Genomic DNA, 141,356 nt, shown 5'->3' on the forward strand with positions numbered 1-141,356 from the left:
TTTTCATCTACCTTATATATTTCTCCAATCGAGCATTGCATGTTTTACTAGCTAATATTCGTATCCATAGCAAATAGCCGATCATTAATTGCTTTGAAATAGAACCTTCATACGTTTTATTTCCTTATAATATTGAGATCCAAACACATATCCTATACTCGCGTACAAATTCAATTGGTTTCCCAAATTCGGGGTAAACAGTTTGGCGCCCACCGTGGGGCTAGGATAATAGTGGTCTTTGGTCTTGATTTCTGTCGTATTCGTCAAAATCAAAAACACCTCCTGTCCGTCCCTACAAAAACGGACTAAATGGCCGGCGTCGAACAATCTGGTCATGTCAACAACACCGAGATTGTGGCGGAAAATGAAGGCAGCGAACCACGGGGATTGCCGAATCCCGCTGATCCGAACCCTATTGATTCGAGGGAGGGCCTCAATCGGCAAAACACCATGGATCAGGAGAATGCCGCCCTACCGGCCACTGATCCTCTAAATACTCACAATTCTGTTACTTTGTCCCGGACACAGGGCCGGAAAGAACCCGATGCACCAAATGACAATGTTAACTTACGTTTAATTTTTGAAATGCTGCAGGAACAAAGAGCGGCAATAGCCGAGCAAGGACTCGCGATTGCCCGGTTGCAAAGCGAAAAAGATGGAACAGAGCCGGAGAGGACAAAGGGTGCTGCCGGAAGGGATGAGGAACGAGTGGTTGAGAGCAACGGCTCCGGAGCTGGTTCTTCCACCGAGGTTCTGAGGATGCTCGAAACTTTGGCAAAGAGGGTAGACTCAACCGAAAAAAGGGTCGAAACATACAATTCTCGAGTGGACCAGATCCCGGGGGCTCCGCCTTTGCTGAAGGGGCCGAACTCGAAAAGGTACATCCAAAGGCCTTTCCCTCCGAGTGCGGCTCCGAAACTGATCCCAAAGAGGTTCAAAATGCCGGATATACAGAAATATGACGGCACAACGGACCCGCACGAGCACGTGACCTCATACACTTGTGCCATAAAAGGCAATGATATGGAGGAAGATGAAATCGAGTCAGTGTTATTGAAAAAATTTGGGGAGACTCTGTCAAAGGAAGCATTGACGTGGTACGATCATCTGCCCGAGCATTCGATCACTTCTTTCGAAATGCTCGCGGATGCCTTCGTAAAAGCTCATGCCGGTGCCAAGAAGGTGCAGGCCCGAAAAGCGGACATTTTCCGTATAGCCCAAAGGGACGACGAGTTGCTCCGAGAATTTGTCAACCGGTTCCAAAGAGAACGAATGGAGCTCCCTCCGGTCCCCGAAGAATGGGCCGCACAGGCTTTCACGAAGGGGCTCAATGTTCGAAGCTCGACGGCTTCGTTCAAGTTAAAAGAGAGCCTGCTGGAGTACGAGGCCCTGACATGGGATGATGTCCACAACAGATACGAGTCGAAGATTCGGGTGGAAGATGATCAATTCGAGCTTCCCCCGGGGCCGGTTAATACGAGCAGGAATTTGAGAAACCAAAGAAAGGCTACGAGATGAAGACCGAATCGTCAAAAGAAAGATATCGGCCATATTCCCATTCGGAGAAACCAAGTTTTAGGATGGAGAAATCGAAGGATAGCCCGAGCCATTTCTCCGGTCGGGGAAACAAACGGGTCGAGCGCCCATCGAACAGTCGGGGTCTCTCATTCAGGAGCGACGCCGGAAGCTCTGCCGGCACCAAGGACTTACCAAAGATATCGGAATACAACTTCAACGTCAGTACGTCGGGCCTAGTCTCGGCCATTGGTCGTGTACCGGATGTAAGATGGCCAAGACCTCTAAGGTCAGACCCGGGCCAACGGGACTCGAGCATGGTGTGTGAATACCACGGAACCTATGGTCACAGAACCGAGTACTGTCGCCAGCTGAGAGAAGAGGTAGCCCGGTTACTAAAGAACGGTCATCTCCGAGATCTGCTGAGTGAACGATCTGAGCCGGTGGAACACCAACATACAATCAACATGATAGTTAGGGGTGTCGATGCCCCTCGAGGGCCGGTAATGAAGCGGACCAAGATTTCTATTGTTCGTGAAAAGCGCACCCGAGATCACCTATCCGGGGGCTCTATCTCTTTCGATGACGAGGATGCAGAGGGCATCATTCAACCGCGCAATGATGCGTTGGTAATTTCTGTACTTATCTTTAAAACTAAGGTTAAGCGTATTTTGATTGACCCAGGTAGCTCGGCCAACATCATCCGATGGAGAGTGGTCGAACAGCTAGGGCTGCTTGATCAGATCATACCGGTAACCCGGGTACTCAGCGGGTTCAATATGGCAAGCGAAACGACAAAAGGGGAGATCTCATTGCCTGTAAATGTCGATGGCACCATTCAACAAACGGTGTTCTACGTGATCGAAGGGGACATGAAGTATAATGCATTACTGGGCAGACCCTGGATACATAGTATGAGGGCCGTGCCCTCAACGCTGCATCAGTTGCTGAAATTCCCCACCCCGGAAGGGGTGAAAACCATCCGAGGTGAACAGCCCGCTGCAAGGGAAATGTTCGCAGTAGAGGAAACGGCGCCTCGGCCCATAGAATCGGTTCAGAAGGAAAAAGGGTGTAACTGGAGGAGAGCGCGCCCAATAGTAATCAAAGCACACCGGGTCGGATCCAGTGCATGAAGAGGATGATTTCGAGGTACCCAGATCGTTCGTCATGGCGGATGACTCGGATGCAAGCAAGTCGACTGTAGAAGAGCTGGAGCAGATCATCCTGTTCGAGTACCTACCGGACAGAAAGGTATACCTGGGCACGGGGCTTACCCCGGAGCTCAGGAGCAAGTTAATTGAATTTCTTCGAGCTAACGCCGATTGCTTCGCATGGTCGCATATAGATATGACAGGTATATCACCAGAAGTGGCGGCTCACAAGCTCAGCTTGGACGGGAAGTTCTCCCCGGTGAAACAAAAAAGAAGGCCCATGGTAGAGGCAAAACACGCCTTCGTAAAAGACGAGGTAACAAAGCTTTTAAAAATAGGTTCTATCCGGGAGTTGAAATACCCGGATTGGCTTGCCAATGTGGTAGTGGTGACCAAAAAAGGTAATAAATTTCGAATGTGTGTCGATTACAAGGATTTAAACAAAGCATGCCCGAAGGACTCGTTTCTGTTGCCTCACATCGATAGAATGATCGATGCGACGGCCGGACATGAGATGTTAAGTTTTCTCGATGCTTACTCCGGGTATAACCAGATCCGGATGCACCCGGGGGATCAAGAGAAAACGTCCTTCATCACCCGATACGGGACTTACTGCTATAATGTGATGCCTTTTGGCCTAAAAAATGCCGGTGCAACTTACCAACGCCTAGTTAATGAGATGTTCGAAGAACAAATAGGAAAAACAATAGAAGTTTACATTGACGATATGGTTGTTAAGTCCCTGGAAACAGAGGACCATTTTAAGCATTTGCAGGAAACCTTCGACGTGCTCCGCAAGTATAACATGAAGCTTAACCCAGAAAAGTGCACCTTCGGTGTCCGGTCCGGTAAATTTTTGGGTTTCATGGTGTCAAACCGGGGTATTGAAATCAATCCGGACAAAATCAAGGCCATCGAGGATATCGAGGTAGTAAATAACGTCAAAGGAGTCCAGAGGCTCACCGGAAGGATAGCGGCGTTGAGTCGCTTCATATCAAGGTCCTCGGATAAGAGCCATCGTTTCTTATTCTTACTGAGGAAGAAAAACGACTTCGTTTGGACACCGGAGTGCCAAGAAGCTCTACAGGAATTGAAGAGATACTTGTCTAGCCCCCCGCTGCTGCACACTCCAAAAACGGATGAACAACTCTTCTCTATCTTGCTGTCTCCGAGATAGCGGTAAGTGGCGTCTTAGTCTGAGAAGAATCAGGTACGCAATTCCCTATTTATTACGTAAGTAGGACTTTGGGGGATGCGGAGACTCGTTATCCCCATTTGGAAAAGTTGGCGTTGGCACTGGTAAGCGCTTCCAGAAAGCTCAAGCCTTATTTTCAGTGCCACCTAATATGTGTAGTAACTACTTACCCTCTTAAAAACATCATGCATAAACCAGAATTATCGGGCAGATTAACGAAATGGGCTGTAGAAATTAACGGCTATGATATCGAGTACAAACCTTGAACGGCCATCAAGTCCCAGATCCTGGCCTACTTCGTGGCAGATTTTGCCCTGGCTATGGTTCCCGAGGTCGAGAAGGAGCTTCTGCTGACCTCGGGAAAGGTCCCGGGCATTTGGTCTCTACACACGGATGGAGCCTCGAACCTTAAAGGTTCCGGGCTAGGGATCGTCCTTAGGACCCCGGCGGGGGATGTCATTCGACAGTCCATTGGAACTGCTAAATTGACTAACAATGAAGCCGAGTATGAGGCTATGATTGCAGGTTTGGAGTTGGCTCGAAGTATGGGGGCCGAAGTCATCGAAGCACAGTGCGATTCACTTTTGGTCGCAAACCAGGTGAACGGCGTCTTCGAGGTCAAGGACGAACGGATGCAGAGGTACCTCGAGAAAACCCAAGTGGTATTTCATCAATTTAAAGAATGGACCGTGCGGCACAAACCGAGGGAGCAGAATAGCGAGGCTGATGCATTAGCAAACTTGGGATCCTCGGTCGACGGGGAGGAAATCAACCTCGGGGCAACAGTACACCTATCAAACACGGCCATAGAAAACGGACATGCCGAGATAAACACAATGGGTTTAACTTAGGATTGGCGCAATAGGTACATCGACTACTTGCGTGATGGTAAGCTCCCAAACAACCCTAAGGAATCACGGTCACTAAGGACCAAGGCTGCCCGTTTTTGCTTGGTAGACGGCCAATTGTATTGACGATCCTTCCTTGGCCCCCTGGCCAAATGTTTGGGCCCCGGTGAAACGGAATATGTAATGAGAGAGATACACGAAGGAACTTGTGGCAACCATTCCGGTGCAGAAGCTCTGGTTCGAAAGATCATCAGGGCAGGTTATTACTGGAACCGGATAGACGAAGACTCAAAAATTTTTGTCCGAAAGTGTGACGGGTGCCAGAAACATGCTCCGATGATTCACCAGCCCGGAGAGTTGCTGCATTCGGTGGTCTCACCTTAGCCTTTCAAAAGTTGGGAATGGACATTGTGGGCCCATTACCCTGGGCACCAGGTAAGGCCCGTTTCATTTTGTTTATGACTGACTATTTCTCTAAGAGGGTTGAAGTGCAGGCCTTTGAAAAAATCAGAGAAAAGGAAGTCATCGACTTCATATGGGATCACATCATCTGCCGTTTCGGCATTCCCGCCGAGATAACCTGCGATAATGGTCCCCAACTCGTGGGTGGCAAGGTCAACAATTTTCTCAAGAGATTGAAGATTAGGAAAATCGTGTCAACCCCGTATCACCCGTGTGCAAACGGACAGGCAGAATCCACGAACAAGGCGATAATCCAAAATCTGAGGAAAAGACTTGAAGCATCAAAACACCAATGGAGAGAAATATTGTCGGAGGTGATGTGGGCTTACAGAACCACATCCAAGTCGAGCACAGGGGAAACCCCTTTCTTATTACTATACGGGACCGAGGCCGTTATCCCTGTGGAAGTTGGCGAACCAACTCTCCGGTTCAGGTATACTACCGAGGAATCAAACGAGGAAGCCATAGCCGTAAGACTCGACCTTACGGATGAACTACGCGAAATCAAGTCGGGGACTTGGTGCTTCGAAAAGTTACCTTGCACACCAAGAACCGCAACGAGGGAAAATTAGGTCCGAACTGGGAAGACCCGTATAGGATAACCGGGATAACGGGCAAAGGGTCGTACCAGTTGGAGTCCATGGACGGGCGACGGTTGCGCAATAACTGGAATGTGGCTCATCTGAAAAGATACTACTGCTAAGGTAAGGACCCCCATGTTCTCCTATTAACCTTTCTCTTTTGCAGGAAATCGAAGAACGGGATAAAGTTAGAGTTTAGGCCTGAAAACACGTGTCGCACTCTTTTCCTTAGTACAGTTTTGTCCCAGAATGGGTTTTTCGACAAGGTTTTTAATGAGGCGACAAGTACAACGTGTTACTCGGCAAAGATAAAGGACCAGCGCCCGGAAATTCGGGGTCACACTCTCCGATTAGGGACTTAATAGCACTCACCCGACCTCGCAGCTCGGATAAGTGCTAGGGGAGAACTATGCCCACAATCGAAGTTCACCACGGTCAAGAAAGACGGAGAAACTCAACAGTCGCTACGGCGAAACAAAGGCCCGGCCATTGGCCATAGCCTTCGATGTAAGGACCAAACGATCATAATGAATCGTGTCCCATTTAGTATTTGCTATGGCAAAGGCAGGAGGGATGAAAATCCTCGTATGTACAAACAATTTGCAAATGCAAAATTATTTGAAAGCTGGGATAAGCAATATCTCAGTTATCTTCCTATTAAAAGACTTTACCCCGGTAATAACCGCCGTATTCCGGCATTGCTTCATTCACACGCCCTATACCGGGCGCCATGGTCGAAATTCGACAAAGGCTACAAGGCCATAGCGTACCGAGCCCAAATCGTTAAAAACTCGACTAAGGCAACGAGGTCACAATGATCCGAGCCAAAATTTGATAAACTTCCCCAAACGGGGACTGCTACGTCAAAAATTCAGCCAAAGCCGAGAAAATACCGACCCTAAAGAAAATGCCTATCGTAATTCGGAGACGTCTAAACTTATGAAGCATCGGATAAGTCCTACGGGCATGATGATTTAACGACTACGAGTCTACTTGTTCTAAAAAGCATCGGATAAGTCCTACGGGCACGATGATTTAACGACTATGAGTCTTTGTTCTAAAGAAACATCGGATAAGTCCTACGGGCACGGTGAACTAACGACTACAAGTCAACTTGTCCTAGAACGGACCAACGATTGTGGCAAAAATAATAGCAAACATGCAAATGAAGAAACAAGAAAGATGCACTTTTCATTTATATAAGGGATATTTTTACATCAAAACGGAGATGGCAGTCATACTTCTCCAAACTCTTAAATGAAGAAGGGGACAGAGACATTGTGTTGGGAGATCTAGAACATACTGGAAGGCGTCAAGATTTTGGGTATTGCAGGAGTATTAAGGTTGAGGAGGTTAAGGGTGCTGTTCGTAGGATGCGCAGGGGAAGAGCGACCGGACCTGACGAGATTCCTGGGGAATTTTGGAAGAGTGCGGGCCCGACAGGTTTGGAGTGGCTGACTAGGTTGTTTAATGTCATCTTTAAGACGGCAATGATGCCTGAAGAATGGAGGTCGAGTGTAATGGTCCCTCTATACAAGAACAAGGGAGATATCCAGAGTTGCAACAACTATAGAGGTATCAAGCTACTAAGTCATACTATGAAAGTGTGGGAAAGGGTGGTGGAGATGAGGGTGAGGAAAGGCGTGTCTATTTCAGAGAATCAGTTCGGATTCATGCCGGGACGCTCAACTACAGAAGCCATCCATCTTGTGAGGAGACTGGTGGAGCAGTATAGGGAGAGGAAAAGGGACTTACACATGGTATTCATTGACCTAGAAAAGGCTTACGACAAAGTCCCAAGAGAAATCCTATGGAGATGCTTGGAGGCTAAAGGTGTACCTGTGGCGTACATTAGGGTGATCAAGGACATGTATGAGGGAGCCAAAACCAGGGTAAGGACAGTAGGAGGAGACTCAGAGCACTTTCCAGTTGTGATGGGGTTGCATCAAGGATCAGCTCTTAGTCCGTTCTTATTTGCCTTGGTGATGGATGGATTGACGCGGCAAATTCAAGGTGAGGTGCCATGGTGTATGCTTTTCGCGGATGACATAGTCCTGATCGATGAGACTCGTAGCGGAGTTAACGCTAAGCTGGAGGATTGGAGACAAACTCTGGAGTCTAAAGGGTTTAAGCTGAGTAGGACCAAGACAGAGTACTTAGAGTGTAAGTTTAGTGAAACACCTCAGGAGGCCAGCTTGGAAGTGAGGCTTGGTACCCAAGTCATCCAGAAGAAAAGTAGTTTCAAGTATCTTGGGTCTATTATGCAAGGCAGCGGGGAGATTGACGATGATGTCACACATCGTATTGGGGCAGGGTGGATGAAATGGAGGCTTGCTTCCGGAGTGCTATGTGACAAGAAGGTGCCACCACAACTTAAGGGAAAGTTCTACAAAGCGGTGGTTAGACCGACTATGTTGTATGGGGCGGAGTGTTGGCCAGTTAAGGTTTCTCACGTTCAAAAGATGAAAGTTGCTGAGATGAGAATGTTGAGATGGATGTGTGGCCACACCAGGAGTGACAGGATTAGGAATGAGGATATTCGGGACAAGGTGGGAGTGGCCTCGGTGGAAGACAAGATGCGAGAAGCGAGATTGAGATGGTTTGGGCATGTGAAGAGGAGAGACACGGATGCCCCAGTGCGGAGGTGTGAGAGGTTGGCCATGGATGGTTTCAGACGAGGTAGGGGTAGGCCAAAGAAGTATTGGGGAGAGGTAATTAGACACGACATGGCGCAGTTACAGCTTACCGAGGACATGACCTTAGATAGGAGGGTTTGGAGGACCCATATTAGGGTAGAAGGCTAGTAGATAGTCTCATTACCCTGCCTTATTAATAGTCGCATTATCGTAGTATAATTTCTTGTGCTCTGATTTATGCTATTATGCTATTATCTGTTATTTCCTGTGCTTTGATTATTCTATGTTATCTGTGTCGCTTGCGTTACTTCATTTCCATATCGCTTTGAATCTTTTAGCCGTATCTGACCTCTTTTTATGTTTTTATTGAGTCGAGGGTCTCTCGGAAACAGCCATCCTACCTTGGTAGGAGTAAGGTCTGCGTACACTCTACCCTCCCCAGACCCCACGTTGTGGGATTTCACTGGGTTGTTGTTGTCGTTGTTGTATATTTTTACATCAAAAACAAAAGTCCTACAAAGGAAAAAAACAAAAATAAAAGCCAAGTACAGGCCCTATGCTATTCGGCATGGCTAGAGGAGGATGAGTGTTCGGACTCGGTCCGCTCGGAGTCGTCTGATTCAGACCCGAGAGCGCGGTTGGCCTCCTCCTCCATCCCTTTGGCTTCGAGTATTAGGGCCGGAAGATCCGCAAAACCATGCTCAGCCTGCTCGAGGGTAATTCTCCGAGACTTCCACTTCTCATATTCGGCAACAATGGCAGTATGAGCCTCGGTGGCCTCCACATTCTTCAAAGCCTCCTCCAAACCGGCCTCGGCCTTGGCCAACTTTGCAGCCAGAACACCCCGGTTCTCTTCAAGGGCATCTTGCCTTCGAGCGGCCGCTTCAAGCTCGACCTTGAGAGCATCATTGGTATTAACCGCCTCCGCAAGCTCGGTCTTCAGGTTCTCATACATCTGGGCCCTTTTCTCCGTTTTATCCTCGAGCGTCCTCATACGCTCTTTGTACTGGGCAGTCTCGGATTCGAGCAGCCAGTTCCTCTCAGCCAAACTCGTAGCATCAGCCTTCACCGAATCCCGTTCCCCCCGGAGCTGAGAAACGGTGATCTCGAGCCCATCTAGCCTCGAAGAAAATTGGGCATTATCCCGGCCAAGGTCGATCTTGTCAGCTTCGAGACTGCGCTTGTACTCGGTCATTGCGGCCAGATCCCACTTCAACTGACAGTTTTTGGCCTTTGCCGCATTAAGCTCGGGTCGGAGGTTGGAAAGAGCGACCGCTCGGTTCAACTCCTCCTCCTTCTCCTGAAGGAGGTGTAGATACTTCTCCGTTTCCCGGCCCTGGGCATCCAGTTGGCCCCTAAGATCATCCATCTCTTGCTGGGCACGGACGAAGGCTTCGTTCGCAATCACCACACTCTGCAAATGAAACAAAGTTAAAAACTTGGATAAAACGAAGTGGAAACTCTCGATGAAGAGATGCAAAGACGGCTAAAGATCTTACACGGTTGCCAACATGCATACTCTCGTTCATAAGGCACTGCCAGGAGACCCCGGTCATTTTCCGCTTGTCCGAATCCGAGACAAGAGGCCTCAGATAGCTCGCCACGCCCACCGGGCGGGAAAGGAAGCTACAGTCTTCAGGGACGGTGACCATAACCGATCTTGTTCTCTTCGGCTCCACACTCGGGGCCGGAAAAATACGCACCAAGCCGTCCCTAGTCCCAGAGTCGGAGGTCCGGCTGGCCGACCTCGTGGCCCGAGGAATCATGAGATGCCCGAATCCTGCAGCTTCGCCGGTTGCAGGAGGAGTGCCCGCAAACATATCTTCAAATTCATCCATCCTCGGAGCCTGAGTAGAGGAACTTGGAGCAGCCTCGGTATCTTCAGCAAAGGCCGGGGGCTCCGCAGTTGCAGCAGGCTCGTGCTCGGGAGTCGGATGAACGTCTCTGGGGGCTTCGATCTCCGGTTCCTTCCCAGTCCTTCGTTCTCCCTCAGCAGCGGCCATCTCCCGGGGCCTTCTTGTCCTTTGCAGGGGAGTATCTTCCGAAGAAGTTTCACCTGAAATGTCAACAAAGTCAATCGACCGAAGGGGAGCCGGGGAAAGAATGTCTTCCGCACCTGAGTGTGGAACAGGAACCAAAAGACCTTCACTAGCAGACGGCAGGGGTGGAACGGAGACAGCCTCCTCCGGTATTGGAGCCACGGAAGGGGATGCGCCGACCCTCCGAATGACGATGTCGGGATCCGTTTCGTCCCTCGAGGGCCGAGCAACACTCCTCGCCCTCTTTTTCAGCCTCTGCCCTTTTTCGGAGGGCCTTTTCCTCTTTGCAGCCTCGGCAAGAATACGAGACGAGCCAGCCGTATCGAACTCGGGTGCCGATGCTGAGGGCGCATCCGCCGATTCCGGTCTAGGAACCACCGAGCCCTTAGGCAGATCTTAAAATAGAAGATGTTAGCAATGGTTAGAGGGAGCAATGATCACGGATAATAAGAAAGACAGTAAACACGAGTGGGAGCAGAGTACTACCGTGGTTCTGGGCGACCCATCGGCCACGTGACAGGTGGGCCCATGTCCGGTTGTCGTGGTCGTATTGACCGAGGAGTGCCGTGACCCATTCATTGAGGTCACAGACGACCAGGGGAATGTATCCGTTGGCTGATAAAGATAAGGAAAGCAGTGAGAAAATAAGATCGAAGAATGACAAAACGTATAAAGGCGATAACTCGAAGTACAGGCTTACGCTTGTTATTCCACTCCTCCGGGAAGGGCATAAAATCATTCGGAATGATGTCCGAGGTCTGCACCCGGACAAACCGCTCCAACCAGCCTCGGTCCCTGTCTTCATCCATCTTCGAAAAGAAGGGATTCCGGCTGCGTTTTGTCAGTTCTATTACGCCACTCCGAAAAAGCCTCGGGGAATATAGGCGTACCAAGTGGGCCAACGTGAACTCTTTTTCGGCATTATTGGCCAGTAGCCGGAGACACGCCACGACCCTCCAAACGATTGGGCCGATTTGGGCCAAGGTCACGCCGTAAGTCCGACACATGTCAAGGATGACCGGGTCAATCGGAGGGTCGAGTTTGAGAGTAAAGGGGTAGGTGTAAACGTACAAAAAGCCTCTCCGGTGGTCGGTGACTGATTCGTATGGCCCGGGGGAGAAAACTTGAACCGGACGTGTATTCCACCCACAGTCATCCCGGACTAGGTCGAGCTTATCCTCGGTAACGGAGGAGGGGTATCGTCTCACATCTAACCCCCTATCGGACACCGACGAAGGTTTTTCAACCTTGAGGTATTTGTTGAAGTTGAATTTGGCCGGTATGATATCCGAGGCTGTAGGCTCGAAGGAGGTCTTTGCTTTAACCGGAGATACGGTCTCGGTTCCTAGGGACGAAACCGAGGGAACGTCATGAGAAGTGGTTTCAGACATTTTGAAGATATGAAAGGAAGAGGATTCAGAAGAAAAGTTCAAGAAGATTGAGGGAACTGGTGATTGGAGAAATGACAAAGTGCAAAGCAGCACTCAAACGAGAACAATTAGCAAATATGGTGACAAAGTTGCCCCTTTTCACGTAGTATATGCAATAAATCACGACAGATTGGCTTTAGAAGACAACCAAATATGGTGAAGATGAGGAAATGCAGTGAAGAGTGAAAAATGAAGAAGAAATGGATCGTGAAAGTGTTGGAATGAAGGGGAAAAGAGCCTTATATAGGCATGGGGCTGTGACGGTTACGATTCCCCAGCCAACCGGGGGATGCCACGTGTCCCTCGTAATTAATGAAAAATGACTCGAAGCGACGTGCGTGCGGCGGTTGTCAGAACCGGCCATTCGGGATAAGACACGTGGCCGATAAAAGGGGGAACGTGACGCAACCGTTCCCGCCAAAATAAGAGGATAACGACGAGCCGACGGAGTCACCGGTTTCGTGGTTTATCCACTTCCCGTTACTCCGATAGATCGGTGATCCGGGAAGTGGGGGCTATCTGTATTCGGTAAAAACCGGATATGAGTCAAACCGGTGAGACGGGAAACCGAAGGAAGAAGGGAGCAAGAACATACATGAAGACTTTCACTCTAAACCGGAGGAATGCCTGTCCGGAGCTGATCGGGATGACCATTTGGTCCGGTTCCTTCATCACCGAGTTGCTCGAGGTCGTTACCCCGAGTATCCGTGTAGTTGGTCCGGTACAGCCGTAGCGCACAAGCCACACGTCGGTAGCGTCCTGCCATGGTCAACCACCAACCATGCGTGTGTCAGACCGTACGGCCAACCTAATCCCACCAAATCCGTTCAGAGTTGACCTTATTACTATTATTTTAACAATTTGTATGGTATGAGGCCCATAGGAGCAACACTATAAATAGAGCTCATCTCCCTCCTTTGAGGGGGTTGACTTATCCATTTTCAAGAACACTTGTAACATCAAAGCGTATATACAAACTCTCTCAAAGCATCATATCCTATTGATACCATTTGTTTTCATCTACCTTATATATTTCTCCAATCGAGCATTGCATGTTTTACTAGCTAATATTCGTATCCATAGCAAATAGCCGATAATTAATTGCTTTGAAATAGAACCTTCATACGTTTTATTTCCTTATAATATCCATACCCGCGTACAAATTCAATTGGTTTCCCAAATTCGGGGTAAACACTTATATGTTTGACAGAATTTAGTAACTTTGATCCAAATATTATACAACAACAACAACAACAATATACCCAGTGTAATCCCACGAAGTGGGGTCTAGAGAGAGTAAAATATACGCAGACCTTACCCCTACCTTGGGAGGTAGGGAAGCTGTTTTCGAAAGATCCTCGGCTCAAGAGAAAGCAGGACAAAAAGGTCAGACAAGAATTGATGAAATTTAAGGAGCTATAGCAACATACTAAAAATAAGCATTATGAAGATAAGTAACAATAAATTCACCAATCTAATACGGTAATCGAAGTACAGGAGATAGCAGAAAGTAACAACAACTCAAAGGGCAAGGAACTACAAAGATAATACTACGCCTACTAGTACGAAAATGATACATGGGACAACGCTCCACTGCCTACTAACCTTCTACCCTAATTTGTGTCCTCTATGTCACGCCCGAACCATGGTCTGGGCGTAACACGACACTCGATGCCTGACTGCATGTGACCGAGCGAACCACATGGCTTACTGACTCAACATGGGCATGAACTGATGCGGAATAAACTATGAACACGCATAATTTAAGTAAAGTGTGGGACCATAAATCATAAGTCTGAAAATATCATAATATCATAATGCGGAATAGTCTGAATAAACATAATGATAATGAGCCAAAATGGCTAGACGACTCTGAATATCTGACATAACCTAACTGACTAGTCTATGAAACCTCTGACATAAATCTGACTACTAAACTGTTTACCGGGACAAGGCCCCCGATATACCTTAACTGCAAGACTGAATAAACATAAGTAAAGCTAAAACCCCAAATAGAATGGGGCTCACCAAAAGCTGATACGTGCTGAGTCCTAACGTGCTGATCCGTCGTACTGTAAATCTGCATTGTGAAATGCAGGCCCCCAGACAAATAAAGGGGACCTTAGTACACTTGATTGTACTGGTTTGTAAAGCAACTGAATGAAATAAATATGGCACATGAAATAATAGAACTGAAACTGAAACTGAACATGAGCATCATTGTCACGACCCGACTAGGGGCCGTGACGAGTACCCGATACTTGTACCGAGCACCCCTTGCTTATCCTTTTACTTTTTCCTCTTAGCAGGTCGTATGAACTGTGCCATATTTTTTTTTGAACATTAACATTAGCGGCGTCATTCTGAACATAGACTAATAAACTTCGTTATCACTTATACATCAACATTAGCATGCTAGAACACCATATATCTAACTGTACCTGACTGACTGTACATATCTGTCTACGAGCCTCTAGACATAGTACACTTATACATAGAAAGGGTCGAGTACTGTCGTGCCCGAAAATACATACACAAAATAGTACCACGAAAGTGGGGCTCCGGAACAACTGGAGCGTTGTCAACACTGCTGGTAAGGCTTCTAAGGATCAAATCCGCCTGTCTGCTGACCTGCGCGGCATGAAACGCAGCGTCCACAAGAAGGGACGTCAGTACGAATAGTGTACCGAGTATGTAAGGCATGAATAGTAGCATACGGAAAGTATAAAACGGAAATAACGACATAAGAGAATAATAGCACATGTCCTGAGGTAGAAACATAACCTGTATATATATATACCCTTGGCAGGTGCTATGCGTACTTAGCTTTCCTTTAAGAATCTTTCCTTGTTCATATACATATACATATAAAATAGGACATCTCATATTGCCGAGGCGTCGGCAGCCGATCCATTTAACCATAAATATACACATCCCGCGTCCGGGACGATATCATATCATGTAATGCCAACTGATCAGGTGGATATGCGTTCATAACGCTCTGCCCTTACCTCCATTTCCCCCGTATACATATGCATATATCATGTACATATATCAACGTCTATAGCGCTCTAACTCTTTTATCATATACATATACGTGTGTCATGTAGGTACATCAGCGTCTATAGCGCTCTGGTGCTTTTATCATGTGCATATTTTAAAAATATATACGCATATCCTACATACATTTACATGTCTTATATGCATTTACGTATCCTATAAACATATATCTCATATGCACGCAGGAGAGCCCAAAGAAGCATCATGTAGTCATCGGAGTGACGTAAAGTCGGTAACCTCCGATTACATTATAGAATACTCGTGATCGCTTTGTCTCACCTTGAAGGAACGAGTATTTTAAGGTGAGACTATCAACGGGGAATAATATTAAAGTAAACGTAGAATGAAATCGGGGCATCATAGATGACAGTTCATAGACTTTGAAATATTTTAGAAAATAAAGTCGTAGCTAGGAAATATAAATAAGATTCAAAAATTAGTTTATCATTTTCATGTTTACATAAGATACTTAGCTTAGTCATCTTAGTCATAGAGTCGTTCCGGTAGTACGTATCATAGGCATATTCTCTTATCTAACATCATTGTTATCATTATCGTCATGGAAGTGCCCTCGTTAGAGGAGTCATAGTATTTATCATTTGGTAACGAAATCGGGATCAAAGGTTCCCTTTGGATTCACTTCAAGTAAGTCAAGCAAGACTGTAAGGAAAAAATCCGAGAGTAGCGGGCCCACCTCGGGCCGGATGGGTTGACGTATATGATTTACATATATTATGTGTCATGTCATTACTTGTGAGGGTCCTAGGGTAATCGGGTCCCACTTATGCAAGTTCTAGGGGTTTAAGAGGTCTTTCCATCATTTGCACACTTTCTAGTTCAATTCTATTGAACAAAAAGTGGAAAACTTTGGATGCGGATTCCGGGGAAGAGAGTTGTCCCCGAGGCGCGTACCCAACTTATTACGTCTAAGACATGCCATAGAAAGAAGGGTGAAACCTTACATACCTCTTTCCGCTCCTATTGCTACTCCAAATTCACGTTGCAATCTCGTCAAAATCTGCAATTTGGTCATGTTTACCAAAACTCTTATTAGGATACTTAGAGTTAGAATCTTAAGGAAACATTTGGCTACCGAAATTTCGGCAGCACTTCCCCTATAAATACTCCATCCCACCAAGTTCAACTTGACTAATTTCAATCAACAACAATCCCGGGAATTCAAACCCGGCCAAAATCTCAACCACAATTCCAACAACAACAATACTAACAACTTCCATATTCAATCAACTTACTACTTCTTCCAAAAACTTTCTAACTTTAATGAAAACAATCACAACCTCATGATCTATATTCCAACAACATCATACTAACTACATTACCTTCCATGCATGCAAGAACATTACATTCAATTCACATAACTTCTAAAACAAACCTCCACCTACTTCAACTTCACAAGATTATTATGCATTCATTAGCAATCTAGCATCCACAATTCAACTACAACCAAAACATTAAATAGAATTGACTAATTTTCTTCCATATTACCCTACAACTACACGACCAACATCAAGCATACACACTACAACCTCTCCAAATTTATTCCACTTCCATTTTCCACATATCATTCACAACAATAACAACCAAACACTAGATTAATTAATTAAAACACAATTTCTACACACATATACATGTTCCATACCTCACGGCCACACCCCTATTTTTATCTCTTTCATGAATTTCATCCATTTTAACATACTACAACACATATAAACCATTCATAACACATAAAGAAAGATCAAAACTCACCTTTCTTCTTCAACTTCTCACTTGACTACAACTTGGCAATTTGTATGATTTTGAATCTTTCTTGCTCCAACAACAACTCCACCTTGTTAAGCACCCTTTACTTGGTAGGGATTGATTTTTGAAGAATTTTTATCAATTTTTCCTTGGAAATTTACCCTTGGCCGAAATGGCCTTCAACTTTTCTCCTTCTCTTTCTTGTTCTTCAACTTCTTGAATATTCTAGAGGTTGTGTGATAAAGATGACTTAGTCATCTTATTTATTGACCAAATTTTATTTAATATGGGCTTGGGCCATAACCATGGCCGGTTGGGCCTCACAAATTTGGGCCTTATTATTTTTTTTTTGATTTTTTTGGGCCAACTCGTTTTGGTCCCGAGTTGGGCCTAGCCCACTGACCTTTCGAACTTAAAACGTTCATATCTCCTTGTACCGACGTCACCTGGGGATCCACGACCTATGGTTGGAAAGCTAATTCAATTATCTACAACTTCTATTTCTTGGTACTTTTCCAAATTCCAAACTTATAATACCGTTTTTGCCCCTTGACGTCAGATCACCCGAAAACGTTTTCTTAAAAATATTCGTTTGGAGGACTTCCACTTTGATTTGGCCCAAGGGTCCTTCTTGAGTTGTGTTTAACTTCTCATATGTGATTCATATGAATTTTCAGATGTCCCAAAAAAATCTCGATGTATGGGTCCCACCTCAGCAAATAATCTGACGTTCAAAAAATACGGGATATAACAATCATCTGACATGAGTAAATGTATAACGTGAGTAAAACGTTTCATGTCCATATACATACATATATATATATATATATATATATATATATATATATATATATATATATATATATATATATATATATATATATATATATATGTATGTATGTATCTGGTGGGAAAGCCGTAGTATGACCGACAACATGGAATCACCACATGGGTATGTGGAGTCTGGTACTTGGCCTGACCAGCAGAGCAACCCCACACCTTGCCAGGGTATGAGACATAAGCATACTATGAAAATGGATCCAATTCAACTGTCTGAAGGTGTCGTCCTAATCTGGGCGGATCGACCCTTCCTTAAGTTGGCATACGTAGTTTCAGGCTATCTGAGCCTTCTCGGTAAACCTATGCTACTCCCAAAACATGAAAATGGATATAGTTGGCATCTGGGCTAATGGTCTGTATAACATGACTTGTAAACTTGATTCATAAACATGGCTTGTAAACATGATTTCATGAGTATAGTATAGCATAGATATAAGTACATAGTATAACTTGTATAAAACATGGATGCATGTAGAATTTCATGAAATATACGTAAAAGTTCATATTTTGCATTTAAGAACCCATGGAATGCAAAGTATGGGTGTTTCATGGATTACGAACAGATTCTCAATAACCAGAATGGATTATTAAGAACACAATAACGAATTAATCATACAAACATAGTGAATCATGGTACATATACTTAGGGTTATCACGAAAATGTTTCAAACCCTAGTTTTGGTAAATTTTCGTATAATCATGGAAGAACATGGCGTAGGGAAGAACAATGATGTTCCCCACGTAGATAGAAACCCTACATACTTTAATCGCTCCAAAATTTGTAACAATTATTTGAACTTGGAGAAGAATCCAAAAGCCTTAAACTTGAAGCCCTTATGTGGGTTTTCTTGAAAACCCTAGGTTAGGAATAATGAATTCTTATTTAGCAATCATGGATACATGTTAGAATTCACTTGGAATGATTGGAATAAGCTTACCTTGGTGTATTTTAATGGTGGGAAGAGAGAACTTTCGTGTCAGGGCTTGAGAGTATGAAAAAATAGAATAAAAGACTAAAGTCCCGTATTTATACATAACTGAGTCGGGGGATTATACGGTCAACTTATACGGCCTGTATTTTGATATACGGTCTGTATAAACTGACAGTATTTTAGAATGAAAAAATTCCATAAACTGAAATTTCTCGAACAATAATTACGGACCGAGATACGGTCCATATTTCTTTATACGGCCACCAAGTACGGTCCGTATTTAAGCATTTAAATAAGTTGGCAAAGTCCAGTGACTTCAAGATTTTTCATGCTTCGATACGATCTGCAAGTACGGGCCGTATTTCTAGATGCGATCTGTATTTAAGGATTGTTTTTCTACCTTGTCCAAAATAGAATGTTAATATGCTGAACCTGTTTTGATACTGCCAGAGGTACGACCCGTATCTCAAAATACGGCCAGTATCTTTGGTCGTAATCCTTTTTTGCTGAACTAAAGCAGTTTTCAACTCGAACATTCCCCAACTGATTTTCTAAGTCCTGAATCAAGAACATGGCTTAGTTTAAAGGTACGAGGTGTCACACTCCACAACCCCCTATCTAAGGTCATATCCTCGGTAAGCTGCAACAGTGCCATGTCCTGCCTAATCACTTCTCCCCAATACTTCTTCGGTCTACCTCTACCTCTCCTGTAACTATCCATAGACAACCTCTCACACCTCCGCACTGGGGCCTCTGTGCATCTTCTCTGTACATGCCCGAACTATCTCAGCATCGCTTCCCGCATCTTTTCCTCTACCGAGGCCACTCCTACCTTGTCCCGCATCCTGATCCAAATATTATATTTGTCTTAAAACAATTATTTAATATGTATACATTATTAATTCACAATCTAGTAAATGTTAGATGAAGAAATAAAGAATGCTAGAGTACTGAGGCTTTTTAGATGAAGAAATAAAGAATGCTAGAGTGAGGCTCTCATGATCACTGTTAGTAGTACGAAAAATGACGATCAAACTATACACGGATTACCACATCAGAGTATTTGATTTTTGTGATCTTTTGTTCCTAATTCTGAAATTGGGATACCCCCATTTGTCCAAATTTACAAGTCATTTCACTTGTCTTGGAAAATCTTCAAAGGAGTTAAACAACATGTCATTCTGAGATACATGGCTAATGGCCATAAGTTTGTCGGCTACTTTGCTGGCCTCCCTGTAGCAATGTTGATTAATGGTCCAAGGTATTCCATCCACATGATTCATCTTTGTGACTTCCATCACTGTTGATTTTGAATTGAGTTGATGCCTGATTTGAACCAGACTAAACAATCATGCATACTTTAAAAGCCATCTTCTTGTCTTGATTAATCTGAAAAATCTGTTTGAAAAGAAAAGGTTTAAGATTAAAGATTGCCAAACCTATTACTACGTCTTGATTTCCAAAGCTCCCTTGAAATGACAATAGGAATGATATTAATTTAAAAAGCAGCCACAGGATTGAAAGGGCAATACTCCACCAGGTTGAAAAGCCAGAAGGGAGGAGAGCTGCCCAGAGATATCAAAGCAGGCACCAAAGTGGCTCCTAACCCGTTTGAGCCAAGTAGCCATTAGCAAAAACATGATGAATATTTTCGTTATTTACTTGTATGATGACACAATAGGAATACTGTAAATCTCCTTTTCAAAATTTAAAACATTAAGAAAAGCAGTAAGTGATTATGAATGCATTACGTACCAATTTCAAGTTTTCTTTTTAATATAAAAGGTCCTTATTTTTCTTCGATAGTGACATAGGATGATAGGAATGCAATATTTTTTCTTTCTAACTTTTTAAGTTTTAATTTCAATATCTCAAGTTACAATTAATTTTAATTGTTCTCGAAAGGCCTTCTCATAACCACAGAAATTGGCTCATGTGTCAAAAAGTTACTATTAATATTTATAAAAGTTCATTATTTCCTTGTATAATCATGGCATTAGGAATGCAATAAATCTTTTTTCCAAGTTTTTAAAGTTGTAAGTTGAAATTTTCAAGTTTTTTACCCTAAAACTTTGCCTACTATTTTACAGCTTTGAATTAACACTTAAATCTTCATTTTATCAATAAGATTTTTGACAACAAGAGTTAAGGTATTGTATTGCAACAAATGACTAACATTTTATGACTTCAAAACCTTCTGACTGCTCCATATAAATTTCTTCATCTAATTCACCAAGAAGAAAAACAGTTTTAACATCCATTTGCTCAACCTCTAAATCTAAACTTGCATCCAAGCATAGAACAACACGAATGGATGACATCTTCGCAACTGGAGAAAATATTTTATCAAAATCAACTCCCTTTTTTTTATTAAAGTCTTTTACCTCCAATCTAAATATTATAAAGAAATGTCTGTTCTGAAGCTAAACGATTTATTTCTTGTGAGAATACTAAAACTACAAACTAGCAATACAATTTTTTTGCATAATGAGTTATTAACTATAATAATGTACTAAAAACTAGTAGTGCCACTAACCACTTGTTTTAGCGGCATATTTTTTTTCTTATTGACTTGTTCTTAATAGAGGTTTCTTGAATTTCGGGTTATAAGGGTAATGAAACTCTGAACACAATCATAACATATTTAAAGTGCTATACAGACTCGTAGAAGCTCGGGACTCTCAAGCAGACGAGCTAGCTTGAGACTAATCAAATAAAAATTAAATTCATTCCTTAAGTTCAATATACTAATTATGGCCTCGAAGAACGAACGAGAGGAAAAAGACTGAAAAAACAGAGAGGAAAATGACACTTCATGGAATGAAATTACGAAACTGCTCCAACAGGAAAAGAACGACCAAATAGAGCAAATCATATATAGTATAGTAACTAGACGCCTATGCCTGTGCTGCGTCCGGGCCAACACTTTAGATTATAGTGCATCTATGTGTATGTAATTGTCTTTGAATATATATATAAAGTATATATTATGTTCAAAACACAATTAATATAATATTGTAGTTTGTGCTCTGTATCTAAAATTTTATTATATTAATATTTGCTACGAATACAAAATCGGTAAATTTATTAATATTTTTTAAAAGAAAAGACTTGTTTAAAAGGAAACTATTTCCCTCTCTTTGAGATAGAACAATAGCAATATGTAAGCATCAGTTGATATTTTTAATTTTAATTCGATTAATTTAAAGGTGTAAAATATTTATTATTTTTTATCAAATTTTAATTTGGATAATTCTAATTCAAATTATTAAATTAATTTTACATGTTTAAAACGAAACAAAGTAGAAATTGATTTTCTATTTAAATGAAGAAATACTATTTTTTAATTTTTGGTAAATATTCTCGGTTTAGCTCATTTTACTTGTCATGTTGTCTTTTGCATGGTTTTTTAAGAAAGCGTCGATTAGAATTATAATTTGACTAATTTACCTTATTCATTATTTGATCTCCATTTGATATATTTTTTTTTTACGACATTAATCTCTTTTCACATTTATTAGAGTAAGAATAAAAATAAAAAAGTAATTAAATTCTATCTTATTTTAAAATATAAATATTTTAAGTATATTTATTTTAGTGAACATAACAAATAAATGACATGGCGGAATAGCAAATACAACAGTTTAATATCTATATTAGATCTCAGGCTAATATAAAAAAAGAAGGAAAACTGTATGGTTTGACTACTTAACGTTTTGAAGAAAAACAATTTCATTTGCTCCCACTAATGGATTGATACGCGCGTGGCAATGAATCCATCATTATTGACTTAATGAGATACTTTGGAAATTACATGAATATTGTTTGATTTTTTAATATGGAGTGCACTTTTTTTTTTGGACATTATTAATTTGCACTATTTTTATGCATATATATATATATATATATATATATATATATATATATATATATATACTATGTTCAAAACATGATTAATATAACATTGTAGTTTGTACTCCGTATCTAAAACTTTAGTATATTAGTGTTTACTACGAATACAAAGTCTGCACTTTTTTTTTTACATTTTGTTTTTTTGTAATATGGGGTTCATTTTTATTTTTTTTGATATTGCTTGATTTTGTTAATATGGGTCTACTTTTTTTTACAGTGAATTTGGAGATGGTGGGTTCCACTTTTTATTTTTTTATTTTTTTTTATATTGCTTGATGTTGTTTAGTATGAGGTCCACCCTTTATGGGGGACACTTTTTTTTTTTTTTTGGACATTATTAGTTTGTACTATTTTTATGCATATAATATATATACATATACTATGCTCAAAACACGATTAATATAACATTGTAGTTTGTGCTCCGTATCTAAAACTTTATTATATTAGTGTTTGCTACGAATACAAAGCCAACACTTTTTTTTTTAACATTATATTTTTTTTAATATGGGGTTCACTTTTTTTTTTTTGATATTGCTTGATTTTGATAATATAGGGTCCACTTTTTTTTTCCCATGAGTTTGGAGATGGTGAGTTCCACTTTTTTTCTTCCCTTTTTTTTATTGCTCGGTGTTATTTAGTATGGGGCCGACACTTTTTTTTTAAGGGACAACGGACGACGAAGCATGGGTCTAAACCCATGCTTTATATAGTTTCTTCTTTTTTTTATTTTTATTTTTTATATTGCTTGGTGTTGTTTAGTATGCGGCCCACCCTTTTGGACATTATTAGTTTGCACTATTTTTATGCATATAATATATATATATATATATATATATATATATATATATATATATATATATATATATACTATGTTCAAAACACGATTGATATAACATTGTAAGTTGTGCTCTATATCTAAAACTTTATTATATTAGTGTTTGCTACGAATACAAAGTCTGCACTTTTTTTTTGACATTGTTTATTTTTTTAATATGGGATTCACTTTTTTTTATTTTTTATATATTGCTTGATTTTGTCAATATGAGATACTATGTTCAAAACACGATTACTATAATATTTTAGTTTGTGCTCCGTATTTAAAACTTTATTATATTAGTGTTTGCTACGAATACGCACGTGGCAATGAATCCATCATTATTGACTTAATGAGATACTTTGGAAATTACATGAATATTGTTTGATTTTTTAATACGGGGTGCACTTTTTTTTTTACATTATTAATTTGCACAATATTTTTAATATTAGTTGTTGTTTAATATATATGGGGCCCATAATTTTTTTTAATTAAATTGGAACGGATATATATATATATATATTAGAATTATGGGGCTCATATTTTTTTTTTATATTGCAACGGACGACGAGAAAGTGAGTTGAAACTCACTCTTCTTAATAGTAGTAATATTAATTTTCCAGCTGGTGCATTCCTTCTTGGGATGTGTTGTTTAGAAGCAAAAAGCTAATCTGCTGAAATATCAACAATAAACCACTACCTTTCATGGCAATTAGGGGTGGACATAGTTTGGACCAACTCGAAACTTTTTAAATATTTGGTTGGATATTTGGATTATGGATAGACTTCGGATTTTATTTATAAAATTTATGAATTTCGGATTGGATATGGCCTTACATTTTTATACCTTATATCTAGCCCTACCTATATCATATGTGCCTAGTACTAATAAGTCTAGTTTCTAAAGGTCCAATAGATTAGTACCTAAGGTCATACCCATTAAAATATTAAGTCCAATATACAATTATCTACTAAATCAAATATAATATAGGGTTTTCTTACTTCTCAATACTCAAAAGTGTCACATTAGTTTCACTCACGGCAGAGTTCTTTGTTATTTTTTCAGATGACTACTCAGATTTTATTTTGTTCATTTTCACTTTTTCAGAATGCTTTTATTTGATATGGATTTACTATGTTGGACATGACTTGGATTTGTTAATCCTAATTTGAACTGGAAAGCTTTTTTTTTTACTGAGCAATTAAGATTTAGATTTACCTCTGTGGAACTAACACATGAATTTCATTCTTAATAAGTTTGCCTTAGGTCTCAAGAGTCAAATCCGAAATATCCAAACCGAATAATCTAAAACCGAACTTAAAATATCCAATCTAATCCGAACTTATTTGGATTGGATTTAGATTGTAATTTGTAATTTCTTCAATCTGAAAATTGAATATCCAAACAGAAAATTTCATATCTAATCCGATGACTTGAACGCGTACCCCTAATGGCAATCAACGCAAAAGATATGGCTCAAAGTAGGAAGCAACACAAATGGAACAACAAGAAAGCAAAAGGGGAATCGAATGTGGAGGACCCAAAAAATGAAAAACGAGTGTCCAAAATGCAAGTCAAGGGAGGACTATGACTTTAGATTTTGAATGTTTGACTATGTCCTCTGTTTAGATTTTTGAAGGTTTTTTACTTTCAAATTCTCAAGCTGTTTTTAATTGTTTAAAAAAAAAAAACTTGAACATTAATTTTCTCATTTTTAACATCAAAATTTATATTTTTAAAAAGTACACAAAATTATTACTCCCTCCATCCAAATTTATGTGAAACCTTTTGACTTGGCATGAATTATTTTCTCTATTCTGCTAATTACCAAAACGGATAAAGAAAACAAAATAACAATTGTTTTCAATCCGTTGATATATTTACTACTCCATCCGTTTATCTTTTTAATTTAAGTAGGCAGGGAACTTTAGAAAATAGGGGAGACTTTTTAATTTTGTGATATTAAATTAAAATGTTTATAATGTACTAAACTATACTTTGAATATTATGTTCTTTAATCCATGCATGTAAAATGTTAAAATTAGAGAGTTAGCAAATCTAAAAAGAAAATTCTTTTAAAATATACGAAAAAGAAACGTAAGATGCTTAAATTGAGATGGAGGAAGCATTTTTGTTCTTCTTTAATTTATGCAAATAAGTTTTGATCATAGTGTAGTTTAAACCTAAGGTGACTGAAATTAAAAATTTTAATTTGAGAATTAAAATTATTAACGAGGTTAAATTTAGTATTTTATTTTATTTTGGGTATTCTTTTGGATTTATACTAAATCTTCTGTATTTTATAATTCACATAATTCTTATATTTTTTCTTATTAAATAAATATAATACGAAGTATGAATTTAATTCTTCATATTTTTTTCTGAGTTAAGATTAAATTATCGTTTGCATTAACTTAAATCTCTAGTAACTCCATCTCTATTATAGTCTGTTTAATATTTAGCATAGAGTCAGTTCAGATTTAATTCTCTTTTAGTTTAGTGCTCACAAATTTATTACTCCGTTCATTCACTTTTACTTGTTCACAATGAACGTTACACTTTTTTTTAAGAGAATATTAAATAAATGCATATTTTACTATAATGCCCATGCTATTAGCATTTCAAAATATCTTGGAAATTAATAGCTAATGTTAAGGGTAGAACAAAATATAAATAGTCTTTCTCTTAATATGTTAAAGTGGATAAATAAAACTAAAAATTTATTTTTAATATTTTGGACAAGTAAAAGTAAAAAGTAAACACAGGAAACACACGTGTAAGAGCATACCTTCTAAAAGGCGTCACACGTGGCGTAAGTGCACATATACTCAATTTTGAGGTTACTATTGAAGTCACATCCGCAATGCAAAAAAATTGTAAATTTTATTCATTTTCGGGATAACTCCAGATAGACAAACTTGAAGCAGTAAATTCGCATATGAAATTACAAATTTGTCTGAAACTGGGAGTAACACGCATGAATAAGCTTTTGACAATTATGATTGGAGTTGAGATATTTTACATGCTCTTCATCTACATATAACTGAAGTGCAACAACTTTTGCCTATAGCCACACATGAACCGAAGTGCATATGTTTTTGCCTGCAGTTGAGCCATATACGACTGAAGTACATGTAAAAATTAGCACTTTAATCATGATGATCAACGTTTTGAAGTTCTTTTAACAACACCTATTTAATTTAAATTCACTTTTCATGTTCAAAGCTCAAGACCCACTAATTTAAAGTATTATACTTTAATTACTATAAATTAAAAAATATCATTATACAAAAAAATAATTTCATCTGAATTTACCTAATACTGCATATTAGTTAAACTTTCTGTCCAAAATGAGCGATAAGTAAATGGAGGCGACCAAATAAAATGCTCCATACAATTTTACGTTATAATGTAATAACAAATAGAAAAAAGTTGATATATGCTCGGTTGGATTTGACTCGGGTTGATATTAGAATGGGTTAAGCTCGACTCGACACCGAGACCGGTGAGTATAATTTAGGGGACAGAAGTACATGCCACCTGAAAGCAAAATAATTACCCGCCCATACCCCCTTACTTTCATCCCCCAAACTATTTACCCGTAACGTCCCCATAATTATGATACTAACATGGTATCATCCTGTCTCTTATATACCATAGTGGTATCACATAGGACTTCTTTCATTTCTTCAAAAACACTCATCAACCCTCTATGAAATTCGGAGCATATATAATATACTGACAGAGTATCATATTAGATCATGTTCATTTATTCAAAAACACATTTTCTTCAAAAAACACCTCTGTGCTATCATCATCTTATATACATGTAGCGAGATGGTATCATGGAGGACTGCTTCAATCCTTCAACGTGACACTCCTCAGTCTTCTTTGATACCATCATGATATATACCATATACTGAGATAGTATCATGGAGGATTGCTTCAGTCCTTCAATGAGACATTCTCTTAGTCCTCCATCATGGTATATAAATATATTGAGATGGTATCATGGAGGACTGCTTCAGTCCTTCGCTTGGTCCTCCATGATACCATCACATTATATAAATACACTGAGATGATACCATGGAGGAAGGGTTTGGGGCGAGAGGGTACTCGGGTAAATATTTTCGACCGGCTGGGTAAAAGTGAAATTAATTTAGGAGAGGGCATGAGCAGATAAATATTTTGTATTTTAAGGGTATTTTGTGTTGTTTCTTGTATAATTTATAATTTGGAAAAGGCTCGAATATGCCATTGAATTATCGGAAATGACTCATTTATGCCACTCGTCAATAGTTTGGCTCATTTATGCCATCGAACTATCAGAAATGGCTCATTTATGCCATTCGTCAATAGTTTGGCTCATTTATGCCATCGAACTATCACAAATGACTCATTTATGCCATTCATTAATAGTTTGGCTCATTTATGCCATCACCGTTACAAAAAATCACTCATCCATGCCATTTTTCATTAACACCGGTTTTATAATACCAGATATGACACGTGACCTCCAACTAGATGGTTGTGGGTGAGTCAGATTTTTTATTAATTTGGGATTTAAAATTGGGTTGATTTAATTAAACGATGTAGACCTCTAATTGGACGCTACGTGTCATATCTGGTATTATAAAACCGGCGTTAATGCAAGTGACATGGATGAGTCATTTTGGTAACGACAATGACATAAATGAGCCAAACTATTAATGAGTGGCATAAATGAGCCATTTCCAATAGTTCGATGGCATAAATGAACCAACCTATTGATGAGTGGCATAAATGAGCCATTTCCGATAGTTCGATGACATATTTCAGCCTTTTCCGTTTATAATTTACTAAATATGGATAAACTAGATCCAGTTAAACACAAAGTTCAAAGCTCAATGTTGACTTATCAAATATCAATTGTCAGATCCAAGCCTATAAATAGAGGTGTCAAAATGGGCTGGCCCAGCCCAACCCAACCCAGCCCTAAAGGGCCAAAGAATTAAATGGGCTAGGACGGGCTGACCCTTTTAATTGAAGGGCCAGCAAAATGACAGCCCAACCCAGCCCTTTAAATTTTTTTGTCTTCTGAAATAACATTTTCTAAGTGATTTTTGGTACAATTTGAACATGAAAGTTTTGCGGTATGAAATAGAAGAAACTTTTGCAATGTGAAATAGAATCTTCTACCACCCATTCTTGCGCAAATTCGTATCATAGAAGAAAAAATTCAAGAGAACAAACATAAATTATTATTTTTAATCACCAATTCAGATCACGTTCAAAAGAAATTAAACATAATATAAATTCTAAGACTAAAAATTATTACTCCAGTTTCTAATTACTACTTAGTACTAAGTACATTCTTTTTTCTCATTAATTTTTATCTTTTTGTTTAATTTACTTATATTTTTTTGAAAAATGAATTAATTTATTATTATTTTCTGGCCTCAAGGGCTGACCTCAACTCAACCCTTGAGGCCGGCGGATCGAGAGAGTCTGGGCTTTTGAGCCTCACTTCTATATGGGCCAAAGAAATCTTAGCTCAACCCTCCTTAAATTAAGGGTTGGGTTGGGTGGATTGGGTCAGCCTCACGGACCAAGCCCATATTGACAGCTCTGCCTATAATCTATGAAAATAGACGATTTTTAGAAGTATGCTGAAAACTGTGAGCCATTAGGAGTTTAAGACTTGAGGTGCACGTATAAGTGTGTTTGATTAAACCTCAAGGGACATATTATTATATAGGCAAAATCAAACATAATTTTCCACAAAACAAAAACCATAACAATAAGACAATGTTATTTCGAATAGACCATTTCGATTTAGCCACCTAGGGCTAGACCAAGACGACAACAACAACAAAGTTGACACAGTTTATGTAACTTTGTGATAGACTGAAGAATCTATGTCCCAAAAATGGCGTAAAGTCTATCATTTTCAATATATTTACTTCGATTTCAAAGTTAAATCTAATAAAGTTATGATGACATATTACCTACAAAGAAAACAATACTATTTTAATGTTTGATATATCTATGAACTCTCGCCTAGTAAAGACTGTCTTAAATATGCGTAATCTCATTACTGAACTATAGATCACTTGTTAGCAAATATTTGACTAGTGCAAGAAAAAAGTTACTACTACAAAGGACTTATGATATATGTGGTTTTCTAACTTAAGTAGAATTCTTAATGATCTATAGTACACTTTATATATTTATCATATTGTTATCTGAACACAACTGCCGTAATGTAAAAAGAATAGTTCAAATTTATTAAAAAAAAAAAAAGTGTCAAAATCGTAGCTACTTCAAATCTCAAATAATATAGTTCATCAAAATTTAAACAAATTATTGCAGTATCCTAAACATTTTCTAGGTTGTTTTTGTGCAATTGGCTTAGTTCTGGAGCTTATCAAGAAACAAGAAAACAAAGCAAATTGGTCTAAACTTTTTCAATTTTATCAAGACCAGGAGGTCTTCAATTCAAGTATCATCAATATGTGAATCTGCATATATAAAGTTATTTGTTCGCATTTTTCTCACTGTTGTGTGCTAAAAGATATCGATTTGCACCTGTTGGTGTTGCATAAACATAATACAAGTAATAGATACTAGTAGTATATTCCCACATCTTTACCCCTCCCCCCAAAACTGGGGAATAATGAGCCCGTCTTCTAACCTTCTCCACTTACACTATGTTTGGATGGTTGTTACCCATGGTTTCATAATGTACAGTATTGTATTGTACTTGTACTGTATTAATGAATACTTTGTCTGGATAGACTGTATCGTGTGTTGTGGTTTAATAACATTTTTATTAGTAACCACGCAAAAACCACCAAATTTGTGGCTTCAAAAAAATTGAGCTTTTTCATTGTTATATAACAACGGGTTTTACAACACCATACAATATAATTTTAAGAACAATGAAAACAAACATGTTATCAATGAAAACAATACAATAATGAACCACGGGAAACAACCATCCAAACAGGGGGTTAAACACCAACCTCAGTTCGCACGACACAAGACTCAAACCAGTGACCTAAGTTACAAGTCCATCAACCTTTGTCACTTGAACTAAATAAAACCAACATAGTCGAGCTTGAAATTCTTCACCTTTACATAGTGAACAAAGCAGAAGATACTGGAATAATGAAATACCAGTGAACTTTGAAATTCTACACCTTTACATAGACTTGTGGCAGAAGGCTATTATTTCCTCCACCAATCAGCAGAAATGGTTTAAGCTTATACGGAAGGGATGTCCTAGAAATGCCATATACCTATCCTAACACTCAAAAATTCATAGTTACAGAAATATAGAATGAGTACAAAATTACAAGTTTACCACCCACAGAAAAGGAAAGATTAGTAAATATTGTACAAAGTGGAGTGCTCAACAGAGAACTAGGCAACAAAATGGATTAAAGAACAAATGAATCACCAATCATGCATCTTAACCTGAAAAAGAAGATAGAACTAGAAGAACAAAAAGCTGCAACTGTGCAAATCTGGTCCAACTTTCTTAAACTTCCAATATATATACTAAAAAGAATTTAGCAAGCATTGAGGAGATCAGTACCATTACCATCTCATAGTTGAGAAATAGTTAGATTTTTATAGATAAATGTGACTACAAACATTGAGATGTCGTGATTTAACTCCGTGGATAGTTGTAGTAGACCAGCAATAACTACGGCATCTATACTATAGCCGTTCTTCCTACCGCTAGCGCTAGGGCTCTAAGAAAGCATTGAAGCCAATGCCTAGTCCCTCTATCCCAGAGCATGTGTTCGCTAACTGGGGTGTATTTGAAGCAGAACTTAGGCCTCATATATTTGTTAAATACATGCTTTTGCAGTCTATTATCCAAGCCATATTAGCTCCAAAGTACTCTGACACCTACGCATCAAAACAGAAAAGTTATAACTCATCAGCCCTTCTTTGCATAGTTCCACGGAAACTCAGATTTGATTAATAGAGAAAGGGATTTCAAGGTACACAAGGGGTTTAGAAAAATGACAAAAATGGTCTCTTATGTTTGACGATAGGTTCAAAATAGTCCCTTAACTATGCACTGAACAGTTTTGGACCTTTAAGTTTGCTAAAAAGCTAACACTTCTAGTCTCCGTCAAATATTTAACAATTTATGTTTGTTAGATTTGTCGAGAACAGTAGAGAAAAAAGATTTAACAATAAACATCAAGAAAGTCCCATCAAATCCTTAATTTATGCAACACAAAAAACTGCAGTAGACACTAAAAGATATAAAAAAAATAACAGAAATTACACCTGAAAGAACTGAACCAAACTCTAGAAATAAATAAAAAATAGCAGAACCTACAAAAACTGTTCCTCTAAATGTGAGTTCCCACTAATTTCATTTTTTTCTTCAAATTTTGGTAAATATTTGACGGAAACTAAAAGTGTTAACTTTTGGCAAACATAAAGGAACAAAACTATTCACTGCATACTTAAGGGACTATTTTGAACCTATCCTCAAACACAAGGGATCATTTTTATCATTTTCACTACCATTAAATGGAAATCATACCTAAACAGAAAGCTAGGGGCTTGAGCTCTCATCATCTGAACTAGAATCGTGCATCTGTCGCTCCTGGATTGCAGGAAATAGTCGTTGACGTATGTCTGGCAAAGACTCAGGAACAGATTCTTGGGAAGGAGATGTTGTTAATGTCCCTTTTCTAGGAGTCTTTACTGTCAATTTAGTTGATTTTCTCACCACACTACATGCCTTGTCCAACATAATCAAGAAATCACTAACAACAGAAAAGAGACGCAAGCCTTCGTCTTTCCCTGCATTTCCATGGAAGTAGTCTCCTGTGCTCTTAACCAAAGACATTATCCTTTTCTCTTCTTCTAGTATGCAAGTAATCTCCTGTTCTGCGTGTTGGATAAAATCCGTGAGTGTATCACGGAACTTACTTTCTTCCTCCAAACTTCTCATATCCGTCTCCAGAAACTCTTTAGTTTTCACTAGTGACTGACTAAGCTTCATGACAGCTGCACTTAAGTTCTCGCCATCAATAAGTGATGATTTTTTTACGTTCTGTAGCTCGTTGCTTAAACCAGAAACCACCTGGAGACCAAGGGTGCGATGATAATTGACCGAGTCCTGAGCAAGATCCACTACAAGATCTTCTGTCTGCACACTGGATGTGCTTTGGTTCTCTCTCAATCTTCGTGCTGCTTTTAATCCTTCAGATCGAATAATTTCCTGAACTACAAAGTTCAAGAGTGTGGTCTTTCCATCAGTTCCTTTCACATCTGACAGTTTCAAAAGTGTGTCAAGCTTGAATGCCTGGGCACCACCACGGAAGGTGCCATCATTCATGCGGTTTCCAGTTTTAAGAACTGCCTCTAGAAGTTTCAGGAAGAGTCTGCTGTTTCTCAGCTCCTTACATGCGACCTGCAAGTCACAATGATGAATAAAAAGCAATCCCTATGTGAAGTTATGAAATAGTAACGAGAGATGTGAAATGACTCCCCTCAATTGACAAAGTCTGTATGTTATTACAAAAAGTGAGAAACACATCTCTACATACTTTTTGCCACTGTTAATCTAAAAGAACAGTTGACTTCCTTTATTAGTTTTTCTTATTATTCTTACTTTTTAAACAAAAAAAAAAAATGATATTCCAACAAGCAGAAACAATCTCCAGAGATAAAAGTATCAGTCACATGATATGTAGCACATTTATGTCACTCCCTTTGTCCCATTTTATGTGGAACACTTTCCTTTTTAGTTTGTTCCAAAGAGAATGACACCTTTCTATACTTGAAAACAATTTAATTTGTAAACATCTCATTTTACCCTTAATGAGATGATTTCTAGCCACATAAATGACTGGCTTGTTTTAAACTCCGTGCCTAGTCAAACACCGCTATTTGCATTCTTTTTTTTCTCCGAGTTCATGTGGATGGCTTGTGTATAGTTGGCAAACCACCAAACAGAGAATCAACAGATAAAAACTGAGGCCAAAGCAGAACAACAAGATATTTTCACCCTAAATATTTTAAACTTTACCTCTAAGGTCGTAAAGGACTCTTTAATGGAAGAAACTTCTTCCTGAAGAGAACACATGAGCAACAATGCTTCCATCCGTTTGAAGGCAAATGGAATTGCAACCATGGTCTTTAGAAAACGTTCAGCAGGACCAAGCTGAGAAATGTCTCCGGCAAATAATCTGAGTTTTAGTTCTTCATCCGTTGTTGGTTTCATCTTCAACAGAGTTCGTAAGAGTTCAGGAGGCAGTTCATTACCTGATAAGATACTTAAGTAATTAGAGTTAAGCTTCAGAAACCTTCTCGATGAAAATAATACATAATTAGATGGGACTTTTTTTGCCTCCAAACACGAGTAAAAACAGGATGTGGGGATGTTAAATGCCGAATTATTTCAAATCCATGTTCAGTTTTCCAGGAGAATGATATGATAAATGAAAATGTAACACATTTACTTAAAATATAAAATGGTTGAAACGGAGGGATGTTACTAGAAAGTTATGAGATCAGAAGATATCTAGCAAAGTGATAGGCAAGCTCTATAAAACAGTTGTGAATCAATGTTATATGGAAGTGAATGTTGGGTTGCTAAGGTCCAACATATCCACAATATGAATGTCGTACAAATGTGATTGTACAAAATCTGAAAAGATTAAAATAAACACATGTTATAGAGGGTGCAAAATAACATGTGTAGCAGATAAATTAGAAAAGGTCCACTGAGATGGTTTAGCATGTCATACATAGACTCCCAAATTTACCGTTCACAGGTGAAACAATATGATAAATCAGGCGGCAAAAGAGAACGAGGTAAACCTAAAACCATATGTAGGAAAGTTATCCCTACATTTTATCGAAATCAAGGCGGACGTAGCTAAGAATAGAACAAAATGAAGCAAATGATTCATACAGGTGATACCAACTAGTCGGGATTATGCTAATTTATATATATCAATGTAGGGATAAATGTGAGACGGAGAGCACTCTAGTATTAGATAACCCAAAATGTCCTTTAAGATCAAACTATTTAGTACTGAAATGAACTAGACCAAATCAAATTGAACTTCTAAAAGGATTCATACAACCACCCTAACTAGTTTTGATATTGTACTGCATAAGATTTAATTGATTAATTATGACATATAAGTACAATAATATGGTTCTGTAATAGGTGGGGAGAAGCTTAATGTGTAGACTTCATTGTTCATGCTCTTCCCTTTCTTTCCTAATACTTTTATATCTTTAGTTGTAACCGGATGAGTAATACTCATGCCAATGAAAATATTTTAATGAGGTGAAATACTTCTACTTACTTTGAGAACCTCTTTCATTATACTCTCACTCTTTACAGGGTGATAATATATTATTTCTCATCGCGTAATAGCTACTAAATCTTGAGACTGAATAGGGGGAGAGAGAGAGACTTACCCTCCTTGAGAGCATCATAAACTTCTTCTGTTGTCACATTTAAGGCTTTGAGAAGAATTGCTAGATTTTGCGATTTCTTAGGATCAATAATCTGAATATAATGTGAGGTTTGGTCAAAGGATGAGGAAGCTTTTCTTCGATCTTCTTTTCCTTGGTCTCCTGGTATATATCCGAATAAGGACTCCATCATCTCCTCATTAAACCTGTAATAAAATTCAGCAATCAGAATGGCAGTTAAACTCTCGCAGGAGCAAAGTGAATAGCAAGACCAGTGCAAAGCTTACTGGAAAGAGCCGGCTTTTATTTCATGCCAAACCATAGAGTGGTCAGGGTTAGCAAGAACCTTGTCCCAGAAGAATGGTTTTAATTTTGTCTTTGGAGCATCAGATTCACCCAATGAGTCACTTCCCCCGGTCCCAGAAGAACATCCTCTCTGATGTGCGGCTCCAAGAGGTGAAGGCTTTGGCAAATTACCAGGTTTTGGTGGATTAGGAGGACGAACAACTTTTGGAGGTGGAGGTGGGCTTGGAGCAGGTGGTTTGGGAGGAGGAGGTGGTGGTGGACCAGGAGGTGGAGGTGGAGGTGCAGATTTTCCCGGAGGAAGCGGTAATGGTGTGTGAGCATTTGCATTCGACAGTTTCCCTTCTGCTTCGAAAGTATTATGAGGATCAGCATCGCCTACAGCAGACGCACTCTTGACATTTAGAGAAGAACCTGACAACACAAATCACACAAATTACTTCAATGTAATGAAAAAGAATGATGCATGATGCAATGAGATAAATCGCAGCAAATAGACACCTGGATTCAAATTCAGAGGAGGCTTTCCGTCCCTTTGCCCATCTTTTGGAGCTACTTCTTTCTTTTTATTCTTAACACATAATAGCAACATAGCTAAAAGGGCAATTCCCGCAACGGAACATCCAGCCACTGCAGCAATTAAATAATTTCGATGCTGCTGATTATTTCCAGGAGAATTATGACCATTTGGTGGTTTAGCTGGAGGATGAACAGGCAAAGGTTTAGAAGAATTGGTGCTCTTTGGAGGCTTTGCAGGAGGTTTTATAACTGGAGAAGGAGGCTGCAGAGCCGGAGAGCTAGCGGGCACCTCAGTAGAAGGAACTGGAGCATAAATTGGCGATACAGTTGCGGGGCCTGGAGATGGAGCGAGGGTTGGAAAAGGGCGGTGCCCCGGAGATGGAGCAATGGTTGGAACCGGGCTGGGCCCAGGAGATGGAGAGAGGGTTGGAACCGGGACGGGCCCTGGAGATGGAGCGAGGGATGGAACTGGAGCATGTTTTTTTCTCAAAAATGGATGCCTTTTTCCTCTTAGGTACCTCCTGGGAACGCTGGACAATTGTGCCAAAAGCTCTTGGTACTTGCTAAACCAAGTACTGGATGCATCGTCATTATCAGAAACATGAAGTGGAACATTTTTCCTTCTTAAGCACTGCAACAATATCTGCTTCTGTCCGGGAGGCAAATCTTTAATAGCGTTTCGTAAGGTTCTTTTTCTCAACAAAGCTATATCCTGTTTTAAGCAACTATAACTTCCTGTTTCTGCTCGTTGAATATAATATTCCAGAAATTTTGCTGCTTCTGTACTCTCTTCTAAGTCTTCTCTGCAATGAATCCATACTTTCTCAGCCTGCATACAGAAGATTTCATGAAGTTACAGTATTTTGACAAGGCAAGAATTGAGTAGGAAACATGAATTCTAAAAGACTAACATAACGTTGTTTTTGTCTCACTATTATGCAACCGATGCTTCTCCATCTTGCATCTTTTGAAAATTCAAATTTGATGGCTGCATTATATGACCACTGAATCAAAACATTCAACAACTAAAATGGCAGCATTGAAAATTTTAGGGTGGTTCAGGGAAACAAAAAGCTGAACTCGAAATAAATCTTTTTGAACCTTGTAACAGTTTTCTTGCACAATAATCTTCAAACTGTTCATGTGAGGAATAAACCTTTGATGCCATTCAAATAAGAGTATGGGAATAGGTTGAAAAGGTTACTTATTTCCTCAAAATGGGAGAAATACCAGTGCTTAAGTTCCGAGGTGGATGATTAGAGATTCTTCCTCGTTGTCTTTGTTATTAATATACAGATCCAATTCTTGTTTCCTATGGACCTCCACATTTCAACCATTTTTACAACTAACACACTTAGTCTCTGAACTTCTGGAAACGAAAAACTTTAGAAACTTTGGCATAGACTCCTAGCCCATATTTGTTGGTTTTGGGCAAAGACCAAGGTAGATTGGTTAAATCCCTCTCTTAATTAAAAACACTAATTCCCTCAGATAACTCAACAGTTTATCTTACGAAAGCAATGCTACTTCATTTTCGACGAAATTGTGAATACTCATCAGGAAATAATACTTAGGTATCAGCAAACAAAAGCATAGGCAAGTCTATTGATCACAATAAACAACCATAGTTGACACTTGACATATACATTAAACAACACTTATCTAAATACATATACTACACACATTTTATGAATGCACATTACATGAGTGCAAATATTAAATCTCCATATCAATATGAGAGAAATGAAATACATACCGTATCATCGTCTATCACAGGAACATGCCAAAGACCTGCAATATCTAAATTGCTTCCGGGAAACTTTCGTTTCCCTTCTGAATCTCTTGCTGACCAAACACAAAGCAAAGCAACAAAACCAAATGCACAGGCTACCCTTTTCATTATAATATTGATCATCCCATATTCTGGCCTTCTTTTAATTATATTTGGCATGTATTCAAGAACCTCTTTCAGGTAAAGCAAGAAACACTCAATGCAATCCAAGAAACAACCAGAAAACCTTGGCCTTTGTAGCTCTATTTTTCAATCCAATTCATAGAATTCCAAACATCTAGAAGGGAGAATTGAAATATACACAAATGTTTATATATATACAAATATATATGTCTCAACTAGATATATGATCTCTTTAGCCTTCCAGGCTATTCAACAAGAAATCAGATAGATTATGGCCCCTATTTAGCATCCAACATCAAGAACTCCCAATAAACAATTCAAGATTCAATTTTTACACCTAGAATGCATATGTATACAGATAAAAATTGTATCTTTAGCCTTCAAAATGCAATGCAGAACAAGAACCCACCACCCTTTGGTTCCTTTGCAACAAATACTGAAAAAGAACAAAAAAAGAGAGAAGAATTAAGCAAAGGTTCAAGAAGGAGATGAATTCTATATATGATCAAGAATTCTATTTTTAAAGGGTTCCCTCAAATCTTTTTTTAGAAAAAGCTCTAAGATTTTTGACATTTTGGGTCAGATTCTAACTTGGGATTTTTGTTTGTTAGAAATATTTCATGTTTTTTCGGAGGCAAAAAGAGCTGTGCGTGTGGCAAAAATAAAATATTTATAGTAACGTGCAGAGGACAAAGTTTAGATGAGCACATGAGTTCTAGCCTTTTTTTTTAAAAAAAAAAAAAAATTAACCTGAACTTAAAGAAAAGATATAGGATATATTCTCAATCATCTGTGCTATATTAGAGAGAAAAAAATAATACTTATTAATATCTTAGCTGGACTTTATAGATACACAACTAATAAATAAAGATATGAATAAGTTATACGGAGTAGTTTAACCTGTGATGGTCAATTGATCACGATTTTTAAGAGAATATCAATTAATAAGTCCTTATCATAAAATTTACAAGTAATCACTTAAGAACTTACTTGACTAAAGTTACTAATCATCAACTACAGATATGGCAATACAATATTTTATTTCTGTCTACTATGTTGGGATCTCTCAATTTTGCACAATAGAGACGGGGGATGATTAGAGTATTATATTGAAGTATTGTTTCCTCACTTGTCATAAAGCTTCTTACTAGTGGCAGATATTTTATGCTAGTACTTTAAAGCTTAATAATTATGTTTTTTTCAATAACTAATACTTCTCGTCGTACATTCATAAAATAACTTTGTTGTATTGTGAGATATTCATCAATTATTTTGGTTAAAATTAAGTCACGGTTATTGTTGTTTTTGTGAGATAATAAGAATTTGGAGTTCGACAGTTAATATGTGATACTGTAACTTTTGCTATAAAATTGGACGGCAATTTTCTTAGATATCCTTCAAAATAAAATTTACATCGTTCAATATGATATAAAAGGTACTACAAAATCACATTATTATAGTTAAACTTTTTAGGCTTAATGCATATGCGAACCCCTGAACTCGTCCTCAAGTATGTCTATCAAACACAATCTGACTTACATAGTATTCCACCTTCAATGTAACACCATGCTAATATATAAAGTCCTTTTGCAACAACTTCTATTTAAGAATTTCAGACCAATAATAATCCAATAAACCAAGAACGTTTCAGAAAATATGAACATATAAAGTGAAGAGAGCACAACTCCATGCAGGAAATTTAATATATGAGCAAAAGAAACGAAAAAATCAGTGACCAAAGTAAGAAAATCAAGTATTAGCCAAGGTTCTGTAGCTTCTATTTTCAAGGTTCAGAAAATTAACAAAGAACTTGCGAAACTTGGAGGATACACAAATTATCGAAGTTAAGATAAAACAAAACGAAATTGTTTTCTATTCTAAATACCACCTATGATTGATGTCATAGAAGAACTCTAAAGTTGCTGTAATAGCTATGAGCAACATTATTCATACTTTTGCTTGCTTGATAAGTGCAAGGTGTTTACTAAGTTCTTAACACATACTAATTTAACTCCTGCAGTGATAGATACAGGCAACACTATTCATACTTCTGCTTGCTTGATAAGTGCAAGTTATTTACTAAGTTCTTAACACATATACTAGTACTGTATAATATAACTCCTGCTGCATCTGTTCGACACGATAAGCTAATGCTGGGCTGAGATCCTGTCTGTTTCTCGCAATTTTCATCCCCTACTGGTTCCTACAGACAGAGAACCAAGAATCAGGACATTCGTCTGCGTAATCTAATTCAGCAGAGTAACATGTAAGTGTTTGAACCAAAAAAAAAAAGTCTGATATAGAGTTCACTGATCATAATTGAAAGGCAGAAGATATAAGTACTAATGTGGCCAAGACAAGATAGACACTGGCCAATGTCATACTCCCTCTGTCCCAATTTATATTACACTTTCCATTTTAATCTGTCCCAAATAGAATGATACATGTTTACATTTGTAAATAATTTAAGTTAAAACTTCTCAATGATTTACAACTATACAAATATTCATGGCTTGTTTTAGACCGCAAGTCCCAATTTCTTTTTTTCTTAAACTCCGTGTCTAGTCAAACTATATCACATAAATTGGAACGGAGGGAGTAGTACATATTCATCAGGGACAAACCTGCTGCTGCATCGAGTCTCTGAACGACAAAAATAGTTCTTTTCAAACATCTAGAAAAGAGGACCATTTCATGCTAAATATCCCTTAATAAAATGCCTTTTGGCTACCCCAAGCTCACGTTATAAAAACCTCCTGAGACGCTTCATTAATTTTGGGCGAGAAAGAAAAACTTTTTTTCAAACATTTCATGCTTGCAATCTGAAAATAGCAACCTTTTATTCTAAACAGAAATAAACAACTTGAGCAAATAGAACCGCAAAGCACTCAAAAGACATGAGGTAAATGGGAAATTCAAACTTAGGCACCACGTAGGATTTGAAAATGCAGATTCGTTACCTGCAGTAGATGTATATTCTGTGTTGACAGAAGCCACCTAGAAATTATAATGCTAACAGTTACTTTCCATACAGAATATCGGTGAAACAGTTGCGTATCTTTCCAAATACGACACAATAAAAAAATTGCAATTTTGTTCAGCTTAAAATTTCTTTACCTCAGTATGTTCATTTGTCTTGATAAATTCATTGCCACCCAAGAATTTGGCCTGGTAAGAAGAATACGAAACATGATCACGCTGGTCCTAACTCCTCAATTCACTAGTTTTTTTTTTTTCTTTTTTTTTTTGGAGGGGGTTGGTGGGAAGGGGTGAGTGTATATTGAGCTTAATTCTACTTCAGGGTCTCCTCCCCCTAAACAATAGAACTAAAAGACTGCATCAGGCTTGAGATATGCTCACTTTTGATTGTTGTATCCGTCCCAGAGCACTCAAAAGGAACTGCTCGCATACAGCAGCTTCTTGGACTGAGGTGATGTTCTCCACTTGCGGTTCGTAATGCCTGCCCCGTCCAAGGGAAAAAGTCAGTATTCCTTATAAAAAAGGGAAATCTTCTTCTCATAGATTAAAAGAGCTACATTCAGACCATAAAATTATCCCACCCTTCCTAATAGAATAGCCAAAAAACGATGCAGGATGGAAAAGAAAAGACAGGAACGAAGACAGTGAGTAACTCCTCACCTTATTTTCTCTCGTGCTTCACTTAGTCTTTGATTGAGCTTATTGAGCTTCTCCTCAAGAGCCTAATATGGAAATACATAAAAAAATTATATCAAGTTATGAGCTTGCAGTAATAGCAAATACTATAAGTTTCTAACTATTGACTGAAGGTGACTCCCTTTCTAAATATTACCCTATCTGTAGATATATCATTGGATTTTAAAGTATGCACACACAATCAACCAAAAGCTCTAAGATATTTGATTCGTAGCCTCGAGAAAGTTAAATCCTCGATACCATTTAAAAATTAACCATTCCCAAAAATGATTTCTAGGTGGCTTCTGTCAAGTTATATTCTCGTTTTCGCTGACTTATCTGTAATGCATAGTTAGTGGTTGCCATAACTGGTTAACCGACAGACTGTCAGATAGGAACACAGCGACAAAAGATAGGAACACAACGACAAAAAAGAACAACAATGTGGAAGCATCACATCTTACCTCGACACTGGCTCGTCCAATCATCAGCGTCGTAAAATATCCAGCAAAAAGACAAAAATTATTCAAAATCACGTAGAAAAAAACCAAGCAAAAAAGAAAAGAAAGAGAGAAGTCATGTATCCACTCTCATGAACTAATATACTAATACATATAAATGGAGTGCAAAAGGAGAGTGGTATACATAGCTATCTTTTCCACCATTTCTCCTTCATGTTTTGACTTTATGAGCCTCTGTGTCAAGTGCTGCAATGAATAAGGCATGTTAAGGTCAGATGAAACTCCAAAGAGTTGCCGGAAAAGGCTAACAATCAGTAAAAGATGTGTAAAAATTTAGTACCTCTTCATTTGGAATGGGTCTTCAACAATCAAATGGAGTGGGACAACAAGAACCAAAAAAAAAAATTGAGAAAGTTAGTTACACGGAATTGGCAAAGTCTAATTCATGGATTTGGCATATGAAATAAACATACCGCCTGTTCAGTTCACCAGGCCGGTTCACAATACGGAGCAGGATATCCTCAACACTACACAACCAAAGAAAATCGTATTACTTTCTGTTATTCCAAACAACCAAAAGGAAAACTAGAATATTCAAAGAAAAAAGGTCATTCTGGAAGTTCCATTCATAAGATTTAATTATTAGGATATTCACCTTCCTCTGCTAGAATAGCTGGTCACTTGACCGGTTGGAGAAAACATTAAAAGACCAACATCTGTGTCACATAAAACAGCCAACTCATTTGCCTTCTTAACAATACCATCCTTGCGCTTTGAATAGGTCTGTTGGCGGGATGTTGAATTTTCAATTTTCTTCATCACAAGCTTATTACGACCCATGACAGGATGAAAACTAGAACTGGAAGTTAGATACAAGTTTGTTCTTCAATGAACCGAGAAATATATAGAACAACAGAAAAGAAAATAAAGCAAAAAGGTCAAAGCATTTAATGCGTTGACATTCTAGTCAAACATAGTTATTGTAGGATATGTTTCCAGATTTGATTGGTCAAAGCTAATAGAAAATCTAAATTCGAATCAGCAATAGAAAGATTTTGTGAAGAAAACAGGTTTCAGTGGTAATCCTGTTATTTATGCCAAATCCTAAGTCAACAGTAAACTTTTTTGGGTGCAGCTACACACATCCACACAATTAATGAACAGAAATCTATGGGTTGAAGCCTGCTGAGTGGAAAATAGGTACTTTGGTTTGTTCTTTTTCCTCTACTATTTATTTTTTCAGGAAAATGAATGCATGAAATAACATTCTCGTAATTTCCGGTGTTCCCCGTTCTCAATACTTATTTTCTCCGTGCTGTGAATCTGGAAAAAGAATATTTATTCTTAAATCGTTAAAGCCAGCATGCACGACTTAAGAAACTAACAGTAAGTACCATTCATTCGGCTGCATGCTAGACGATTAATCATTAGAACAGCCATGACAAATGCTACATGGAAAATTAAAAGCCTACCTTTTGGAAACTCCAAGCTCTTTCTTTCAGGTAATATATTAGATAAGTCCAATTTATTACCTCTCATAGCATTTCTAGCCTATATATATAAGTTCAACATATAGGAGAATTCATATTTTGATATCTCAAGAGAAGTATACGGTGTATGCTACATATCATTCACTAGACAGAAGTAAAATAATACATCATTGAAACAAATTATCGCATCTCACTATAGAGTAAACCTATTTCTTTTTAGTAAGCCTATAGCCTTGCACCACAGAGAAACTAAGACGTCCAGTCAGGCTGATCCGGGATTTTAAGTTTATGGGTTTTGAATTAACGACTATGTTCCGAATAGATTATTTATATATATTAAGTGAATTTTTCAATGCAAATACAGAGTTTGGGCCAAAGCTACTAAGTAAACATGATACTTAATATTCTACGACAACAAAATAGTTATGAGAAACAATTGGTCATCTCACTTAGCTGATTGACTTCATTTCTTCTCATCTATCAGCTTTACCCTTGACCTAACAATAGAATTTATGTTCACAGCTTACAGGAGAAAAATTAGTATCCAGATATTTAGTTCTTTTTCTTTGTAACTGAGCAATCTCCGAAGGTCGGTGGCGCACAGTTAGAAACTCGTTCGATAACGGGCCCGCCACTCTACTCTTCTCCATATAAATACCAGGATTTTGTTTACAACAAGGTTCGAACCCATGAAGTGCGCCTAACTCACACATCATATGTCACACTTTGACCACTAAACCAAAGCCCCGGAGGCTATCCATATGTTTAGTTCTTCATATACCTATTCAAATTATAGCTCAAAACTTTATCGTGGCACCCTTTGATCCTGATACCGTAAAATCAACTCATACTGAATGGTGAAACCCAAAAATTCATCTCTTTTATCTAGTCATGAGTGAAAGGACAAGCATAGATTCATTGAGTCCATAGATTGTCTGAGCTCTAGATTATTGAATGTGAACTAAGAAAGTCATCAAAAGCCAGCAAACCTGAACCTCCACAAACTAAGCACATAACTGCCTGAAGTTGCAAGCATCTGTCATATTTGCCCAAATAATGCTATGTTAAATCCCTTTTTAAAAGCAATTATCTTTTGAATTGCAGTAAACAAATTTGTCTTCCCACTGTATCATATATATGGTTGTTTGGCACTGTACCAGCTCCACTACTTGTTGCCAAAACTAACATTTTCTCAGGCACCCGTGCAGTGTTGTCAAGCCATTTGGCTGTAGGAGTATGTCTTTCCTTTCACTCTTACCATGTGGCTGTAAATGTTTCTACATGGAAATTCCATGTTCTTGCCAATAGTTAAAACACTTGATCTACCTGAAACACTTTCCTGACTTCTATGGAAGTTATATTTGTCTCGCACATTGTCTTTCTTTTTTCTAAAGACAAAAAAGAAAAACTTAACTTTTTGTACCTTTCCCAAAAAAAAAAAAAAAAAAGACTATGTCAGTATCTCAGCACAATTGCCTGGTAAAGTTTTCTTTTTGAAATAGTAAGGTAATTTTATAAAGCCATAACTAAGAATGTGCTGTTGTATATTACATAATTACTGAGGCCCCAAAAAACAAAAATAATTCTTACATATATCTTTCCTTTTTATTTTTATTTTTTAGAACTGTCTCTCTTTTTCACATTGTTCTTAGTCTATGAATTAAATATTTAAATTTCTCTAAATTCTTCCTAAGATATCAAAGAGCTTAACCATTTTACATTCTCAACCACAGGTTTCTTGTTAGACACACATATCAAATTGATTGCAAAACCCTATCAAACATATTGACATACATACATACATACATACATAAATAAATAAATAAATACATACATACATGCATACATACATAAATACACACATACATACAACCATACATACCATTGACAATTTGCCTTGCCTGGTTTCTACCATAAAAGTCTAAAAACTACATAGATGGATGCACAAGGAAAGAATATATCTAGATTATGAAGGAGAATACAATGAACAAAACAAAATACTTTAATAGCTAGTATTTACTACCATGACCAAGTATATTTATCGGAAACTTCACCTTCTGCAGCACATAAAAAGAGACCATTCTGAGTTTGACAAAAGGAGACTGTTTGCGGAGCTCATATATACCAAAACATGCATTTGTGGTAAGCAAAAATCGGTCATATACCAGAAGGAATGTTGAGAACCAAGACTTCTTCATTTTTAATTGGCCGTATATGGAAAGACAAGCATAGAGTTTCATAGAGTCCATAGGTTGAGTTATTGAACTTTTGATTAGTGAATGCGAAGTGACGTCATATAAGCCAGAAAACGTCAACCTTCAAAACCTCACTACTCAGCTACCTGATGAGGCAGGCACCTAAAAGAAATATTTGGATCTTTGTTCTTATATGGATATGTAAACCCCTTATCAAAAGCAACGATAATTTGCATTGGAATAACTCAAATTTGTCTTTCGCGCCGTAGCATATTTGTCGTCGTGTGGCTTGGGACCAGATCCATTATTGGCCACCAAAGCCAGCATCTTCTCAAGTATTTGTGCACTGCTGTCAAGCCAGTCGGCTGCATGTCTTTCCTTTCCATCTTTTCCCACGTGGCAATATATGCTTCGACAGGGTAACATTTCTTGTTAATTGTTTAACAGTTACTCTACCTGAACATTCTCAAACCCTAGGAAGGTTTATACGTCTGGCACGTTGTTTTTCTTTTTCAAATTTTAAAAGGGAATCGAAAACTCTTTAAGTAAATTACAATTTCCTGCTAAAGTCAATACATCTCTCCTTTTGTCTTGATTCTCGTTCCTATATTTGTATTACTCCACGCATTAAATTTCCCCGGATACTTCCAAGGCTTAAAACAACTCTCATCGCCTTCCGTTATCATCAAGAAGTTTCTTGTTTGTTCTTTTTTTTTTTCTGTCTCTTTTTCGCATTCGCTCCACACATTAAATTGCCCCGGATACTTCCCAATCCTTTAAAGAGCTCTCATCACTTTCCGTTATCATCAGCAAATTTCTTGTTAGTTCTTTTTCTATCTTTTTTGCATTCGTTTCACTCCACACATTAAATTTCCCCGGATACTTCCCAAGGCTTTAAAGAGCTCCCATCACTTACCGTTATCATCAACAAGTTTCCTTTTTGTTCTTTTTCACATTCATTTTACTCCACGCATTAAATTGCCCCGGATACTTCCCAAAGGCTTCAAAGAGCTCTCATCACTTTCCGTTATCATCAACAAGTATCTTGTTTGTTCTTTTTCTCTCGTTTTCGCATCCGTTTTACTCCACACATTAAATTTCCCCAAATACTTCACAACATTCAATGTTCACTTCCCATTATCGACAAATAGTTTCTTGTTTGTTCTTTTTCTCTCTTTTTTGCATTCGTTTTACTCCACACATTAAATTTCCCCGGATACTTCCCAAGGCTTCAAAGAGCTCCCATCACTTACCGTTATCATTGACAAGTTTCCTGTTTGTTCTTTTTCACATTCATTTTACTCCACACATTAGATTGCCCCAGATACTTCCCAAGGCTTCAAAGAGCACTTATCACTTTCCGTTATCATCAGCAATTTGTTTGTTCTTTTTCTCTCTCTTTTCGCATTCATTTCACTCCACACATTAAATTGCCCCGGATACTTCCCAGTTCCCAAGGCTTCAAAAGAGCTCTCATCACTTTCCGTTATCATCAACAAGTTTCTTGTTTGTTCTTTCTCTCTTTTTCGCATTCGTTTTACTCCGCACATTAAATTTCCCCGGATACTTCCCAAGGCTTCCAAGAGCTCCCATCACTTTCTGTTATCATCAAAAAGTTTCCTGTTTGTTCTTTTTCGCATTCGTTTTACTCCACACATTAAATTGCCGCGTTCGATTGATTCAATATCCATGAATCTAGAAAAGAGGATACTTCCCAAGGCTTCAAAGAGCTCTCATCACTTTCCGTTATCATCAACAAGTTTCTTGTTTGTTCTTTTTCGCATTCGTTTCACTCCACACATTAAATTGCCCCAAATACTTTCTAACATTCCATGTTCACTTCCCATTATCATCAAGAAGTTTCTTGTTTCTTCTTTTTCTCTCTTCTTCGCATTCGTTTTACTCCACACATTAAATTTCCCCGGATATTTCCCAAGGCTTCAAAGAGCTCCCATCACTTTCTGTTATCATCAACAATTTTCTTCTTTGCTTTGATTCTCTCTTTCCCGCAATCGTCTTACTCCACACATTAAATACCCCCAAATACTTCACAACGTTCAATGTTCTCTTCCCATTATCATCAAGAAGTTTCTTGTTTTGTTTTGATTCTTCCTTTTTATTTTTGCCCTCTGTTCTCCGCACTCGCCTTACTCCATGCATTAAATTGCCCCAATACTTTCCGATGTTTCAAAGAGCTCCAATCACTTTCTATTATCATCGACAAGTTTCTTATTTGTTTTGATTCTTTCTTTTGTTGTTTTCTCTCTTTTCTGCACTCATCATACTCCACACACTAAATTTCCCCCGGGGTACTTCTCAAGATTTCAAACTCACTTCCCATTATCATCAAAAAGTTTCTTGTTAGAGATACATACACAAATTTGACCCTAAAACCCCAACAAACATAGGTCAAATGCATCCATTCCCCTGTCTGTTTTCTGTATTTGCACCCATCATAGACGGATGTACAAGGAAAGAATAAGTAATGAACAAGAACGACTGAGTCTCAAAAGACCTACAAACTCTTGGAATTCATGCTGACCTAGTGAAAGATAAGGCACAACGGAAAAACAAAGATCTAAATACGTGATTATCAATTAGTTGGGAACATGTTCTAGACATTTTAGTACGTTTGCTTTAGGTCCTATGCTTTCTAAGAGCCTTTTAGCCCTATTAAAAGATTTTTATGCCAGTAGAAAATGAAGATAACTTCTTGTACTTTTCATTTTTACTTTTCATTTTGTATAATGTCGGCTTGAGATGAATTTAAATAGAGAAACTTGATCAGTGAGGGTTGATATAGCCGGCCGCATCTTGTTTTGGTTTGAGGTATAGTTATTATTATATGAGAATAAGAGTGAATAGGACCAAAAACATTTCATGGCTAGTATTCACCAGTAGGAGCCACATCAAATGAAGGAAGTTCAATTGAATCCCTTTCGTCAGAAATTATACTAAGCAAAAAAGGGCAGCCCGGTGCACTAAGCTCCCGCTATGCGCGGGTCCGGGAAAGGGCCGGACCACAAGGGTCTATTGTACGCAGCCTTACCTTGCAGAAATGCAACAGGTTGTTTCCACGGCTCGAACCCGTGACCTCCTGGTCACGTGGCAGCAACTTTACCCGTTACGCCAAGGCTCCCTTCAGAAATTATACTAAGTAAATAGGGCAAAAATAAATATTATTTGTATATATGAAAAAAAAAATGAAAATCCCCTTGACCTAAGAGAGCCTTTTTCATTATCATGACAATGATGATTTACATTGTAAGTTCAAACCCGTTTGTGGAGTTCTTACAATTTTTTTAATCTCCCTACTAAAAATCCTAGCTCCGACACTGATACTATTCACCAACATGACTTGGCATACTAATCAAAAGCCTCACTCCTTGCAGCATAAAAAAAGAGACCCTGCTGAATTTTTATACCAAACACATGCATTTGAATTTTGAGGCAAGCAGATAATAGCACTAATTGTTTTCAACCTTAAGTTTCTCTTCTTGCATGGGGATGAAAGGAGAAACAAAATCCAAGCAAGAAATTAGTTATGAACTATGCAAATAGCAACAAAAAAAAAGAAGGGGACGTTACAAAAGCGTACCTGGAAGTTGAGTTGATCAAGAATGGCGATGAATGTAACGTAAAAAATAAGGAATTATATAATCGATGAAACTCATAAACAGTAAAGAGGCAGAGTTTGTCTTTCTTCGTTGGTTGCACTGCACGTGTGCGAGAGCTTCTGAAAATGCGTGAGCTAATCTACTACCTAAATCTGGCTAACAGTGGAGTAATTAATCTTTTTACGTGGCATATAATCTGTGTGTTCCAATTTATGTGGCACCGTTAGAATTTCGAGATTCAAACTTTTAAATTTTGACCTGAATTCAAAAAGCTTTAAGTTTGTCAAATAAAATTTATATATTTAGAAACTACGTCAATAATACTATAAATCACAATAATTAACAACTTAAAATATTTAAAAATGCATATAAATAAATTTCGGTCAAAGAAAAACTTAATTGACTCTCAAAATCTGAAATGTGTGTATAAATTGGGACGGAGTATTTTTTTTTTTTAAGTAATACGACTAAACTTATGAGCCGCTTGGATAGAGATATTGTTGAAGCTTGGAAAAAAAAGTTTTTAAATTTGAAGTTAAAAATGATATTTGAAAAATTAATGTCGTGTTCAAACATACATTTCACTTATTAAAAAAAAAAAGTTGAAGTTTCGTGAGAGGGGCAAGAATTAAAATTTTGAAATTCATCTTCAAAAATTGCCTTAAAAATCACTCCAATATATAACCTAATAATTTTTACAAAAATTCTTTTTTGCAAGAAGAAAAGAAGTTTCGTTTCCAAAACGGGCCCGTAAGTTTCAAGTAATTGCGATTTTATATGTAAATATATAAAATCTTGAAAGTCACGAGAATTGGGTTACTAATGATTGTAATTTCATGGTGCAAGATTTTGAATCCCATCAAGCTATCCTTGTTGGGAATTCAGAAATTGCAAGCATTTCAATGGAGATCTTTTTTTTTTTTTTTTTTTGATGACATGGGAATCCACAGTCACAGGGTAAACCCAGCTCCTGTGCAATAGCTCGCAAACCACACAGGAGAGATAACCCGCACTAGGCAAACCCGGTGCGACGAGCTCGACCCAGAAGGCAAATCTCCTACGGTTGTAGGCAGGGGGTTTCGAACCTAAGACCTCCATTATGAAAGCTCCATGCTCAACCAACTGAGTCACCCTCGCGGGTTTTTCATTGAAGATCTCTAGAGTAAGTTATTTATCTTATTGTATTATTAATAATTAAGAATTTTCTTATATTAGCTGGAACAATCTTACAAATTGCAAATTTCTAAATTCTATTCTTTACTATATTGAGAGAGCGCCTAATGCAGTTTAAAAATCATAAAAAGGAAAAAGTATCATGTCAATTTTCTACTTAAATTCTTTGATTAAGAAAACTGAAAAAGCAAGATAATGCACATACGTTCAATTGTGACTTGTGATTGCTTAATACTTATAAGGAATTAATGAGCATAACATCCCCTTAAACTTACAAGTCGGACCATCTTAAATCTTAATCCTTAAAATAGCATATCAACATACAAGATGTGTTAGCATAATATGCTCGTCCATTCTTACTAAGAAATTCAAAAGTCTAACTAATGCAAAATGCATATGAATTAGTTCCAAGAATGCAGCCAGAATTTTGGGTAGAGATGGGTTATATTTTAATAGGTTTATTAAAGTTCTAATTGTGAAGGAATCGGCGTGTGCGCTGGAGATCGATCATTATGAGCTATACTTGGACGTGAGGGGTATCCATTCCCTTGACTCACGTTGACAAGATATTGACTCCATGATTAGTTGAACAAAAGTTGTTGAATTAGCCTATTTTTTGCGTGTACCAATTGAATAATTTGTATTTTAAATATATCCCGAATTTGTGCCATTGTCTTTTCCAAGACATGCTAGAGAAAAGTTTGGTTTCTAGGAGTGCTGTGTCGCAGGAATGCTCCCTTAGAGAAGCTGTTTCATGTTGGCATACCAAATATTATCTCTTAATTAGCATAAGAATGAATGGAATTATGTATTTACATTGGTGACAAAAGTATATCATCATTTATTCTGAAAGTAGTATTTTTCTTTATCTCTTTTCGTCTCTTTTGTAACATTCAATTAGTCATTACACATACCAGAACTAATTTTTGGTTTCCCATCCGGTGTCCGGTACCCGCATTGGGGTCCGACTAAATCCGGATTCGTGTCGATTTGTCCCACATTGAGGGGGCAAGACACTCTCTACCAAAGGTGGCTCCGTACCCAAGGGGTTTCAAACCCGAGACCTAACTAATTAGAAGTACACTTCATCTCGGGAGAAATACGATGGGGAAGAGCTAATTCAAACCCCTCCGGTAAATAACAACAACCCCCACGTCCCACGTTCAATCCCCTCCCCCCCCCCCCCCCCCCCCCGCGCCTTTTTTTTTTTTTTTTTTTTTTTTACACTATTAGCAAGAACCTGTTTCATGCCATATCTTCTTACATGGACCAAAGCTAATTACAAGTATAGCTTTCTAGCATTTCCAACAACATACTTGTGGGTCAAGTATTTCCAGCTTTTCATTGATGATTTCTTTTCAACATTACTACACCGATTTGGCAAGGCATAGTTGCATCCTTGTATTAATATAAGACAGACATTTAGATTCTCATACTAACATGTATGAGTTATATTCTATCTGAGATTTAATGTGAAGTACATAAAGAGTATATTATAGATACAAAAGTCCCCTATATATCTTCACATTCAGATTTACATATAATGCAGATGCATAATATGACTTCCCCGCAAGTCAAGAATGATGAGTCTTCTATGGCAAAGTAGGTGTCAGTTAGAGAGAAAGAATTTGTTAAGCAGCCTATCCCAGTATTCAGCCAATATACCGCCAACTCTTGCATCTGTCTGTTCATCCCATGGGAATGGTTCTGTTCGTTTGGTTGCTTCAAGATATTCATCCATTGAAATCTCCCCTTTTGATCTGCTCATTGGAGCTGGTTTTTCATATTCTGAACAGTAATCCTGTACAAGACACCAATCACAGGAATTAGATACTCGAGGCATTCTAACACCGACCCCCACCACCTCATCATTTTTCCCACGAAAAGTTAAAGAGGCTACTTACCAGATCGGCATGCATTTTCTTGACAAATGTTTTGAAAGTCTTGAAGTTCCTGCTCTGAAGGAGTTTTTCTGATAATCGAAGGTAAGTCAACCCAGCCATCTTTAGTTTTGGTGGACCGTTTTTGTTGATACCATTTGGCCTAGCATTTAGAAGGATTTGGTTGTAGGCATAGCCGTCATATCTTGAAAGTGCATTCTCACCTGCTACGTCAATGTTCTCTTTCCAGCCAACACTCAAAACCTGTACATAATCAGGTGAAGTCCTGGTCAATTACAGTCCTAGTTGGCGAAAAAAACGTTTAGTCTTTCCTATGCAAAATTTGGTCTCTGAGAAACTGTTATAAGGTCAAGTCATAGTTTCCAAGATCTACTCTGGATGCGACAATTGCAAAAAAACATTCAGCTCTCTTTCTAATCTAACCTGCTGAACTAGCTCTTGTGCACCACACTTAGCATAAGCTGGATGTTCTGAATTCCTCATCTCAAGGCAAGTGAAATTAAAGGTACCATAGTGCCTCGATAACATCCTCGCTATCGGTCGATACCCATCACGATTATCCAAATTATAATATCCTGCTGTTAGCTCTGCAGCATGGCTGGCATCTTTGTACCACCAGTGAATTCCTGCTACCTACATGAGCAAAATTGACAGAAGGGAAAATTCTCTTAGCTAGTGCTGTCAAAAGGGATCAGCAAAAATTATAGAATTTCCAGGTGGACGAAGACTTGCTTTCGCTGATAGCTTCACTTTGCATCCCAGGAAAGCTTTGTTTGCTTCATCAAGGATCTGATCTCCGTGAAGCAATAGCTTGCTAGAGTACCAGTTCAAGAAGAACTTCCCTTTCTCTGTAAGGTATGTACCACTTGGTCCAAAGAATCCTGTTTCGGCAGGTATATTATTATATGTTCCTGCATCATCTGGAAGATCCCACTCCGAGTGGCCTGCCTTTGTGGCTGCTTCCTTGAAATCTGTCCTCATATACTTGTCGTAACACTGCAACATTTAATTAGAAAAATGAATAAGAAGTAACAAATCTTGAGTCACAAAGTGGTTGATCTTTATTTAGCATAAGAATTTGGGGTAATACATTTTGGACCGCTCAAAAGAATAATATACATATTATATACATAGAATATACACAAAGTGTAGAGATTTTGTACGTTCTGGATAGCGCCTGTGATTAATTTCGGCCGACAGGTCAAAATTGAAAAGAGCCCTAAGGATTTCCTATAGCAGTTTGCACCAAGTCTGACCTGAAATTTTCCAATGCCAGGGAATTTCCATCCTTGAGACTGAGTATACGAGGGATATCTAAGCTCACCAGCAGGACCAAGTCCGACCTCTATGTCTACTATGCCTCCAGCTTCCAAGAAGTCAGACATGTTCTCTCTAAAGCTCCTCATGTAGTCACTGTAAATCTAAATGCATCAGGAATTTTAAGTAGAGCCTAAGCTCAAAAGCAATACGTCTATCGGGATCTGAGCGTGAGAGTTGGATCGATCCTTCTGATAATTACCTGGACAGCAGTTCGACCTTCAAACAGAGGTTGGTTATCGACAGCAAGTGAGAGGCATTCCTTGTTCCTTGTACCAGCCCGATTAGTATAGAAAATATCAGGGTTGTTTTCTCCGATTGCTAGTACCCATTTGGGTATAGGAATGAAAACATCATCTCCAATATTGCCACCACATTGGTGGAATGACATAATAGCTTGTATTTTTAGGCCAGTCTTTTGAACAAGTTGGAACAAGCTCCTGTAGGCAGACCAATTATATTGCCTGGGGCTGTTGGCCTCTACAATTCCCCACCAGACATCCACCATGATCCCGTCAACTCCGGCTGCTCTCAGCTCCTTGAACTGCTTCTCACACTTATCTTGGTCTCGAAAAACATTGTCCACTGAAATAACATCTAACTGTTTGTCACCAGCAGAAAAGAAGAAACGGAAAATGTTAAAACTAGCATTTGCATCAGTGTTGTGGTTTCATGCTCTACGACAAGGTTTATGACTTACTGGAAGCATTACATAAACAGGCACATAGTTGGCTAAAGGGACACCGCTAGATGTTGGACTCGTTGCCTGCATAACAAAAGAAACCAAGAGATGCTTTACAGTTGAATTCTTAGGAAAAGACAATGTAGATGCTGCAGCTTGGCATTCTATCTCCATTCTGTTTTGTGACTATATGCATAATTGTTTCTCTACCTCATTAGATTTCTCCCAAAAGTTGCATAATCTTAGACTCACAAAAGATTAGCCTAGTCGAAATATCAAACTTCTCACCATGGAATATCAAGGAATTACTATCAAACAGAATTTACTTATGGTAAAGATTAGATCAAGAAAAATATGACTATAGACCCCTTTTAACCAACTGTGAGATGGGCTGAGAACCATGAAGTCTCAGGTTCAATTCCTAGCCTAAGGCAAATAACAATATTACTCCTGGGTGATTTCTTCCAATCTGTCCAAACATTTGTGGACAAAGTTACCGGGGTAGCATGTGCCCCGTGGAATCAGTCCCCGGGCACCAACGTTAAAAAAATAAAATATTGACTCCTTGACGATGACAGAAAACTTTCAACCTGCTGAGCCACCATCAACAAGCCTACGGTTACTATATTGATAAATCAACAACAACAACATACCCAGTGTAATCTCACAAGTGAGGTCTAGGGAGGGTGGAGTGTACGCAGCCTTACCCCTACATTGATAAATCCTACTCCTAAATTGCCAAAAGCTGCTACTTTATCCAACCACTGCCGAGGGTCTTACAGAAACAGCCTCTCTACCTCTCAAGGTAGGGGTAAGGTCAGACGCGAATCCAGAATTTCTAGAACATGGGTGCCCCACCGAAAAAAGAAGTCAAAAATGTATTAAGTGGGAATTGCTCCCTAGTCCTCTAGATAAATAACTCAATCTTCAAGCAAGTGCATCATTTAGCCTTTTTGTAGCATGGATTCCAACAGGTAAGGTCTGCGTACACTCTACCCTCTCCGAGCCCCCCACTTTGTGGGATTACACTGGGTATGTTATTGTTGTTGCTACTTTATCCAACCACGTAAGAGTATCATTTTCTTACAGAACTACCACAGACACATCATATACATTGGTAAACTACCAGAGCCAAAAATCATCCAAAATGCACTATCACCTCTAATTTTACAGTCTCTTCAGAAAACAGGTAGACAAAAGACACAAAATTTAAGCTATTCAAATTCCTTTATAAGAGAACAGAACAGAGAGGAATATGTTTTTACCTTCACTGCTTCTGGCGCAACGGCTCGAGTAGTTCCAGTCTTTCGATTACAAGAAAATGTGAGATTCTGCCGGAAAAGTTGTTTTCTTGCCAGCTTCAATTTCTTAATCATGACAATGGACAATTCTTGGTGTGGAAATCCCATTACCTCTGGCAAAACACCTATATTTGAAATTCCAATACTTGCCATGCTGATATTCATCTAATATCAACTAATTTCCCCCTCTGGCTAAAAGATTTAACGATATACTATGTGAATTTATAGCATTGCAAAATGAAATGTTAAAAATATCTAGGCTAAAGACATTCATCGAATATAAGCACACCCTTATGGAACAAATTTTTGTGGCCTGCAATGTTTTTATATGTGTGGATCCTAAAATTTGATTTTGAAGAAATGGAATATTCTAGCTATTACCACTAGTAGTACTTGAAAACAAGAATATCAGTTGTAGAGAGTTTCATGTATGTACGTACATCCAAAGTGTTCTCTTTGGTTTTTGTCGTTTTCCTGGTTGCCCTTTTTCAGCTTTTGCACCAATTATGTTCACATCATCACATGAATGCAAAATGAACAAATTTCATGCCCTAAGGAGTGTGTATTTTGAAAAATAAATATATTTCTCCTATTAAATTGTTACTTGAAAAAGAAAAAAAATCCAAAAGTGGATTTCCAATTTTACCCTGCCTAGAAGTTGCTGTACTCTATTACCCTATATTGACGACACGTGCTAGCATTATAAGCAAAACCACCATACAAGCTAGGGATGTCAAAAAAAAAATATGAAAAACCGACCTAACCGACTGAATCTAACCATATCGAACTGATTTATAATGTTTTTTCAATAAAATCGTAGATTTTTATTTAAGCTTATAACCGTCCCGAACAATTAGGGTGGTCTTTTTAATTTATAAAAAAATCAAAAAATTCCCGAACCGAACCGAACCGAATAGCCTTACATGTATGAAATATATTTTATATATTACAAATATGTTAAATTGAATACATAAAATATATTTTATAATTTCTGTTTCAAATATAAAAAAGAATTTTGGCCACTAAATTTTGGGCCTCTAGTTGATTGGATTTAGTTTCAAAAGGATACCTCATATGCATAGTCATACGGTCATAGATTTAGATGATTTAAGTAGGCATTTTTGGTTATAGTTAGCACTAATAGAAGTTTACCTCCATTTGTCTCCTCTACTATGTTGTTTGATGTACATGTATCAAATTCAAGTTGTGGTTTCTGTGTCCTACAAGGTAATGTTTGTTTTGGCTCAATTCAACATTGTTGTCTTTGGCAAGTTATTCTTCTCCCTGGTCAATCAGTGAGGATTCACGTCGCGATGATGCCATCGTTGTTGTCTTGCTACTTGATATAACACATTTCAGTTTAATTACTTTGTGTAGTTTTTTTAATAGCTTTTACATTAAATATTTCATAAGAAACAAATAGAAGTTTTATTTGATGGTGTACTACAAATAGGTTTGTGGAGGTCTGTGTCGTTACATTTTAATGGTGGTGTATTCTTAGGTGACACTTTAAAACTAAAATAATCGAAAATTAAAAACTAAAATAACCGAAAATTAACCGAACGGTACCGATACCGAAGAAAAACCGAGATGATGGGACGGTCTCGAAAAGTCTAATTTTGATTATAAAAAATAAAATAACCGAAGTATTGGGATGGTATAATTTTTTAAAAATAACGACCGAACCATCCCATTAACACCCCTAATACAAGCAATGAAAGCACATGTACTCATTGACTCAAGCAAGCTATATGCTTCTTAGCTGTAGAGAGAAAATACAAAGGTTTGTTTCCCCTCTAAGTAGCGTTTGGCCGTGAAAATTAAATATTTTTCACTCTTTTGGAATTTTGAAGTTGGAGTTCAAGATGGAATTGTGTTTGGTTATAATTTTTGTAAAAAATATTTGGTTATTTAAATGTAATGAAAGTGAAAACAAGATTTTAGGTGCTTTCCAAATTTCAAATACAACTTCAAGCTGTATTTGGAGTTTTTATTGCCAGATGTTGATTTTCATAAAGAGTAAAAAAAAAATCGAAAAAAGATGAAAAATCCTCATGGCCAAGTGGGTCCTAAATATGTGTATTTAAGGAGTTGCACCTAAGCATTATCATTCCTAAGAAACGCCAATTTTTTGTAGTAAGAAAATTAATAATATCCACTCCAGTCGAACCATAGATGTGATAGGGGCCTTGTGTAATTTATCTAAACAAGAAAGAAACTTCTTCTCCTAAAAAGAATTTCTTATTTAGAGTTGCCAAGAGATATATCCATCTTTTTATCATTCTTCAATATTTTCATATTATTAACATGGGTTCTATTTTATTGCAGGTAAGTGGCAAAGAAACAGGTCAAATCAATTTGCAAAAAATTATCTTTTGTTTGGACTCAAAGTGTATTTAAATATTAATAGTATATTTTAATAATATATGCGCAATAAAGCAAAATACCCAATATCTAGATTATACTTTTGGCATAATAGATGTGAGGATTCTCTTATATAACCAACCAAGTCAACGGAGGGTAGCCCGGCTATTCGATTCCGGCCAGTTATTGGAGAAGATGTAATGAATGCGGTATTATAAAGTTCCTTGGGAAAGGCAAACTGCTGAATGGAGTAAATCGTAGGGAAACTTTCGTAGATATACCTTGGTCAATTAATTTACCAAGGTGGCTGAAGTATACGCTATACGCTTATATGTTGTGTATAAGTATGTATATTATATAAATAGTATACGTATATCTAATATAAAGTATACACTATCTATACATTATCTACATTGTAAAACAGATAATAAAATGGTATTTGACTGAAATTTTCCTAAATTGTACTATTGTTACATTGATTGACCCAACTTATTTGCAGGAATTTGGGCCTATTGCACGTTGCTCTACAATGTAGAAGATTGTTGCCAGAGTTTTCACAAGAAGGTTGAAGATAGTTAGTTGACAATTCAGTGTCTCCTTCTCAATCTGTCTTTATAAAGGAAAAAAATGCCGGGATAATGTTATTATGGCCCGTGAATTGATCAAATGATATAAACAAACATTAGTATCTCCTAGATGCATGACCAAAATCGACATTAGGAAAGCTTATGATTCGGTTGAATGAAGCTTTTTGAGGGTGTTGCTACTAGAGTTTGGGATCCTAATTAAAATGGTGAATCAAATCATCGAGTGTGTCAGCACTGTAAGTTACACTCTATTAATTAATAATGGTGGATTGACTCTAGATTTCATCCCCCCCAAAAAAAAAAAAAAAAAGGCAGGGCTATGTCACCCTAGCTATTGAAGGAAAATACAATCCACCGAAAACACATAATTCTCCCAAGATTCATATAATTATTTCACTAGTCGACAGTATAATCACATTTATAAAATACGAACTATACCATAAAGTTTACAATCTAAGTCGTACCTGAATTACAGAGAAGAAGAATGCTCCAACGAAAAATGAGGTATCTTCCACAGAAGTTCTTCACGGAGAAGAAGATACTGTTGGGATATATACTATTAACCATATGTTTGGATATAGAATTTATTATAGACCAATTATTTATTCAATTTTTAATAAAGAGTTAAATAGATCATGTACTAATATGTGTGTCATTTACTTATATAGTAGATGATTTAGTGTATAGAGTTTAGCTTATACACAGAAGATTAAATCATCGGTTCTTTTAAGTATAAAGTTTATGTTCACAATCTAAGATGGAATTTGGACAAAGCCATCGGTATGATTGTAGCACAAGATTAATATAATGTATCTTCATTATGGGAACGGTATAGTTCCGTCTTCTTGTGCTAGTACATTTTGTATGTATTGAACAGACCAAGTAGAGATAAGTGTTTTTGTAGTGAATATATAATACAAATTCTCTAGTTCATTAAATGTACTTATACTCTTAATCTTGATATAATTATTATGATCAATGTGATTTGTTCATTATTTTGATTTATTAAAAGGTACGACTCAATTGCGAGTCTATGTATTCCTGGTAAATTGGATAATGGCAAAATACATTTGTGAAATAATAATTAGTTGATAGAATTCATGTCTCGACTTTGAGATTGATGATACTCCTTTATGAATGCTTATAAGTCTCATGTGAAAACCCTGCAGGTAGATTTTGTATATGTCACATGATATAAGTTACGCGGAAATATAAAGGATTCAATTAGTCAATAAATTAAATTGTCAGTAATTTAATTTAATTGATTTGTATCTGTAATCTTAACATGGGGAGTTAAATAAGATTTAATGAAAGATTTCAGAATTGAAATGAGGAGTGCAATTACGATTTTTAGTGGAATAATTCATAATTTATTATGGTAGGATTAATTCAGATATTTCGAATTAATTCCATAATAGGAAGCCTCGTTAATTAAATTTTGTGGTCCCTGCTGTGCTCAAATAATAAAGAATTAAATGGAATATTATTTCTTGGTGGAAAATAAAGACCCAGCAGGTTTTGGAAAAGGGTGAAAACCCTAAAACCTGTAGTTATAAAATAGGGGTCTTATTCCATAAGGAGGCCAAGGGTTTTACAAGTTTCTACACTTTTTTCATAGAAATTCGCCCACACGAATTTCACAAATTCTGGTATTATTTGGGTTACACAGCAGAACACTGTGGAACTGGAGGATGACGATCTCGTGGATGGTGTGTGTTCGTGGTTGAAGATTCGATTCTTGGTCGCGGTCACGCTTCAAGAGATAAATATCAATTTTATGTTTGATTAATATCTAGATTATGTGTTGTCTATATTACATGCAAGCTCAATGCTGACTATTTGCTTCCGCTGTTTATGCCTATATTCCATCAGATACTAGTATTTTCTTTATGAGAGATTTATCTTTTTAGTTGTCAAGAGAAAGAAAACGCAGAAGTTGGAAGAATGAAGTTCCTATGTTTAAGACTTCTTTTTATTTTCCTGAAGTGACACAACTATTCGGGAAGTTTTTCCTCAATAGTTGTGTCCTTTCTCCTTTTCTTTATTATTACTATTTTGCACATATATATTAATTTATTTAGTTATGGACGGATTGACCCAAATTGGTGATCCAAATCCAATTTCCAAACAGCTATGAAATATTTGAGCAGCTGCTCAACTTGAATCTTGACTAAGTGTTCTATTTTACAGATGATTTGCTAATGTATAGCGGAGCAGATAGTGTGTATTAAGCTTATAATAATGAGCTACCTTTGACCATTTCTCTACTACCTCATGGCTTAAGGAAAAGATGAAAAAAAGCTCATTATATAATATAGGGGGATCATCTCAATTTAGGGAGCAAATATTAAATGAGTTGCATTTAATACTCGTACCTTGTAAAGTCACTTTTATATGATTATGGATAACATGTAAATTTAATAAGATTTTATTGATTATCGATTAACCGATAATAATAAAACTTAAAAAATCGATAACCTAACCAATATAGCAATATAAGAATTCAAAATAGTTTGAAAACCGTTAAACTAATAATCCGACACTGATGAATCAATGACATTTTTACTAATTCAATGTATCGGTTAAATCGAGATTTGCACACTCCGTCGTGAGCAGGTGATAGTGTAGCATAGGTGACTTAAAAGTTTTAATTTTGATTATTTTTTAGAGATTTTATTTCTAGAGTCCAATAAACATGTGGTGTACATGGTTACTTTTGATTGAATGAGAATTTTGTCCAAAAAAGCAAATCGGAGCGAGATCATACATGGCGTCTCTAATACCAACTTATGATACTACAAATTAATACCTACATAACATTTCTGCTATTTACTCTTTGTTTGACGATAAACAAACAGAAAAAAATACTAAATTAGTACTAATTGAGAAACAAGTGAGCTGGTGCCACGTTTGCAACTGTGATGAGGCAAACTGCAGCAGGAGTCCCGTGACTCGAATCAGCTCGCAAACGGAAAATCACAAGGTGAAAACTAAAAAGTCAAAAAAGAAGAAGGGGAAAAAAAGAGAAATAGAGAAGATTGGGGGCCATAGTTATTAATTTAGTCAATATCAAGGACGTTAATATGTCAAGAGGTGAATGAAGAAAAGAACCAAAAAGCACTGACTTTGCCAGCTTCATTTAAGGGTGACATGGCAGGCAATACTGCCAGGCTCTCTTCCCCAAATATCCCACCTCAACAGCTCAACAGTTTTTTTTCCCCTGATTCATTGAGGAAAATTGCATAATCATGCCAAAAAATTATGGTGGAATGAATAGAATTATTTCTGTTTTATTTAAAAGTTTTGGGTTTAAGTTATGTGATTTTTTTTTCTTTAATGGGTATTGTGCTACAAATTCGAATTAATTAGAATATTAAAGTGAATATTGAAAAATAAAAAGAAAAGAATAGGAACTTGATCATAAGCAAACAAGAAAAAAGATAGTAAGGGAAGAATTTGTCGCTACGTAATATTAACATTGGGTTAGGTATGAATTGCATTTCAATGGTAATGGTTAATATCATTAACCCACTATGAATTGGCGGAGCTAGTAAGGGGCCGAGAGGATTCATCCGAACCTCTTTTACTAAAAAATTACACTGTACATATAAGGTAAAAAATATTTTTTATGTGTATATAGTAGATATTGAACCTTTTTTGGCTTTTTCATTATTCTACTTCTTTATAAATTTGAACCACTTTGGTTAAAATCCTGGCTTCGCCACAATGAAAAATTAACAAATAAAATGAACGGAAAAGGGTCAAAATTACCCCTAAACTTTGAGAAATAGTTCATCCATACCCTTCGTTATACTATAGGGTCAATTATACCCTTATCTTAAACTGCTTGCTGCCACGTGGCATCATCCTAGATGCCCAATCCATTTTCTTTTCTCTTTCCTACTCTCTTCTTCTTCCTCCATGCCCAACTCCTCCATGTCCATCATCTCCGATCCCTCACCCCAGCTCCTCCATGTCATTCTCTTTTTTGTTTTTTTTTGTTTCTTTAAAAATATCTTGATGAGTTTAATATTACACATAATAAAAAATGATAAAATCTATTTTATAGGCAGATTAGATGCGGATTTGATGACCGAAAAATAAAGAAGATCAGAAAAAATGAGAGCTCGCCGGAATATTGAAAATCGTCGGAAACAATGGTGGTGCGTATAGGAGGATTAAGTGATTATCTATCCAAAATCAAAAATAGATATATAATGGTCACTTATGTTGTACATAAGAGACCATTTTTATCATTTTGTCATCACATTTGCTACTAACGCATTTTGATTACAGGGGACGCCACCAAGTGCTAGGCTCATCTCGATTCCCGTTCTGTTCATTCCTCTTTTCCTGCTTCAAGGAGCTGGTGTTTTGTTCTCTATTTATAGACTTGTGGAGACGATTAATCTTCTGGTAGATGGTGAAGCTGGTGTAAGAAACTATTTTAGGATGTCTTCTGTTATTCGTGATTTTTTCAGTTTCATGCGTCATGGCTCAACTTAATGTTGGCAAGGTGAAAAGAGAAAAGAAAATGGGTTGGGTCTGCATAATTTTGGGTGAAAAAATTATATCCGGGTCGGGTTGAGTTAAGTTGGTGGATAAAAAATTATTTGTGGGGGGTGGGGTGGGGGGAGGGGAGAATGGGTTGGGCGTCTCGGATGATGCCACGTGACAGGCAGTTTAAGATAAGGATATAATTGGCCCTATAGTATAACGGTAAGGGTATAATTGATCCTATATTATAACGAAAGGTATGAATAAACTATTTTTCAAAATTCAGGATAATTTTGGCCCGTAAAATGAAACCCAATGAACAACTGAGGGTACAAAATGTTATAATTAATGAGAAACGTCATTTAAGAGATTGAATCCCAGCAGTATATTGGTTTTTAATAGTCCTCTATAAATTATCAAACAAATGTTAAAAGTTAGAGACATCAGAAATTGTTCACTAGTTAGCTATAAATAAAATTTCATAAGCATTCTTTTTCGAACTCATTTATTTCTGGCACTAGAGTATAGGTCCAAGTTACTCATATTAGTGGTCTCTTTTTGTAAGAACTAAAATATGGGAAATAACGGTCTACTTTTGGGGTATAGGCATTCCTAGACTTAAATAGGAGTAGAGACTATGGACGAGGCAGAGTTTTAAGGCTGTCCACAATGGGTGAGTTTTTTTTTAATAGTTGATGGTTGAAAAGTGTGAAAAGCATCTTTAGCCAATATGTAAATTTCGTTGAAAAGCTGTGAGAGCATGAGGAAGATATGGGACACATTTTCTATTAGGTTGATTTCAAGTTCCATCTTAATCTTATTAAGGTCATTTAAATCTATATATAATATAAAGCTAGGCATAGACAATCCTATGTGGCATTTCTCTATGACCTTCATTGGCATTTATCTTTTTTCTCAATTTTTTGACTTTTCTCCTATTTTTCTACACCTATATGCTACTAAAAAAATAATTCAAAACTCAATTGTTAAAATAATTCTCAATATGCGTAACTCACTTTTTGCAATACTCAATATTGAATATTGTTTAATGCATTTCACTCTCTTTAGTAACCTTTAAGACCATCATTATCATTTCATGAGTTGTAAAAAACCTCCATCTATTTGCATTCTCTAATTAAATAACATGTCTCCTCCACTTTCTTTTACCTAAATTTTTATGGTTTAATCTATATCTATATATATAATAAAGCTAGGCATAGATAAGGTGATGTGGCACCTCTCTATGGCCACCATTGCTATTTATCTTTTTTGTGATTTTATTGCCTTTTTCTCCTAATATTTCTATTTAACTTATTTTTAAAAATCTAAAAGTGGCAAAATGATTATAATTACATTATTAAACGAGGAAGCAATAATTGCAGTATTAAATTGAATGAGGGTGTGAATTTATCAACTTTAGACGTATATGACAAATAATTAACATGATGAAGAAGAGCAATAAAGTGCATTAATGGTTGAAAGGTTGTCTTTAAACCCACTCAAAAACGTTTCAGAGGTTAAATCTGATGGTGAATTGAATAGTTCGAATGAATTTGTATCAGAAATTTACATATATTCATTGCAACTTTTCAAATTCCCACATTTCTTAAGCCATAAGAGGAGTTAAAAGAAAATAATTTAACCTGTTCCTAAAATTGTAACTGTATACTACTATTTATATTTATAGCATTAAATAATTTTCAAACATAATCTCCTCAATTACTTAATTAAACGCCAAAAACGTTTAGGAAATGAAAGATCACAAAACTATTAAACAACGTGGGTTTTTGGTTACAAAGCTCTTTGGATGAATCTCATTTACTCTATGCTCTCTCATATCTATATAATTGTTTTCACATTATCATCCACCAATTAACAATGGTTCCATTTATCATTATTAGTGATTCAGGGGGCTGAGGCATGAGGACAAGGTGAGATCTAAGAAAGTTCTTGAAACTTTACGAAGGCATTTGTCGCGGCTTACTCTTACAAAAACTTCACTCTGCTTACTATGATTTGGGTTATCTTTATGTCAAAGGCTATGGAGTGGAAAAGAGATGGATAAAATTCTATTTTTCCTTTGTTTTTTTTTTTTTTAGACAAGGTAAATGCACAAAAATCCTTTCTACTTTTAGTTTTAGTTCAACAGTTTGACGTTTATTTTCATGTTGTAGGCTCTATCGAAAACGTTATCTCGAATTCAGTTTATCAACAAGTAACTCTTTCTTGCAAACAGAAAAGTATTTCGTGAAGATCGGAGACAATATAAAGGCTGGAGGCTTTGACAACCGAGGATCGTGCATATTAAAAGTTATGCCCAAAAAATACAAACATTCTATTAGCCATTTAAAAGGTAATTAATAAGGCATTAATCTATCTATGCGTTGACAATTTGTAGATGTTTCTATGAGGACATGTAATGTGATAATTTAAGAAAATAACATGTGACAATAGTCTATATGCTATATGCTATATGATCATATAACTTAAATTTGATTTAAAAAAGTAGAAAACATAACTCATTGCATCACTAATTTTAATAATTAATAATTCTGATTTAGAGCGTGGAAATCATTTATTGAGAATTATTTGAATTATTAGCTCTTTTTAAATGATGAAAATGGTGATTATTAGACTGATAGAAAAAATATTGTTTGGTAATTTAACGTATTTAAGATTTTTGTTTGTTCTTATAGATTATTAAAAACAACAATTTTAGAAGTTCAAAGTAAGAATTTAGAAGAGTACATAGTCTCATCTTAGTCTGTGAGAAAAGGAAAATAAATTTGTCAGATAGATGGTAATTATTTTTATTTTTAGGTTTTAAATGAAATTAGTTTTCGTTCCTTCTCTTCTAAGTTTAATTTGTTAACTAATGCTATTACAATTTTGAAAAGTTATATATGTACTATTAGTGAAGAGCATGATAATCAACAATTAGACGATAATCTTTTTTTTTAAGAACTTTAATGATATTATTTTTTGTTGATGTGCTTAATCCTTGGTAGGGAGTGCTATCCCCGAATGGACCCTACGCGGCGCAAATCCGGATATAGTTGGGCTCCAATGCTGATATCGGAAACCGGATGGGAAACCAAAAATAATGTTTGACATTTTATAATTTTCAAATATCATGTGGATACTCACTAATTTTTCTTCCTCAACTTTTGTTATTATATCTAACGTAATAATAACATGCTTTCATAAAAAATGCTTTAGATGGGTTTCATTGATAATAATTTAAATTTTATCTATGTAATTAATAATTTTGATACTTCTATTTTTAGTTGTTGGACATTCTTAATATATTAAACTTAAATATACTTTATCAATAATATATGATAAATTATACATTATATAGAAGAAGGCAAATAATATGAATTACTTCCAAAAGATGTTAGTGTTTTGTTTCTCATAAAAAGAGGGATAATATATGAACTTATTATTAGTTTGATTATCTTTTTATAAATTTATAAATACTTTTTAAGACCGCGCGAAGCGCGGATAAATTTACTAGTTGTATATAATACAAGAACTAAAGGGATATGTGCTCCCTAGCTAATTAGAGGTGGAGAAACCATCTCTAAAAATGGTGAAATTGTAATTGTCACTTGTAAAAAGAAATATACAGGTCACTATCTTCAATCCAAATTAAGAAATATATAGTAATAAGTGAATTAAACCATTTTTGTCTCTATTCCAAATCAAATTAGAGATCCTCCCCCTTTCTCCTTAACCAGATATGCGAGTTAATTCCTTGGATGGTTATCCGAGTTTTGGGAATTTTCTACAAAATTTAGTTTTGTTTCATTTAAGATAATAAGGTCACTCATGTATCACCACTTTTCCTAAAAAATACATAAACACCTCAAAAACCTCTTTCTCTCCTAGTTGACATGTCATGTCACTACAACCCCATTTTATTTTTATTTTAATAATAGACATATTTAACTCATCAAACTCATTTAATCAAATTCATACTTTATAACCAATTAAATATGACCTGGTTAAAAAGCGACAAAGGAATCAAACCATACTTTCTATTAAGCCACTTTTTCAAATCTAAATTTTCTTTAAATCCCGATTCAAATATATTATCTTTCAATTTAAATTAAAATTCAAGTAATTTAATTTTTCTATTCAAATTCAAGTTTTTTTAAATAGTATATTTTTTTCCACATTAAACAACATATTCTTTCCACATTAAAATAGAATTACACAGATAACACAAAGATTACATCGTATCGGTTTAACTTTTAAAAAATCTAATAAAATCGTATATTTTAACAAATAAAGCCAGTGCAAATTTTTCCTCTTTATTTTTAGTTATTTATTTTAATGTATGTAGTGTATAATTTTTGGCATCTCCATTCCATACCATCGAGATCTTTATATTTCTCAGAATTTTCATTACTATAATACTTATTTTAAAATAATATATTATTAGTCTTATATGAAATATAATATATTCTTTATTTATTTCATGTTATGATATAGATATTCCGACTTGTCGTGTTAATGTCTAGCAATATATAAACTAAAGCTCTAAAGTAACTCAAATTCATTTTTTATTTTAATTTTAATTTTTAAAACTTATTTATAGATTTAAAGAATTCATCTTTTAATTCTAATGCTAGTTTGTTCCTTTGCAATTTTTAAACCGGTTCATATTTGATTGGATATAAAATATGAATTTAATTAAATGAGTTTGATTAGTTAAGAAAGTTTATTATTTTAAAAAGTATGGGGCTCTAATGACGTGGCATGTCAACTACGAGATAAGGAGACTTTGAGGTGTTTAGGTACTTTTAGAGGAAAGTAGTGATACTTGAGTGAATTTATTGTCTTAAATAAAACAAAAGTGACTTTTATAGGAAATTTTTTTAAACTTGAGTGACCATCCAACTACTTAACTCCGAGTTATGCAACAAACAACTAGTTACTACTATATATAAGGGAGAGTCCCCATTTTTTATAATCCTCACATAATTTTTTTATCCTTTTTACCCCTACTTGAAATTTTTATGACTTTATAAATTGTCACACATTTTGGTAAATTTTAAGAACTTTTAGGGATTTTTTATGCCACTAAAAAGAAGATGTCATGGAAAATGTTTTAGTGGCCCCACAAAGCATACTCATACATATTTTAGTTTTTTATGTAAAAATATTATTAAACTTGTTAAAATGTATCATTGTTAAATACTTTTAAAATTTATCAAAAATGTAAATAATAGCCCTTCCGTCTCAGTCGAAAATGAATTTCGAAGTATGGTAGTTAATTAATCAAATTTTATGTGCACGCACTTTTAACATAAAATTATCTAATAAATTATATATATATATATATATTCCAAAATGTTTGAAAAATATTGTATTTAAAGAAATATAATTTGATCTCGATACAGTAATAATACTAGACAATTGCAAAAATTATATTTTTACTTTTTTACTATTAAAATATTTTGTAAAAACAGGATCATATATTTTTTTCATATTAAACTTAACTGTTTTGTCCTAAATTATATAACATATTGGTCATCCGGTATTTTACAAAATATTTTTTGGTAAAAAATGAGTTAGCCATTAATTTAACATATGAAAAGCTCAATTTTGGATTATCGGGGACTTAATCTCACAAAGCTAAATTAGAAGAGCTTTCAATTATTGATTTTTTCCTAAAGAAATCTAATATATAAACTAAGATTTTTTTTTCATTTAACATACAGTTTTATACTTTAATATTTTAGAAGTCTTTCGAAAATGTCAAACTGATGTTAAAAGAATAAAGAAACAAGTAGAAAAAATTTAAAATATATCTACAAATTAAATTTTTAATGTCGGTAAGCCCGGGCCAAGTGATACTAGTATATGAATAGGAGGAAATGTTCATTTATGGCCACTTACAATTTAATAGTTATCCTTTCTGATCTCTTTTGTGTTAATTTCAATTTTTTTATCTGTAAAATTAAAAATATAAAACTAAAAACGACTTTATAAAAGATTACAACATCAATCGATAATAATGTGGTGTTGTGTGCATGTATGTAAGAAAAGTCAGTCTGATCATAATCATAATACAAGATAATTTTGTCCTTAAGCCTGTTAATGAAGACAACTTAATGTTTTCGAATTGACCAAGCAAAGACCAACCCCACCTTTTTCCCATCGGTATCCGATTATTCTCATACCAACTGACTTCCACTTCATTGGGCTAACAAATAATTAAGTGAAAGGTCACAGCGAAAACGAACCTTAGCAGAATCAACATTAAATAATGATTTCTCCCCTAACTGGTATCACATGACACACTACCACCTTTTAATCTTATAATCAACGCAAAGAGTGAAAGCAGAATCAAAATTTTAATCTTTAAAGTTTTCATGATTAAATTTAGTGTACTTTTAAAATATATGGGTTACAAATCTATATTGCTCGAACTCTTCAAATATAATGTTGCACCCAAGTCCAATCTTTTTAAAATGCACCATTTTCAGAGGATTTGACAAGTATCGATGACACTCTTAAAAGGGTCCCAACAACATAAGTCCAAATATTGTATTTATCGAAATTTTGATGATTTTTTTATGGGTGGATGAATCAACTGAAATGCATCTAGTATACTCACGAGAAGTGTCATGTGCTTTGGTTAACATAGGGGACAGACGTACGGTAAACTCAGCCAAAAATATGAGATTTGAAGGGCCTGAGCGCGCACAATCCAATCAAATCTGAGTTCAAAATTACCCTTTGCACTTATAAATTTATAGTTTGCGATAAAAATACTAGATTCGAATGAATTGATATCAAGGTTATCCAGCTCAAAATTCCCATATTCTCCTCCATCCTTACCCATTTGGTGCATCCCAAGTGCTCATACAAACATGTATTCCACATCAGTCCCAACTCCCAAAAAACCATGACAAGAAAAGAAAAAGAAGATTACTATAACAACATACAAAAAGTGAAAAAAGCCAAAGGAACAGCCTCTCTGTTTTCACCTGCCAAGTGCCAACAGATACAAAAAACAGAAACAAGAGAAAACACTACTACTACTAACAGCCTAGCTTAGCTCATATATATATACACAAAAAAATAGGTGTACCACTTACTCAGTCACTCATCATTTTCTTAGCCAAATTTCTGAGCCAACCCAGAAAAGTGAAAGGCAAAAAAAGAAAAAAGATGTGCTATGTGGGGAAAGCAACGAAGATCTTCATCTTCATAGTCACAGTTCTAATTGTTACTGGTCTGATCTTGGGATTTGGATTACTTAGACATCGCAATCAGAAGAATAGTAACAAATGCTCCGATGATTCTTGTAACCAAAATCAGTATGAAAGCCCCATAGTTGCCAATTTCAGTAATAACCCAGTCTCACCATTACCAATTCCTAATTTACCCCCACCCCCACCACCCATACCTACAGATAATCCTAGCCCTGAAACGCCTAATTTAGCGCCACCGCCACTGTCCCCGCCTGTGGTCTCATTGCCGCCGCCGCCACTGCCGCCACCTGCGGTTACATTAGCTCCGCCGCCAGCATTGAGTCCTCCAAGTCCCGTGACAGTGACGCCAGGTCCACTTCATTCTTAGTTTTTTTTTTTTTCTGATCTTATGATCCTTTTGCCCTTAGGTGAATTTCAATTGACATTTTAGTGTTTGTATAGAAAAATTGGCATCTCGCTAGCTGCTACTTGATTTTGGGAGCAGATTTTTTCCTTCAGTTAGTTTTGATGTAATTCCATTGCAATTTTAGTCTCGTGGATCTAATTGTTATGTGTCAGTTGTCACTCATCGGTTAAAAAAAGAAATATTAATAGATTTAAATGAATTCTTCAACCTGTAGTCTTTTGGATTGGACATATAACATTAGTATCGGATCAAATTGCGATTATGATGTGGCAATTGTCAAGAAAGAAATGCTAATGAATTTTATAGGCTCTGCCATCGATCAGACAAGTCTTTTGGATTGGGCTCTCCCTATCTATAACATGTCTGATTCTTGATTTTTCTACTGAGCCATGATTCAACTCTCACTATACCTGCATTGGGAAAGAAAAAAGAAAAGGAATAGAGGGACTTGAAGAACATTGAACATTTTTCTTACTATGATTATCATTTTTCTTATAAAAGAGAGAATTTGGGGGGATTCAGTCCCACAGGCTGACCTGGCCATGACAATTTTTATTGTGTTTTTATAAATTGAAATTGGGTTTAGCTTTGGTTCTTCTTCATTGGTTTGACTTGACAAAATGATAGTGGAACTTCCGTGGGAACTATATTTCTATACTCTAGTAATTTTGTGTGGATGATCTTTTTTTGGACTAATAATAATAGTATAATATATATATATATATATAATTTAAAAGAAGAAGAAGAAGAAGTCAATCTGATTAATCCTCAAATTAATTAGAGGAGCAAAGGGATTGTAATGTATGAGATGGTTCATGCCTTCATGGATAATTGTACTCCAAGAAATTAAAAATAATAATAAAAGGGTGGAAGATGAGGATGTATTTCCCACAGAAATGTTGGACCAAAAAGAAAAATGATTCAGAAAGAAATAAAACAAGGGGGAAAATCAAAATGGGATGCGTTGGTTGATGGTCCTTTAATTGGATTCAAGTACAAACAGTTGAAAGCAAAGTTGAGAATCCAATGAAACTGTCTTCTATTTGGTGGATCAATTTTTTCCTTGTCACAAGGCTCTTGCATTTCGAAGATTTTGTTTCATCACTATCCCCTGCTATTTTTACTTTGTAAAATTTGTGCACATAATAATAAAAATTATTTACTTTCAACGTCTCATAATTATTAGTACAAGATTATGCAAAATGAGACCCTATAACCTTCCACAAAATTGCGGATAAAGAAGGTTTACGTGCCACACATGACCCATAGAGGATGTGTTTTTCTAGGTATGCTTTTAGGAGCAGGACCAAACGAGTCGTGTGTCCAACCCCCCCCCCCCCCCCCCCCAAATACACACACGTGATGCAGGTTAAAACTTTTGCGTGGATTCTAAGCGCCCATTAGGTAATTAACCACTAAGAATATGTCAAATCCTTTAATTATAGACATTAGGCTCAAGAAGGCTGTGAAATCTCATGCATGTTCAAAATGATGTTGATATGCATAATTAAAGAGAAGACATATTTTATGTCATTAACTTATTTATGTAATGGACTCTTGTGATCGTGAACATGCATAGAAACTTTTCCAAAATATGAACCCGAACTGTCTAATAGGAACTCTTTATCTTGTGTTCAGTTGCTCAATCAAAACAAGTCGCAATTCTAGCTAGTATTTAAATAAAATTTATTAACAAGTTTAAGAGGCTATCAATATATTCATCCTTATATATAATAGCTAAAAAAAAAAATAGCCCGGTGCAATAAACTCTCGCTATGTGCGGATATATAATAGCTACAAATAGAACTTAAAACCTAATTTACACATTGTTGAAACGTAAAGTAAATCAAATTTTACTACTATCTTAAGAACTAAGGAGGACTGAAAAATTATATGTATATTATAGATGGAACTTTGGTCCCAACTGATGGGTTATTCCTTCCTAAAAAATATGAGTGTTCACGAAAAACTAAAAAATCAAACCAAAAAAAAATTTGAATTGAACTGACTGAAAAATCAACATGTATTGGTTTGTATTAGTTTTGTCTTTGTACTAGAAAAAAAAATCAAACCAAGCCGAGATATAAAAATATTTATTGCGGACAATTTCGAGATCCCTTTTCAATTTGGCTTCGTAAAACTAATTTTCCTTATAGTTTACTATATTACATTTTCCTTACTTATGTTAGTTTTTTTATAACAATTGTTTAAACCTATTTATCATTAATGAAAATAATTATGAGCATGACCAATTTGACCTTATAATATTACACTCTTTTTATTTATTAATTTTATGAGTGTTTTCTTTAATTACATTAACAAGTGTTGATGTTTGCTGAAACAATGAATTATTCTTAGCAAGTATCGACTTAGTCTTCTCCCTTTTTTTTTTTTTTTTTTTGCCATGGCAATTTCCTCAGAGGCGAACTTATGTACAAAACTTGGGTCATGTGAACCGGTCATTCGACTAAACTCGATATATTATGTGTATAATTCTGAAAATATATTTAATATTAACTGAAGGAACACATGGTCAAACCAGACCGCGTGAAACACTGGTTAGGGGTTGTGTTTAATTCCTCAAGGTCAGGGGATTGAACTCGATTTGCTGCAAGTTTTTGTTTCTTTGTTTTATTTCTAAAGTAGCCTTTAACTTTCCTTTTTTATATTATTTGTAAACCTTTTTTCTTCTTTAGTTTCTAATTACCCAAAAGGCAAAAACGTTTTCCTTTTTTTATATTACATCTAATTACTTTTGTTTTTTTATTTCTAATTACCCACGTCTTATGAAATTAATTCTGCATCTCTTTGATGCCGTTGTGATTATAAAACAACTTACTTCATAAAAAAAATGTAATTAATTATCTTTTGCTCGCCAAAATGGTGTCACTATAAAATTTTATATCTTATCTTAAAAGCTTTGGTGAATCCATCCTCTTAAAATCCTGGATTCTTCTCTAAATTTCCTAATACTTTATCATTCACGCCGTTGGTCTTTTCTGATTGTCTTATGTCTCTCATTTTCTTTCTTTTTCTCTCTGTATTGGAAATTACTCGTTCAATTTCTCGAAAATAATGAACCCAATTAAAGGAAATCAAAGAGAAGCAAGACTATAATTATTTTATTAATGATAAAAATGTTAAAAAAGTGTTATAAAAACATTATATTGCAAACTACAAAGAAAGTTAGTGGTTTTTTGTTTCCCATCCGGTGTCCGATATCCGTATTGAAGCCTGACAATATCCAAATTCGTGCGGCGTAGGGTCCCATTCGGGGGGAAACACTCCCTATCAAGGATTTTTCCATACTCAAAGCTCGAACTCGAGACTTCTGATTAATGGAGGAGCAGCCCCATCCGCTGCACTACATCTTTTAGTGGTATAGAGAAAGCTAGTGTTATGAAGCTAAACCAGAGAAGAGGGTCTTTATATCCCTATATATTTTTATAAATAATTTAGAACTTTTTATGTTTTTTCTTAAAAATTAGTTTAGACATATTCGCGATCCTTGCTTTATACATAATATTTAAACATGACTATGTGAAGTATGGTCAATTGCTTAATTAGCAAGTGTTGTTTAAATACTTCAATCTCATTGTTCTTTCATTTTCAGAAGCTAATATATTTATTAAGTTTATTTATCTTTTCTGACTTTGACATATTTTTATTGACAATTCTTAAAATAATGAAACATATCTTTGTATAGGTTTCATATTGAATTTTACATTTATATTGAAAAAGTATGGAATCATTTATTTATTCTTTCTAAAAATTAAACTTTGACAAAGCTTGAAAATATATATGAGTAGAATTTAGATTAATGAAAGCATATAATTATCATGAACTGATATATCATGTCTCAAGAAAAAAGAACTAAAAATGCTTATAAAATCAAACCAAATCAAATTTAAAAATAAAAATAATTAATTTAATTTTGATTTCGATGAAACCGACCAAATCAAAACTATGAACACCCCTTATGCTGCCTGGAAAGGTCAAAATATGGGTCAGTTGTCCTTCCCAAAAAAATTCGTGATCCACTAGAAATTTTCTCTTAATTTTATAGCTCATGATCGATAAAGAAAGGACTTCAATTTCACCTAAGTATCATTAGATTGTTTTTTACAACTAAAATTCTTAAACTTTTTTACTAAAATGTAACAAAAACTCAGGAGGAAATAAATGATAACAGTAGACATAATTTTTATCTGTATTGATTTTGAGTAAAGTTAAACAATTTTCTTGTTACAAGAAATTGTTAAGTGACTTTCTATGGTACTCCCTCGGTCCATGTTTGACTTGATATATCCCTTACGAAATAATAAATAAAATAATAATTTTACTATATCATCCCTAATTATTATAAGTCATCTCACTCATTAAAATAAGTACGCAATACTTGATAATAAGGGTAAAATAGGTAAAACCTAGACAAGTAAAATTAGATATGTATTTTTAGTATAGTGAACATGTAAAAGTAAATGAAAAGAATATGAAAAGACAGATGCTTAGTCATTATACTAATATAAAAATAAAAATATCACTCAACTTTATCTGTAATATATTTTCTTTTATTCGAATTATTGGGCCATATAAGATCATCTCCACTTCTTCCGCACAACGTTTTATAAGTCGGATCACCTATCTTTTATGAGCAAATTTATAATTCACATACTATATGTACCTAAATATTAAATCTAAGGTAGGTAGTTGCAGTTTAGGTTTATTATTAAGACGTCTGAGTAACTCCAAATACAAGCTTACAGTAGTAGTTCCACTCTAGTTGCAGCAAAAATAGTAGGATAGTCCAATGAAAATGATGATTGATGAATATGACAAATGAATGATAGCTACTTGTTAAGTAAAAGCAGCACAATGCGTGCTGCTTCTGGCTGTTCATCCAAACTAGCGTTTACTTTTTAGAAGTTAGAAAAATCCATTGATGACGAAATGCATTTTGTTATTCTCTCCCGTCCATATCCACAAAAAAACACTTTCTTTTTATATATGATGTTGCTGTTTCAACTGCTACTACTATTACTTGTTGTTTATAGTGTAGTGTGCGTAGCAAAGGAAAGGAAGTGAAGAAGAGAATTTTAAGTCATGGAGATTGATTCGAGTGGGAATCCAAATTGGTTATTTGATTATGAGTTGATGACGGATATTACTTCTGCTGCCTCCGTTACTGTTGCTGATTTCCAGTCTCCAGCGAGTATTGACTTCAGCTGGCCTGCTCAAACAATCTATGCTTCCTCTAATCTCATGTGGGTCAGCTCTTCCATTTTCTTGAAGTATTTAGGAGAAAGCTTAATTCTTTATGCTATTGTCAGTTTGTCTTATTATGATTTTGCTTTGAATTGGAATTGTTACTGCATCACTAGCTCAAGTAAGAGAGACTGGGGTACGGGAAAATTAGATGATATTTAGTTGAATTATGCGTACCCCTCTATGCTAATTTATAACTCAGGCATGTGAGTTTTGCTTATTAAAACTTATTGTAATTGAGATAAAGGAGGAGGGTTACGTTGTGGTAAGTTTGACACCTAGTGTCAACGATGGTTGAGTTTTTCATATTATAACTTGTTGTAATCGAGATGAAGGCGGAGGGTTGTGGTAAGTTTGACACCTAGTGTCAAAGATGGTCTTTTTTCGGGGTAGCAGGTAACTTCAAAAAAGGAATTGTCACTTGGCCAGCCTGTAGCCTGAAAAGTTGTCACTTTCGAACAAGAAAATTGGCTCTTACTTTATGGTGAGGTTATAGATTTTCTCTCTAGATTACATTAGTTCAGATTGTAAAAGGACTTATATTATGTTCTGGGAATATACTGATTAGGATTTTAAACTATTTTGCCGTGGTTTCTTCACTTTCGTTATTTCTTTTCTCGAACTGCTTTGCAATGTTTTGTCTTGGGCCCAGGTCTATGGCGAACAACCTCCTATAACTCCTGAGGTAGGGGTAAGGTCTGTGTAAACACTACCCTTCCCAGACCCCACTTCTGGGATTACACTGTGTATGTTGTTGTTGTTGATTTTGAACCATCAGCTTTTCCACCAAGGATATTGTAAGTAACAGAAATATTCATGTCTAATCTTATGGGTACATACATGTCTGGTGTCCCAAAAGAATGACACAAAGTGGCGGGAGATCAGAATTTTACTGAAGCTGTTCTTTTGCTTTTACTATCTCCATATTCTGATGGTCACCTATCTCTTTCAGTGCAGAAACAGATTACACATTTGAGGATTCAGAAGTCAGTAAGGAGGCAAGCTCAAGAAAGCGGTAAGTGAACTTTCCATTTCTTTTTTAGCACGATTTGTGAGGTTCATTCTTCTTCTTTTAGAGATCTGGATCTGTTTATATCCTATGTTCAAAATGAAGGGCCCCGTGCCAATTATATATGCGTTTTGCAGTTTCTTATGCGATCTGGATCTGTTTAGATCCTATGTTCTAGTATGGAGAAAGTCTATTTGACTATGGTTGCTCCACTCTTAAATGTAGTCATTTTAGATTCTCTCTTTTCAAAAATGTGTTAGCTACAACCATATCATAAGCTAAGGCAAAGTCTAGAATAGCCTTTCCTTCATTATTCCTGGTACCATAACAATATCCCCCATATATTTGGTCAAAACTGTTGCTATCTTTACCTGCATGACCATTTAGATCTCAAAATAAATAAAGATTTGTTGGTCGCCTGGAATATCTTGAACCATGGTGATCATATCTTCCAAAATTTTAGTTTTTGTTTCCGCGTCTAGGCACTATTGATATAGATTGTTTCATTTTTGGATACAAGACTTAATGAGATAATCCTATCCTAAACTTGCTTTACCTCTACAACCTTGTCCTTAACTCCTGCTTCTAGAATAGTGTCGACCTCTATCCTATTTTTATCTATCCCACAGAACCATAATTTATTATCCCTGTTGCCTATCTCTCTAGCCTTTTGCTTTGCCCTGTCCATTTAGTTTCCTGTGGGCATGCAATATCAAATATCCTCAATTTTAATTCCATCAATTTCCCGTCAAATAGCCTTTATTCTAGTTACCTACCCGAATCTGACTCTCTTGTACTAGCTTCTTTATCCTCATTAATTCATGTGGCAATCATTTCCTATTTTGCACAACATCGGAGCACTGATGTGGACAGACTAACTTCTTCACTCTTACTCATCCATGAGTTGGGGACCTTTTCCTATTTACACTTCATCTGGGTGCTTATGTGGCGTGACTAACTTCTTTACCCTTATCCATCCATGATGTGAGAACCTATCTCATACACCGTCACATTCTTGCGACGATGTGAAAGAACCCTAGCCTATTTTTCATCACATTCGGGTGTTGATCTAACACATGCCTAGTTAAGCATGTTCTGACGATATATGTGTGGTGAGGATTCATGAATTGGCTAGTTTTATGCTAGCTGCCGGCCAACCGCAACCCTCCTGCCTTGATATTGGCTTGAGACCGGCAATATGAGCAAGCTCACACTGCTAGAGTTAAAGACTCTTCCTCCCAATCATTCAAAATTTTATGGTTGTATTTCACTGATAGAAGTTTGTTGATTACTTGAGAAACCTATTATCCTAGTGAGGTTGGTTGTAGTTTAATCAGCAGAACAATTTCCTGATATATTGGATCTGATATATGTCGCAGTACCTGATATTCATGCCTGAGTTCAGTAACTGAAATACTCGGGAAGCCTAGTTTCCTTGTGAGGTTCTTTTTTTGAGAAAGTAACAATATTTTCGTTGTGAGGTTCTTGGTTGCAGTCTTGTCCTTTGATACCTATGTAGACAATCAAAATGAGAAATTAATGAAATTTCACTTTTCTAATGACAAATACCTTGCTCACCTGAAGTTGTTAAAATGTAGAAGAGAGAAGAGAAAACGGGTTTAATTTCATTTGAGTAACCACAAAGATTTATATGTACCAACGGGAATTTATTTAAATCACATGTTCACAGAAGTTAATATTTGCTCAAGCATCCCATCAATTTAGAATAGATGAGGGGATGCCTGGTGCATTATTGCTTGTTTGGAGTTAAATATGTGACCTCCTCGAGTTGCTTCTCTTCTACCAAGCACAAGTTGAAAATCCAGAAGAAAAGGATTTTGTGATAAGAAGACCATATTTCAATTTTGAAATCAAAATTTCAATAGTTCCACTCAACAATTCAAAATAATAGCTAGACAGGCATCAATGGCGTGAAAAGTTATACCAACCTAGACATCACATTTCAGAATTCCGTGATACAAGGTGGCAAATTCACATAAGAATTCAGTATTTTTGTTCAATACTTGGGGTCTGAGTGTGGTATTTTGGTAAACTTAGAAGAAAGAATGAATTACTTGGGAAAGAAGAGTTATGTAAACTACACTAGGAGTAGGAATAGGGAAGAAATAGTTGCAGGTACGTAGAGTTTAAACAAGCTACTGAGCTACTTCCTCAGCTTCTATAAAGCTGCATGAAACTAAAGCTGCATGAAACTAACTAATGCTATATAGATGGTTGACCACAAGCCTTGTAGTGGCCGTTTGGATGACCTGAACATAATTGCCTTAAATCCAGAGTTGTGTAGCACATAAGTTTTTCATAGGATTCCTATTGGGAATGGCAGTGCTCTTGATAGCCGTCCTTGTTTATATCCTTGTCTGGTGACACTAGTTCCAAGGAAATATCCTTTAAAAGGTTGACCATTAAAGTGAGTTGCTAATAGCCCTCCCCAAGAAAATGAAATAGAAAAGGAAAAGTTTCTTTGAAACCAGTTGTTTCGGATAGCATTTTCTATGCAAAGAACAATGCCATTTGAACTGGCATCATACATTTCTTTGCTTATATATCTAATTAACTGTATGTACAGGTTAAAAAGTGAATATTGCAGCTCCCCGAGATCTAAGGCATGCCGAGAAAAATTGCGGAGGGACAGACTGAATGAGAGGCATGATCTCTCCCTCTAGACCTCTTTCTTGTGGCATATTCGCTTCCTTATGAATTCTCACATCCAAACTGACATCATCCAGGTTCCTTGAATTGAGTTCTGTCCTCAATCCTGGAAGGCCACCAAAAACTGAGAAAGTTGCAATTCTGAGTGATGCTCAAAGGATGGTGATTGAGCTGCGAACTGAAACCCAGAAGCTGAAGGAGTCAAATGAGGAGCTGCAAGAGAAGATAAGAGAACTTAAGGTGTAGTTTTAATTCTAGCGCTACTGAATGTCATTTTAACTCTCTACTGTCATCCAAGCTAGTTTTCATATTTCTTGATTCTGGTAATAGAAATGAGGGCGGGTGAATGGGATTCTTTCTTTAGCTCTCTGTTCAGGCACTTATAGTAGAAAAACTTATGTCTATTCAGGCAGAGAAGAATGAGCTCCGTGATGAAAAGCAAAGGCTAAAGGAGGAAAAGGAGAATTTGGAGCAGCAGGTTAAAAGCTTAGCTTCAAAACCAGGTTTTTTCACCCATCCTTCTGCCATGGGAGGTGCATTTACTGCGCAAGGACAAGTCGCTGCAGGCAACAAATTGATGCCTTTCATTGGTTATCCCAGTGTTGCTATGTGGCAATTTATGCAACCTGCTGTTGTTGACACATCTCAAGATCATGTGCTCCGTCCTCCAGTTGCTTAAGCTGGATTTTCCAGGTGACTTGCTACTGGAGCTTCATTATTTTTGTTGCTCCTGTGCTTGTTAAAGGCGACAGGGAACTGAGACAATTTGCTGGTTGTATTTATTTGTCTAGCTTTGATGGATGGATCAATCATGATGGTTTGCTAAATCGTGTATATGACGGGTATATACTCACCCGAAAAACAGTTATGTATTATAATTCCCTAGATGGGATTCCTTCTGAAATAATTAAACTTGGTTTTATGCACATTATAGGCTGTTTTAGCTAAGCATGCTTCTGCAATCTGTAGTATATTCTCTAGTCTTCTGGATTGACTCTGAAGACTTTGATTGTTTTGCTTGAGGAGGTCATTTTGGTTACTTCCACAATCACTACCAGAATTCTTTTCCTTGCTCTAGGATTTTATTTTATGTTTTCTTTTTCATGCCCTGGTGCTTGTACTAGATTACACTTTGTTTGCTCTGTTATGCTTATTAGGAGGTCAACCTCTGTTCGATTTATGTGGTTCCAATAATTCACATCTAGGGGTTCTAAACTCGGCCTCCATGGCAGACAAGATGAGGGAAGCGAGACTGAGATGGTTTGGGCATGTGACTAGGAGGTGGGCAGATGACAGTAAGGAGGTGTGAAAGGTTGACTGTATCAAGAGTTAGGAGAGGTAGAGGTGGATTGAAGAAGAACTGGGGCAAGGTGATTAGACAGGACATGACACAACTTCAACTTACCAGTTTCAAAAAAGATAGGAAGGTATGGAGGTCACAGATTAAGGTAGAAGGTTTATGGATAGCCTAGTGTTGTCGCACTTTCCTCTTCTCCTTATTAGTAGTATTATTTAGTAATCGTGTATTTTTCTTGTTCTTCAATGTGCATTACTATATGTTGTTTGATTTGCCGTGTATCTTGCTATTTTGTTGTCATATTGTTCTCTAACCCTGCTTCAGAAACTCATGTTTTGTCTTACTTTTCTTTTGAGCCGAGGATCTACCGGAAACAACCCCTCTACCCCCCAAAGATAGGGGTAAGGCTGCATACATCCTACCCTCACCAGACCCCACTGTGGGATTACACTGGGTATGTTGTTGTTGTTGTTGGAGGATTCTAAACTCGATGAAGCACGTATTTTCAGTCTGTTTGCGCTGTTACAAGCAATATATTGGGGACATTTTACAGTTAATTTCTGTAAACCTTTGTCAGGCATCTGCATAGGTTGTGTAAAACCCAATATTTATTGCCTCTACTGATTCTACTAAATCAAGAAAGTATCCATAGCTGAAAGAATTCTATGGAAATGCTTTAGGTAGAAAATCTCAATGTTGAAGTCCATTATATCTCTGTCAATAATTTGCACGTGCATAAGATGGAATGTTGAACAAACAAACAGGACTGAGGATAATCAGGTACAAAATAGAATTGAATCAACATAAAATGAAAAATGACAACATTCTCAAAATATTATTTGAAGGCTTAAAGAAGGAACATCAGCATAACAACAAAGCCAAATCCCACTGTAGAACCAGCAACGACACTGATTTTATCAGCTGATGATGGGGCAGATTGTGTAGGTGCAGGAGAATCAGAAGGGGGTAATCCCACAGACTCAACAGAAGGAGGCAATCCGGGGGCCTCAACAGTCGGGGGTGTTGGAACGCCAGCAGGAGGCATGGCAGGGCTGTGAGCATGCGAGGACTTGGAAGGTGACATCGCAGGGGATATTTTATGTGAGTGTTTTGGTGAGGGTGCTGATGAAGACTTGGGAGATGGTGATGAAGTGGGAGGGGAAGCAACTGGGGCGGTAGAAGGGGCTGATGCTGGTGGAGTTGTGGGACTCGATGGTGGTGGACTTGAGGGAGTTGATGGTGGTGGAGTTGTGGGGGTTGATGGTGGTGGAGCTTTGGGTGTTGTTGTAGGTGGAGTAGCCGGTTTGGCTGGTGGGGGTGGAGAAGTCTTGGGAGACGTGTTAATTTCGAGTTTCATTCCTCCTACGGTACAATGTCCACCAGTTCCACATATGAAGTATCTCTTGCCCACAGAAGCTAGAGTGATGGTTGTCATGCCTCCAGTATAAATTGCAACTGCAGATGTTATCTCGCAGGAGTCGAAAGCGGCCTTTGTGACTTCAAGAACAGAATGGCTTGGAGCATATGCAAAAACTGTCGAGAAAACACACAAAAAAATGCATTAGTTCGAACATCAAATGAGAAAAGTATCAAACTCCATAGGGAAAGATAGAAGCCAACAACTTGCAAAGTCAAGATCAGCAGAAACATCTGCCTTAGCTCAAAATGCCAGTTTTGAGTTTAGAAGTGAGACTTTAAGACTCGACAAAGGCTTCTCATTATTTTGTGCCAACTCAACAATATGAGAAACATTGTTCTTATGAAAGAGAGGATCCTAATTATCCATTTTTCAAGTGCTAAAAAGATCGTTTTCTAGTTGGCTTACTTAGATTATCTCCGACGAAGAAGGTTTTTGATGCAGCCCATGCTTGAAGGTCACTAGTTTGGTCCCATCCACCATTAGGACCTCCCACTGTGTAATCTGTAGCCATGACACAGCCAAGCAGCATGGCTATGGCAGCCAAGCTCATCAATATTCTTATCATCGCCATAACTTCAATCAGCAGGGAATTAGCTAATTTGGCTGTATTAACTGCTGCCAAATTAGCTAATTATGTATTGGAGTACTATCTTAGAGTTGTGTCTGGGCTCTTGCAAGATCTAGCTATTTAATGCAACTCTATTATAGAGCAAGACAAAACAACGTTGAATAAGGAGAAGGTATTATTTTAATATCAAGAGGCACTGACAGCTTGTTCCTTAAAAAAGAGGCCCCTTCCAGTTTTAATTATTTTTTCTTTTGGGTTTTGCTTGAATGCTGCTCCGAGGTAGTCAAATATTAACCCAAGAACATGCTAAATGGTGGAGCACAATTCATTCAGCAAAATTTATTTCCTGTTTTCTTTGAAGAGTTTAAGTTCTATGCAAGAAAAGTTGCAGGTAATTTCATTTAAATAAGCATTGATTGGTTACTTTAATAAGTAACATGTCAATTATACTGATGGTATAAGAAATCGTGACGCTATCTGTATACATAACTTAAAACTCTTCTTCGAATTTTATCTGCATATTTTTCAGGATAGCCCCTTATAAATGTAGTGTACTTTAAGTTTGTTGCTTTCTCTGAGAAAATGCACAAAGTTTCTTTCGTTTTATCTGTTATTTTTCCCTAAAAGCTCAAAGAAGCAACTCTCAATGAAAATTTAGAATAATCCTTCCACTGCTGTTACAAACTTTATTTTATTTTTTGAATATGCTTTTGTGTGAATTTTCTCCTACCCTGCGCGAAAAATTAAGAAATATTAATGAAAATTAAGGAAATTATTCCAATTGTTTTAACTATTGAGTTCATATGGTCGTTTTCTATGGTTGATATATGTTTGTTGATAAAGAAACAACGAGACATGGAGAGCATGCCTAAAGAGAAGGCTTATTCTTAATCCTGGAGGAGGTGATCTAATCAAGTAATCATATAGTAAATTATAAGCCACCACTATGATAATCTCATTTCATAAACAATGATTAAAAAACTAAAAAGAGAATAATTTTGGAGCAATAATTTTTTAGCCTGTCATATAACTGGATGCACGTTCCACCTCCATACTTGCTATTTATAATTTTACACTAGTTAATGGAGATGCTCAAAATTTTAAATTCATATGGAATTCCCCTCTCTCTCTCTCTCTCTCTCAAACGTGATAGCTGGATGTTGATCAGGCCAAGTCAATTCACAATGGTCAACTAGCTAATCAAATCTTAAAAGAATTATACTTAGAGAAAGAACAAGTTGTAGTTTTTTATGAGAAGAACAATTAGAAAGCACGTAAATCTCGGTTAATTTTGTAGTGTAAGCCTATTTTGCACGTCGTCTTTTAAGGCATAATCATTTTTGTTAAGTTTTTTGCATCTGTGCTAGTTAAGGATCTTCATTGTTGTTATGCTTGTTTAGACTTCTATTAACTTTCATATTTTATAGCAGAAAGCATGTTGGTCGACAATTTTATACAAAAGAAACATACCAAACAATCCTTTTTTGAAAAATAATAGACATGCAATCCATCTTCTTCTGTAATAGTAACCTTAGGACTTGATAGAAGACTATACGAAGATGAAAAACTTTTACAGGCTAGCATGTATGCAACTTCATATTTGTCAAAACTGATTTGACACAATCCTAATATGCTTTTTTAGATGGAGATCCACTCCATGAGATGCCTGAATTTCATGCATTGTATCAGTCTCTCAATTTTTCCTTGTCAATAACCTACTCAACTTACATATAAAAACTTTGGAAGTTTGTTTGCTTTCAAATTATTTGAAGTTAGATTTTGGCAAGCCAAACTTCAGGCTCGCACATATGAAATTGTTAAAGTGACTACATTTGCAATAGTTTAGAAATTTTGGCTATGCCTTAAATGGGCTCCTGAAATCACCTATCTGTGTTCTTCCCCCTAGCTAGTGTCAATCTCATTTGGATGGATGTTTTTCTACTTTTCCTTGGAAACTTTTCCCAAATATATATTTGGCCGTACCAATTCGCACTCCCAAGTTATGTAGTGATAGGTTTGATGAAGGATGGTTAGCTTCTTAAGCCGTAATAATACCCACCATCTATCTTGTTACGCGGCGCCTTCTTGAGATGTTTAGAAGGGCGACGTAAGGTTAAGTAATCCGACTTCCGTGTGATCACTATCCGCCAACCTGAGGTCCCCTCTACACGCTAGACTAGACTGTCAGTGCCGTGTAGGAAAACCGTGTCGTCAACAATTGCAATGAGAGAATTGAAAACAAAAATGCTTGCTTGTATTAACAGAGAATTGATTACAAGAGAGCTGGGGTGTTCGAGGGGGAGAGAACACCTTTGCAGAAGATTTGAATGCTTTTTGATTTCACCGACTATATCCCCCCTAATAATGCTTTAAAAAAAATAACCCAAGTTACAGGAGTAGACATAAAAAAGCTAGAGAATCATAATACAAGAACATGAAGTAAACTACTCTATATTTACATCAAAAGTGACCTAAACTAGAGCAGGTTCATTACAGCATCTTCGGATCATGGCACTGCCGTGCGCACCGGGGTGCGGGCACGGCACAGTCGGGCGAGCGTGGGCGCAAGCTGTCGTGCGCGGGCGCTGGGGCACTGGCACTGTCGTGCGCGCGCAGGCGCTGGCATCGGGCGCGCTGGGGCGCAGAAGGTCGGGCACTGCGCGCGGGCTTCCTGGCATGGGCACAGGGGCGCTGACTGCAGGCAAGCGTTGAGGGCGCTGCTTGCTGATGGGCGCTTTGGGTACTGCCGGCTGGTGGGCTCGGTTATGAGCAAACGATGGGGCGACATTGGCATAGGCGTTCTTGTCGCTTGGTGCGACCGAGACCACGGGGTCGTCTATGACACTGGGGCCATGGGGTGCGACCAAGGGGTCATTGGGCATGGCGGTAAAGCCACCCATGACATTCTCCCCCACCTGATTTGGCGACGTCCTCGAAGCCTTCTGTGCAAGATAATCATCAATCAAATCCTGGAAGGCCTTCAAGTCTTTCACCCTTTCCCATGTGTTCTCCTCAGCATCGCATCCTATCCATTTCACCAAGAACTCCTGGTGGTCTTTCCGTGATGCATGAATCACCCGATCATCAAGTATGGCTTCTACTGCTCTTTTGCCAGATGATTTGTTTGCTCGAATACCGGGTATTGTGAGCTGGCTCCTTGAGGGATCATCTTTGTCTTCCTGAAAAGGTTTCAATAGGCTAACATGGAAAACTGGATGGATCTTCCACCAAGCTGGGACATCAATACGGTAAGCCACTTCCCCAATGCGTTTCACAATGGACAAAGGTCCAATATATTTTTGCAACAGGCGAGGATCGCTAGTCCCTGCAAATAGGTACCGCTTTGGGATTTTCACCATCACTTTGTCACCAACATGATACTCCACGAAACGGCGATTTTGATCAGCATGTTTCTTCATCCGCTTCTGGGCCTTTTCAAGGTAGCTCCGCACTATCTCTAGGTTCTGCTTCCATTCCTTAGAGAAGCTAGCAGCTCTAGGAGATTTAGACACATTTGGGGCATCAACAGTGTGTGGGAGGAGTGGTTGCTGCCCGGTCACAATTTCAAAAGCGCTCTTGTTGGTACTCGAGCTCTTTTGGGCGTTGAAACACAACTGAGCAGCATCCAAGAGCTTCACCCAATTCCTCTGAGAACCAGTCACAAAGTGCCGAAGATAGTCCTCCAGCATGCCATTGAACCGTTCCGTCTGGCCGTCAGATTGGGGATGAAAACTCGAACTGTGGCTCAACTTGGAACCCATGCACTTGAAGAGCTGGGTCCAAAAGTTGCTAGTGAAGCGAGAATCGCGATCACTAACAATATCCCTGGGCAGACCCCAATATTTAACAATGTAGGCAAAGAAGAGTCGAGCCGTCTCTTCTGCTGAAACATATTTAGGGGCCGCAATGAAAGTAGCATATTTGGAAAACCGATCCACCACAACCAGAATGGTGGTCAGATCTCCGACCTTGGGCAAGCCAGTGATGAAATCTAGCGAGACACTTTCCCAAGGCCTCGTTGGGACAGCTAGAGGCTGCAGCAGACCCGCCTGGGTCAAGCGATCGGACTTGTCTTTCTGACACACTAAGCAAGTCCTCACATACTGAGCGACATCATCTGCCATCTGGGGCCAATAATATGCACGACGCAATAGCGCCATGGTCCTTTCCTCTCCCGGATGGCCTGCCCAAAGAGTATCGTGGCATTCCTTCAGAAGGGTCCTCCGCAAGTCACCTCCCTTAGGCACATAAAGACGGTTCCCTTTGACTCTGAGAAACCCATCTTCCATATAAAACTGGCGAGTTTCTCCCTGCTCTGCGAGGCTAATCAAATGTTGAGCAGCAGGGTCCTTAGGGAGCCACTCCCTTATTAGATCTTTTATGGGTGTGGAAACTTCGCTTCCCCTAAGGGCGGCGAGTAAACACACCGACGCTAAGTCAGCCCTTCGACTCAGCGCATCAGCAACCTGGTTAGTCTTCCCGCTTTTGTACTCCAAGTTAAAGTTGAACTCTGCGAGAAGTTCCTGCCATCTGGCCTGTCGCCCGTTCAGCTTTGGCTGGGTCATGAAATGACTGACAGCCGTGTTGTCCGTCTTCACAACGAACGGGGTCCCCAACAAGTAGTGCCTCCAAAGGCGTAGACAATGGACGACAGCCAATAGCTCTTTCTCATGGGCAGCATAGCGACGCTCTGCATCCTTTAGTTTCCGGCTCTCATAAGCAACCGGGTGCCCATCTTGCAACAACACCCCACCCAAGGCGAAGTCTGAGGCATCAGTCTATACTTCAAAAGGCCTGGCCATATCAGGAAGGGCCAGGACTTGGCTACTAGACATAGCCCTCTTCAGCAAATCAAAGGCCTCCTGGCGCCTGGGAGACCAATCCCACGGCGTGACCTTCTTCAAAAGTTCTGTCAACGGCACAGCAATGAGCGAGTAACCTTTCACGAACCTGCGGTAGAAATTGCACAAACCAAGGAATGACCTCAAGCCATGAATATCCTTGGGCGGCGGCGGCGGCCAGTCCGCAATCGCCTGAATTTTCTGCTGGTCCATCTTGATCCGCCCCTCTTCAATGACGTGACCAAGAAAGTCAATCTGTTTCTGGGCAAAGGAGCACTTAGACAGCTTCACATATAATTCGTGCTCCCTTAGCCGAGTCAACACCTTCCGCAGGTGCCCAAGATGTTCCGCCAATGTCTTGCTATAGATTACAATGTCATCCAGGTAGACCACCACAAATTCGTCGATATATTCGCGGAATACCTGGTTCATCAGAGTGCAAAACGTGGCAGGAGCATTCGTCAAGCCAAATGGCATGACCAAGAAGTCAAACGACCCATATCGTGTCATGCAGGTCGTTTTCTGTTCATCACGCTCGGCAATCCTCACTTGCCAATACCCTGTCTTAAGATCAATTTTTGTAAACACCGTTGCACTACCCAACCTGTCAAATAGATCCGCCATCAGCGGGATAGGGTACTTGTTCTTCACCGTGATCTTGTTTAGGGCTCGATAATCAACACAGAGCCTTAAGGTACCATCATGCTTCTTTTGGAACAACACTGGTGACCCATACGGAGATTTTGATGGCACTATAATCCCCGCATCCAACATTTCCGTCAATTGCCTCCGAAGCTCGGTGAGCTCGGGTTGTGACATTCTGTAAGGTGCATGAGCAGGTGGCTTCGCACCCGGCACCAGCTCGATCTCATGATCCACATTCCTCCTTGGCGGCAAGCTTTTTGGCAGCTCCAGTGGCATCACGTCTTCGAACTCCTTCAGGAGCTTCTTCACGACCATAGGCATAGGGCCAGAAGAACGCTCCATATCCTCAATACACAAGGTAGCCAAGAACGTGTGCTCTTGTCTCTTGACCCCCTTGTTCAGTTGAAATGCTGAGATGTTCCCGTCCTTCATCTTTCCTGGTAGCGCAGGGATGAGGCAAGTCTTGGCCCCATTTATTCCCAACACCAACAGTGCATCCGCAAATGGAAATGGGATGACATAATTTTCCCTCATGAATTCCAATCCCAGTATCAGCTTGAAGTCGTCCATGATGACAATGGACATATTCATCTTTCCCTCTAGAGAACTCAACTTGAACGACACTCCCTTTGACGCTCCCCCAACTGGTATGGCTGGAGAGTTGATTGCTTTGACGCGACCCCGGCCTTTCTCCACAACAAGACCAAAATACTCCACCTCAGTGGAAGCTAGATAGTTGTGGGTAGCACCTGTGTCCACCATGGCCCTAACGGGCTTACCATTCACTCGCATATCAACGAATATCAAAGTTTTGCTTTTGCTAACGTAGCGCTGCAGTTTCTCTTTTGGGGCCTTCTTTGTGGCAGCAGGAGTAGGATCTTTCTTCTTGCGAAGGCTGGCACTAGACTCGCCCTCTTCCTGACATATGGCATTGAGAAATTGAGTGAAGGCACCCATGGGTTCCTCCATTTCCTCTATTTCTTCGATTTCCTCCTCTGCCTGGCTCTGCTGGGCAGCATTCAACTTTCTAACCTGAGGACAATCAGCCCTCATGTGCGGTCCACCGCACTCAAAACATCCGCCCTTTGGAACATAGGGCATTTTCCCACGATTTTTGTTTGGAGACGCAACACTCACACTGCCAGACGAGGAGGCCCTAGATTGGTTAGACCCTTGGTCTCCCCCACTTCTACTAGGGCCACCCCTATTGTTGTTGTTATAGTTGTTGTGTTGGCCTCCTCTTATATTCCCTCCCCTAGGAGGTTGTTGTGGCTTGTCCTTTCGAGGCTCCACCTGATAGTCGACAAGGCACTCAGCAACTTGCATGGCCCTTGTCACTGTGTCCACCCGTTGCCTTTGCAGCTCTGCGCGGGCATAAGGCTTCAGTCCTTCCATGAACGTGAAAAGCTTGTCTTTCTCACTCATGTCCCGAATACTCAGCATGAGTGCGGAATACTCACGCACATAATCCCTAACTGACTTGGTCTGGCGCAGCTCCCTGAGCTTCCTGCGCGCATTGTACTCGACATTTTCTGGAAAGAATTGCAAGCGGATAGCCGCCTTTAGTTCCTCCCATGTCGTTAGATTCTCTTCCCCGGCCCTGATGGCTTCAAACTTTACCCGCCACCAAAGCTTAGCATCACCTTGCAAATACATGGTAGCAGTTGCTACCTTCTTTGGTTCCTCCAACTCCCCCCACGGCCTCAAAGTATTGTTCAACGTCAAAAATGAACTTTTCAACTTCCTTGGCATTTCGAGCACCGTGGTAGGCCTTTGGCTCCGGTATCTTGATTTTCTGGGGCGCAGGCGCATGATTCCCAGCGGCCCCACCTTGATTTCCTCCTCCTCGGAGTACTCCATTTAGGGCCGCTTGAAAGATATTAAGCTGGCCCGTCAACTGATCAATAGTTTGTTGCATTGCAGCTATGTTAGCTGCATCCTCAGTCCTTCCTTGTCGCAACTCCTCCACAATCAGTCGTGTTCCCTCAAAATCACGACTCATGTTCACGATGTCGTTGCTAGCCGTCGTTGTCTTACGGTCCAGGTCATCCATCCTTTCAACCATACTGGCCCTCAGAGCGGGCACAATATCATTTAGCTGTCTCAGTCCCTCGACAGCTGCTTCGAGGTCCGTAATACGTTCCCTTGAGTCCTCACCATGGCTGGTGACAAAACCCGTCAATACTTTTTCCTTCGTTTGCTAGCTAATCCAAAACTTGGCTCTGATACCAACTGTTACGCGGCGCCTTCTTGAGATGTTTAGAAGGGCGACGTAAGGCTAAGTAATCCGACTTCCGTGTGATCACTATCCGCCAACCTGAGGTCCCCTCTACACGCTAGACTAGACTGTCAGTGCCGTGTAGGAAAACCATGTCGTCAACAATTGCAATGAGAGAATTGAAAACGAAAATGCTTGCTTGTATTAACAGAGAATTGATTACAAGAGAGCTGGGGTGTTCGAGGGGGAGATAACACCTTTGCAGAAGATTTGAATGCTTTTTTATTTCACCGACTATATCCCCCCTAATAATGCTTTAAAAAAAACAACCCAAGTTACAGGAGTAGACATAAAAAAGCTAGAGAATCATAATACAAGAACAGGAAGTAAACTACTCTATATTTACATCAAAAGTGACCTAAACTAGAGCAGGTCCATTACAGCATCTTCGGATCGTGGCACTGCCGTGCGCACCGGGGTGCGAGCACGGTCAGGTGCGCGTGGGCGCAGGCTGTCGTGCGCGGTCGCTGGGGCACTGGCACTGTCGTGCGCGCGCAGGCGCTGGCATCGGGCGCGCTGGGGCGCAGAAGGTCGGGCACTGCGCGCGGGCTGCCTGGCATGGGCACAAGGGCGCTGACTGCAGGCAAGCGTTGAGGGCGCTGCTTGCTGATGGGCGCTTTGGGCACTGCTGGCTGGTGGGCTCGGTTATGAGCAAACGATGGGGCGACATTGGCATAGGCGTTCTTGTCGCTTGGTGCGACCGAGACCACGGGGTCGTCCATGACACTGGGGCCATGAGGTGCGACCAAGGGGTCATTGGGCATGGCGGTAAAGCCACCCATGACATTATGTTCTTTGTAGTGATCTACCTTGGCAGTTTTACAATCAAAGAGGTATACAGCATGATCTTTTTTTCTGTTTCCAAAGTAGCTAGAAACAGATGTATAGAAGCAAGTTCGCGTATTATGAATTTACCCGATAGGCCCCAGTTTGGGAACATCCGGTGCCAAAGTCATTGATCCCCGGACTATGTAATGTATTTATCTGTTGGGTTACGAGCAGACATTTGCCAGGAGCTTCTAATACCATGCTTTCTCTTTCCTTCTCCTGATATAACTAAGCATCTTCTTTAGAAGAAGTTCCATAGATAGTCTAGAAGAAAATACCATCAACTTTCTTCAAGGATCTCAATCACCATTGCCAGCAAATTAACCGAATCTGCTACCTCCAAAGGATGTGGTGCAGCGGATGGAGCTGCTCCTCCCTTAACCAGAGGTCTCGGGTTCGAGCCCTAGGTATGGAAAAATCCTTGGTAAGGAGCACTTCTCCTGAATGGGCCTACGCGGCGCGAATACGGATATAGTTGGGCTCCAATGTGGGTACCAGATACCGGGTGAGAACCAAAAAGAAAAAAACGAATCTGCTGCAACTATGTGCTACTTTTCTTGATTAAGAATCGCAATCGAAGTGTGTGCTTACAAATACTAACTAATAGTAACATTTCTATAACATTAATGCAACCTACCATAGGGTGTAATATAAACTTTACATGTTCAAATGTTTACGTTATTTGCAAACTGCTAAGTAGAAATTTGCAGCTGCACCTTGTCAAAGACTAAATGGAGATATCCTATATATATTTGTAACTCAGCAACAACTAGCAAGGCTGTCGTGCTTTAGCTTCACGATGCTCTGAAGGTTTTGATTAACTGCTGGTAGTATTCTATTTGCTTGTCGTTGTCGGATACAGATGGAGTAATTTTCTCCATAGCCTGTTTGAAATGCGACTCCTTCATAGTCCACGATGTGTCACGAGGACTTGTATCTGCTGCTATCAATTTATCTACAAGTGCAGCAATTGCAGCTTCATTCATCAGTGCTGATAGGTCAGCTCCACTTAAACTTTTACAAGCATCATCTCTTCCAATTCTCATCAAGTCGACACTAGTATCTATAGGTTTCTTACTGGCAAGAGCTTTTAAAATTAGTCCATGCTCATCCGGACTAGGTAGAGGGACATATAGCAGTTTCCCTAACCTTCCAGGTCGAGAGGGGAAATCTCATTCATTAAAAAAGTGAACCGGTTAAATATTGTTTTCAGACCTAAATGTTACTCCCTCTGTCTCAATTTATGTGATACTTTTCACTTTCGAGATTCATACTATATAAACTTTGACCAATATATTAAAATGTTTTTTTTAATCATATTGACATGAGGTGAAGATGCGATCAAGGCAATGGAGTTTCTACTCCTCGCAGGTCTAAGCAATATAGCTTATGAAATTTTTTAAGCACTTTGTTTAGTTTTTACCGATGTACCCAAAAAAAAAATAGCAAAAGGTCATAGCTCAAAAAAGTCCATAATAAGTCTCAGATTGTTGCTTCATTTACGGCAAAATGGGCGTAATGGCATGCAAGAGAAAAGGTCAAAATTCCTTAAGACATCAAAAAAGAAAATCCTGAACAAGTTTCAGACAAAATTGTGACTTTTTTTTTGTTTTGGGGCTAACTCACAAGTCTCAAAGTTTTTTCTGTATGTTGCTAATTTGTTAATGTGTCTAGTTTCCTGAGGTATACATCTAATCCAAGTACAAACGTACAAAAATGATTTTTCAAACCAAAAAGCTTCCCCCATTATGCCTGGCTCTGAATCCTCTTTGCTCATTGAACTTAGTTCTCACGAAACAAATGACTCTGCCATGAAAATACTGTTGGCATTTTCCTAGGCTTGGTGTTAGACTTCCTTATCCACAAATTCTTTTTTCTTCCAGGAGCAATGAATCATCAAAATGGAGATTGCGCGATCGGATCAAGCAAGGCCATCAAATGGTGGTAGCTATGCTTGTGGAATGTCTCTAATAATATATTGTACTAATGCAGCAAGTAAATTAGTTCATCTTCCTTGCATTCTCTTATCCCTATTTCCATGACATTGCCCCATGTAGAAGTTAACACATCACAGCAATGCCTTCTTGGAGCTAGCAACTGGATATGAAATTAGACCAAAAGATCCAAAAATTAGATACTAGACAATTTTATAATTAACAGAATTTAGAGATTAAGAATCTCAAGATACCTGTTGCTTTTCAAGGACTAACTTGCTTGATAACACTCTGATTTCTTCTAGTCTTCTAGGCGAAGACATGTTGAATTTGCATTCCTCAGATGTCTTTCTCTTGTAAATAGCCTTAGTTCTATTGGTTTCAGAAGAAATTCTGTCCAGGAAATAAACAAGCTGCCTTCGGCATGGATCAGATTCATATTTCCTCGAATCAAAGTCGTATAAACCACCCGTATGACTCCTTTTCCAGGGAGCGTAGCTCTCTTCAACACGCTCAACATTTGGTAAAGGCACGTGCTTGTCGAACACTTGAACAGCATATCCCCAAGACACTGACACTGTCCAAGAAAACCAACGATCGTAGCATACTGTTTGCTGCAAAATGCGATGCGGATCGAAGTTTGCAGCATTGTACAAGTGTTCCAGAGCCTTCACTGTTGTCATAGTTGGGAATATAGGATCAATTGCCTCCATATGATGCATAGATACCAAAGGTCTATTAGGATGTGCAGCCAATAGTCCAAACACATTTCCATGAAAATCCATCTAGTATTTCAATTTCGCCAGAAACAGAACAAGAAAGTCAGAAATGAAAAATTCACAATAGCCCAAAGGAAGTTTACAAGAAATTCAAAAGGTAAGTGAAAACTTAAAATACATCGACAACCCCTTAAATTTGCCAATAAATTTTATTTAGACACTTGAACTACGACATGTTCTGGTTGAGCACCTGAACATATGATAAAGTTCCTATTACACGCTTCCAACTCAAATTTTGAAAAAATCTTTTGTGCGTGTTTTTAAGCGATTATGAAGATAAGTTAATCACTTAAAATACGTCACCTCCTTTAATTATACCTCATTAAACCGTAATCGGCACTTGCGAAAACATGTAGAATTTTTTTCAACTATGAGCTGAAACTCGAAAGTGTCTAAAAGAAACACTTTATCACGCATTCAGGTGCTAAATTGAAACAGACCGTAGTTCGAGTGTCTAAATGAAATTTATTTACAAGTTTAAGGGCTGCCGATATATTCAGCCAAGTGAAAAAGGTACCTGATGAAACCCGGGCTCGCGTGTTAAGCCAACACCAAGCTCTGCTAAACATGCATGAACTCTACCATCACTTCCATATAAATGAGGGTATCTTTCTATGCATGAATCAAAGACTCTAGCCAAAACATTAGCCAAAGGATAACTTATAGCAAAACCAGCTCCACCAAAAGCCATTTCATAGGAGAAAAACTTGTTCTGCGTAAAGCTTTCTGAATTTGTCCCAATGTAGTACCAAAGGCCATGATCATATTTAGAAAGTGTCTTCACCAAATTTTCAGGGAAGAAAATTGTGTCATCATCACCAAACACAAACCACCTGACATTAGAATGATTTAGTGCCACAGTCTCCGAGACGACACGTGCCACGCGAATAGCTGAAGGAGTCCCACCTTTATAAGTATATCTGAAATTAGAAGTATCCCCAGATATGCAAATTGGAGGCAAAGACTCATCCTTTGTGCCATTGGATGAAGAAGGTGGCATCTTTTCAAGAAACACACAACCCCTCATCATATTAGGCTGCCACCAGAGCTTAACATATTCTTTTCTTTTGGACCAAGATAGCTCATTTGATGCAATCCCAAAAACAATATGATCAAGATTGGTTTGGGATGATAAATTATCATCCTGTAATGAAACTGAGGTATGGAAATGGCTTGTGTTATTAGGAGCAAGATAAATGGAACAAACAAGATAAATCATGCAACCAAAACAAGATAGTACTATAATGAGATTTTTTATACTAATATTGGAGGAATATTGTGTCTTGCTGGGAACCAGAAAAAATTGCATATTTGAGAATGTATGAAAGAAAATGGAATAAGGGGTTTACAGGAATTCAGTGTTATTGGTAGAGCTAGCTACAACAACCCCTTTTAGAGAAATCTGACAACTTTTTAATTAAATTTGCCTTAGAAAATCGGTTACATCTTCACATTGGGATTAAGAAAACTTATGAAAATGAAAGGTTACTACTTTTGGAAAAGTAGGTTACTTTTTGAGTATGTAACGCCATCTTTCTTTATTAATCTTAGGGGGACTCCATTCAAAGGTCTTCATGTGATGGAACTGAGTCAATAATGTTGACGTGAAATGGAGAAAACAGAAAGAGTTTTCTCACATTCAAAGAAAAGAAATTAACAAAGTCAATGCATAGGAAAATGAAAACTAAGAAAAGCTGCGTGACATGTGTTAATTTAGTATGGTGCCATTATAGCAATTGAAAAACAGAAAGATCATGACTGAAAATAAAAACACGGAAAGAGAGCTTGGTTGCCAAACTCTGTACAGGTAGAAGTTTTGGGGATTTAACATAGGAAAAAATTCTGCATTCATATTTCACCAAATTTAATTTAATTTAATTTTGAATATGTTAGGCTTGTCATTGATTTTTCTTTCATTAATCGTTGCAATAAAGTTGAAAGTGATTTTTTCTAACTTACAGGTTGATGTTTACCCTTTTTTACAATGACATGCACGGCATTGTATTAAGTAGATTTTTTTTTTTTTTTTTTTTTTGCAAAAGAAAAAGTAAAGAGGTATTAAAAGGTTAATTTTCTCAGATTTTTGTTAATAACATGTGAGAAAATATACTATTAATTAACTAAAATTACTTGTTAATTTAAATTGAATACTAAAAAGAACAACAAATGTCATACATTTTTTAGTTGTGGCGGAGAGAATATATGCGGTGAATCTTTTTCGCCGTTAGTCAATCTGTTCCATTTTATATGACACTCCTTCCTTTTCAATTTATTCCAAAATAGTTACCTTCTTATATTTAAACTTATCCTGTAATGACATGTCATTATAATCATAAAAATGTCATGGTATGTTTAAATTACAACTTCTAAGTTCTAACTGTACTCTCGATATGCGAGATTTAAAATGTTAGTTTGACTAGCGTATATAATGGGGTAGAATAGAATGGTAATTTATGGTAAGACTTACAATCCTTTATCCTACATCTGTTCTATTCTCATAAGACCAGAGTGCTTTAAACCGTGTCATCGATCAAGTCAACAAACTTATTCAATGTGCCAGTCAGAACTCACAATTGACCTTTGCAATTCCCTGATTGTGAAAATTAGACCTACAGTCAAGAATTCAATATAGCTTTGAAAGAAATACACCCCCAGTAATTTCTTATTTTACATTCTGATACATAATACCAATACCACATAAACAAGAAATGTTTTCAAAACCACACTTTGATGAGGATGAAGTTACATTTTCTGTGAATCAATATGTCTATTTTGCCATCTTACATCCATAGGATCATAAACACTTTCCTGAGGTCAGCCTCAGCGTTATCACCCGCTGAAGTTATTAGCTATACAACTCATCTTTCTCCAGTTACAAATGTCTAAAATCAGAACAACTTCAATCAGTGGTATGTCAGAATACCTTTTTGCCATTAGATCCGTGGAATCAACAAGCCACCAAGGTTTCTTAAGAGTGATTTGTACTCATTCCAGAAGAGATGCAACATACATGACACCCTCCTGCTAGGATCCCTTAATATTAGAAGAGATAGAGTAACAATCGCAAAATTCTGCAATGACAAGGAGAAAAAAATGAGAGTCGGAGACAACTTACTTCAACCAAAAAAAAAGTGAGTCGGAGTTGAAAATAAGGGCATCTTCATCTGAGCCAAGACTTGGAGAATAGTTTCTGATTTCAGAAACAGAATGCCAACATAATCATAGAATGCCAACATAATCATTTACGCACTATTTCTAACCATCGGGGAGATTCACCCTAGATTATTCCAGTATGTGTAAGTGGACATGGATAAGTAGTAGCAAGGGCACCAAAATACAGTTACTATAATTCAATTTCAAAGAAATATGAAAATATAATGGCCCAGCACAAATGCAACTTGCCAAAAGTTTTTCAAGTGGTCATAAAATATGCTATTATTATTGGCTTATCGGCTTGCCTTTTCCAACCCAAGACAATTTTAGTATGAAATTCACTTGGGATAAAGAACCACGTACCTCCTTGAAGTTATTATGTTAGTTACCCCCATTGAGATATTCCAGACACCTAATTGTACTTCCAACAAGGTTGGCAACCTTGCAAGGCCAATTTTCATACCTGTTAACTTAAGATTTTCCTTCTGCAGTTTTGGGACTGTTTATACACAAGATGTACCTTTTTGTTTATGATTTTTGTCGTCGTTAATTTTTCAGAATCAATTATACTGCATCTGCACAATGCCAGTTAGTTGATTCTTTGTCCGAATTGTGATTTTTTTTTTTTTTTATGACAATTGTCCAAATTGTGAAATTTATAGATTTTGTAATTAGTAACAACATACACACCCATGAAATCCCACGAATTATGTTTTGGGGAGGGTAGAGTGTACATAGACCTTACCCATACCTGGGGAGGTAGGGAGGCTGTTTCCAGTAGACCCTCGGCACAAGGACAGATTTTGCAATTAGTAATTTAACAAAAGTGAAACCAAACACCACAAAATTTCATAGCAAGTTGGAATAGATGTCACGTATATGTTTATGCTTCTCTCAAACACATTGAAGTTCCATCTATCCTTCTTCTGCCTACAATTATCATTTTACATGGAGAAATTTATTATCAGATACTAGTAACGTCATGTCATGATTCCATAAACGATGATGTGAATTATTAACCTGAGATTTCAATGCCAGCCCTCATATCATCTATAAGTTCTCTCCACCACATTTTTTTTGTGAAATACGTCCAAATGGAGCGCAATGGATGTAGAAGATTCACATAGTTAACATAGCCGACCACAACTGGTTTTGAAATTAAGGAGTTGTTGTCGTTGTACATCATTAGCATTTAATCTATTAGACATTCCTTAGGATTGCTACTGCCTTGAGTTCTTTGTCCAAGGAGGGCATGACCAAGAATACAAGCAAAGTAATAAATTACTTACTATTACTTTTCGTATTCACCTTTATGCTATATACATGTTAATGCGGTATGGATTTAAAAGTCACATGAAGCTATGACATCATGGTTCACCCTTAAGTATCTCGTGATCATCTTACATATATTGGTATTGCAATATTCTTCATTTCCTCATATTCCCTTCTACTAAATTAAATGCAGGGGTGGCTAATATTTGAACTACTCACGAACAGAACAGATCTCACTTAGGATAGGCGCAGAGATACGGGAGGTATAATTAGTTCAAAGGTTCCATAAGCTATAATCCAAATTACTGCACAAAATGATTATGCTGACTTCAAGAAGGTTGTGTTAGGACAAGAAACAGAACATTCTACGACCAAACATCCCAGTGATAGGCAAAGCCATTTTGGTTTATAAACAGACTTGCGTCTCTAAATTGAAAGAAAGGAAATGATTCACAGTCAAAAACAAATGACAGAAATAGGCACAGCACCAACTAATAAGTCATCAGAAAAGGCAAAAAACATTGTCATAACGAAGGTAGGACCTCACGTGATTTAGAAATTGGAAATCGGAAAAGCATTGAGAGAAACAGTCTTCTTAATCAAAGTAAGGCAATAACGGGTGGAAAGGCAAAGGCGTATAATGGCTTTGTAACAAGAAAGTGTACCTTATATTTAGAAATGAAGAGAAAGTCCCTGTCAGGAGACCGCATGATCCCCGCTCGTACGTCCAGCCTTGGATTGACAGGTCATTTGTCTAAAGAAAGTTTGAGGATCTTTCTAAGTCTTCATTGAGATCAACTCATCAAACCCACATTGTCTAATACCAATTACCATCGTCTCATTGAGTGGTGACGAAATGTCACAGCATGGTCGGCGAGGTGCTTTCAACTGATTCAGGAAACTTAGATGTTCAGCAGAGGAAGCGCAAACTAGTATTACACCACAAAGAAAGGAACAGCAACAATTAATAAAACAATTGAAGGTCTAAAAGCAAACTAGAGTACCTGCTCAGCATCAAAGGCTAACTTCTGCGAGAAGACTCTTATCTTGACCAATTTTTTTGTAGGATTACTTCTTACGCAGTTCCCGATATCGTGTCTTACATATTCAGTCCATAATCCATCTCTACTAGAAAGAACATTTTGCAAGAAGAAGACCACAGGTCTTTTGCATGGATCACTGGGGAAGACTCTAGTGTTGAACATATATTTTGCAGCGACATTTTTACCCCTTTTCCATGGTCTAAATGTTGGCTGCAGTGAGAGGAGATCTGGAAGAAGTTCATTCCCTTCAAACACCTGAACGGCATAACCCCATGCAACTGAAACTGTCAGAGAGTTGGACTTGTCGTAGCACACAGTTTGTTGCAAAATCCTAGCAGGATCAGCATGGATAGCTTTGAAAAGATGGTCCACGGCTTGAATCCTAGTCATGCCAGGAAAAAGTGGCTCCACGGCGTCCAAGTGATGAAGTGATAACAGAGGTGATAATGGATGTGCGGAAAGGATACCAAATAGATCTCCTCGAACATCAACCTATTAATGAAAGCAAATTCGACTTACATACGAAACTAAAATAAAAAACATCTTAGGTGGCTTACATACTCTCATGTGCAACCTCAAAAAGCTATCCGTTTAACTTCCATAAGCAAAGATATAAAGTTTGAGGCTAGACTCATAAGCTCATGAAACGGTGGCATGCCAAAAACACAAAAATATAAAAAAAAAAAAAAACATAAATCAGTATTTGTATCGAAGCAAGCCTTGTTTCAACTGCCATTGCTATTAAGTTTGCCGACTTGGTAAGGGCGGTTAACAATTTCTTTGCTGAAGGCACTGTTAAGCTTAAGCCCTAAGTTTGAATTCAAACCTATTTGAAGAAAAAAAGAACACAGATTTTCAACTTTTAAAACATGCTAAACAGAGTGTCCATAGTTTCAATGGGCTGTAAATCAAATCAACCAGAAGATATCAACAGTTCAAACATATATCGGGGATGCCATAATATCACATACATCAACTTGACAAAAGGATTCATTCACAAACCATTAACTATCTCACACAGTCTAACATGCTTTACCATTTGCCTCATGTTAAACTAAACTAAGAATACAAAATCTAATGAATGAATCTTAAGATCGCCCAATAAGTCATCTCATGAAAGCCAGCCACAAAATTCCATCTTAATCCGCGTTAAAGCTCATATTTAAAACTTTGTTACATAAATCCAAACCCAGAAACAAAAATGACAAATAAAGTTCTTTTATTATCAAAAAAAGTCACCTGATGAAATCCAGGTTCATGAGTCAAACACACTCCAAGCTCAACAACACAAGCAAAAACCCTGGAATCACTTCCATACAAATGAGGATACCTCATCAAACAATCATCCAAAACCCTACTTAAAACCTTAGCCAATGGAGCACTAAGTGCAAACCCACCACCCCCAAACGCCATATCAAACGAATACTTCTCATTTTGCTCATAACTCTCAGAATTATACCCAACATAATACCACTTCTCATAATCATATTTCTCCAAAACACTAACCAAATTCTCTACAACAAAAATAGTATCATCATCACCAAAAATAAACCAACGGGTATTACTAAAATTCACATTCTTAACTAAATCAAACGTATCTTTAACAATACGAGCTATTCGAATAGCTGACCTACGACCAGAAGGGAAAGAATAAGGAAACTTAGAAGTATTTGAAGAAACAAGAATTGGTGGAGATAAAATGTGAGTTCTTGAAATTGGGTTATCTAAGAAAATAACAGTGTTTGTGATATTGGGTTTGTACCAGATGTTAATATAAGGGAGACGTTGAGAGAAAGAAGAAGAAGAACCAGCAATTGAAAAGAAGAGGTGGGAAAGTGAAAGATTAGTGGGAATTGAAGGGGTTTTGGTGAAATTTGGATTTGGATTGAAGGATGTTTTAGGGGTGTGGATATGGTGAAGAAGGAAGATTAAGTAGAAGATTACAAGTGTGGAGAAAAGTAAGAGGAGATCTTTGAAACGGTTTTGAGTATGGAGGAATCTTGGTACCATTGGCATTTCTACTGTGTTTGATGAACTGAACATGAAAGTAGAGATAGTGATTGAACTGTATGGAACTGAACTGTGCTGTGTAGATCTCAGGTTTATGTTTATGTTTCTGGGTTTGAACGATGGTGTTTCGAGTACGTATGTTGTCTTGGTGAGAACTGAACATGATGTCAAGTGAAACTCATCTATATTCCTTTTTTGTTTCTTTTTGGCAAAATACACATGGTTCCTAAAAATTTGCAGTATTAAATTTCATTTAGATATTTAAAATTACAGCATGTTTAAACTGATTATTGTATAAACGTAATAAGGTGTAGGCCTGTCAACCGGTTCCAACCGGAACCGGACCGGGAACCGGTTAGGAAACCGGCCGGTTCCGGTTCCAAAACCGGAACTGCCTAACCGGTTCCGGTTTAACCGGTTCCGGTTAACCGGTTTTAAAGTCCAAACCGGAACCGGTCCGGTTTGGATTGGTTAAAATATTCTTTTTTTGTTTTTTGTATTATATATATATATTATAGTATTTATTTGTATATTGTAGGTATATTTGCATATGTTATACAACTTTATAATTAAAGTTTAAATATTTACTGACTAACAGCCTAACAGCAAGTCAGCAATACAGAATAGTGTTTTTCGTACACACTATATATACAATATATACTTAATATATATACTATATATATTTATATAATATATATACTTATATATGTGTATAACTTAATATATATAATATATATACTATATATACTTATATATATGTACTATATACTTACTTATATACTATATACACTTACTTATATACTATATATACTATATATACTTATATTCCTAACTTAATAAAAGTAAAAATATGAACACAAGTAAATAGAAGAAAGTTCAATGAGCCATATATTTTATTCATTCTTGGATAACATTTATTTGCAAGTTGTATTTTTTTTTAACTTGCAAATAATACATGAGTTATACAAAAATAGTAGAATAATAAAATCACCAATTTTGAACCATTTCGTTAATTTCCCCCACATCATATTCGGTCATGGAAATATCTTCAAAGTCTTTCATTTGGTCCGGTCCACTAGCTATCAAATCTTCAATTTCTTCCTCTTCGCCTTGCTCCACTTCTGAGTTTTGGTTGCGTCGCTCCGATCTAATCCAATCTCGAATGCACACTAGTACTTGCAAGCTAAAGCCGGATAATGAATGTCTATGGTCTCCAATTTGTTGTCTTCCTTGGCTAAATGCGCTCTCCGAAGTCACGGTTGATACTTGAACCGTAAGGATATCTCGAGCCATTCTTGAAAGTACCGGATAGCTTGCCTTGTACTTCTTCCACCATGCTAAGACGTCCAAGTCATCCTTGATATCCACATTTGGCTGCATCAAATAAAAATTAAATTCATCAAAGTTTGCAGTAGAAGAAGAAGTTGGCTGTGAATGTAAAACTTTTAAACCCGACAAGCCCTTTTTGCTACTCTGAGAAGTAGTAGGGCGTGGAGCAACGGGTGTAGCACGTTCTTCCAAACTAGAATAATGAGTAAAAACTTTTCTAAACTCATCATCAATAGCGAGATCGGCTTCAGCTAAAGATGGTTGAACTCCCTCTTCAATTTCTAAAAATGTATAAATTTGACTAACCAAATTTTTAGTATAAGACACTTTTAAACAAGGATTTAAAAGGGAACCCAATATAAATAAAGTTGGGATGGGAAAAAATACTTCTTAAATTTGATTATCATTTCAAAAATAGCCACTTGATAATCAGGTTTATATTTATACTCTTGTAAAACTCTAGTTATTTCCGCTAAGTAGGCTAAAATTTCGGTTACCGTGGGATAGAATTGTCTAGAAAAAGCAAGAGTTGCATTATAAAAAATTTCTAAGAGTTCAATACATTCTTTAACATCTTCCCAATGCCTAAAAGTTAACCAATCCTCACTATCAATATTATATTTGTTGTGAACTTGTTGTATGGGAATCCTATACTCATATGCTTGTTGTAGCATAATGTAAGTGTAGTTCCACCTAGTCTCAATTTCTACTTGAATTTTCCTAGGTCTAAGGTTATTTTCCACACAAGCATTCTTAAAATCTCTAATTCTTCCCCTATTAGCATTACAAAAAAGAAACGCAACAGCATTTCTAACTTTTTGAACAGAATCATCAAAATGCATAAGACCATCTTTAACAATTAAATTTAAAATGTGACAACTACATCTTACATGAAAAATATTTCTTAGAGGAGGGTTTATTTCTCTTTTTAAAAGACCAATTGCCTTTGTATTATTAGAAGCATTATCTAAAGCAATACAAAGTGTTTTTCTATAAATGTTAAAAAATCTCATTATAGTAGACATTGAATCGGCTAAAAATTTTCCATCGTGACGACCTTTTCCTTCGTCGTATAAAAAAGCTATAATTCTTTTTTGCATAACCCAGTTGTCATCAACCCAATGACATGTAATAGCAAAAAAATCTAAATGGTTAATACTAAGACCCAAATCAGCGGTAAGACAAACATTACAATTTAAAGAATTAAATACATGGCGCAAATAAAATCTATATTTTTTAAACAAATCTATAACATCGGCTCTACAAGTACTTCTAGGAATACCCTCAAATAACGGGTTATAACAACGTTGAATGTAAATAACAAACCCCAAACCCGAGGGAAAGGAAAATGGTAAACAATCATAAGCTTCCATTTTAGCTATTTCTACGCGTTCTTTTTTCTTGTCATACTTAAAATTTCTACCGGTTCGTGGGTCTATCGTCATTTGAATCCCCCCCACATTTGAACCCGTTTGCTCTCCCCAAACATCCATATGTTTGGTTCTCATATGAGCATTTAGTGTACCCGTTCCACCATCCTTACCAGTTCCTTGCTTAAAACTAAATACTTGTCCACATAGGGTACATGTAACTGATTGGTTTTCCCTATCCTTAGTCATAAATTTCCAAACTTTAGCTGTTGGCTTACGAGTTCTAGGCGGTTTGTCTTGTGTATGTGATTGTGCAGGACCTGTATCTCCTATGGGATTTTCGGGGGGTTGTGTTTCATCATCATCATCATCTAAGTCTTCATTAAAAGTGTCGGTAAAATGTTGTTGCATTGCCTCATGACCTAAAAGTGGATTATTTCCACCAACATCAATACCTAAATTAGGTGTTTCTTCCACAAATGTTTCCTCATTAAGCGCACCCCTAACAGTACAACTACTACTACCGGCACCACGTCTTAATCTCTTTGACATTATTAAATAGAAATAATTTAAATCACAATCAAATAAATCACAAGAAAATAAATTACAACAAATTAAATTGCGTAAATTAAATTGCGTAAATTAAATTTCGAAAAATAAATTGCTAGAATTAAATTGCGTAAATTAAATATCGAAAAATAAATTGCTAGAATTAAATTGCGAAAATTAAAGATAGAGTTGGAACGAAGGTACCAAATTGCCGGATTAATTTCCAACAAAGCGAAGGCGGCTAGAATTGCAAATCCACCAAAGCTACTTCGGATTGTTGCAAAATCACCAACTCCACCAACAATATTATAATTGCAAAATTAATAATTGAAAGTTGAAACTATAATAAGACTTTGTGGCTAATTATTGCAAAGTAACTATAATTGAGAGATTGAGATTTGAGAGAAAGATGAAGAAGAGTGAATTGAAATGAAAATGAAGAAGGGTTTATATAGGGGTGGGGGAGGGGTTAAAGTGTTAAAAAAAAAAAATTGGGGGCCAAAAATTAAGAAAATGACCGTTTGGCAACGGCCATTTTTGCAAATGGACCGTTGCCAACGGTCCATTACCGAGGCCCAACGGCTCTTTCCTTTTTTTTTTTTTTTTTTTTTTAATTTTATTTTAACCGGTTTAACCGGTTCGATTCCGGTTAAAAAAATTTTGGAACCGGACCGGTAAACTAATATCCGGTTAACCGGAACCGGTTATACCGGTCCGGTTACCGGTTAAAACCAGTTACAATGAACCGGTTGACACCTTTAATAAGGTGTTCTTATTAGATGTTTTTAAATTGAAATTTTCAAATAAAAGATTATGCATATTTTCAAGCGTTTATTATATAAATAAGTTAATCATATAAAATATATGACATCCTTTAACATACACATTAGGCTCAATAAGTAGCGATAGTGATTGAACTTAGCCAGATAATTTCATCTCTACAGAACTTAGTCGGATAAAGCAAAAATTCTCTAAACTTATCCTTGCAATTTTTTTTTAATTTATTGATTTTGCTTGGTATCGAATCCAGAATCTCTTGTTTCGTAGACCAACGCCTTATCGTGCATAAATTTACTTTAGCCTATAAATTTTCATTAAATGAGAAGCAATAGCAAAATTAATGACTAACTATTTGAGAGACAAAAGTTAAATGCCAGTGCGTTGAAGGCTAATCCGCACAAAAAAATGTTCAACTGAACAACCAACGGTATTTAGGCCCAACGTAGCATGTCTTGACTAGAGGCCCAGAATTTTATCAATTATTATCTAATGAACATAACATCCTTTTAAGAAAAAGACAATTAAGGTCAAGAGCAAACTGCTCTATAACGATTCTAGAAGTTCAGAATAAATCAGAACATTGGGGTCGGTCTAAATTACAACGGTCTCAAAAGTTCGTATGCTTCGACAATCAAACATTTCTCCACAAAAAGAACAGTTTATAAACAAATTCTAGGGAGACATTGCAATTAACTCATCAATTCCACATGGTCTGATTTGAATATCCATAGATTTCTCGGACGATGGTGATATGTCACAACACTGACGACGTGGCGCCCTAACCTGAAACATTTCAAGGAAAAAAAAACTTTATTATTTACTGGCACTACTAGAAGAATCAAAATTATATTCATCGCAACTGTCTCTTGGGTTGGAAAAAACAAAATATCTGCAAAACTTCCTATTGGAAATCCATCGAAATTGTACTCGTTGCAACTGATTCTGAGAGTAAAACATAGGAAGAAGCAAAATAACAATTATAGTATAAACATTACCAAAATAGATGGGTACCTGTCTAGTATCGGTATTCAACTTACGAGAGAAGACTCTAATCTCTTCCAAATTCTTGAGTTTATTATCATCTTTTGTGCAAGTTTTGCCCAATTTATGCCTCGTATAGTTAGTCCAAACTTTATCTCCATTAGAATCAACACTTTTCAAAAAGGCAAACATTTTCTTGCAAGGACTTTTCGATTCCACCTTTGTCCTGAACATAAAATGTTGTCTTTTTTTATCTTTATCATATGACTGAAATGTCTTTAAAACTGTTATAAGCTCGGGAACTTTAATGTTGCCCTCGTACACTTGTATTGCGTAACCCCAAGCAACTGAAACAGATAATGAATTTTTTCGATCATAGCAAATATATTGTTGTGATATTCTTGCAGGATCAACATTAGCAGCTTTGAAGAAATGTTGCAGAGCTTGAATTTTGGTCATGTTGGGGAATATTGATTGTACTCCTTCTATATGATGAAGTGATAGCAATGGTGATAATGGATGCGATGAAAGTAATCCAAATAGATTTCCCCATACATCATTCTGGCCAGAGGAAAAAAATAGGATGAAGAAATTACAAATAATTAGTAGAAATGCTTGGATAGTGAAATAGGAAGCAAGACCAAAGTTGAAATTTTGTTAAACTAATACGATTTAATGTTTTCAAACAAGTCAAATCACAATTTGACATGATTAAAAATCTTTAATATTGTTCGTGCATCATTTGCAGATTCTAATACTAGTAAATAAAAATGTTTATTTGAATAGTGAATGGGAAACAAAATAGATGTAGATTTTGCTCTCACAACCGTAAATGCGTATAATTAGCTATTTCTGGGAGGAATTCGATCTCAGAAAACCACCTAAATAATTAATGTTAGAGAGACTAATAGATCGAGAAGAAAGTAGCCAAATTTAGCTGTTGCTTCTTATTCTCCTGCTTTATTTATTAGTGGGAAAAAAACAATTGTTAAAGTCGTGCGAGTCGAGACTAATTTTTTTTCCATTTATTTTTCACTTCTCTGATAGAGCTAAATTAAATGACAGGTTGTTCAATTCAAATCTGGAAGCCTGATCCTACTAATACTGACTTAAGCAGTAACTATTTGTCAGGTGCTTAGGATTTAGCCGAGAGAAACTTTTCACATTTAAGTGCCAAGGTGATTATTATTGACGAAGAAATAACAATAATATATAACTCAATATCCCAAATTAGTTGGAATTAGTTATATGAATTATTCACACTTATATTCTGCTTTATTTTCGAGATATTATTAACGAAACAAGATTTCCCGAATTTAAATATCACTATCTCCTGAACTCAAAAAAGTTTCCAAAAATAGGATTATCGAAAGGAAGGGGAAGAAAGAACAAAGTATCAAATCCTAGACGCATTCAGAATTTTGAATTTATGGATTCTAAATTTTAAAAAATGCAATTTGTTGGGTTCTGAATAAGTTATTTATACATATTTAGTGAAATTCGTACAGGATTTTGACCAAAATTGATGAGTTTATCAAATACGTAAACGTAATTAGAACTCTAACTCTATCCCCAACATATATCATCAAATCAAAGTTGAAAAGTAGTAATTTAATAGTAAATAGCAAATAGTAAAAAAGAGTAATGACATTAAATTATCACTTACTTGGTGAAAACCAGGTTCATGTGTTAAACTCACTCCAAGCTCAGCCAAACAAGAGAAAATCCTAGCATCACTACTATAGAGACTTGGGTACCTCATCAAACAAGAATCCAAAACCCTAGCTAAAACCAAAGCCAATGGACGACTTATTGCATATCCGCCACCACCAAATGCCATATCAAAAGAAAAATAATTATTCTGAACATAGCTCTCTGAATTAGACCCTATATAATACCATTCATTGTCATCATACTTTTCTAATGTCTTCACCAAATTATCCACGACAAAAACCGTATCATCGTCCCCAAAAATGTACCATCGCACGTTAGGGTTGTTACGCGTGACAACTTGTTTGATCATGTATGTTAGGCCAAGGGCGTAAATTGCACCCGCGCCATGGGTATACGGGAAACGAGACATGTCGTCATAAATAAGAAACGGTGGAAGATCAATATTTTTTGGAGAATTATAATTTTTCGATGGAGGGTGGTCTAGAAAGACATAAGTTTTCGTAATATTAGGTTTGTACCATAGACGGAGGAATTCTTTTCGTTTCGAAAAAGTTCTAGAGGAAGAAGCAATTGAGAAAACAAGGTGGTGAACGGTGGTTGGAGAATTTTTCGTGGTGGTGGTAGTGGTGACGATGGCAGAGGAGAAAGAGGTTAATTGGTGGGGGATGGAGGAATGGTAATTGAGAGCAATAAAAAGGATTGAGAGAAAAATGAGTAGTAAGAAAATGCCTTTGAAGCAAAATGGGGTTTTGGAAGCTGACATTTTAATTTGGTTAAAGAGGGGCTGAGTGAATTGAAATGACCAATTCAAGTCAATTCTAGCACCCTTCGAAATTCGAATGTGTTTAAAAATGGTGAATTTGGCAAAAGTTTCTGATGTGTGAAAATGTTTTACAATATATTGCTAGATCTGGTGAATCTTGACTGGAATTTGTGAGCAAAATATGACAAGCCTTTGAAAATTAATACTAATATTTAGTCTTTTACTTTACTAACAAAAAAGACTTGACAAACTTTGTCTGATTATTCAACTTGTAAAAGAGAAACTAATTATATGTTATCCTAATTTTATATGGAAAATCATTAAATGCATACCATGGTCCATGGCTACATGTCCACAATAATAAATATTGTTAACCTCACGATAAGAACATTAAAAGATCATCCAAATCTTACAATGTACTGCTTTTATTAACTGATCATCCAAATCTCTACATTGTACTGCTTTTATTAACTTTCAACTTCAATGTGTAATATCTCAACAAGTTCATACCCATCGCACGTGGCTTAATCTTCGACATAACGTGAAATAACTTTATTAACAAACATAACAAAATAATATGTCGAACATACACGAAATTTATGATTTAATAAATGTAAAAGTGAATGGAACAATACATGACATTCAAATACACAAATATCAATTACATATCCCTTGGTCGTGTTTGCGGAGCTTCGTTGGTTGCATCTGCATCTGTGAGTTCTCTTTATTTCAACATTACAACGTTGTATGCGGAGCAACCCGACTATTTGTTCGGCAATGTATGCTCTTTATGCAGTCATTGTCGAGTCTGTTTCATCAGAAGTTGGAGGAGATCTCTTGATCGAGGGATATTTCTACGTAGATGATATTTTTATTGTTCGATTGGTAAAAAAACATGTTATTAATGTATGTCTTTATAGAAGAAAGGGACGTCTCCTTATTTCGCCTATACAAAATGTTTAGCCACGTTCATGAACGTTAAGTAACATAGTTTGTATCCATTTTTATTCTAACCATCCAATAATTATGCATTTGGGTACGACAAGGATAGTGTGTAATACAAATCACCACATGCGAGGAGAACTAAAAGGAAACGTATGGATTAGTTAAAAGAGCTATTTCTTCGACTTATGCTGGATCATGCCCGCTTTGGCCTAGCTTGCATTGTCCAATCATACACCATAATTAATCTAATGAGTTCATTCTCCTCGTCACACCCATTGCGCGATCACGCATAGCAAATAGGTGGTTTAAGCTAAGATGAGCTGAATCAATAAATGTGTCATTGCCCAACTCAAAATCTATGTGGGTTGAGATGAGTTGGCACAAAACGGGCTAACTAATATAGGTCAGAGCCCAACTCGTCTACTTGAAACAACTTTTGTTCCCTTCTTTCTAAATATATCAATAAACATTCTCAACCAAATATCCACATAGTATTCAAGTAAATTATACATAATAAAAGGGGGAAAAGCTCATGAACTATACAAATTTAAATAGCTAGTTCAAATTCCTCCTTCTGATGATTAAATTGACATTTAAAAAGTGATGGAATTAATCTCCTTTGACTACAATTTCTTTAATAGGAGAATCATTTTAGCACTTTAATTTAATTCTATATTTAGCGAATGAGTTTTCCTTGCATACTGTCTGAATTCACAAATTCTCAAGATAAATTAATCACTGTTCCAAACTATGTCAACGCTGGAGTAATTTGATATTTGATGGTTAAATTAAACAAAATTATTTTGAAATTAAGCAAAAAAAAAAAAACCTATTTTCAAATTGATGGAATAAATTAATAAAATGAACAATAAAACATGCATATGCTGGAAACAGTTGACAACATAAACAATATGCGTTCATGCTCATTTCTCAACTCTATATATGATTGCATTATGAGCAGTTACAGAGTACATAATAGATACTCCGGTCTGAAAAATTTAGTTCGTGACATCTTCAACATATTATCTTCTCGATGTTCATGTTTGTTGATGTTATCTTCAACACTATGTTCACGGACTAATTAACTATACTGTTCCTTTTCTCCAAAAAATAAATAAACATAGTCAATATTTAGATAAAATTGAAAACTTAAGTAAATAATTAGATAATCTAGATGGAGGACATAATACCATATTCAAATTAAACATGATTGGAGGGTAGTATGCCATTTATATTTTACTATATATAATAAGGGTCAATCTAACTTTTTTGTAGTACTTAGTTAGAGTCCTTGGTTACATTACAACTAAGGTTGCCAACTAAAGGTGTCCTCTTCCAAATTTACCCCTATATTTGTCTTTTATTAGTTCCTCTACTATGGGGTGTTTTAGAAATATTAAGGCACCTCTAAGCCTTTTTTTATTATAGAAAATCCCTTAGACTAACTTTTTGAAGGTGATGACATGTACTATAACTTCTTCGTATGGCTTATTTTTACTCCTACTTTATTTTTTTACGAGTAATTTTACCCGCGCTTCGCGCAGTCAATAAACTTCTTTTAATACATGCAGACGAAAAATTGAAAGTAACAAATATATGCAAGATATACATATGAAAGATCTTTTAGAAAAATTAATATATAAGAGAAAAGATACAAAACGGGAAAAAACCTTCAATAGAAGCATCTCATATGTGTTTTATAAGTTTATAATAAAGTTCTCAAGAAATAGTCCTTCAGTCATATAGGAACAACTTTTCATGTATATGCATATAAAAGTTGGTTCTATGATCAATATTGCTTAAATTATGTATATATTATTCTTTTAAATTTAATCGATATAGGAATAAATTTTCTTGTATATGCATGTAAAAGTTAATTCTATCATACATACCCATTTTTTCTAGTTAGCTGCAGCACTCTACATATAAGCAGTTTCACACAAAGAGTGGAACGAAAACAAACATATGCTTAAAAATGTATGATTATAAATTTTTCATAAGCAAAATCATATCTTTGAGTAAGAGAAATCAAATTGTTGGTAATTCAACATTTTAAATGCATGATTAATACTGTATTACCGTGTTGAGTTGGACCTTGATTAATCGGAGCGTCAATGCGAGTATCGGACATCGGGCGAGAAGCCAGAAAAACAATAATGTTGTATTACTGCAAATAGTGAAAGAAGTCTGTAAAACGCGAGTTTGTGTAGGTTGGATTATCAAAGGAAGTACAAAATGGCTTACCTAAAACAATAAAAATCAATGCTTGGACATGTATAGTTTTAAAACCAAATAAATTGGTTCCGGAAACCAACTTCGAGTGGCTCTAAATAACAAATATATTATAAGGTTGTCTTGTTTGACAATATGGGTGCTGGAACTATCAATCCCGACTACTTTAACTTCTATAGGTAGTCAATCTTAGAAAGATACCTACATATGTGAGGTGATCATTCTTTTGGAAGAACACCAAATTTGTCCTTGCATTGAAGTTGGACACTCTGTTTCTGCCATGATTGTTGCTATCGCTTCCGTTGCCCGCCTCGTTCTCTTCACAAAACTTGTTACCGTCTCCAGTGTCGTCGATGTATCCGTGTTTAATATTTGATGGCTTCTCCGAAATTAAAGAGCACATACCATATCAAATGAAACTTGTTTAATTCAATACGTGAGCAACGAAACAACTAATAGACAAAATATTGAGTAGTACAATTAACCTAAAATGAGGTGGAAAAAATATATGCTGAAGAGGAAAGGAGAATTTGCTGGCCAGTGGGAGGGAGAGGTAAAGGAGAAGGACGGAAAGTGAAGAAAAATAGTTTTAGTTGAAAAAGGGAAAGAGGAATAGTAATTAACAGAGGGAGGTTTTAAAACTGCCAAATTTAAAAGGTGTGTCCTTTTAATTTTCTTAAGCAAATTAAATGGCAAAAAAGGAGTAAAGAGGCAGAAAAATAGGAAAAAAGATAAATATAGTTTCTGATTTTTTAGAGCGCCACGTAGGTGAGCCTATTGCCTGCTTATATATATATATATATATTTAAGGTGTCACACCCAATTTTGGTAGATTTAGAAAATTTTAAGGCCCTCTTAAAACGCTTAGCAAATTATGAATTGTGATGATGCCAATTAAAAAAAAACACGTCACTAGGCATAATTTGAATGAGAGAATACACCAAATTTGTAGTTACCTTAATTAAAACATGTATTGCACAAAAAAAATACAAATTTCTCTAATTAATAACTCTTTAATTGTTCAGTGTGAAACTTTGAAAATTTAATAGATAAAATTGGTCTTAATTTGGATTAGATATTGTTACCTATTTTTTTTTTTTATCTAATCATTTGCTAACAATATTGAAATTTGAATCTTTTCATCGGCATGTTTTGTTAGTTTGTATGTTGATTACCCATATCGTTCATGCTTAACAAAAGTAACTTTCTTTTTTGGATATTATTTTGTGTATTATAATATTTTATTTTTTTAAATATGATCTACGCATACTTAATTACATTTTCTATGCATAATGAACAATGTAAGCTATAGTTTATACAGCATTCATCTAAAAAAAATAATTCAAGACTGTACTACGTGGTTAGTCAGTTCAATTTTTGGTATGAATTCATAAATATATTTCTTAATATATATTTACACTTAAAAGTTACATAAAAAGAAATTATAATATGAACTTGATGGAGTAGTTTAAATGTGGAGAACATCTTTGAAAAATATGTAGTTAATGAAACATTTTTTAGTTTTCCAGCAATAGTAATGTCCAGCATCTTGTGACAAAAGAGAGTAGACTTTTTATGTTTTTTTAGTATCATTTTTTTTACGCGGGTAAAAAATTTGTTAGGCAGTGTTTGTTAGCATAGGGAAACATGATTAAATGAATCATGAAGCATTGAATCTTCATTTGTGTTTGAGAAAATAATTAAAATATACATTTTATAAAATAATGTACCATTTAAACTAGCAAAAGGAAAAAATGTCATTTTCTCATCACGCAAATTTTTAGAAAGTAAAAGGAAAGTCTAATTATATGAAGAAAAGTAATTGTTCACCAAAAAAAAAAAAGTAGTTAATTTTTCTTTGTCTTTTCAATATACTTTGTATAATTTAATTGAATTAACATATACAAACATTTGTAAAGTATAAAATTTTATTTTTATTTATTTGAAAGCTATTTCTATTTCTAAGTAACCTCATTAAAATCTCAACAAAAGAATAAATATAGCATATCTAATTGATGTCTCTAGAACCAAGTTTTTTTTTTTTTTTTGGAAGAAAATGTTATATTGGATATATGTTGTTAAAAATTAAGAGACTTTAATTATTTGTTTGAAGGTAAAAAAAGGGTCTAAAGTAAGGGAAAAAAAAGATTTGTTGTTCAATTTTCAAATATTTTTATGCAATTTAAATATATGGGAAGCCTTTATCTTGTAAGAGTTTGCAAAAAATATCGAACTAATCTTTCAATAATTTAATGTCATAAAGAGTGGGAAAAAAATAAAAATTAAAAATTTCAAGTGTGACTTTTAATCTTAATTTTGGGCCCGTGCTAGAGTTTGCAAAAAAAAAATCAAACTAATATTTCAATAACTTAATGTCACAATGAAGCGGGAAAAAAATAAAAAGTAATTACAAATTTAACTTTTAATATTAGTTAAGCCCGGGCCAAAAGCCCACTAGTATCTTGAATAATCACGAGTTGAGCTCTAATTATTGTCGTTGAAGTTTGAAAAGTGATTGTGCCGAGTTTGGGTTGCTTCATAGGTTGACTTTGAGCTAGCTTTCATCATGGGTTAGAGATTGGTTGTGCCCAGACATAACTCATGCCGGCATGCTCAAGTACCAGAGGCGAATCCAGAATTTCAACAGGATAGATTTACTATTGCTTTTAAGATAAGATATAAAGAAAAAAGAGATGCAAAAATGCATTTTGTCAGATTCGATCTCACGACCTTAAGAGATTAAATCTAACACTTAACTAGTGCTCCACTTAGTCTTGTTTGGTCATATGTTCCTTCAGTTAATATTAGATACTCCCTCCGTCCCAATTATTTGACACTTTTCGCTTTTCGAGAGTCAAACGAGTTGTTCTACCGTAATTTTTTCATATGTCTTTTAAATATTTTAAATTATTAATTATGGTGACTTATAGTACTTTTTACGTAGTTTTTAAATATGTAAATTTTATTTCAAAAAATTTCAAAATATTATGTTGAAACACACGGTCAAAATTAAGAAGTTTGTCTCGAAAAACGAAAAGTGTCACAAATTGGGACGGAGGGAGTATATTTTAAGAATTATATACACAAAAAACTGAGTTTAGTCGGGTGACCATGGGTTCACGTGACCTATTTTTTCTATTTGAATTAGCCCTTGTGCCCAACCCGTTAATACTTGAACCAGTTAGGCGGGTCAAATGGATTTGGACTAAATTTTCAACGTGTAATCACACTTCATAACGCGAAATATTTTAATTGCAACCATTGTGTAAATATTTTATAAACAGCACTAGAAGATGACTTCAATCTAGCTGAAATTACATTATGGAAATGTATCAACAGTTCAACACATATCGTGCAATATTCGTGGTCACAATAGGAGACACCACTCAGAAATTTTTCCAATCACGGAAAATGTGTTTTCCATTGTTTAATGTTGAATTCACATTTCCATATTTTAATACATACATCTGCTAGGGTCACTTATTTCTTAGGGAAAATAAACACAATTATTGTAACTTCGTTTCTCTCAAGAATAGCCAAATATCCTCATCACAAAGATAAAATGAAGATGGAACTTTCACGAGTCGGTAAACTAATTTTCCATATATCAAAATTGAAGTGGTATTTATACGGTGAATTAATTTTTAAAATATAGGTAGCGGAATTTCCACCTTTTTTATATTTTCCATGCGCAAAGAACACCTCTTATATATCGTGAATGGGTCTGCTAAATTTTCGTACACATGTTTTAATTAGAACATACGGTTGAATCTTCATGATTTTGATGAAAAGATCATCTAAATGTCGACACTGTACTGTTCTAATTAGCTTTCAAATTTCAATGTGTAATGTTTTATACCTCAGTTTATATACTTCACATATTTCGCCGTAAAGTTAAACATGGTGTGGTGTAATGATATGTTGTTTGACACGGATTGGCCTGGGAGACTCTTGTACTTGTTTGGAATTGTCATCCCAGTTCTTGCACTTTCGATTTTACCAACTGACCACTTAAACTTGTTAGAACTCAACATTTTAAACCTTTTTTTTCAACTTGTCAATTTTCTATAAACTAAAATAACAGATCAAGTTGTAAGACAAATCATTAATTTGCAATCAATATTTTAAAGTTGAAGTTGAAAAACAAAAATACACCTTATGGCCAATCTTATTTACGACTCTTCATGGAAAAGTCAAATAAAAAATACATGATGTATTGATGTTCACATTTGCAAAGGTCTTCTAAAACATTTGTCTTTGACTCTTTTCCAAACCTTTTTTAAAGTTATAAAAAACAAGAGGAGCTGATGATACCAGACGTTGGTTTTTTAAAAGAAATTCAAATCGTTACGTATTTTAGCAACAAAAGCTGGGACAAAGAAAATGCCATCCACAATCCACCTCCAACAACAAACATTAACTTAAAATTCAGAAGTGATTCTCTTAACACACCACACACATTATAAACCGTCCACTTGGTTAACTCCAAACCTTGGGATTCATATCCACCTGTTGTTTTGGTCCGACAGCCAAATGATGAACTCCGTCAAAAGGATTTATTTTTAATAAATACATTGCCAGTATAACTAATTTCTAGTAGTATATGAGCCCGTTTGGATTGACTTATAAGTTGGCTTATAAGCTGTTTTCAGCTTTTTTGAGTGTTTGGCTGGCCAGCTTAAAGTCATTTTATGCTTAAAATAAGCTCAAAAAAATAATTGGACCCATTTGACTTAGTTTATCTAAAGCAGCTTATAAGCTGAAAACAGCTTATAAGCCAAAAAAAATAAGTTGGACTACCCCAACTTATTTTTTTCAGCTTATAAGCTGCAAACAGCTTTAAGCTGTAAGCCAATCCAAACGGGCTCTATATATATCAACTTATTACTACTATCAAATACAGTATAGTGTAAAGATTTACTCTACGTGTTTCTGTAAGTTTTCTTAGTAGGCGATGTTTGAACATGAGTTATCAGTTAAATGGTATTTTAAAAACGTATTTGGAGTTAAGTTGAAAAGAATATTTAAAAGTTGAAACTACATTTCAACATGTATTTTACTTGAAAAGATGTTAAAGTTTAGTGAGGAAGAATTCTTTTTACTTGACTTATTTTTTCAATTTTGGAGTGAAAAATTGACAACCAACCAAGTTTCTGGAAGAAAAAAAAAAAGAGAACTTGAAAATAAAAATAAAATCATATTCAAACAGACCCTTAATTTGACTGTGTTAAAAAAGTTCAGTATTACTACTACATATATGATAACAAGGACACAGCTATCAGCGCGAGGGTTCATCTAAATTTGAAAATAATAAAATAAAAATTTAGATATTAAAAAATTATACGAAAAATATTACTTTATAAGTTGTAATTCTCCTCATGTCACTATGATGATAAATGCATTTTAAAATATTGATCAAAGCTTACATAGTTTAAATCTCAAAAAATGCGCCACAGAAATTTGGACAGAAATAATATACAATTAGATCAAAATTATTGAATTTTCTTAATTTTTTGGTATATTTTTATATATTTAGTTTTGTAATGAAAATTCTATCATCACATCCATAAATATGACGCTGACATCAATCTTCAACCACTTCAAGATCTTTGGTAGACAAAAAAAAGCCTGTGGAAAAAGATTAGTGGAGCCTATTCAAGTCTCCAGATGTACTTATATATGAGCCAATTCCAAGGCTCAACCACATAATAAGATACTTGTTTCACAAGCCAAAGTTTTTCTTTTGAAGACACAGCTTTCTGTCTGTCGCCACTCTCATCCATGCACGTTTATGAATTTTAAAAGAATCAGAATTCATTCAGAGGAAGAGATGTCAAATCAATTCTTCATCACCATAAGAAAAGGAAGAAAAAGATTGTCATTTTGTGTATATGATTTCCACAAACTCTATGATCAGAAGGTGGGGTTCCACTGTTAATAGTACTTTAATTCTTGGCCATACAACTCTTTTGTTTCTTCAGTAATTTAACAGTAGATGCTTAGTAACCACTCATCAAGAAATATCATGGCTCATGACATTCTACTCCCCACCAACCCCAACCCCACGCAACATCTCTTTTTAAGCTTCTTGACTTAATTAAGTATTAAGAGATCGTTTGGTTCAAAATAAGAATACTTTTATAAGATTATAGATTATAATTTCAGGATGATAATTTTAATTCTTATATGAAATTAAATGATATTAAGATTTCCAGACCTCATTTATTGGATCACACTGCAGTATGTTGTTGCTGCAGATATAATGTGATACTCCTATAAATTAAATTTTGTATTGATATGAGCTAATATCAATAATTAAATGGTGGTTAAATATAATTTCAAATTTAATTTAGGCCATACAACTCTTCTTTTTTAATCCAAACATGATTAGTAACCACTCATCAACAAACATCATGGCTCATGGCATTCTACAACCCCTAACGTCTTACCAAAAAATGTAACTTTATGTTTTTCCTCTTTTCACAAACTAGCTGGACTAAGTCGTTTTTAGTCAAATTATTAACGCTTAACAATCTCTCGGTTTCTCTCTCTCTCTCTCTTTTATTTGCAAAAATAAGACCATCTTTTGCATTGGTGGATCCAAAATATAGGTGTTATACGTAATTATTCTGAAATGTTATATAGTTCTATTTATATCTACTATTTTTTATACGCATTTATAAGATTGAATCTTGAAATACTGAATTTTGTCAAACACGCAGATTCATTATCTAATCCATCACCTTTTTTTATTTTTATTTTTTATTTTTAACTTGTGCATCACATTTGAAGGGGCTGAATCCCCTTTCTTGAGCGATCGCCTCGTTCGTTGGCAGTGCGCTCAGTCTAAGTACTAAAAATAACAACTAACAAATAAGTTTCAATAACAGAAGTAGTTTCTGTAAAAATCAGAAAATATGGTCAACAATAATTGAAGTTATACTGTTCGTCTGTTCCCGAAATGAAAACTCTTGATATTTAAGATTTGCTTAAATAAGTCGAACAAAATAACACAAAAAAGAAAGTTCATGAAAGAGTGTGTCTAAAATAATTCAACAGCTGTCCTATAGTGAATGTTGTGTTTCTAACCACATTCCTATTTTCCCATGAACATCGTGTTTAATTAAAAACAAAGATACCCCATCACCCAGAATAATGCCGTGGGATGAATATAATCCCTTCGGGGTCGTTTGGTGCATGGTATAAGTTGGATATCCCAGCACTAATTTTTTGTATCATGTTTGGTAGGAGATATTTATATCTTGTACCAAACAAAGCACAAAATGCATCCTGGAATAAAAGACGGGATATCCCATCTTATCCCACTTATACTGGGATTATTTTATCCCATCCAGAAGATGGGATAAAATAATCCCAACTCTTGGGCTAAATTAGTCCCGGGATTACAATCCCGGGATAATTTTGACTATCTACCAAACGACCACGAAGTGGGATTAAATTAGTTCATGCATTTTGTGCTTTATTTGGTACAAGATATAAATTTATCACAGGATAAATTTATACCTCCTACCAAACATGATACAAAAAATTAGTGCTGCGATATCCCAACTTATACCATGCACCAAACGACCCGAAGGGATTATATTCATCCCACGGCATTATTCTGGGTGGTGGGGTATCTTTGTTTTTAATTAAACACGATGTTCATGGGAAAAAAATAGGAATGTGGTTAGAAACACAACATTCACTATAGGACAGCTGTTTTTAGACACTCTTTCATGAACTTTCGTGTTTAATTAAAGTCTCAAATTAGTCCTGATGATTAATTAGTAGAAGCCTCAATATAGATATTCGACACTAATTAGTTGAAAAAAAGGACAAAAATAATTAGATTTGTTCGCTAAATATACAAAAAAATATATACTATTATGTACACCTTCAGTCCCAATTTAAGTGTTTTAGTTTGACTGAGCACAAAGTTCAAATAATAAAGGAAGATTTTTAAATTTTGTGATCTTAAATTAAAGATGTGTATAGTCCTTTAAATCTTATGGTCTTAAACTTGCCAAATAGAATGTTGGAATAAGAAAACTTACTGTATATATATATATATAAAGAGACGCTCTTTCTGGGACAGACAAAAAAAGAAAGTAAGACACTTAAATTGGGACGGATGGAGTATAAAATATGAATATTTCTGTATAGTATGCCTCAATATACGAAAAAAAAAAGTTTCAATTTATGTGATATAGTTTGACTAGGCACTGATTTAAAGAAAGAAATGAAGACTTTTGAAACTTGTGGTCTAAAACAAGTCATATATATATTTGTGTGACTTAAATCATTTCATTAAAGGTAAAAGAGAAAGTTTTAAATTAAATTATTTCTAAATATAGAAATATATTATTCTTTTTGAGATAGACTAACAAAAAAATGTATCACATAAATTGAACTAGAGTGAATATATATTTGGTAGCCATTATTTTGGTTGCGGCTATTTATGACAATTTACCACAAAAAAAAAAAAATACCCCTGCATTTATAAACTCCTATAAATAGGCCCTCTCTCTCACATTTTGTACAAGTCTATTTTTCTTCAAATCACAAGAATTAGAAAGATGTGTAAAGGAAGAAAAGAAGGTGAAGAGGATACTACACCAATACCATTTTGCAAAGGGCCGTTAAAAGATGGAGAATCCATAAATGAATCTATAATTTCTTGTGAGCTGTGTAATTCAGAGGCCTCTGTTTATTGTCAAGCTGATGATGCTTTTCTTTGCCGGAAATGCGATAAATGGGTTCATGGGGCTAATTTCTTAGCTCAGAGACATATAAGGTGCCTTCTTTGCGGCGTTTGCAAGAGATTAACTCGCCGGTTTCTGATCGGAACTTCGTCGGAGGTGAATTTGGAACAGAGAAGCAGAAGGAAAACTACACCGAAAGAGTCTTTCTTGTTTCTCTGATCTTTTTTTATATGTATAATCGGGATGTAAGGATTAGCTTACGCACATCTCGACTGATTTTACGGATACCTTTCACCTTTCTTCTTAATGTTTTTGTCTCTACTAGGAGTTAAATCTGAGACGTCTTTGATTGGGTCTAGTTTTTCATTTTATTTTATTTTAGTTTAGTTTATAGTTTATTTTCATGGTTTTCACTTTCAAATGAACAGCTAGCAAAGAAATTCGGACGGTATGATGTGCATCAATATTGTCTTATTTCTTTTATTGTTTATTTAATTCCAGTCTTGGATGATGTATTTTAATTAATGGAAAGCTATGATTTACATGAAGAAAGAATAGACCGAAAGAGAGAATCCAAATATGGTTTTACGGCACAATAAGTTAGAATATTCCCCAAAATTTGATCTTATATCTTACTTATAGTTTAGTAGTATGGGTGGGAGTTTACTTTCTCCTTTCCTTATATAGGATGAAAAAGAATAATTATGTTAAGTAATATGATGGAAATTCCAGCACTGTGAAGCCTCACATTCGTGTTTCCCCGCGCTGCTGCCATCCTTAACAAGATGTCCTTGCAAAACCGATAAATAACAAAATATTAACTAACCTTAGGGCAAACAATTGTTCCTTCTCTTAGTCAAAGGATTTCCTGGCAAAGATTTGGTTCGTCAATGCACTTCTGGGCCAAAAGCGAAATGAAGAACAAGGTTGTTCCATTTTGAAGAGTTTAGGAGCAAAATTGACCATTTTCCCTTTTGTAAAACTTGTGAATATAAATTTGATTATAGACATGTGGTTTTCCCCTTTCGTCCTTTTTCTATTCCTTTTTATTTAACTTGACATAAAGTTGTAAATCAACTTGCTATATATGTGTGTGACAAAAAGAAATTCTGCATTGCACTCGTAGTAAACTGAAAAATAACAATGATGGTACAAGAACATTTTACTGACTATTTATATGCTATTTTCCTTCATATTTCATTTTCGTCTTTCTTATGATCCTCCAGTTTTCAGTGGCTATCTTTTGTTTTGACCATTCGCTAGTTCTTTTCACACCACTAATTGCCTTGCGTCAGGTACTCATCTTTTAAAGCATCTGAGCATTTTTCACTAGTGCAAGTTGGTCCCTGTTAACTAATTCCAACTAAAATCCTCCCTCGGACCCTTATATTCCTGCAATTGTATGCAAGTATGAAGTAACAACTAACAACTCTGCAGGTTATGCCAGCTTAACACCATCAATTTTGGATTAAAGTATGGGGATTTCCGGCTATCCATGGAGTTCATGGCATGCTGGAAATTCAAATCTCAATTTTTGAGCTGCCAAAGATAAAAGCTTTTACCAGACAAGGCTTGTTTTGGGGGTTGTTACATTCATTTGCGGCTAATATGTCAATTGCATTTAATGTTACTGGTGCTCCATCTAGATTGTGACCAGTTATCCTGAAAGAGTTGGTATTTTGCCTTGTGATAGAAAATCCATGTGACAATTTTAGTTGGATGATTTCTATTATTTGGAGTCAAAAGATGATTTACTTGGAACCAAAGAATGCATTGCTTGGAGCCAAAGGATGCATTGCTTGGAGCCAAAGATGTGGCTGAGAATTGAAATGCCATGTAGCACACTTGGAGCCCAAGTCATTTTATGTCTATAAAATGAGAGGCAATTCTTCTTTGTTCATCATCCCAAAATTCATACAATCTTTTGTAGTGAGTAGAGAGTTGAGAGAGCAATTCTCTTAAGTGTAATTGGGAAATCTCCCATTTCTTTGTTAATAATAAAAAGGCAACTGTTCTCTGGTGGATGTAGGATCATTTTGATCCGAACCACGATAAATCTTGTGTTCTTTCTTTTACGTTTTCGCTAACAATTGCTATCAGAGCATTAGGAATCTTTGAAGATCCTAGGAGGAAGAACAAGCAAAGATGAGTTCCATGAAGTTTGAAATCGATAGATTCAGTGGACGCAACAACTTCAATATCTGGAAGATCCAGATGATGGCGTTACTGCGGAGGGAGGATTCAATCCATGCTATTGACGGAAAGTATCCCGATGGTACATCAGCTTCCGACAAGGAGAAGATTAAAGGAGATGCATTGAGTGTAATCCAACTGTCCCTTGCACCTAACGTGCTTTGTGAAGTGAGAACAAGTACCGAAGAGACGGCCAAGCAGTTATGGGACAAGCTACAAGGGCTTTACCAGGACCGATCGGTGACAACAAGGATGTTGTTACAACGGCGTCTTCACACATTTAAGATGAGGTCAGGTACTTCGTTACAAGATCATTTAGACGCGTTCAATAAACTTGTCATGGACTTACAAATTGCAGGAATTAAAAAGGACGAAGAGACGCTTGCATGTGCTTTACTATTTTCATTGACTTCAGGATATTATGATATCGAGAATTCAATGATGTATAGCAAGGAGCCTATCAACCTTTAGCAAGTGCGGAAAGCACTTAACTCTGCATTTTGAAAGAGACAGAGATGATTAGGCAAGTGGGCTCTTTGTGAGAGGCCAGACTAGCCAACAGGGAAGGAGCAAATCAAAGCACAGATCAAAGTCTCATGTGAACAAGAAGAATGCAGATTGTTGGGGTTGCGGCAAGAAGGGGCACTTTGAACGAGATTGCCCAAGGTCAAAGTCCAAGGAAAAGGCGAGTGCATCCACAGTTGAACAGGTACATGATTCTGATAATGATTATGTGCTTACAACATCAAACAATAATGGAAGTTATGGAAACAAATATGTGTTAGACTCAGCTTGTACTCTGCATATGACATTCCAAAAAGACTAGTTTAGCAGCTATGAGAAAAGTGGAGGAACCGTAGTAATGGGAAATAATGCAATAGTTGGCATTGGCTCAGCTCGGGTTCGCTGCCATGATGGAGCCATGAGGACTATTACACAAGTCCGTCATGTTCCTGATCTAAAGAAGAATTTGATCTCCCTCGGTACTCTGGATGAACAAGGCTACAGGTACATGAGCGAAGGAGGAACAATGAAGGTGACTAAAGGTTCTTTAGTCATGCTGAAAGGCAAGCTGGAGGATGACCTTTACACATTAGCAGGAAGCACCATTGTTGGCTCTGCAAATGCGTTTACAGTGCAGTTATCTAATGATGACAAGGCAAGATTATGGCACATGAGATTGGGTCATATGAGCGCACGTGGACTGGAGATGTTGAGCAACCGTAACCTTTTGAAAAGTGAGAAGATCAACACATTTGAATTTTGTGACCACTGCCTTCTAGGGAAGTAGAAGAAGGTCAGCTTCAGCACTGGCAAGCACAAGACCGGAGAGGTGCTAGACTACATCCATTCAGATTTATGGGGTCTCTCTAAACTTCCATCGAAGGGCGGAAAGAGGTATCTTCTTACTTTTATTGATGATTTCTCATGAAAGATTTGGGTGCGTTTTTTGAAGGCAAAAAGTGATGCTTTTGAAGCATTTAAAGAGTGGAAGATTTTGGTTGAAAATCAAATGGAGCGAAAAATCAAGTATCTTCGCACAGATAATGGCTTGGAGTTTTGCAGTGAAGAGTTTAATGATTTCTGCAAGGTTCATGGGATCTCAAGACATAAAACTGTTAGGCACACCTCACAGCAGAATGGAGTTGCCAAGAGAATGAACAAAACTCTTCTTAAAAAGGCTCGTTGTATGCTCTTACAAGCCAAAATGTCCAAAGTATTTTGGGCTGAAGCAGTTCATACTACTGCTCATATTATCAATCGATCTCCAGTATCGGCGATTGACTTTAAGACTATGAATGAGGTATGGTCAGGTAAACCCTCTAACTATTCATACTTACGAGTATTTGGGTGTCCGGCTTATTATCATGTTAATGAAGGAAAGCTTGAACCAAGGGCTAAGAAGGCCATATTCGTAGGGTAGGTGATGGAGTAAAAGGGTACAAACGTTGGTGTTTGTCTTTACTCAAATTTATAGTTAGTAGAGATGTCACCTTTTATGAATCCTCTATGCTTGATCCCTGAAAAGTTTCTGTGGAGTTTTCAGAAAACGAGAACAATAAGCAGGTGGAGCTTCCGGTGGAGCTTACCAAGGAAAAGGATCAAGAGACTTAGGTTAAAGATGAGTCAAAATATGTAGATCTTGAAGAACTTGCAGTCAATGAACCATACACAATTGCGAAGGGAAGGGAAAAGAGGTCGATGATGTGCCATGAATTTTGGCGCATTTTATGTCTTTTTCACTTGAAGCGTTGCTTGTTGTTAAGTGTTTTTACGTCGTTTCTTATGTTATTTTGGTGTTTTGTAGGGTTGGTTGACTAAGGAACGAAAATGATAAGAAATACTGAAAAACTGACAACTTGGATCAAAAGGACGGTCCGTAACTCTTACGGACCGTAACGTGATCTGTACCCTGAGAGGAAGATCCAGATACGTGCCGCTCAAAAGGACGGTCCGTAACACATGTTACGGGCTGTAACGTGTACCGTAATCTGAAGGAAATTTTCAGTAAGAAGCCTAAGTGTTGTCACATGTTACGCCCAGAAGGACGGTCCGTAATGCAGGTTACGGGGCGTAACGTCATGGCGTAACACATTGGCCATTGAACACTGAAGCCATGATCCGCTGGAAGATACGGACCGTAACCTGTGTTATGGTCCGTCGCAAAAAGCCGTAACGGTTGACCTAATATCAAGCTGACAAAGGACGGAACCGAAGGACGGATCGTAACCTGTGTTACAGTCCGTAATGATGCCGCGAAGGGTGTTTTTGTCCAGAACTTTGGCGCGATTTTTGGCCCTATAAATAGTTAAAGTTAGGTTTTTAACTATTATTCTGATTTTTTGGGAGCATTAACTTTAAGCCTTGGATATTTGTGAAGTGGTTGGAGCATTTAAAGCACCAACTTCACCCTCATTCCACATTGTATTAGCATTGTAAGTACATTATGTTAACTTTTAAGCTTTCTTTGTTAACCAAAATGATGAGTAGCTAATTCTAATTCTAAGGTTGTGGACCCCATGATAGGTATTATGTGAATGAGTTTCTATTATTGATATATGCATAATGGTTGTTGGTATTTATTCTATCTTTGTGCGTTAGCGTTGGGTAATGATTGCAAGCATTAGCCTAAGCCATTATACTAACTTTTCTTGGGAAAGAGAGTTAGTATTGGTAAGATTGAATAATAATGACTCGGGGCGTTAACCCTCGTTTAATAGACTAACTTAGGGATAAGAACAAGTTTAATTGGCATTATTGGTCGCTCTTCGAGTTCAACTCTTTCGCATTTGGAAAAATCATAAAGAGGAAATACGACCTAACTGTTGGGACACATTAGGAAGTCCTTAAGAGATCAAGTGCATACTCTTAGAACAATCATTAGAAGTATATCACATTGAAACCTGAAGCATAATATCTAATCAAAGCTGGGAACACAACCTTAGTCTCTCTCTCGCATTAATTACAATTCAAGTCAAAGTATTCGTTTACATTAAACAACAAATATTTCAAACTATTTGGAATAGGATTAAAGCCTTTAAAGACTAGTATTGCATACAATTAGTACCCTGTTCTCTCTATATTCCCTGTGGAATTCGACCCCAACCTTTTTTGGGTTATTATATTTGACAACGATCGCTTTACGCCACTCATAGGTGTAATTTAAGCGTATCAGTAGACATGAAGACCGGAACGCCTTATAGATCAAGCAAATCTGATTGCATATGCGTTCGTAGCTGTAGAAGAGGAGATTAAAGATCTTGAGCCCTCCTCGTATGTTGAAGCAACTTCTTGCAAGGATGCTGCACAATGGTGGTTAGCCATGACTGAAGAGATGGAGTCTCTTCACAAGAATCAGACATGGGTCTTAGTGAAAAGGCAAAAAGGAAAGAGGACAGTTAGATGCAAATGGGTCTATAGAAAGAAAGAGGGAATTCCAGAAGTGAAAGATGCTAGGTTCAAGGCGAGATTGGTTGCAAAGGGTTTCAGTCAGAAAGAGGGAATTGACTATAATGAGATTTTCTATCCGGTCGTGAAGCATAGCTCAATTCGCGTGCTACTAGCATTGGTTGCACAATTTGACTTGGAGCTTCAACAACTTGATGTCAAAACTGCTTTCCTACATGGTGATCTAGAGGAGACAATCTATATGGATCAACATGAAGGTTTCGTAGCTGAGGGAAAAGAAGATCATGTATGCCACCTAAAGAAGTCTTTATATGGTTTGAAGCAATCCCCTAGACAGTGGTACAAAAAGTTTAATGCATTCATGACTACACATGAATTCTCAAGGAGTGCATTTGATAGCTGTGTGTATCACAAGAAGATGTCTGGTAACTCAATGATGTATTTACTGTTGTATGTTGATGATATGCTTATTGCTGCTAACAACATCACAGAGATAAATGCTTTAAAGAAACTGTTAAGTAAGGAATTTGACGTGAAGGATTTGGGAGCTACAAAGAAAATTATTGGTATGGAGATTTCAAGAGAAGACGGTGTTGTACATCTTTCTCAGAAGAGGTATTGAAAGGGTTATCGGGAGATTCAATATGCATACGTGCAAGCCTGTAAGTACACCGTTAGCTCCTCATTTTAAACTTTCAGAGTTACAAATGCCTCAGTCGTAAGATGAGGTGGAGCATATGTCAAAGGTTCCTTATGCCAGCGCAGTTGGTAGCATTATGTATGCTATGGTATGTGTTATACCCCATTTTAACCGGAGTCAAAATGGTTTACAACATCCCGGTAATTCCAGGGGTTAATTAAAGTTAGGGAGTCGCCACCTAATTATTATGGTGAAGTAGGGCACCTAAGGTTGATTAAAGTAATTATCTAAAATCAACTCCATTTTAAAGTCTACGAAACCAAAAGATCTAGGTAAGGGTTCAACTAATCTAAAGGGAATGTATTAGGCATCCTTTAAGATCCATTAACAATGGTTAACCGACCGAACTTAATTATTTAACTAAGGCGAGTGCAAGTTATGGAAATGTAGGAAAAGTAAAATAAACTACCCTTTAAATTATACGTAATATAATAGTATGAAAATTAAAGTAGATAGTTATAGAAAATTAGCATTAAGTCGATAACTAGGGAAAATAATACTTGATTTCTAAAAGATGAAAATATTCAAACGGACATAAAGAAGCTTCCCGGAACGTCTTTGCATTAAAGAGACATCATTCTATTTAAATCATTTTTTAGACTTGAAAATATCTTGCACAAGTTCAAATCAGTTTGGCGATTTGATTCACAGTCAATAAAAAGGCGTATGGCCATATTAATTTCAAATAAGAAATCATTTTTTAAGGAAAATGGTTACAGTTAATAAATGACCAAAGCTAGAATGAGGTTAATAGATAGAAAATAAGATATAGTCGAACTTAAGGATGCTAGGTTCGCATATCTAAATGTCAAATCCTATCTTTGTTCAAGAAATGCTAATATATCAAAGTGAGAAATTATAGATCAACTGTAGACTTTTCTAAACAACTGAACAAAAAATAGCATTCCAATACAAAGTAAAACACTTGTAGTGAAATGTAACAGAATATTCATTACTCCCCTCGCCCCTCTTTCGAATTTCTGTTCGGATGTAGTTAGAGAGGGCGAGAGAAGTAGATGGAGAGAGAATGAGGAGTAAATACTGGTCTTCGCCTAGCGGTGATATCGTCGAGTCTCATTTTGAGACTCTTCGGCTCCATAGTACATGCAGGGAAAAGAAAAAAAAAACGAAAACAAGAAAAGATTAGAAGCAGGACATCTACCTCTCAAACATTCATAAGAAAGATAGAGAAGGTAAAAATCACACTATTATCTAATTTCAATAATCTTTAAGCTACATCATCATTCACATTAATAGCAAGCGTTATATGCACTCAAAGCAAATTCAATACCTCAACCAACGGCAAATACAGTGAGTGGTAAATAAACAAAGGGCTCTTTAGATATGAAATATATATATATCTGGATACTTCCTATTCAAAATGATTCCTACTTAAAGAAAGGATTAAATGAACCTACTAACATTTAGTGGCTAATCAAAAATAAACCTTTTAAGACATTAACAGAATAATACAAATCCAAATTTTGGAGCACAATGTACATATACTTCTCATTTTTATAACATTTAAAGTGACTTAACAGATAGCATGCCACGGTTGCTTTTCATTAACAAAAGAAAGTTCACGAGCATTTTGTCAAAACATATATCATTCATGTTTCAGAATTAACAAATCCGGAAAGTATGACCCTACACCCAACTCAATGACATGATTTTAGCAATATCAAGGAACATAAACACCGAAGACAAAGCTTCTTCATAAAGTTTTTGATATACATGGTTTAATAATAACACAATACAGAATCTAGCTTAACCAAATAAACTAATGGTCATGTTCACTAGCAGTTATCTCCTGTGTTCCATTTATCTATATGGATGGACTTTAATCTCAAACAAAGAAAGAAATGAGTAAAGGGATTGGATTTACCTCTTGTGGGTGTAGTGAACTAAGCGTTGGGGCCTCGAATCTACTCTCTCGTCACGGACAGATTTGAAACTTGACACAAATGAGTTCCAAATCACTCTCGCGGCTAAACTTTAACCGAGATAGAAAGAGGAACTCTAGAAATTAAAGATTCCTAGAGTTAAAAATGAGCAGATTGTTTTCGTGTGGTGGTATTTCCTCCCGATGTTAAAAAAAAAACTTTTTTTTTCGGCTGAGGATTTAAGGTAGTATTTATAGGAGAAAGTGAAACTCTCGGATTTCATTTTGGGCGGGCAGATTTGAAAAAAAAATGGTGTTTTGAAATCGAGTCAAAGGCCTTTTGAAATCCAAACGTTTGAGATTTTTTGGATGTATTCGCAGGCCTCACGTGATTTGATTCAGATTGTCAAGATTAATCTTTGAAAATACTCGAAATGGGAAGATTTTTTCTCGCTTTAGCTGATTTTAATACCCAAATACACAACTTGTTTCAAGGAGAGATATAGTGAGAGAAACCTTATGGGAAAATAGTGTGACAACATCCTATCCATGGTGAAAGAAACTTTGGAATTTTACTCAAAATGGGGGAAGAAGAGGTAAGAGGCATGGCTGCTTATGTTGTTTAGGATTAGGGTTGAAAATGTTAGGTTTAAATGAAAAAGAAATGGGCTGCTCATTTGGTGGGCTGTTTCAGTTGGGCTTGACTGTTTGGGCCATTTATTTGGCTGAACTTTCATGACCTTTTCTTCCTTCAACTTAATTCCCTTTGGGCATCCTAATAATTAACTTCTACAATTTCTAAGTGATTAGCTTGTATATATATATTATGATGACAATTAGTGATTAATATGTACAAAATAAGGACTTAATAAAGTGTTGACTTATAATTAATTTAATGAGTTCAAATCCGAAAATGAAATGATGACGAACCATAAATATTTGTGATAACGTAATGCTAGTAATGTTGATAGTAAAATAGTGAAAATGAAAGTAACAATATTAATAGCAGTAGAAATAAAAATAGTAGTGAAAATAAAGTATTTAGCTCGTTAGTAAATTTAGAAGCCCAGGGGAATAAATTGGAATAAAGGAGGGACGAAATTGGGTGTCAATAGATGCCCCTCTTCGACCGGAGATGATGTAAGAGTTTTCGGGCGAAGTAGTTGACGTAGTAGCCAATTTTGTTCCGACCAACAAATATGAACTTGAAAGAATTTGAGAAAATATGGGTTAGGAGAATTGGTGGAAAATATTATGGGATGGAAGCAATTATGGCCGAGCCTCAAATTTTGAGTAGCCTACGTATCCCTGGCTTTGGGAATCAAGCCAATTGTAGTTCGAAATTTACGTTGAGAGAGTGTTATTTATGGATTTATAACTTTGCGGGGTTATAGACAGGTGACAAGAATATTCGAGAATGGAACATATGCTTATAGCCTCCTAATTATAAATGTGGCGTGCAACACACCCATAAGTAGGACTCTACTAGCCACGAAGCGGATTCGCAAAAGTTGCCCCAGTGTCGAGTTATGGAGATACTGGATATAGAAAGGGATACAAGATTCTGAAAAGAGTTGATTGAGTAGAATTTTAGCGGTGGATATGAAAGAAAAATTTGGATAACCTACGTATCACATGTTTGTGGACGTAGGCGGAGTTGCGTTCGAGAGTAGATCTGTGACCTTTGCTTGTGAGTTTGATATTCCTCTTCATCATATTTGCCCCAGTTCACTGCGTAAGATAAAGTTCCACGTTGTGCTGTGTCTCTGTATGTGGATTGTATTTTTTGTCAAAACTGAAATTCATGTCAAAATCATTAATTAAGTCCGGGGTAAAGTTGAAAGTGTAAAACTTATAAAGAGTGTAAAAATGATAATAAATATGAGTGTGAGAATGAGGATGAAGCCGTGTGGCTTATAATGAGGCCGTGCGGCCAAATGTTGTCTCTGGTTGTCATCGGAGACTTGAATAAATGCGTGATGTCTATGCCGAAGAAGTAATAATATCTCCAATTGTATTCGGAGACTTGATGATATCTCCGGTTTTTTTTCGGGGACTTGATGATGTCTATAAAATTTGAGGTAAAGTCATTAAAGTTGGTGAAATCAATGATAAAGTAATCGATAAAGTATAGGGTAAAGTAAGAGTGTAGCCGTTTGGCTTATGCAGAAGAGGTTGTATAGCCAAATGATGCCTTCGGTTGTCTTCGGAGACTTAATGATAATTCCTGTAAAGTTCAGGGTAAAGTCGTTAAAGTTGGTAAAGTAAATGATAAAGTAGAGAGTAAAGTAATAGTGTAGCCGTTTGGCTTATGCAGATGAGGTTGTATAGCTATATGATGTCTCCGGTTGTCTTCGGAGACTTGATGAGGATTCCTGTAAAGTTCAGGGTAAAGTCGTTAAAGTAGGTAAAGTGGATGATAAGAGTGTAGCCATTTGGCTTATGGACATGAGGCTGTATAGCCAAATGACGTCTCCGGTTGTCTTCGGGTACTTAATATTGATTCCTGTAAAGTTCAGGACAAAATGGTTAAAGTAGGTAAAGTGAATGATAAAGTAACTGATAAAGTATAGAGTAAGGTGATAGCGTATCCGTTTGGCTAATGATGTTGATGAGATCGTGACAGGCCAAATTAATGACGTCTTCGATTTTCGACATGTAATCCTGATTTAATTCGCCTTCAATCTCGACAACCTACAAAAACAGGTGTATTTGTTAATAAAGTCATAAAGTTATTGTGATAAAAAATAAAATTAAAGATAAAGTTGGGAATGAAGCCGTTTGGATTTTAAGGCGAGGTCATAATGATCCAAATGATGCTTTTCGGCCATGATTGATAGACTTGACTGTTGGTCTCGCGGTCTTTTATTCCTGCACTCAAAGAAAAATTCTTAGTTTGGGAGGGGAAGTTGATTCGTGTTGACTCGAAGCTTGACGTTGTTGGCGCTCCATTCGTCTAGTTTGTGTGGATTTTGTGATCTCCGTTCAAGCCTCGGTAGATTAATAGTAGTGAAAACGATTGAAAGAAAGTGTTTCATTTGAAAGATATATATGCAAGTATATGTATAAGGAAAGATATATATGTAAGTATATGTATATAAGGAAAGATATATATATATATGTAAATATATGTATATAAGTTGTAAATATTTCTGCCAACTTTAGATTGTGACACTTCCAAAACAATTGAAAAGTCATTTGTTTATAATAGTTCCTGTCTGGTAGCCTTAATCTTGTCGATGTCCAACCATTCTCTTGTCTATATCTTTTCAAAATCTGCCCCAGCTTTAGACTCAGAAGGGTTTACTAAACTTATGTTATGGTGTGACCAAACCTTATATAGGTTGCCTACGTATCCCGCCAAGGGAATCAGGTCAGAACGCAGTTCGTAAGGTACATAAATATGGTTTGAGATTTTGCTAATAAAGGGAGCGAACCCGATGTGGATTGCCTACGTATCCCGCCATGGGAATCAGGTCAAGCGTAGTTCCGTTAAAAATGGCTAAAGGTTTGTTGGATTTCTACCTAAATATGACCGAACCGTATGTCGATAGCCTACGTATCCCACCTAGGGAATCAGGCCATGCGTAGTTCTCTTTACATACAAATAATAAGGCTTTTTTATGGATTTTCTGCTATAATGCAACCGAACCCTATGTGGGCTGCCTACGTATCCCACCACGGGAATAAGGTCAGCGTAGTTCGTAAGGTACATTAAAGGAAAGGTTGCAAACTAGGCAATCTAATCTAATGTCGTCCTTTGATTGCTTCTTGACTTGATAGCCTTCATGCTTGTGTCATTATCTATCGGCTATTTCATTTTCTTCCAAGTGGAATCTTGTCTTGTCCTCTAATTTCTTTGTTACTCTCTCGAGATATATGTTGTCTTCCCGTTCTTCATAATCGTGTTCGGCACATAAACGTTATTCATTCGTGTCACAATCATAAAATTGGCAGATTTGATAATTTACATACTAAATAAAATAACAAATAATAGACAGTTAAGAAAAATCAGAAATGCATTCATAGATTTTGCAATTAAGCTTCCAAAAGATGAGTCAAAGCAACAAAAGTTTTGGGCACGATTCAAGCCTCAATTTTTTTAAAATCGTGCTATTTCAAAAGTTCACTACATGTTCAAGACTCCCGGCAAACCAGGGACGGAGTACAAGTCCAGTTCTTCAAATTCTGTCCTGGTTCGGCACCCCAGATGGTAGGTGTCTTGGTGTTGTGAGTAGTTGTAGAAGCTACTTTCCTTGGTGCTTGTCTTTGGACTGTTCCCACGGGAGCAACAAAGGTTGATGACATGCCCTTTTCCACCTTTCCAATTGGCATAATGGTTCCTTTCAAATCCCTATCTTCCTCAATAGTTATCATGTTCATGTTAGCATTTTCGTGAGTAGGTAAAGGGTTGTTGTCCACATTGGGCCGAGCTCCATTAAGTTGGATCTCTCCTTCCTTAATCAAGGCTTCGATTTTGTTTTTGAGACCGTAGCAATCCTCAGTATCGTGCCCAGCAACTCCAGAATGATATGCACAACGCTTGGAACCATCAAAACATCTTGGAATAGGATCGGGAATTTTCCCTTCAATTGGTTGTATCACGCCTGCTGCGTTCAGTCTTTCAAATAATTGAGCCAAAGGTTCAGCGAATCGAGTGTAATTACGGGTATTTTTGATTTCAGGGTTTGAACGGGCTTTAGGTGTAGCATATGGTCGATTTTGGTAAGTTGGAGCCTGAACGGATTTATATGGATGTGGGTTTTGATAGGGAGGTGCTCGGGGTTGGTAGTAACTTGCTTGGGCGTTGTAAACTGGGTAAGGAGTTAGTGGATCTTGGTAGGGTTCAGCATATTGGTAAGGGTAGAAAGGTTGCTGTGGATGGTTAAAGTATGTGATGGCTTGGCTTGGCTTACGTCCTTGGATATTCATGACTGCAGCTACATCTTCTTTCTTCTTTTCAGCCCCGCTGATCGAACCAAATTGAATAGCTTTGCTTGCAGCTTGCAAGGCAGTAAGATCTTGTATTTTTCCCGATTTGATTCCTTCTTCTAAGGCTTCTCCCATTCTGACAACTTCTGTGAATTTTTTTCCCATCATGCCTATCATTTTCTCATAGTATATGCCAGCTTGGCATTCAATGAAGGTAGCAGTCATTTCTCTATCACTCATCGGGGGTTGAACCCTGGCTGCTTCTGACCTCCAATGTAGCGCATACTCACGGAATGACTCAGTTGACTTCTTAGTTACCTTAGTCATGTAGACTCTATCTGGTGTGATATCGGTGTTGAAACTGAATCGGTCCATAAAGTCTTGTGCCATATCACTCCAACCACGCCATTTACGGATATCTTGTTGCATATACCAAGTAAGAGCCTCACCAGATAAGCTTCTTATGAATAGCTTCATCCTTATATTTTGATATCTACCTACTCCAACTAGTTTGTCACAATAAGCCCTTAAATGCGTATGAAGGTCACCTGTTCCATTAAATGTATCAAATTTCGGCGGCTTGTATCCTACGGGCAAATCAACGTCAGGCTGAACACACAAATCTTCATATTCTACACTTTTACTTCCCCTAGCAACTTGAAGGTTTCTCATTGCTTCTTTGAGACTGTGGTTCTCTTTTAATAATATATCATCCGCCCTTGCTTTTGCATCCTTTTCCATTTCCTCATATTGATCCACCTCGGGTTGGAACCTGACCGTTACTGGGTTGGTGAAGGCTGGTGTTTCCGCTGCATATACCGGAGGAACATATTGCGCATTAGGAGTGACGAAATGTGCCCCTTGTATATGCTGGGTTGGATAAGTTTGGACGGTGGGAGTGTTTTGGATTGGAGGTGGTGTATTATAAGTGGTATTTATAGGTAGTTGGTTTGGTGGGTTTAGAGGAGTAGTTGTAGGTGGTGGATTAGTGTTAGTGGATAAAGGAACATAAGGAGTGTGAACTAGTGATTGACTTGGTGGGTTGACCGGTGGTGGATTAGGAGTAGCATAGGTAGTGTAGGTGGGTGGTTGACTTTGTGGAGGAGTATAGACGGACGATGGATTTGGTGGATTTACAAGGGTGATTGGAGGAAAGTTGTTGTTGGTAGGTGCATTATTTCGTGGAGGAAAATGTTCAGGAACTGGAGATTCAAGTGATGGAAAATGAGGTGGGTTTGGTGCAACATTTCTAGGTTCAGGAGGTGGACTTTGGAGTGTGATGGACAAATTTGTCAAGTCCCTAACCCGATTCAGTTCTCCACGTAGATCCTCAATCTCTTGAGTCAGGCAGGCGATATGTTCATCGTGTTGAATAGTAGTTCTACGTTCGGAAGTCTCGGGGGGATCACTAGAGATCACGATGTTTTCCAAACCAGTTGAAATAGATGCGGCTGGATTAGACATAGTAGTTTTCCTTCCTTGGATAGCCCAACTACGTCGAGGTAATGCTGACGTCTTTGATCTTCTGAAGTAAGGATGGTCGGCCAGTTCGAATGTCAACACTAATCAACTCTTTTGGGAATAAAAATAAAAAAGAAGAAACATAAAATGCAAATGACATTAGTCTCATAGTAAAATATCTAAGTGAAGTCATGACCATGTAGAGTCAAATAAGTCATGTAGCAAATAATTCATCAAATAAAGGCAAATAAAGTGTCAAGAAAAAATGTAAACAAGTATATCAAATAACAATAACGCGTCCTAATATGCATGTGACCTCTTTATGCCAGAGGTAAGCCTAACGTTTGTTTGAAGGGTAAAATGTGTCATAATACGTCATCCCATTGATTTTGGCTAATTAAACAAATTCTATTTCCCGAAATAAAGTACAAAAGTAATGTAATATTTATTACATATCAAATGAATACAACATAAAATATTTTCGAATCTAAGTGAAGTAAATACAATTTTTTATGTCTAAATTTCTAGCTCCATTTTGCGATGTCCTTGGTTCTCGTCAATTGTTGATCACAAATGTACTCCGATGTAAGATCCATACTTGTCATAGAAACGTTAGTCATTCCCTCATTCCTAAAGTTTAATTAGTTAGAGCAAATAGTCAATATTTAGGCACAATTATCCTTCAAACATGCACATAGAGTATGATTAGTGTCACTTGGGGTCGTGGACCCACTTGTACATTTAGGTAAAGTCATCTAATGGGCTTAATACACCAAGGTTACTAAGCCTCCTAGGTCATGAAATGTATGCTCCTAATAAAGGGTGTTGGTTTAGCTCTACTCTAGGTTGACTAAGAGTTGGTTTCCTATGACACCAGGCTCTCCCAAGTGGACAACTTGGGAATGGAAAGTCCGTGGCCGTCGACTGCACCGTTGATCGACTAAATCCACAAGATCGATCCAACTAGAGGGTGATTTAATAGTGCACGGCCGCGAACCGCGAAACCGCTTTAAATGTGTGAATTTGTGTGAATTTTCCAGGAGTGGAGGAAAGTGAAACGGAATAACAATTTATCAAAGCAAGTAACACATAAACAATTTATATCAAACAAAACAATATATCACGCAAGCAATTTATAGCATGTGAAACAGTTTAAAGCAAGTAAAGTAATTAAGTTAGCACATAAAGCCTAATTAAAAAAAAAACTAAGTCCGTTATGGTTAGAACCTAGGTGATCCCCAGCGGAGTCGCCAAGCTGTTATACCCCATTTAACCGGAGTCAAAATGGTTTACAACATCCCGGTAATTCCAGGGGTTAATTAAAGTTAGGGAGTCGCCACCTAATTATTATGGTGAAGTAGGGCACCTAAGGTTGATTAAAGTAATTATCTAAAATTAGCTCCATTTTAAAGTCTACGAAACCAAAAGATCTAGGTAAGGGTTCAACTAATCTAAAGGGAAGGTATTAGGCATCCTTTAAGATCCATTAACAATGGTTAACCGACCGGACTTAATTATTTAACTAAGGCGAGTGCAAGTTATGGAAATGTAGGAAAAGTAAAATAAACTAGCCTTTAAATTATACGTAATATAATAGTATGAAAATTAAAGTAGATAGTTATAGAAAATTAGCATTAAGTCGATAACTAGGGAAAAGAATACTTAATTTCTAAAAGATGAAAATATTCAAACGGACATAAAGAAGCTTCTCGGAACGTCTTTGCATTAAAGAGACATCATTCTATTTAAAATCATTTTTTAGACTTCAAAATATCTTGCACAAGTTCAAATCAGTTTGGCGATTTGATTCACAGTCAATAAAAAGGCGTATGGCCATATTAATTTCAAATAAGAAATCATTTTTTAAGGAAAATGGTTACAATTAATAAATGACCAAAGCTAGAATGAGGTTAATAGATAGAAAATAGGATATAGTCGAACTTAAGGTTGCTAGGTTCGCATATCTAAATGTCAAATCCTATCTTTGTTCAAGAAATGCTAATATATCCAAGTGAGAAATTATAGATCAACTGTAGACTTTTCTAAACACCTGAATAAAAAATAGCATTCCAATACAAAGTAAAACACTTGTAGTGAAATGTAACAGAATATTCATTACTCCCCTCGCCCCTCTTTCGAATTTCTGTTCGGATGTAGTTAGAGAGGGCGGGAGAAGTAGATGGAAAGAGAATGACGAGGAAATGCTGGTCTTCGCCTAGCGGTGATATCGTCGAGTCTCATTTTGAGACTCTTCGGCTCCATAGTACATGCAGGGCAAAGAAAAAAAAACGAAAACAAGAAAAGATTAGAAGCAGGACATCTACCTCTCAAACATTCATAAGAAAAATAGAGAAAGTAAAAATCACACTATTATCTAATTTCAATAATCTTTAAGCTACATCATCATTCACATTAATAGCAAGCGTTATATGCACTCAAAGCAAATTCAATACCTCAACCAACGGCAAATACAGTGAGTGGTAAATAAACAAAGGGCTCTTTAGATATGAAATATATATATATATATATATATCTGGATACTTCCTATTCAAAATGATTCCTACTTAAAGAAAGGATTAAATGAATCTACTAACATTTAGTGGCTAATCAAAATTAAACCTTTTAAGACATTAACAGAATAATACAAATCCAAATTTTGGTGCACAATGTACATATACTTCTCATTTTATAACATTTAAAGTGACTTAACAGATAGCATGTCACGGTTGCTTTTCATTAACAAAAGAAAGTTCACGAGCATTTTGTCAAAACATATATCATTCATGTTTCAGAATTAACAAATCTAGAAAGTATGACCCTACACCCAACTCAATGACATGATTTTAGCAATATCCAGGAACATAAACACCGAAGACAAAGCTTCTTCATAAAGTTTTTGATATACATGGTTTAATAATAACACAATACAGAATCTAGCTTAACCAAATAAACTAATGGTCATGTTCACTAGCAGTTATCTCCTGTGTTCCATTTATCTATATGGATGGACTTTAATCTCAAACAAAGAAAGAAATGAGTAAAGGGATTGGATTTACCTCTTGTGGGTGTAGTGAACTAAGCGTTGGGGCCTCGAATCTACTCTCTCGTCACGGACAGATTTGAAACTTGACACAAATGAGTTCCAAATCACTCTCGCGGCTAAACTTTAACCGAGATAGAAAGAGGAACTCTAGAAATTAAAGATTCCTAGAGTTAAAAATGAGCAGATTGTTTTCGTGTGGTGGTATTTCCTCCCGATGTTAAAAAAAAAACTTTTTTTTTCGGCTGAGGATTTAAGGTAGTATTTATAGGAGAAAGTGAAACTCTCGGATTTCATTTTGGGCGGGCAGATTTGAAAAAAAAATGGTGTTTTGAAATCGAGTCAAAGGCCTTTTGAAATCCAAACGTTTGAGATTTTTTGGATGTATTCGCAGGCCTCACGTGATTTGATTCAGATTGTCAAGATTAATCTTTGAAAATACACGAAATGGGAAGATTTTTTCTCGCTTTAGCTGATTTTAATACCCAAATACACAACTTGTTTCAAGGAGAGATATAGTGAGAGAAACCTTATGGGAAAATAGTGTGACAACATCCTATCCATGGTGAAAGAAACTTTGGAATTTTACTCAAAATGGGGGAAGAAGAGGTAAGAGGCGTGGCTGCTTATGTAGTTTAGGATTAGGGTTGAAAATGTTAGGTTTAAATGGAAAAGAAATGGGTTGCTCATTTGGTGGGCTATTTCAGTTGGGCTTGACTGTTTGGGCCATTTATTTGGCTGAACTTTCATGGCCTTTTCTTCCTTCTACTTAATTCTCTTTGGCCATCTTAATAATTAACTTCTACAACTTCTAAGTGATTAGCTTGTATATATATTATGATGACAATTAGTGATTAATATGTACAAAATAAGGACTTAATAGAGTGTTGACTTATAATTAATATAACGAGTCAAAATCCGAAAATGAAATGATGACGAACCATAAAAATTTGTGATAACGTAATGCTAGTAATGTTGATAGTAAAATAGTGAAAATGAAAGTAACAATATTAATAGTAGTAGAAATAAAAATAGTAGTGAAAATAAAGTATTTAGCTCGTTAATAAATTTAGAAGCCCAAGGGAATAAATTGGAATAAAGGAGGGACAAAATTGGGTGTCAACAGTATGCACACGACTAGATATTGCTCAATCTGTAAGTGTGGTAAGCAGATACATGTCCAACCTAGGAAAGAGGCATTGGAAAACTGTCAAGTGGATATTGAGATATCTTAAGGGAGCTTCTGATATTGGTCGACCTTTCAAAAATAAGGTGGAGGTATTTCAATTCTCGGTTATGTGGATTCTGACTATGCAGGCGATCTTGACAGAAGATGGTCCACAACTAGATACATCTTTACTCTTGTTGGCAGTGCCGTTAGTTGGAAATCGACTCTGCAGTCAATTGTCTCTTTGTCTATGACAGAAGCAGAATACATGGTAGCAGCAGAGGCTGTCACAACCCAAATCGATGAGCCGTGACGGGAGTCTGACCTCTAGCGACCAAACACCCCTAAATACTTATCTGAGACATACTGAACATCAAGGCCCATAAATGGCGTAAACTAATCTCATAAGAAGGAAACATCAGAACTCTGTACAATCAACATACACATACACAACATGCGGAAGAATAGTGTAAGCCAGCTAGGCTGCCATATAAACTGTACACAAAAGAATAGAAGCCGACAAGGCTGCATCATCTGACTGCTGCATACAACTGTCTACAGACCTCCACTGGAATAAAAGCTGTAGAAAGGACGGGACAGGGCCCCGTCATACCCATATGCATACACATCTCAAAAGGGGCATACCAAAACTGACTGTAGCTCCGGATCGAATGGAGCGTACTGACCACTGCTAGATGTAGAGGTCCTACTGAGCTGGACCACCTATCTGTCTCCCTGTACCTGCGGGCATGAACGCAGCCCCCCCCCCCCCCCCCCCCCCCCCGAGCAATGGGGAGTCAGTACGGATAATGTACCGAGTATGTAAGGCATAAGAGCAACAACATATATATATATACACATGAGAATCATGGATAAGATCTGAACTCATAAACTGAAATGACTGACTGCATGTACTTTGTATGAACTAGTGTCTGTCTAAATCTGCATAAGTCTGCGTAACTGACAATGCCTCTGTGGGCACATAATATGCATGCTCATACCTATCATTGATGGTCGTGCATCTATATGTGTGCGTATATAACGCCTGACATGTGTGCGTTTATAACGCCTGATGTATGTGCGTATATAACGCCTGTAAGCCTCTATGGCATCTCGTCATATCATATTGGCACCTCTGTGGCCATAATCAATATCATCATCATAGTAGTAATGCGTATATAACGCCTTCTAGTCATGAGTCAATGTACATAAATATATAATGAATGTAATGCATGAATGAACCGTATGGACAGAACTGGCTACGTAAGACTTGACCCATGAACAGAAGGATTACTCATCAATGGGGTACATGAACATCAAAGACTGAAGTACTCCTAATACTTCTAAGAGTAGAGTAATATGGAATCTCGCTTACTCGCTTGTTGGATCATATCATAGGATCATGCCAAAAGAAGGAAAGGTTAGTCTTATCATACCTTGAAGTATACGCAATCGCCCAACTTCTACCTCTTGAACTTGCAAGTCTACAATTAAG

General features: G+C 36.8%; 10 protein-coding genes across 16 annotated transcripts; 3 read left to right on the top strand and 7 right to left on the bottom strand.

Moving 5' to 3' along the window:
- Positions 1-30,610: 30,610 nt before the first annotated feature.
- LOC132616839 (formin-like protein 3) lies at positions 30,611-38,218 on the bottom strand. Its single transcript, XM_060331563.1, has 7 exons — positions 37,204-38,218; positions 35,430-36,276; positions 34,913-35,342; positions 34,629-34,831; positions 33,223-33,458; positions 31,729-32,604; positions 30,611-31,076 (listed from the first exon to the last, which is right to left on the bottom strand). Exons 1-6 carry the CDS (start codon positions 37,396-37,398, stop codon positions 31,741-31,743), a joined length of 2,775 nt encoding a protein of 924 aa, XP_060187546.1. The 5' UTR covers positions 37,399-38,218; the 3' UTR covers positions 30,611-31,076; positions 31,729-31,740.
- An 898-nt stretch (positions 38,219-39,116) lies between these two features.
- Positions 39,117-44,785, bottom strand: LOC132616841 (uncharacterized). Of its 3 annotated transcripts, XR_009573425.1 has the most exons (9): positions 43,957-44,785; positions 42,133-42,336; positions 41,951-42,004; positions 41,818-41,836; positions 41,662-41,723; positions 41,002-41,063; positions 40,723-40,822; positions 40,480-40,530; positions 39,117-39,565 (listed from the first exon to the last, which is right to left on the bottom strand). XR_009573425.1 is itself a non-coding variant. In XM_060331565.1 (6 exons), exons 1-6 carry the CDS (start codon positions 41,502-41,504, stop codon positions 39,549-39,551), a joined length of 291 nt encoding a protein of 96 aa, XP_060187548.1. In that variant the 5' UTR covers positions 41,505-41,645; the 3' UTR covers positions 39,117-39,548. The 3 variants fall into 3 exon arrangements, 2 of the variants coding, with proteins under 2 accessions (XP_060187548.1, XP_060187547.1); XM_060331565.1 differs by lacking the exons at positions 41,662-41,723; positions 41,818-41,836; positions 41,951-42,004; positions 42,133-42,336; positions 43,957-44,785 and adding exons at positions 40,323-40,359; positions 41,481-41,645; XM_060331564.1 differs by lacking the exons at positions 41,662-41,723; positions 41,818-41,836; positions 41,951-42,004; positions 42,133-42,336; positions 43,957-44,785 and adding an exon at positions 41,481-41,655.
- A 6,588-nt stretch (positions 44,786-51,373) lies between these two features.
- Positions 51,374-55,655, bottom strand: LOC132618105 (beta-amylase-like). 4 transcript variants are annotated; one of them, XM_060333162.1, is made up of 8 exons: positions 55,118-55,655; positions 53,871-53,936; positions 53,373-53,771; positions 53,110-53,274; positions 52,582-52,849; positions 52,277-52,482; positions 51,857-52,096; positions 51,374-51,753 (listed from the first exon to the last, which is right to left on the bottom strand). In XM_060333162.1, the coding sequence occupies exons 1-8, from the start codon at positions 55,316-55,318 to the stop codon at positions 51,562-51,564; spliced, it is 1,737 nt and encodes a 578-aa protein (XP_060189145.1). In that variant the 5' UTR covers positions 55,319-55,655; the 3' UTR covers positions 51,374-51,561. The 4 variants fall into 4 exon arrangements, with proteins under 4 accessions (XP_060189145.1, XP_060189147.1, XP_060189144.1 ...); XM_060333164.1 differs by having other exon boundaries at positions 52,277-52,486; positions 52,586-52,849; positions 53,373-53,755; positions 55,118-55,652; XM_060333161.1 differs by having other exon boundaries at positions 52,277-52,486; positions 52,586-52,849; positions 55,118-55,651.
- A 14,131-nt stretch (positions 55,656-69,786) lies between these two features.
- LOC132619505 (pollen-specific leucine-rich repeat extensin-like protein 3) lies at positions 69,787-70,197 on the top strand. The gene has a single exon (XM_060334393.1). It carries the CDS (start codon positions 69,787-69,789, stop codon positions 70,195-70,197), a length of 411 nt encoding a protein of 136 aa, XP_060190376.1.
- A 4,622-nt stretch (positions 70,198-74,819) lies between these two features.
- LOC132619095 (transcription factor ILR3-like) lies at positions 74,820-80,111 on the top strand. Of its 2 annotated transcripts, XM_060334060.1 has the most exons (6): positions 74,820-74,938; positions 75,291-75,500; positions 76,454-76,516; positions 79,098-79,175; positions 79,258-79,420; positions 79,590-80,111. In XM_060334060.1, exons 2-6 carry the CDS (start codon positions 75,340-75,342, stop codon positions 79,857-79,859), a joined length of 735 nt encoding a protein of 244 aa, XP_060190043.1. In that variant the 5' UTR covers positions 74,820-74,938; positions 75,291-75,339; the 3' UTR covers positions 79,860-80,111. The 2 variants fall into 2 exon arrangements, with proteins under 2 accessions (XP_060190043.1, XP_060190042.1); XM_060334059.1 differs by lacking the exon at positions 74,820-74,938 and having other exon boundaries at positions 74,972-75,500.
- A 1,105-nt stretch (positions 80,112-81,216) lies between these two features.
- Positions 81,217-82,541, bottom strand: LOC132620305 (uclacyanin 1-like). Its single transcript, XM_060334974.1, has 2 exons — positions 82,303-82,541; positions 81,217-82,010 (listed from the first exon to the last, which is right to left on the bottom strand). The coding sequence occupies exons 1-2, from the start codon at positions 82,466-82,468 to the stop codon at positions 81,325-81,327; spliced, it is 852 nt and encodes a 283-aa protein (XP_060190957.1). The 5' UTR covers positions 82,469-82,541; the 3' UTR covers positions 81,217-81,324.
- A 9,227-nt stretch (positions 82,542-91,768) lies between these two features.
- Positions 91,769-95,923, bottom strand: LOC132617641 (uncharacterized). Its single transcript, XM_060332690.1, has 3 exons — positions 94,288-95,923; positions 93,246-93,776; positions 91,769-93,154 (listed from the first exon to the last, which is right to left on the bottom strand). Exons 1-3 carry the CDS (start codon positions 95,077-95,079, stop codon positions 93,041-93,043), a joined length of 1,437 nt encoding a protein of 478 aa, XP_060188673.1. The 5' UTR covers positions 95,080-95,923; the 3' UTR covers positions 91,769-93,040.
- A 420-nt stretch (positions 95,924-96,343) lies between these two features.
- LOC132619507 (uncharacterized) lies at positions 96,344-101,524 on the bottom strand. The gene is made up of 5 exons (XM_060334394.1): positions 101,520-101,524; positions 100,478-101,474; positions 99,200-99,730; positions 98,861-99,083; positions 96,344-96,841 (listed from the first exon to the last, which is right to left on the bottom strand). Exons 1-4 carry the CDS (start codon positions 101,522-101,524, stop codon positions 98,973-98,975), a joined length of 1,644 nt encoding a protein of 547 aa, XP_060190377.1. The 3' UTR covers positions 96,344-96,841; positions 98,861-98,972.
- Positions 101,525-105,749: 4,225 nt separating this feature from the next.
- Positions 105,750-108,798, bottom strand: LOC132618474 (uncharacterized). Its single transcript, XM_060333518.1, has 3 exons — positions 107,924-108,798; positions 106,288-106,818; positions 105,750-106,059 (listed from the first exon to the last, which is right to left on the bottom strand). The coding sequence occupies exons 1-3, from the start codon at positions 108,692-108,694 to the stop codon at positions 105,949-105,951; spliced, it is 1,413 nt and encodes a 470-aa protein (XP_060189501.1). The 5' UTR covers positions 108,695-108,798; the 3' UTR covers positions 105,750-105,948.
- Positions 108,799-120,450: 11,652 nt separating this feature from the next.
- LOC132619508 (B-box domain protein 30-like) lies at positions 120,451-120,795 on the top strand. The gene has a single exon (XM_060334395.1). It carries the CDS (start codon positions 120,451-120,453, stop codon positions 120,793-120,795), a length of 345 nt encoding a protein of 114 aa, XP_060190378.1.
- The last annotated feature ends 20,561 nt before the right edge of the window (positions 120,796-141,356 follow it).

This window comes from Lycium barbarum, chromosome 11 (genome assembly GCF_019175385.1).
Source record: "Lycium barbarum isolate Lr01 chromosome 11, ASM1917538v2, whole genome shotgun sequence".
Lineage (NCBI taxonomy): Eukaryota > Viridiplantae > Streptophyta > Magnoliopsida > Solanales > Solanaceae > Lycium > Lycium barbarum.

Coding starts and splice junctions, on each gene's coding strand:
- LOC132619505 (XM_060334393.1), top strand. CDS start 69,787: ATGTGCTATGTGGGGAAAGCAACGAAGATCTTCATCTTCATAGTCACA.
- LOC132618474 (XM_060333518.1), bottom strand. CDS start 108,694: ATGTCAGCTTCCAAAACCCCATTTTGCTTCAAAGGCATTTTCTTACTA. Junction 106,819..107,923: donor ATGAACCTGGTTTTCACCAA/GTAAGTGATAAT, acceptor TCCTCTGGCCAG/AATGATGTATGGGGAAATCT. Junction 106,060..106,287: donor TGAATACCGATACTAGACAG/GTACCCATCTAT, acceptor GAAATGTTTCAG/GTTAGGGCGCCACGTCGTCA.
- LOC132619095 (XM_060334060.1), top strand. CDS start 75,340: ATGGAGATTGATTCGAGTGGGAATCCAAATTGGTTATTTGATTATGAG. Junction 75,501..76,453: donor TATGCTTCCTCTAATCTCAT/GTGGGTCAGCTC, acceptor TATCTCTTTCAG/TGCAGAAACAGATTACACAT. Junction 76,517..79,097: donor GAGGCAAGCTCAAGAAAGCG/GTAAGTGAACTT, acceptor CTGTATGTACAG/GTTAAAAAGTGAATATTGCA.
- LOC132619508 (XM_060334395.1), top strand. CDS start 120,451: ATGTGTAAAGGAAGAAAAGAAGGTGAAGAGGATACTACACCAATACCA.
- LOC132618105 (XM_060333162.1), bottom strand. CDS start 55,318: ATGAATATCAGCATGGCAAGTATTGGAATTTCAAATATAGGTGTTTTG. Junction 53,275..53,372: donor AAGGTCGAACTGCTGTCCAG/GTAATTATCAGA, acceptor TGATGCATTTAG/ATTTACAGTGACTACATGAG. Junction 52,097..52,276: donor CACAAGAGCTAGTTCAGCAG/GTTAGATTAGAA, acceptor GATTATGTACAG/GTTTTGAGTGTTGGCTGGAA.
- LOC132619507 (XM_060334394.1), bottom strand. Junction 99,731..100,477: donor ATGAACCTGGATTTCATCAG/GTGACTTTTTTT, acceptor TTTCATTAATAG/GTTGATGTTCGAGGAGATCT. Junction 99,084..99,199: donor TAGCCTTTGATGCTGAGCAG/GTACTCTAGTTT, acceptor TTCCTGAATCAG/TTGAAAGCACCTCGCCGACC.
- LOC132616839 (XM_060331563.1), bottom strand. CDS start 37,398: ATGCCAAATATAATTAAAAGAAGGCCAGAATATGGGATGATCAATATT. Junction 36,277..37,203: donor CTGTGATAGACGATGATACG/GTATGTATTTCA, acceptor TTCTGTATGCAG/GCTGAGAAAGTATGGATTCA. Junction 33,459..34,628: donor TTATGATGCTCTCAAGGAGG/GTAAGTCTCTCT, acceptor GTATCTTATCAG/GTAATGAACTGCCTCCTGAA.
- LOC132617641 (XM_060332690.1), bottom strand. CDS start 95,079: ATGCAATTTTTTCTGGTTCCCAGCAAGACACAATATTCCTCCAATATT. Junction 93,777..94,287: donor GCGAGCCCGGGTTTCATCAG/GTACCTTTTTCA, acceptor TTGAAATACTAG/ATGGATTTTCATGGAAATGT. Junction 93,155..93,245: donor TAGTCCTTGAAAAGCAACAG/GTATCTTGAGAT, acceptor TTTCATATCCAG/TTGCTAGCTCCAAGAAGGCA.
- LOC132620305 (XM_060334974.1), bottom strand. CDS start 82,468: ATGGCGATGATAAGAATATTGATGAGCTTGGCTGCCATAGCCATGCTG. Junction 82,011..82,302: donor CTTCGTCGGAGATAATCTAA/GTAAGCCAACTA, acceptor TTTTCTCGACAG/TTTTTGCATATGCTCCAAGC.
- LOC132616841 (XM_060331564.1), bottom strand. CDS start 41,504: ATGATTGGACGAGCCAGTGTCGAG. Junction 41,064..41,480: donor TTGGACGAGCCAGTGTCGAG/GTAAGATGTGAT, acceptor TTTCCATATTAG/GCTCTTGAGGAGAAGCTCAA. Junction 39,566..40,479: donor AGACAAATGAACATACTGAG/GTAAAGAAATTT, acceptor CTCTGTCTGTAG/GAACCAGTAGGGGATGAAAA.